At 46.8% G+C, this 144179-nt stretch overlaps 1 long non-coding RNA gene across 1 annotated transcript; it reads left to right on the top strand.

Moving 5' to 3' along the window:
* The first annotated feature begins 27812 nt into the window (after positions 1 to 27812).
* LOC138570160 (uncharacterized) lies at positions 27813 to 88254 on the top strand. Its single transcript, XR_011303409.1, has 2 exons — positions 27813 to 27906; positions 87942 to 88254. It is a non-coding gene; the product is annotated as an uncharacterized lncRNA (long non-coding RNA).
* The last annotated feature ends 55925 nt before the right edge of the window (positions 88255 to 144179 follow it).

Below are 144179 nucleotides of genomic sequence, written 5' to 3'. Positions count from 1 at the left end.
TATAAAGCTTTTTCCCTGATTTTGGGGGCTTGCTCCTCGGAGGTCCCCCGGACCTGGATTCTACTCCGGTCAAGGTGGCCACCAAGGGAGCTTGTCCCTACCTACACCAAAAGAAAGAAAAGAAGACTAAGGAGCAGAAAAAGCCACAGAGAAAGAAGGATTCCGAGACGCAAGAAAGTTCCATAGAGGACCCAGGTGAGGAGGAGTTTCAGGAGGGATTTTCAGTTTATGACAATATATGAGAGGGGAGGAGACTGGCGGAGAGAGAAACCCCATGAGTTATAAAATGGCTTGCAAGCTGATGCAGAGATGCAGCTGGATGTTCAACGTCCTGTAACCGAGCAGGAATGGGAAGCAGCATTAGGCGGACTGCATCTTGAAATTGAGAAAACGAAAGAAGCAAAGTCGGTTGCATGGCATCATGGAACAGAGAGATAAAGACGGAAAGTGGTGGCGTGACCACAAAATGTTTGTGGTGGGCTAGGGGTCCCAGGAACAATGCCGAAAGCACTCTGCAACTGAAGACACGGACCCTAGCGGTATCAGAAATACTGTTTGACCAGCCTAGATGACGGCATGAAGAAAGAAGCATTGAAGGAATGAGATTAACCAGGCTGGTGGAAGAGAGACCCAACCCCGAACAAGTAGATATCCCAGTGACGTTATCCCTAAGAGCAACAGGTAACAGGGAAAATGGGAGGCCCGGGAGAGGGACAGAGAATCATTATGGGCCAATCATACTCGTCCCAGTCAATATGAAGAGATTATAATATTGAAGCCCAGAGGAATAAAGGAGAATCATTAATGGAGTGTCATACTGATAACAGTCAAGGTAAAGAAAGTATAATGCAAGAAAATGGTCAACGATTGTTAACAGCACAAAAGAGAAAAGAAAACTAAAGGAGAGAGAGTAATACATATTGGATAACTTTACCCAAGAGAAGAGGAGAACTCTCTGTAGACAGAACCAAGCGGAGGACAATAAACCAACAGAGAACACTAACCCAAGAGAAAAGAAAGAAAAGCTCAATAAAGCATTGAGCGAACTGTATGATTTGATTAGAAAAGTCACCAGAGACTGAAAATCTGCAGTTGTGAAGAAGTGAAATATACGTATCAGTAAATTGGATTATCAGAGGCTGCGCCCTTCTTCTGACCTGCCACAGTGGGCAGCCATTCTGTGGCACTATAGCTGTAGGCAGTGGCATCGTTTAGGAGAGAGCAGGCGATGCAATTGCGTTGCCCCTTCACAACGCCTGCCTTTTATCTGCCTCTGTGAGATTTTGAAGCTGTGTTTATCACAGTTGTTTACTTGCTTGCTGTGATTTCGTCAGCATCATAGATTGTCACTTCCTGTGATATAACTGGGGTCAAAGGCCATAGGATCTTCCTTATGATAACATCAGTATGCCAAACATCATGAAATGCCACGTGTGATTTTGGTGAAATGATGCCATTGGCTGAAACTCAAAAAGTGGCCAGTGCGTTGCAGCTCCTGGCAAACATCTGCACCGAGGCACATCACCTGACATTTAACAAAAAACTGAAAACAGGCGTGTTGCACAGGACGCACCCAGGTGTTAAGCTGGTAGCACAACTGCGGTATTACCCAAATTGACCTTTTGTCCTAATTGATCTAATAATAGTGGTCCTAATTGACCTTCTGCACAATTGACCTTTACCTGTATCTCAGTCCTTTTATATATGTGTGGGTTGGGTTTGGGATAATAAATAATATAATGGGATTGGGTGGGGGGTTGCGGGATTTTGGATTGGGTGGGGGCTGCGGGGGGTTCCCCCCGCATATATGTCCTAATTGACCTAATAAATTAGATATATTTTCCTGCAAGCAATTCTCCTGCGATCAATTGTGATTAGAGCAATTCGTATACATCCACAAATGCACTATAACAGTCTCTTCACACTCCATTAATTAATTCCATCATGCATTCACAGTGCAAATCGCATGTTTAATGTTATAAACTCACAAGGTTTTATGGTTTTTCAGGTGAATATTGCTACCACGTTCAGAAACCAGCAAATCAATCCAATAAGTAACGAGGACAGCAAAGGTAGAGTCGGGTCTTATTTCCATATAGCTGTGCAGAAATGGGCGGGAAACTGGCAGAGTATTCCCGTCCCAAAATCTGTATTCCCGAGCTCTAATTTTTAAGAGTTTTTACACACAGGGGTTCATACAGTAAAGTCAGTAAGATACATTTACCCGTTTGCATTTGACAATAAACTTCCTTAAAGAACATCCTTCAGCGCCGAGAGAAATGGCTTTGCAGTGCTATGCGAGACTTGTATAATTCCGCTCACCCTGTCCACATATTTCAAACTCTGGCTCTAGCGGATCGTTCCTGGTCATTTGCACCCACCGGACGCTCGTTACGGATCTCATGCAAGGAAACTTCACCGTCAGTGGGAACGTCTCATGCGTCGCTGGCCGTACCCGCGCCGCTTGCAGAGACTAAGCACCATGGCCGCAGAGCCCTATTGGTTTATGTGTTTGTGCCAACCAATCAAATCTTCTCCACTGCCTCAATTATGGCTGCAGTTCTTCTCTGCCCATGGCTCATGTACGTCCAAGGGCCGATGAGCAATCCAATACGGTGACTATGATAAACATATTTTATGGATGTCGTATTCCCTTAAAGAAAAATCCCGTATAGTTTTAATGTTTAGAACTTGTAACTGTATTATTCATTGGATAAAATGCTCCCTGGCAGTACAAAGTTGTTAGATCGTCAGGTTTTGAGTTTTTTACTGAAAAACGTTCTACGAAAAAATGAATCGAAAAATATAGGGAGATAGAGGGGCTGGGTAAGAGGATATAAAGAGTAAGGGGGGATTAGGGATAGGGATTACATAATAAGGGAGTGCTTGGGGGAGAACACCTCCAAATAAAAATAACATCATTTGATGAGTTTTTTAATTGAAAATATTTTGATCAAAAAACTAATCGAAAAAACCTGGCGATGAAAGAACATTGAACCCTCCCTGACATACATTATATTGATATGGATTTGAAAGCCAGCTGTTTTATACTGTCACAGAAGTCCGAGATAGGGGTACACCCAGAACAATCCTGGCATATACCACACACACCAGCATGTCCCACACATCCACACACATGCAACAATAAGGCATGGCCTCACTAACTCACCCTTAACCTCCTCACGTTTTATACGCAGGTCCCAAAGTGCGAAAGGGCCATGCAAATGGAAAAATCTACACTATAGCAAGGCTGAGTAACTGTGAAGGGCAGCTAAGAGCAGGCCCCAGGACCGTGGGAGTGGCGTTTCGTCCTCCTAACTGCAGCCATGCAATGAGGAAAGAGCTCTCTCAGGTGAGCAAGCACCTTTGCTGATGCATTGCCCTACCTCACAGCGGCTCTACTGCACACATGGCGGGTGTTTAAATATCAAAATGCATGTGAGCAAATACAAATATATATATATATATCTAAGTGTCAACATAGGTTCTATACTCATAATGCAACTCCATATGTGGATTTACACTTGTAATCCAAAACTTTTACTATGGGATTTTTTTTCTTCCATTGTACTTACTTTTTACCTGGTTAAATTTTAAACATGTTTCTTAAATTGTTTTATTGTGCAATTTGCTAAAGCACTATACTTAATTCATTCCACCATTGGCCAATATGAGACCTTACTCCAGTCCAATATGGCCGCCTTGGTTTTACGGCATAGTGGCAGACCTAAGGAGATGGGCAAAATGGTAGAGGGACTATACTGCAATATGTATGCTGATTTTTTTCTCTGTTCCCCTAACGTGACCAATCGCTCAGGGAAGCGCGAAACGTGTCGTTCAGGACCCCCCTTGGCGTCCTGTTTTGTTTGCTGTTTGTGTTTTGCCTCATTTTTTTACCATTATTAAACTTGTTTCTTTACTTTGATCCGAGTTTGTCATCTCTGGGATTGGCAGTGCCTCATGTGTGGAGTGCGTTTTTTTTCCTCTGCTATGTCTGTCTCACGATATATATATATATATATATATATTTATATATATATATATATATATATATATGAAAAATACCATCTGCACATAAACTTACCTATAGAAAGAATAAACATGAAAAATAAGAAAATAGGTGTAAAATAGAATAGGGAAAAATACTGTCGAAATGTAAATGATGCCCATGGATTTAGTGCACATAAATGTACAAATTTAAAATAAAGAAAGAAATGCCTGAAAATGAAAGGCCATAAAACTCTGAGTCTAATTCGAGTGCATGGTGAATCCCAGCTAACCCCTACTTCATACGTTGTGCCATAGTTCCACTCATAAGAGGTTGCATATGAAGAAATGCAGAACATGTTTGAATCCATACCGTGGAAATAGCAGCATCACACATTTGTTTGCAATATCTTAAGGGCTATGTACTGGTTTAAGCCATTTGAAACATGTCATTTCCAAGCCCTGATATCACAGAAGAGGGAGCACAGAGATGGATTCCAGCTTCCCAGCTCTTCTGCCTCGGCCTCTAGCAAAGGACTGAGGAGTGAGTGGAGCACAGATGCTTCCTTATCACTGAACGCCTGTGACCTGCTTTCGGATGAAAGTCCACATGTGTTTTGCTTCTGGCGGTGATGTCAGAACTGAAGTGCAATAACCTATTACTGTTCTGAAGTGATGTCATTTGATTAGTGCTTGTAAGTAGTGATGTCACAACTAGGCTGCCGCAAGGAAATGATGAATAGATGTTTCCATAAATATTTCAAGGCTCCCCTTAATTAAAGGCAGTGCTTTAAGTGGGATACTAAATTGAGGGGGCGGGGCTCTCGTTAGGGGTGTGGCCTAACTTAGGCCATGCCCCCAATGAGAGCCCCCGCATCGCCTAAGGGTGTGGGGGGGCTAGTGTAAGTAGGGGAGTTGGGGCACACTGGCATTATTACCTTTGGTGCAACCAGCCCACAAAAGGTGGGGCTGGGTACCCCAAAGGTGTGATACCAGTGCACCCCAGCTCTCAAACGCAGCAAGCAGCCCTTTCATTTAAAGAGACACCAGGTTAAAAACCAAGGGCTCCTTGGGTGAAAGGGCTGCCTGCTGATGATGTGTCTTTACTCTGAAACAGGAGGAGTGCTGGTGTGACGGAGGGCCAGGCTTACCTGCTGTTTCTGAGTAAAGAGTCAGTACACAGCATGAAAACCCATTAACCATCGGTTAATGGGCCTTCGCCCTGCATGATTTGTATTTTGTATTTGTACTTATTTTAGATTTATATAGCGCCTTAAACTAAAGCGCTGTACATAAGAGCAACATAATAAAACGGTACACACCGGTCATCGCTTGTTGTCAGTGAGAGAAACCCAAACACGACTGGCACTTACTGTGGGGACGCTTCCATCCAACTCAAGGCTCCCTGGATGTTTCAAAATGCTGTGCAAATTGCATTTCTTTCACAGTTGTAGTGAAGACCACTCCACTGAACAGCAACAGCGTAGCGGAGTGTGACAAGTGTTTCCTGTGTGGTTTTTTCACGTGACAAGGAAGAGGAGGAGCTACACACAAAAACACCCTGCTCCGCGGAGCGGAGCGTAGCAGAGTGTGACGAGTGTTTCCTGTGTTCCCTGGTGGTCTGGGGTGGCCCGGGGAGAGGAGGAATTCCTCCATTTTAAGTACTCATCTAAAAGCGGAGCTAAGTTTTGCAACCCCGTAGGCCTGCAGCCCTGCAGGCAAATGCATGGAGCAGGAGCCCTTACCCCGGACCCTCTGGGAAGTGTTCCGCATCAACATACTGAAACGGAACCGGAACCGTTGGAACTATCGGGGACGCCGGAGCTGCCAAGAATTCTCCGGAGTAACTCTAAGATACTTCCCAAAGTAGACCGGAGATCGCCGGTGAAAAGAGATAAGAACCCCATGCCCGCTACCGCAGACGACAAACCTGTCAAAGCCACTACACCTGCCATGCAATCTCGCCACAAAGGAGCGGGACGGAGAGGAGCAGACAAACTCCTGACTATGGTCACAGCGAACGACATTGCCGAGATTGAACCAGCTCTCTCTCAGACATCTGCCGCCCCTTCGTATAACCGCATAGACCTTACAGACACTGCAGAGCCATCACAGGACCAGAGCGCCGCTTGGGCGAGAGGTTTGCCAGCTCAGCCTGCCGGAGGGTGGACTGACCTGGACCTTGCCCTGGTCCTGGGCACAAACAAGCGCGGGGGGTGTATTGAAGTGTACGATGATCTGGAGAGAGAAAGCCTCCATCCGGGAAAACCGGAAAACAGCTGCATAGACGTGGGTTCCCCCTCGTATCGTTCAGCGATCAAGGAAGGGGCAATGACAACAAGTTCGGCCCTGGGGGCAAAGAAGAACTCGACTGAACTCAGCGGGATCTTAAGTAGAAACACAAAGACAACATCAGAAGGCTCTGCAGATCCTAAGCCCGGGGAGAACAATGCAGTGGGCACAGTGGGCACACTGGTAACAGAAAAGCCGGTGACTTCAACCAGAGCTTTAATCCACACTAATATGGACACCTACGCGGCTGCAGATAGGAACGCAGACTTGATTGTCCACACGGGGGCAATATGCCCTAGTCATTCATTGACGGACCAATTAAAAAATGTGCCGACAAGACCATTGGAGGAAAGTTCGAGTATGGAGATTAGTGATGTGCCTATAGAACCCACAAATAAGGAAATGAACCACGAGATGGAAGACTGGGTGGATCTAGGCCCCCCTGTATGTGAAACCATAGGTCCAAAAAAGAACAATAAACCAAGTGGTACAAAACAACAATATATTAAGAAGCAAAGAGGAAAGATAACAACTCCAAGTGGACCTGAAAATCAAATCCATCAGGATGCCGGAGTATCGAGATACAATCAGAAAAACAAATAAATAAATCTAACCATGTGGCAGTAAAAAAAACAGGAATTAGGGACACACACGCTCCCAAAACCTCTACTTTCAAATGCCCTGTTCAACTTTTTCAAGACTCAACGGAAAAAACGAAAACCAGAGTCAGATGATGAAATCTCTGATGTTGAAATTTTGGAAGTGATTGAGGGGTCTTTTCCAGTAATAAAAGCTAGAAAAACAGATACAGACATTGAAATCACAACAAGATACGTAGAAAGGGGACCAAGAGCAGTTGACAAGCTGGCGGTCAGCCCGAGGAACAATGAACCCAGCAAAGCAAATATAAGTGAAATACGTCAGTCAAATCATGTTACGTCTAAAGAAAGGGACATCCAGATCCAAAAACAGATTGAGCAAAAAGCTCTATCGACCGAACCTAAAAACCCAAACAAAGCCCTCAGGGAACCAAATAGCATAACAAACACCCCAAGGGAAATGGTTGACCCGACAAAGATGCCCTCAAAAAACTATGAAAATCACCATCAAGCGCAGTCGGGACTAAGGAGGTCCGGTTTCGACTGAAACCTGATACGAGGAAAAACACCACCATTATAGAGATACCGACCCAAAGCGCTGACCCTCTGCCTGGGGTTGAAACAACATCGGCAACCTGGCATCAAGAACAGATAGAACAGGAAGAGATCTTTCTACATCCAAAAGTCACGAAGCCACATGACAAACAACATCTACCACTACGTGAGACCCCAAGAAAGGAAAAAGTGGAGCAGCAAGAGTCTCTGCCATCTTCAGGACACAATTTGAGACCTGAAAACCAGGCGGGAAACAGAACAAATATGGAGACAGAGAGATATCTGGAACGTGTCCCTGGTTTAAGGACTCAAATGAGCGACCAGTCCTGGACAAAAAGCCATCTCCAAGATATAGAAAGAGGAGAAAAACTGACGAAACAAACTAAAGATGGAACAACACTAAACTTAAACGTCTCTAGAACATTGCTGGATTACACCGAAGCATTTGCAGCTACTGCTGGGAGTTCGTCACTCGAGATTTCAACACAACAAGCCGACAGTTACTCTGGCAGGGAATGTCAGAACACTCCTGCTAAACATAGAAGACACAGTGAAATTGTGACTGACTCCCAAAGACCATCACCAAATAAAAAACCGGACATGACTACAATCATGGCGGCACTTATGATTGCACTTGCATCATTTTGCAAACTATATGAAACAATCGGCGACTTGACAAAAGATAACACAACGATATTGTGCAAGATTCAATCTAAGCTCAAATTCTTAGAGGCATACATCACAGCCGCAGAGACGAAAAGCAACAAGCAGGCGGCAATGTGGGAGGAGAAGTGGGCCACCCTGGAGACTGAAAGAAAAGAAGCTTCACTCAAAAAAAAGATTTTTAACAAATACACAGACAGAGCATGCCAGACAATTGCGAAGAAGGAGATAGGAGAGATGGAACGAATTTTTAGTAAACAAAAACTGAAAAACACAATTGATCCGTCTGTACCGCAAATCCAGAACATCAGCTTGGGCACAAAAATATTACCCTCAGCGACAAATCACAAGAAAAAAGTGGCTCTACAATTGGCAAGTGAAAGCACCATAGGTCAAACAAACAAAAAAAAACGGAGACCTCAGATTCTAAAAAGGAAGAGGAAATAATCAATTTAACACAAAGCCCTACAACTTCAAGCCACACAATCGAGGCCACGGCAAAAAGCCTGCAACCGACAGAAAATGTGCCTAGAACGGTGGATGAATTTATGAGTGCAAGTTCATTGATGGATTTATAAGTGCACCTCGAAACAGATGGTCGAGGAGAAGAGTCCATGGGTCCAGAGGGATCTATAAAGTAACACAACGGCGTCCTTCACAGTAGGAGGGAAACAAATGACGACAAGACGTCAGACAAAACAGTCCTAACACCTGTAAAGGACAAAGAAACGTCCCGGAACAAGACTGAATCTAGTCGCGGATCAACTCCAGTGAAGCAGAGATCACAGCGGCACTACGAAGATAAAACAAGCAAAAGAGACGAGCGGGAGACCAGGGCAAAACCATATAAACTACAGACAGAGAAAACCAAGAACTTGATCAGCCCCCACAAAGATTAAAGAGTGTTCAAACTAGAGCAAACGTCGTGCAAAAGCAATTACATCATGCTGAACAGGAAAACGGTATTACATATACTAAGCAAAATACACTGTCTGCAGCATCTGAAGACCGAAGATTTCATACTAATAGAACCATACCATCGAGACCAAAAAGCAAAAACCTATCTACACATTAATGGCAAGGCATTAAAAGGGGTTCCGGATGAAGCATATAAGGACCTAAAACAAGCAGGATTCACCTTGATGGAACTATGCCTACCTAAAACAGACTCAAAGACACAGTCTCCAAAGGAAAGTGGTGAACACAAATGGCACTACATATCCAAAACAAAAGATCTATACAATAGGAAAAGACAAGCCCCCACTTACCATGTGAAACAGGAAAGCCATCAGCATTACGAGTGGGAAAAACGTGAAGTAAAACATGAGAGACATAGATGGACAGAGCCTGAACCTAGAGAAGAACGAATGGAAGAGCACTTGGGGAACAGGGATCAGCACCGTGAAAGAAGTGAACGATACAGAGTTGAATCCCCCACTCAGCAGCAGATGACCCGGACTAGCAGAGTATCACTAGAATAGGAGTGTAGAAAAGGAAAAGATCGGGAAATGAAGATTGCAGACAGTCAAGAAGCTAGAAAACCAAAGGGCCCATGGAATTGGCTAAAAACAACGTTAAATCTACACAACGATAAATAGCAATCACCAGGAGGTGGGATCAGAAATCTACCCCCTCCAACCAACTATCAAGCAACGGCACCTCAAAAACCTCTCTCGATGGCCTCGTGGAACACGAGAGGCCACAGGCATCTGACGAACCCCGTAAATCAAGCTGGGAAAGGTAAATATACCGCGCCTACTGTACGCAGACGACTTGATATTATTAGACCAAACCCAAATCGGTCTGCAACGCCAATTTACCAACCTGGCACAATATATGAACGTGAATAATCTAAAAATAAACAAATCAAAAACGAAAATAGTGATCATTGGAAAAAGTGCCAAGAAGACCCAGGCTGGATACCATTGGGCTTTGGATAAAGTCGAAATCGAAGTGGTCCCTAGCTTTAAATATCTAGGAGTCCATATCGATCAATCAGCGAAGGAAGCAACAATGCAAAGAGTTTTATGGAAAAAAACGAAAAATATTGCTGTCCAAATGAAAATCATTGATAGAAAATATGGAAAATTCTCACTAGTCCCAGCGATAGAATTCTACAAAGGGAAAGGTGTGCCAACCCTAACTTATGGTATGGGAGCAACCCTGAGCATACCAAGTGACATCTGGCGGAAACTAGAGAGCCACATTTGGAAGACGGTCCTAGGACTGCCTAATGCAATCTCAATAGAACTCATCAGAAGAGAGCTGGGTCTACTCTCTCTGGAAGCGACGGTGGCTCAAAGTGCAATGCAACTGTTCAGAAATACCCTCATCCCTGACAGCCCGCCTATATACAAGATCATAGCCGCTGAAATAACAAACCGCCACTCAGCCATCTTAAACAAATGGACGGACAAGCTTAAAGAAAAGCTCACTGAGATCGCATGTACAGAAGAGGATCTAAAAATCAATCCAGTAAGAGTAAAATCTAAACTTGAGGCCCAAGATTGGATAGAGACTATGGAAAAAGCCCAAGCTTACAAACTGACTAAAGATCTTCCACCAAATTTCAACAGATTGAAGGAACCCGTGGCATACCGTACCAAATTCCCAAATAAACACCTAAGGAAACTGTATATGAGAGCGCGTTTTAACCTCCTCCCGACACGTCAACTCCAGGCTATTTGGATGCAAACAAATGATAAAGCCTGTCGACTTTGTACCCAACCAACCACACCAGAAACAATAAAACATCTTCTGCTACAATGCCCTGAGTTAAGAAACGTAAGAGCCACATACCTGACCAGCCTACGCACAGACCACGCGGGATTGTTAGAAGAAGTAGACGCAATATGGTGGAATAGGTTAAGCGAGGGAACAGTGAAAATGATGTCAGGGGAGAAAACAAAATCGACTATAGCGACTGTAAAAATTCTGGAATGCGCTTTTGAATTGATCACCTTACGAACATCCATGGCGAGCAATTGTCAGGACCCTGGCATGGCCTGTGCACTTTAACGGGGACCAGCAGGGACACGCATTCCCGAACTCCATTCTAGTTCCATGCCTTCTCCTCTCTGTTTGACTGCTTTGTTTGTTTGTTTTCTTGTTTTCTTCCACTATGTGGCTCTTTTTAGATGAGCAGCAACAGTTTTGTAAAAATTGCAAAAGCAATTATATACAAAGTAAATAAATAAATAAATGAATAAAAATAAATAAAACGGTACAATGATCTGGAATTTTAACAAGATTAGCCTATGATCAACCTTTCTGGAGTAGATGAGATTTCAGCGATTTACAAAACATAGAGGAAACAGAAACAGAGCGAAGAGAAAGGGGGAGAGCGTTCAAGTGTAGAGGGTCAAGATGAGAGAATGTACGAAAACGTGACTGTGCACAGGGAGGAGGTGGTACTACAAGATGAAAATGAGAACTAGAACGAAGAGAACGGGAAGGGGTGTAGAATGAGACCAGCCAGGAGAGATAGCCTGGAGCAAGGCCATAGAGTGATTTAAAGACAAGACATAAGAAGTTACATTTGAATTGCGCACGAAAGGAAAGCGACCCAAGAGTAAGAAGAGCAGAAGAGATGGAATCACGTTGAGTCAGACAGAAAAGTACACAAATAGAAGTGTTCATAACAGATTTTAAAGGGGCGAATCGAGAAATTGGAAGACCAAAAAGCGTAGAACAGTAGAATAGACGTGAAAAAATTAAAGAGGATATCAGTACTTTAGTTGCATCAAAAGTCAAGAAAGAACAAACTTTTCAAATGTTAAATAAATGGTAGCGACAGGCATGTGAAGAGACCGAGATGTGATATTGAAAGGATAGGACGGAATCAGATTACGGCAGTAGATCAGATAGGAAGCTGGGAGGGGGGAAATGATATAGAAGGGGATGGCACTAGAAGGGAAGAAGAGTACTTCAGTTTGAGCAGAATTGAGTGTGAGATAGTGGGAGGACATCCAGGATTGAATAGCCAGGAAGCTGATTGTATGAGTATCGTCAGCATAGAAATGATGTGATAGAACATAGAACTAAATTACTTTAGCTAAAGTGTAAGCATAGATAGAGATGAGGAAGGGGCCAAGAACTGATCCTTGCGGGACCCCATGGGCAAGAAAAAAGGAGTCAGAGGTTGTCCCTCCCCATGAGTCAGAGTAGTGTTTTGTAAGAAGGGAATTTAAGACTGACAGAAGAGCTGTTTCAGTTGAGTGCATGGGGCAGAAACCTGATTGAAACCGAGGGAGAATAGCACTATTAGACACAAAAGAGGAGACTTAGGAATAGACAAGGCGCTCAAGTAATAACGAAAGATAAGGTACAAGAGAGATAGGACGAATGTTTGATGGAAGAGAGGGGTCAGCAGAGGGCTTTTTTAGAATTGGAATGAAAGATGCATGTTTAAAAGAGGAGGGAAATGTGGAGGTTGGGAGACAAATATTAAAGAAAGATACCAGATAGAAATTAAGAGACAGGTAAACTTTAGAAATAAGAACAGACAGGATGGGGTCCGTTGATGCAGCAGTAGGGTGAGCTCGAGTCAACCGAAGAGAGATGTCTTTGTTAGTAATTGGAGTGAAGTGCAAGATAGAAGTAACAGAGGGAAAAATAGGAGAAAAGACAGCTGTTTGTGTAGAGCAGAGGTCTTCATACTTAGGGCGCAGCTGCATTCCCATGGGAGCACAAGAGCCCAGCATGAAATTTAAAAAATTAAAAAAGAGAGACTTTTTTTAACCCTTTTTTTAGATTGGGGAAATGGGCAGGGGCGGCTCACATGGTCGGACCGGAGTATAAAACTGTCTCAGGCACCAATTAAAAAGTGGCCTGCAGTTGCAAATGGATATCCATTCCTTTAGTCACAGACTGTTTTACTAGTACCCAAGGGGGTGTTTTTTGTTCAAATATAAGCAACTTGTGATATGTAAAGAATATGTATTTAGCAACAATGGTCAAAACTACTAACTGTATAGTGAAGTAACTCATCAAACTGGCCCACATTGGCCAAAAAAGTGGCCCATTTTGACTGGCCCACACTAGCATTTTCTATTTTTGGTACAGGCATTGCCCTATTGCCCCATAGGCCAGTACAAGCCTGGCGGCTCATCCATAATGGGCAAGGGGGGTCAGCCCAGTGGCCCCCTCACTCATTATGGAGGAGCCAAGGAGCCAGCCAAGTGAAACACTGAGCACTCCCTCAGTTGCTTTTTCCAGCTGAGGGAGTGCTCCTGGGCTGGCTGAACTGTCTACGGGGAAACACTGTTTCCCTTAGACAGTTCAGTTCCCCAGCTGCACATGCTCACTGAGCCATGCAAGGCTGGGGGCGCTTCGCTTCGTCAGCCTTGCATAGCTCATTGGAAATGCTGGCTGGGGCACTGCATGTCTGTATGTGTGAGGGGGAGCTCCGGCGCCTCCTCGCACATACGCACAGAGCAGCCTGGAGCGGGGCATTTCAGCACCCATGCACAGGCCCCTGCAGAAGGTACATTTATGGTCATTTATTTTTTATTTAAATATTTGTATGGATGCAGGTATGCTTGTGTAATGAGTGAGTGTATAGTGATGGGTGCTCGTGTGAGTGTCAGTGATTGCTATGTGACATCTATAATAGTTGTCCAGTAAAAAATATCATGCCTGCCACCCGGACCCCCCAGCGTCAATTGTAAACTGTTTGACTTTTTACCCATTCTTTTTTAAAGTATGCTCTAAAAAAAAGTATGCTCTAAAATGCAACATTTTAAACCATTATTTTAAAATAATTAATGGGGGAAATCCCCCCACACCCTCCTTGATTGGTTCGGGTTCCCTTGCTGCGCTCATTCGCTATGGCATATCTGGTGCAAATATTTATGCCCCTCCACTTAAAAAATTTACCAGCCATAACTGGCCCTGGGACAGTGCTGGGAGCACGGTGGGGGAGCCCAGGAACTGGGGTGGGAGCAGGATGGGCGGGAGCACTGCGATAGTGGTGGGAGCAGGGTTTGGAGAGCCCAGAGTCTGTGGTGGAGTGGAGAGAGCACAGGGACTGGGCAAGGAGTGGGAAGAGGGAGTCCAGAGACTGGGATGGGAGCAGGTGGGGGAGCCCAGGGACTCTACTGGGAGTAGGGTGTGGTGACGGCACACGATAGTTCATAGCCATTTGGACTTACTGTCCATTTGGCATTTTGGGGGATGGGGTGGCCTGCCCAAATTTTGCTCGGGGGGGGGCAGGCCTACAAAGTTTGAAGACCACGGGTGTAGAGGAAGAGGAGAAAGCAATTGCAAGACGAAGAGAGACCATCTTATAGGAGAAAAATAAGGCGAAGTCAGACGCTGATAGAGACGAGATAAGTGAGCGATCAAGGGTAGGAGGGCAAAGACGACGAGAAAGAGTTTGCAAGAAACGTCATTGATGAGATGACTGTGCCTGGAGGAGATCAGAAAAGTAGGATTGTTTAGCAGAAAGAAGGCCTTCATCATATAAGATCTTATAGTCACCCTCAGATTTAGAGTTAAGCCAGCGTCTTTCAAGGTGACGCAGAGCGCGTCGCATGGTTTTAAGATGAACAGAGAGCCAGGATGTGAGGGCTTACGAGATGGATGAAAAACAGAGGCATGATAGAGAGTGTCGGCTGATAAGGCAGAGAAGATCGAGTGAGGAGGTAAAGCAGAAATGAATGAAGAAACAAAAAGTGGGTTGTTCAAACTTCGCATATTGCTCCGATGAAATGAAAAGGGGGAAGGAGAAGGAGCAGGTAATACTGGAGGTATGGGGAAAATTGTAGCAGAAAAAAGATAGTGATCAGAGACGGAAAAGGATAGAGAGGGGGAAATACAAATAAGATCAAGGCAGGACCCAGAGGTATGCGAAGAAGGTTTGGCAAACAATAGGAGAACTGGGCCCTTCAGCCCTCCTCTTCCTGTTTGAAAAGGTGATACTTTTTTCTAAGCCGAAGTGCTGACACCTGCAGGCAGCCTGTGTAACTGCTCAGTGCTTCATTTACAGAGGCTGCCTGGGGAGTGGCAGCGGCTGGGTTTTTGTCGGGTGCCTGGCTCTGGAGCACTTTCTGGAGACTGCCAAGGCTTAGTCCCAGCTAGCCCCGGCACAGTTACAGCCCTGATTATAGGAAGAGTCTATTAGCCTCATTTGCAATCGGGCAGATTCGGAAGCCGGGGCATAAAGGCAAGGTGTAGTGCGTGTATGCGTTCATTTGCTTCTCATGCCTTTTTGACGCAGTAGCAAGGCAGAAGAAGAGCACGGAGTGGGTCTCCGCTGTGCATTTCTCCTCGGCTTGTCAGCGCCTCTTGTTTGACGCCGCCATGACACTATCTTGCAGGTTTGAAACAAGTGCATTCCTACAGCAGCGTTTACTTTTTACATTTTAGTAAGTTGGAGGGGCAAATGAAAACGTAAACGCGATTTCGCTTCCCTTTTACTCTTTTCTTCTCCTCTGTCTTGCAATTCTGTAAAATTGCATGCAGGGCACACAGCACCCAAATGCAAACGTTGCTGGCAGCCTACATACAATTAACATTTGATTCAAAAAGACCGTGCCGGTACCTTTGTGTTCGTGCTATGATATACATGGGCTGTATAACGACACTACACGCTTACAATAGCTCAGTGAGATAACGTGCGCACTGCACTGCTGGGATGTGCGTACAAGCGCTCCGCATACTGGCGCAAGGCGGATTTTGCCTTTCGGGCGCGATACGTTATTTACCTATTCTTTACAGCGTTTAAGAAATGGCCAAAATTGGAGTCAGTAAGCACTTTATCAAAACGCACGTTATTATTAAAAAAATGGAACGATGAAAAACAAGGGGGAACTGTTTCTTCCAAGGTGCAGGGTGGGGGAGGGGCAGCAATAAGCAGTCCCTTGTCAGACACCTTGTGCATCTCGAGCGTTACACTTTCTCTGCGTCATGGGCACTTTTTACACTCCGCGCCACGTGAGGCTGAACAAAGGAATTTTGAAAGGAGTGTTGTCGTACGTGGCGGGCAGCAGCAGCTCCCTCTGCTGGCAGACTTGCGGAATCTCCACTCGCTCTGGTTCAACCTTGCTAGCTTCTTGTCTCTTCACCTTAGACATTGTTTAAAGCAGCCGCACAGGACTAGATATTTGCGCGACTCAGAAATGCGCCTGCGCAAATAGCCAGTGGTGGAAATTTGCAACCCGTGCGCCTCTCCAGCCCCCCTCCAAAAAGGGCTTTTTGGCGAAATGTATGTTTTAATGGATGGCCCTATGGAACACTGCTAATTAAGCTCATACTTGATTGGCCTTGGTTGTAATCATGAGTCCCATTTTCCGTTGGATGTGTATGGAGACACATTATATAGGTTTCCAAACAAGTCCCACACACGTTTGAATACCCAATCAGTTACTCAAACCTTATCAGGTCAGCACTTGGCAGTCTAAAACCCATAGGGTCAGAAGCCCTCTGTTAGCTGCGTGTGATAGGAGGAGTTGAAAGTGGTGCATACTCATTAGGGCTTTAAGTGACTAGGGTGACCAGAAGTCCCGGTTTTCCCGGGACAGGCCGCGGATATCACCCTCCGTCCCTGGGACCCGGGAGTTGTTGCATTTTAGAAACCCCGTCCGATCCCGGGAAAATCACCCTCCGTACCGGGGTCCCGCGACGTTCATTAAAATTGTAATTTTTCCACATTTTCAGTATGTTGAAGTTGGAGGTTTTTCAGGTACAAGTCACAACACTTACTGACTGTGCCACAGAGACTTGCTTGGAAATGAGTGTACAGAAAGCCATGTTATATCAATCAGAGCAAACGCCTGTTTTGAATTAACATTCCAGGATTCACAAACAAAACTGCACAAATGAGATCATTTACAGTTTATAGAAAGGAGAAGTGCTGGAAATATGATTGGGTGGTGGTTGTGGGGGTGTGTTGGGGGAGGGCCGGTAAATGGTGGGCTGGGATATGGGGTAGTCCCTCTTTTATGTTGTTGGTCGTCCCGGTTTTTCGTTTTGGAAATCTGGTCACCCTATTTAACTGGGCCGGGGCTAGCCGGGAGCGAGCCTCGGCATCCTGAGAAATATCGTTCTGAGGCGGGGCCCTGCTGGGCTCACTAATGTCTACGAGGCCAACCAGATCACCATATACTAACATGCTCTCTGTGCCATTAGTAAAAAAAGTCAGAGCGGGCGGATCCAGCTTCCCATATCTCGCACCCACGCACTGGAACGCCCTACCTCCCACAATCAGAGGCGAGTCCTCCCTCAGCACCTTCCGCAAAACCTTGAAAACAATCTTATTCACATAAGATGCGTTGCACTAGTCGAATACATCTCATATATTCCTAATGCATAAACTGTACTGTAATGACAAACTGTACCAACCAAAATGTCAGCTCTATACTTTGTCGAACTCATAATGTACCTATGAATGACTATATGCCTGTAACTAAGATTTTTGCAAGTAACAGCGCCTCAATGCCGTGGGTTACTTGCGCGCTATATAAATATAAATAAATAAATAATGTCCCCTGTCAGCCCCGGCTGCTAGAGGACAAGGCTTTTTTCTAAAGCCTGAAACTCTGGCTCATGTGCAAGAGCTGCAGGCTTCAGAAAGAAATGCAGTTAACTCATAATGGTGGCGCCAGCACCTGCAAAGCCTTCCTTCAATCAAGAGATGCCCGTGGGCCAGTGCCACCATTATCGAAGAAAACGTGTGGGCACTGGAAGCAGAGGCCTTTTTTCTAAAGCCTGAAGCTCCCGCTCATTTTCAGGAGCTTCAGGCTTTAGGAAAAAAGGCCTCCGCTTCCAGCGGCCTCACCTATTCAACCTTAATGATGCTGTTGACCCTCCCCAGGCATGATGCTTGGTGAGGGGCAGTTCCAGCATTAAGGCAGAAAAGGTGAGGCGCTGTATCCTGCCAACCAAGCCATTAGTAAATAAATTCTGAGATCCCCCATGGGGGATCCCCATGGGGGGGAGGCTACTGATCTCTACAGAGGGCTGCCTGGCAGGGGTGCCTGTATCCCATTTAGCCAGGCCCGTCAAGGGGGCATGGCCTAATAGCAGGGATGTTCCCTACATACCTTCTAATTAAACTCAGTCCTTCTCCTTTTCAATTCTCAGGGTGCCATTCAAGCATGCAAAGGGTGGCAGAGTGCTGTATAAAACCCAATAACATAAGATCATTTTTTCACTTTCCCATAAGGAAAGAACTATGGCTAACACGTGATGGTGCCATAAGCAATGAGAAAACTTAGGGACAACGCAGCCTATGGGATGTACTATATAAAGTAGCAATTATATGTGGAGCCAACACTGTAGCAGAATCACTCCCAAGGGATCCCAATGTTGGTAGCCAAGGAAAGTAAGACCCATTTAGGAAAAGTGATCTGGCCAGGATCGCAAAGAAAAAAAGACCCATTTAGGAAAAGTGATCCGGCCAGGATTGCATGCACTGGGCTCGTGGGGAGACCCAGACAGAGGTTAAAGTTTTCTGGGCTTCATAATACCCCGTTTCCCATTGCAGCTCTATTTCTGCGACACCATGGTAGCAGCCTGTTAGGAATTACACATTCCCTCCGTTTATGGGTGAGAACGTGTAGATTTTCTGTGAAGGGGGCTCAGTCCTAAAACTGCAATGTTGGACTGAGCTGAAAGTGACATCTCAGTTCCACAGATGGCACAGGTTCCCCCCCCTCCCCCACCCCTTCTCAGTTTTAAGGACAGTGCAGGGGTTTTCGTTTATTTATTTGTGGGGCCTAGGCCCGTCTCCCTCACATCTCCCCTGGGCTTCCCAACCTAGACAAGACAACCGAAACTTATTTATTTATTTACTTAACTCCTTGATATCAAATGGTGACCCCGACTGTCTGTAAGCCCACGCTATCGTGCTAGCAATGGTTTCCCTGAATGCAGGCTTTCTGACTCCCTCAGGGACTTCGAAGCTTTCCCTTCTCTCGCCACAAGTGGTTTTCTAATGGGAATAGGAACGTGCCAGAAGTTGCTCCGTAGGAACATATATTCCACTCCCGCCCAATATAACCTTTCCCTTCTACTCCACCTATTCCTTCTCTTTTACCTCCCAACCGCTGCTCTGCTTTGCCGCCAAAGTATCACTCCTCCTGCCTCTACCCTTTGATGTTACTTCTCCCTTACTCCTCATTCGCACTACCACTACGCCTCCGCGCACACTTCTACTCTGTCCACACTACTACTGCTGCTCTTCCTACCACTACTAATCTCTTCCAACCACTGCTACTCTCCCCAACCACTGCTACTCTCCCCAACCACTGCTACTCTCCCCAACCACTACTACTCTCCCCAAGTAACTACTACTCTCCTTCAACCACTGCTACTCTGCTGCAACAACTACTACTCAAACACTCTCCTTTCACCCAGTACCAGCCTTCTCACAGGCACTCCTTACTCTACCCTCACCACACATTCACACCACAGAACCACTAACAATCCTAAACCAATTCCTCACCTTTTCCAACAATCTTTCCATGGTCCACAGCCCCTTCCTTCTGCCCCCAGCCCTGTCTTCTTCCACCTCCACTGCTGACCTCACCCAGAACACCCTCAACTGCCTGTTCCCCAAAATACCCCAGCTCTTCTCAGGGATTGGTTCTCTTTCCAAAGCCAATCTGATCCGCTTTCCCTGCTCGGGGACGTATTTGTGGAGAGGCCCACCCACTGGTTCCGCGGGCACTTGTCATGTAATGGCTGCGTGTCGAATTTCTGGTAATGGTTCGTATTATGGGGGAAAATGCCCCCAATATTGTTGGGATGTCTCTGTGTCCCTAATGGTTTAGTGGATGTATGTGGGAGCCCGCTCTGGTTATTCCAACTGAGCCATTTTAAGGACTTTTGGGGCCTGGGGCACGAACACCTTCGGGGGCCCCCCTCCACCAAACCAAATGAATGAAGGGATTCAGAATATCTGGCCACACCCACCCTCATCGCGATCATAACCCATAGCTTGACATGCTGCCTTGCAGTGAACACAATAAGCATGGACACTCCTTTTCATTCCTCTTACCCTCTTCATTCTTGCTGTAATCAGAATGTTAAACAAGCAGCATAGCTTTTCAAGGACAACATTAGCCATCCACGACACAGGCACTGGTGTTCTACCATAGGTACAGGACACTTTTCATAAATCAATTTCAGCCACGAGGTAGCTATACCAGCCATATTATTAATGCAGGACACAAAGCCTATGAACAAGGTCCAGATTATACAAAATAGACAGAGGACTCAGATGAGCTGCCTCAGAGGATGCAAAAGTGCCTAAGCATGGAAACATGCAACTAATTGGATGCAAGGATAAAGCTACACATCCCAGAGCATAGATAGTGGATGATGATTAGAAACTACCTGGAAGGTGTCCACATCCAGACAGACTGAGATTAGAGGCGGCACATGGTTTTGAAGTAGTGTTCAATTAGAGAGCAAAACAACAGGTGACCGTGATGTGAAATGTAGACAGTGAAACCATGAGTGAGGCTTTTTTCAAAGATCACACCGTGAGAATAACATCACTCTGAAGGGTGACAATTTTGAAAGGTATAGAGACGGGCAGTTTTGACAGGTTAGGCAATACAAGATTAAATGAGATGCCCAGGATCACACATTGGTTAAGCGGTGGAGCGGGGATTTACACCTACTCTGCAATTTCTGCACTTTTCTACTTTCTTTTCTGGCCCTTACAATTAAATCCCATTTCATAGAATTGACTTGGAAAGTTGACAAATCGCATAACCCAACATGACCATTTAAAAACAAAAATGGCAGCACAGTACTTCCAGTCATATGAGATGTTTTGTACACGATCGCCATATCGTCTGCTGGCAAAGCCAGGATAGAAGCATGAACGCTTTAGTTCCACAGTCTTGAATTTGGATACCTAATCACTTCTTGGACTAACACTCTATGATAATCATTGGAGGTGGCATACTAGGCTTTACAATTTTGCAGTTGAAGAAATCGATTTCTAGACCTGCACCATACTGGTGCTATGCTGGCTTTTATAGCAATGCCAAGCTGGTGCAGGTACATTGAGGATAATAGTACCTGGTGTGCTACAAAACAAAGTACATATACACACAGATGTATCAACTTCAGACACAGAAAAGGCTTTATGGACCTTGCAGTAATTTGGTATTGTAATCTGGCACATGACTACATATCTCTTCAGTGAGTGCTTGACACATCGAACTATCTTCTGCACCATTGCAGCACTCAAATGTATCAATATGCATTTCAACTTTGTCTATTGCACATGATCAATATACTTCCCAAAGAAAGTTGAGAATGCTTCAAGAGTTATGTCGTAGTGAACTCATAAACGATTGTAAGGGTGCTTAAGTACCAGCCTGACACAATGGTAGCATGTTGGCAAACACCTTTATTTATATAAAAGTAAAAGAAAAGGAAAAACCTATCTTGCCCTATTTCTGTGAGGGGTTCCCCTTCCTCAACAAAAATGCTAAGTACTCTGTCAGGATGTCCAGTAAAGTAAAATGTCCACTGCCCTGTGTACAAACCTATTTCCATCAGTTACACTGTAAACTAACAAAGGCAAAACCTGAATGTCTTTCTGATCCAGAAGGAGGCTTCTCTCGTTCTGGGTACAGGTTTAAAATGTTCTGGTCTTTTCTCCAGTTGACAAACATATTATCAAGCCTGGTGCACTATCCTGGCAGGCTGGACTGAAGAGCTTCTTATCACAAAACACAGTTCCGAGGTATCAGGGGGGAGTCCTTTCCTTTGTTTATTCTCCATCTCACAAATGTTTCTGCAAGTCTGGTTCACTATCCTGCCAGACTTGACTGTAGATCCTAGAATGCCAGTAAATGTCTTTTCTTTTGGCAATGGGTCCTCGACTCCTTGTTGTAGCTTCTTGCACCTCCATTTCTTTCTTACGTGGGTCCCAGACCCAGCTGGGCTGTGTCAGGTTTTCCCTGACATTTTCTGTGGCCTGTCTCTCTTTTGTGTGGGCCCCAGACCCCTTTATATTATCTTGGGATTTCTCCGACTTGCTCTGGGCCCCAGCCCCTTGACTGTGCACTTCTTCGGTCTTGTGTAGGTCCTTGAACCCTGTGTACAGTTTTTATGGGGCTCACCCAACTACTTATGGGTCCCAGACCCTGGTGTGCTGCTTTTGCAGACCCTCTGTTCCTGCTTCACTCAATGTTTAATTGAATGGACCGGGTGTACTCTCCTGCCAGGTAATGTTCCACATAGGATATTTGTTCCAGTTTTTAGTTCTTTTGCTATCCCTTTTTGCCTCTCGAGATATTGATACATGTCTCTTTAATCTATTTGGCCCCATTCGTGTCCCCCCCAGCCAACCCCAACCTTTCCCTACCTTTGGGAAATGTTGTCGCAGTCTCTTGTCTATCCTGGGAGGAGCGCAGGGCTTCTGTACGGCTTCCACATTCGGCATCCTGTCCTCGGCGACTCCACAATGGTAGGCTCTCTCTCCCATCCTCGGCTGCATGCCTTCCACTTGCTTTGTCTTTGCCGGTCGGGTTTCTGCTTTCCCCATCACTGCCAGTTCCCTGACATGCTATTTAACTTAGATAAACAATGGGCACTAACTTCTTTAGACCAGACAGCTTTGTGGGCCTCCCTTCCAAGGTGGTGGATTGGGGTAAATGCAACTTTTGCCCTCCCATAAAGATGTCCCTGGCTTTCAACCGGGACCGCTCTGTCTCTGTGATTGCTGTATATGCTTGCGGCTTCCTGTTGCGGTGGCTCTGTGCTGGTTCGGGCTGGTGTAGGAGTCGTTCGGTAGGACTCGCTGCACTCTTCTGATGTGGGTGATGTTATTATGTTTCTCTTGGCTCTATCAGCCTGATAGTCTGGCATCACGCTGGCTCTAAAACAAGAAGGGAAACACTGGCGGGCATCTTTGGCAAGAGGCATGGCAGGAGTCATGGTTCTGCAAAGATACATATGGGCACAGGGGAAAATAGAGATTGGGACCTGTTTTACTGAGTTTCCCGAGTACTAATGTTGGCTCTGGATCTTCTCCTTGAACTACCCTGTCCCAGGGAAAGGGGTTTCCCCCTTTTCCTGACAGGGTAAAGTCTTTGGCCTTGGCACAATAGGAAAGGCCAAACTCCGCCAAACATGAAATATTGGGCCTAAAGTGGTTGGGGACGACGTGTCCCTGGTTTTTAAAAGAGTCCCCTCTTTAGACTTAACAAACATAAAAATGTTCTACGGTTCTCCGTCCTGCCTTCCCAAATCTTCCCAAAAAAAGGACTAACCCACTGAGAGGGCTGCATAGTGACAGTAATGATATAAAACCTATGCAGAAAAAAAGATCTCAAGTTGTCCTGGTTGAGGGTTGGGATGTGTTGCGAATGCAGAGCTTTTTTAGCCCACGTCACTCTTTATTTGTGGACAGTATTTTCTCACTGTAAACCCAGGAATACCAGAATGCACTGTTATGGCAGTCCAATACCTGGGACTGGCTGAGTATGTCACAGACATGGGCCAACTAAAGATGTCTCCTGGGTTATACATCCTTGTTAACAGCAGCTGCTGATAATCATTGTTTGATACAGATAGACATCTTATTTCGCCAGATATGATTAAACGTTCCTGTGCCGCAAAAACTAATCATACATCAAATTACAGAAATCAAATGGTGATTTTCAATTTGAGAAAATGATTTTGCCTCGTAACTGAGAATTTGGAAATGTAAGCAAGACAACAGTGCGTATTGTTGGTTAAACATTTTTATCAAAAAATGTCTGCCCCCTTGCTTAATATTATAGTTATTATAATTGGTTATTTATAAGCACGGACCCCGGATTTGAACCTGTGTTGCTCTGCGTTATCTTGTTTCCAAGATGAGCGTGTTTGCTAATGACACTCCAGCTCATTGCTAATTTGTGCTTTGGATGGATGTGGGTTACGCATCAGTGCCCAGACTAAGCCAAGAAAGTGTCCTCCTGGGGTGCAGCTTCACTGATGCTAAAGGCTCTGTAGTTGCCACCTTTGGGGAGGAGGCCACGTTAAATTACAAAGTCAGCGATTCTCTTGCCCACCTCTCCTACTTTTGGTTGCATGTGTGGAAATGCCCATTTCTCTTATGATCCCAGAGGCCATCACTCAATCAATGTTTATTCAGTATATACCATTAACATCCATCATAAATAAACAATTGAGTACATATTATAAAAACCTCTTAAAAAAACAAAAGATAAAAAAACAAAACTTGTTTACAGTGTGCACATCTACACCCCAGGGACTTTTTCACAGATGAAGCAAGATCAAAAATACAAGCCTTGCCGGTTGAGTTCATTATTAAAATATTGCTTCCGCACAATGAGTCACCTTATTTTTTCTGATTTAACCATTTTCTTGTAGGTCCGATGTCATTTTTACATACCAACAATAAATATAGGAGATTCCCGGGCATTCCCAACCCGCACGGACATTTCCTGTCTGTGCGTAGCCACGGGCCCTAACACGCACCGGTAAAACATTTAACCTTATCACAAGGATTGTTCTCCTGTACTCATGCGTGTTCACTTTGGTAATAACATTTCGGAATATCCTTGTACCACAGCTCTCCCCATACAATTTCTGTCGATAATTTTAACAAATGCCCCTGCGTAACCTCCCATTCCTCCCTCTCGGCACATTTCACAACCAGACTCCTCCTTTTCCCTTTGGATACAGTGCGTAAGTGATTCATCTCAACTAAATTCCATCTCTCTATCACAGCCGTCCCCTCAATGAGCCATGAGTATTTGCCTTTTACAGGTGAATTTACCATTTCCAGAAATGCATTCTTTATATTGGGATTGGTTGTGGCGTCTATATGTATTTTCAGGAAAAACAGAAGAAATTGGCTGCGCGCTTGACATGCCATGCTGGGTACCCCCAGTTCTCAATGCAATGTGTACCCTGGTGTTGCTGGGGAGAGCCCCGCCACTTTCCTCAGAAAAACATTCTGAACCACGTCCAATATTTCTGCAAGAGGAGTATACCCATAGCTCATTTCCGTATAATACAGCCATTTTAGTCTTGAGGTTCAGCAGTTCTAGGCATTTATCCAATCTTTTCCCACATACAGATAAAATAACCTTTGGAGACCCTTTAGACTTGCTTCCATCTGCTTCGCTGCCTGATTTACATGGGCGGTCCATCGTCCATCCTTTGCGAAAACTATCCTGAGGTATCTATACGATGACACCTTGTCTATTCACTCCTGGTTAATGCGCTACTTCCCCTGTCATTTGGAACTGCCGAAGGTTACACATTTTGTTTTGGACAGGTTCAGTGACTGTTTAAGGTATTTAAAGAACTGTCCAGCATACTTTAGACTTTGCTGCAGTCCCCCTTCTGTGAGATCTATCAGTGCCGTATCATCAGCATAGAGCAGCGCACCGTGAGGCACTCCGTTTAGTTTTGCGGGCATAACTTTAGCGGAAGCCTCATGCGGATTAACCACATATAAGAAAAGGGTGAATTTAAGGGGGGAGCAATGGAGATCCTTGTCAAACTCCTCTGTTTGTTACAATATCCCTTGAGTATTTGTTCCCTCCTGTACACCGGATTCCTGCCGATATATTACCATACACCATCTGGATCATCTGCAGGAAGCAACCCTATTTTGGCCAGTTTTTCTCATAGAATATTCCTATCGACTGAGTCGAATGCTTTGGCCAAATCAAGGAATGCTACATATACTGTTCCCCCTCTTATCCATGTATATTTCTCGATAATGGTTTGCAGGACAAAACACTGGTCCAGTGCCGAATATCCCTTCCTGAATCCTGCTTGATTGGCTGGCATTTTCCCCTGCTCTACTGCCCACCCTTATAGGCGGGCCGCCAAGCATCCTGTAAAGATTTTGCTTGCGATATCAAGAAGGGAAATCGGCCGGTAGCAGTTGGGATCCTCACTTTACCCTTTTTTAAAAAGTGGTAGCAGAAGACTTCTATTCCATTAACTTGGACATTTCTGTGTAACCACTATTGCATTCCAAACTTTAGTCAAAACTGGCGCCTACTGTTCCGCTTTCCAGAGGAATACTGGGGGGCTCAGCCCAGCCGCTCTATCTCGTTTTAGTTGTGCGATGTAAACCCGGATTTCCTCTTGAACAAATGTTAGTTTTCCCACTGGACTGTGAACTATATAGTTCCCACCCATTTTACCTGTTTCTGAATTGTTTAATACTCCTTCAAAATCTGAAACCCAACTTTCTGCCAATGTCCCCTTTTCATTTTCTCCAAATCCCTTTGCATCCCACCTCCAAAATGCCTTAACATTATTTCTTCCACTATCCTATGCAGACAATCCCACTGTTTTTCACTAAACCAGTATTTCTTATCCCTCAGCAGTTTGTTACATGCACCTTTTTGTTCATGGAGTGCCGTTGTCTGGATGTTATCCCCATTTACAGCCTGGTTCAGTCTCCCTTTCGCACCCCCTACACTCTGCATCGAACCAAGTTGCATCCTCTGCCTTTCTCTTTTCACCATTATGTTCTTTTCCAACAGGCTTCGCAAATCTGAACTGTATGAGCTCAGTAATACCTTCATACTGTTCAACAATTCTTCCTTGATCCGCCTCATTGACCATCAACCCTCGCATCTCGTTTCGCGTCCCTGCTTAAGGTCATCCAAATCACTTCTCCCCATTTTAGCTTCCTTTTCGGAATCCTCAGACCGTCTTCTACCGATGTCTCCTCATCTACTGCCCCCTGGTTTATCCCCAGCTGCGCATTCAGGTACCCCTATTCATAACCGGGTTCCCACCGGCACCGATTCGATCACAGATCTTATGGGGCATTCTTTCCCAAAAATGTTTGGCTCCTGCGCTTTTGGCGCAATATAAACATTTCTAATGGATAGGAACTGGTTTTCCCTTTGCGCCAGTGAACAGAGACCGTTATACAGAGCGCACCCAATTGCCTGCCTCCATTTTACTTCCAGCCCTAGTGATTGCATTCGTATCATCGTCGCTATCCCTCGTCTCCACCTGCCTTTTACACGTATTTATTACATGGATATCAAACGCCAGGAAGAGTTCCTCCAAAAGTCTTAAGTTCTGTAGCCATGTTTCTTGGAGGCAGATTATGTCATAGGCACCTAGCCACTGAGTCAATTTCACAAAGGCAGCAAACGAGGATACACACTGTGTTTGTCCCTTATGATCTTTTCTACATGGGAAAATACAGAGACATCTATTAGTCATTCATTTTTTCTTCAAAATCATTTACCATGGGAAAATATACAGATCCAACTAAACCAACTCAATGGTTCTTCAAAGATATAAACAGATAAGATAGCTCGGTGGGTTAATGCATCTGCTGAGAAAATCAGTGTGTAACATGAGGGTAAATGGTTCAAGTCCAGCTGGGTTAATTCTGTCTTTGTCCTTCTGCTGTTCATAGCACTAAGAAGCAGCAAGCATTATATAGAAAATAGGTTATGATGATTGGTATTGATTAACCACAACTAGGCCTCAGCCAAATCAACCGCTTGACATACTGTGACAGGGTCAAGGACTTGACACTATTAGGGGATAGAGACCGCTCAGGACCCTGGGTAGGCAGCGTGCCAGGGTGTATAACAGCCACCCTACCACAGAGGGAGTTGGGAGTGAACCAATCCCTGGACCCCTTCTTGGTGCCGGAATACCTGTGAACTTGGTACTGCTATCTGTTACACCATGTTTTGCAGCCTCATGTCTTGCAAAAGTCCTTTCTTGTCTATTGCAGGACTACCTGCTCGGAAATGCAGTTCCTCGCCAGCGGAGAGCTCCAAGAGCAGGAACACTGACGATGCATCCGAGTCTCGATCACGTCATCACTTGCAAGGTACCGCCCAGAATGCAGAGTTTCCCAGCCAGCAGGACGGTTATGTTATGTTATGTTATGTTATGTTATGTTATGTTACTTGCACTTATAACGCACACGTTCACCCGAGGGAATCTTGGCGCTAAGACTAGATCAGCATACAAGGTGGCGCTAGAGCTAGAATAACAAGGCTTTCGGTGGTGCGAGCCGGGAGAAAAACAAGGATGTGGCACCAACAACCCCATACATGCGTTATCTGGATAAGGGGGCAGGGCAGAGAAGAGATTTTAAAGATTTGAGACCCTGTAACTCAGTCCCAGGGACAATAGAGGAGCAAGATTGGCTGGAAAGGTCAGGTGGAAGTGAGGACCAATAGGATGGGGGAAGAGCCAGCCAAGCAGGAAGGCCTGGGTATAAAAGACCTGTGAGGGCAGAAATGGTTGAAGGGTGTTGGGGTCCGGCCAGGAGGAGATGTGGCAAACCGTGAGACTAGAGGGTGGACAGAACATGGAATATAGTGCTGAGGACATGTTGGAGAATATGGAAAACAATACAGATGAGCTGTTGAATGACAGAGAGGTGGTACCACGTGTGAGAGAGCAGAGAGGTTGTTGTGAGAGTGTATGGAGGAGTGAGTGATTAAGTGAGGAGAAGGGAGAATAGAAGAGAGAGTGTAAAGTGGGTATAGAAAATGAACATGGGTGAAAGAGACAGTGGAAGTGAGAAAGGGAGAGAAATGGAAGACATGCTGAAATGGAGGAAGGAGTAGTAGGAGGGACCAGAAGAGCAAGGAGGAGACTGTGAAACATCAGAAGGACAGATAGGTACAGGAAGAGAGTGAGTGTACGGTTTCAAGAATCCATGCATCAATTCTGGTTCCACGGCCCGTGTACGGATGCGCCCTTCAAGTGGGACACGGCGCTGCTTGGCTGCACCATTCCTTCGCCACTGGCAGTTGCCTTGGAAACTCACTGCTGCAATGCTTCGCTCTGGGAAACATATCACCACGGATTCCCCACGTGAGCTTGTTCACGTGATCGGATCAGCCGTTCAGTGCAGCAGGCTCTGCCCCCTGCATTCACAGAAACGACCTGCAAACCCGGTTTTCGCTGCTTCTGATTGCAGCTAGCTCACTACGTTTGTGGTTCTTTGTCTCTGCTACTTTTGAACGCTTGCTCGACCCTTGCCTGTTTTACGGACTCCGTCTACCTGCTGGTTTGGTACTTTCTTGCTATGTCGTTGCCGACCTTTGGCCTTCCTCCCGGATTTCCCTGCTTATCGCCCTGAAACTTACCTTGTTAACTCTTGTTGTCACGCGGACTCCCTCCGCTTTCTAAATTGGGCTTCCACTCTGTTGCCGACCAGAGTCGGTTGCTTGGACTCGTTTCACCCGTGGCTCTGAACTCCTCATTAGCACGCCGTATCCAACATCGACATTGCTCACGGACTCCTTCAAAGAGCTGTTGGTATCCTATACAAGATCTTGTGCACTGATGGAACGGTCTGCAGTTACTTCACCAAGAACCACCTCAGAACTAGTGCGTCCCTCGTGCCGCCCGGATTCAGAACCTTGCTAACGTTTCCCCTTTTATTGATTTTCCTTTTTGTTTTGTTCCTTCATCAGACTACTTCTGCAAACAGACATCATCCAACAGTCTTCCTCTTTCCTCGCTAGATACTAATAAGGTTCTTTCCTTTCATGGGCCCATGCTGTGTTAAACTATCCTTGTATAGTTAGGTGACACTTACCTTCTTTACTACTAGGAACCGGAGTCCATATACTGTGTCCCACCTCTTTTTTTCCTGCACACCAAGAGAACAAAAACAGGTTAATGATCAATACATAAAGAGTAGTCAGTAAGCTTCTCCACTATACCCCAATAATCACTGTGCTTTTTCCTTTGCACCATGGTATTGTGGCGGTGTGTTCTCCCCACTCTTCCATTTGATCTGCTCCTCTGCCTGACCTGCTTATACACTAGAGGGGTACATCAAGGGGTAGAGTTCCCTCAGGCGAGGCGGCCTAGGTTAAGGAATAACCCAGGCTCTTCAATCAATCGGACTAACCAGGAGTCCACCACTCACTTAGTTCCTACATCTGAGTGCCCTTAGGTGAGTAACAGCGAGAGAATAGAGAGAAGGGCAAGGAAGACCAGAGAGGAAGCCGGACAGGAGAGAGAAGGGGGAGAAAGAAGAAGGGAGGGTGATAAAGGAGAAGAGAGTAGAAGGGGGAGGAAGGGGAGCAGTAGGCAAGTAGGATGAAGAAGAATAGGGAGAGGAAAGAACAGGAGTGTGAGACATTGATATTGCGACAAGGCACATAATTTCGTTTATTGGTTTGGCGAAGAACAGAGAAAGGTGCCATTAGTAATTTCCAGAGGTAGTCAGATAGAGAAGGCTATGGCCTTTAGGCCCTCACTGTCAGCTCAGTCTGACAGCACCAGTACCGATTCTACAACTGAGAAGTAGGAAAGTATGGGTGTAGGGAAATCAAATTCAAAGAAAAAATGCAGAGCAACGTGCTATGTTAAAAACAGTCATGTAAACTGCGGCCTGTACAGAGTATTTGGAAAACATGTGCAATATTTTCAAGTCCCCTCAAATCACCATATAGTGACAAGGCCCAAGATAAGCATTTCCAAGGACAAAGAAAGCACTATGCAACTTTTACTAAAATAGAAGAAGTGATGAACCTGAAGAGAAAAGTTGAGCATTTTAAAGTAGCAGAGAAAAACAAATGTTCAGTCTCTGTTGCTGTTTGTTTTATTTTCCTTTACAGAAACCAAGGGTCATGGTTATGAAACCTACAGATGTTGTAAACGTAGACCTTATATAAATAGGAGCTTGATATGCCAATACGAAAAGGAAAAATCTAGAGAAACTGGAAAATGCATGTTTAAAAGAGGCAATTGTGAATTAGATCAAATTAAAATGAAGCCATGACTGAACTCTGACATCTGGTATTCTGTTCAATTCACATGCCCCAGCAAAACAATTGAATTGATCAGCATTGCCCTCTCAAGGAACTGGATTTCATTTGAAGAGGATGAGCCATAAAGATAATCATGGTCCAGCAACTAGGTCACAGGGAGGCTGAATTTGCAATTTGCAATTCATTCTAAGGGGGCTTCTTTATGGATCTGTTTTCTCCAATCTGATATTTCAATCTCCCAGGTCTTCCTGAGGAAAGGAATCTTGACACTTGGAAAACCAGAATGGTTTGCTTAGCTCGCCAGACCCTAGAAACCCCCAAGAACTTCCTACTTTATTTGACACAACCACTGCCAGGCTGAAGTTATAACTACATTTTGGCACTAAACTAACAGATACAGAACTAAAGATGACACCAGATGCTCAGTTAACTGTAATATTTTGTATTAGAAAAATATGTCTTTTAAATGTTACAGTGGGATTTACTATTTTGCTCATAATTCATATATGGAATGACGTAGTAAGTAAATGTTTATTTTGAAATGGTCTGCTTGAAATGCTCTATTTGGAGGTATAGCTTTGTGTGAGGTCATTTTTATTATGTAAAGTAGGTGAATGTGTATTTCATTGCACCGCACACATGTCCTAGCATCTTCAGTGACGAGCCTGGTACTTTGAGATGGGAAAATAATTTGTATACAAAGGCAGAAGTAAGTCAGTGACCATTTCTGCTATCATGATAAAAATGGCATTGCCATTCTCTCTGTGCCAGAGAGAGAAATCTGGTGAGCCGATTGATAAAGTTATCCTAGGTGTGAAATGTACTATTTCAGAATGTTGCAATGTTTAATGCAAGAAATCTCTGGGATTACATCACACCAACTGCAAGGGAAAGTGGGTGTAGATGTTACTCCCATCAGACTGCCCCCTTCAGTAATATGCCCAATGACTGCAGAAGGGTTTGTCTACCATGATGTCACTTTTGGAACACTGTCCAATCACATACATTGATGAATTGGATTGGGGAAATTATACACCTCAAAAAGGTTGAGTTTTGTTCTCACAAAAGGTCCAACACAAACATACTAGGGACTCACTTTCTCACTCACTGACTGATGGAGAGGAAGAAGACCAATTGATAAAAACAGGAAGGAGAAAGACTAGATTGTTCTCCATTTGGACCCATTTTAGATTATTACCAGAACCCTGTAAGTGAGGGCTAGTAGAAGTTAAAGTCCCAGGTCTTCTTCAGAGGGAGAGACAGCAGGCAGGCTGTGGTGGAAAGCTGATACCATCTTGCTGACCGATGCCCACCTATCCCTAGAGGGGAAAAATTGAACCAGTCCATAAGAGGGAGTCCACCTGTTTGTAAGACAGCCTAAATTAATATGTGAGTATAATATAAAGGGGAAATAATCCTGAGGGGAGTGATACTATAAAAGAGAATTAGATTAAATCCTGTCATTGACAAGTGTCAGTACTGATGGGTGAGAATATAGAAATTGATTGTGCATCACAACAAGTTAGGGAACATTTCAGATGTGCATGTGCTTCTGGGAAAATATATATTTAATAGACTAGGCCCATTGCGTGTATACAGTGAGATCCCTAGACAATTTCACTGTATAATGATGACTAGCATGGAGAAATTGTCATGAACCGCCGAATTCGTCCATTCTGGACTTCATTGTCCATGATGCACTGCGGCATGAACTCCGTGATTCTACCAACATGGCCAACAGTTCCGAAAAGCTGCACACCAGCCCTTCCACGCTACGCTTGACTTCCTAGAAAAGAACCACGCCCCCGTGGAGCCGCGCGTCTCAATGCTACTACTTGGAGTAGGTAGACGTGCGTTATCGAAGTTCGCTTTGCGCTCCTTTTTGATTCCCTTGTTCCCTCCTTCCTGGTACTCCTTCGTTCCCTTTTCTTCCCTTTTCGTGACTCAATTCCTGGATTATCCTTGTGCCTGGCCCTACGGCGCTTCGGCTCCTTCCGAGCTGGGTCATCACCTTCCTGGTTCCACGTCCTGGATACTGAACGCTTCCTGGTGGAAGGCAACAGACCTCACGCTGGAATCTGAAGACCCGCGTCCAGGCCTGTACAAGTCCCGGACAGTAAGAAAGAAGGAAACCACTTCCAAGAAGGTCGCAAGTAAGGAGAAACAGGTGAGAAGGGGAGAAACTTGTGACAGAAATCATTAGGGGAGTTAAATGAACATCTCACCGTGTACGTAACTAGAAAAAGAATATATTTCTGGGTATACCATCAATCAGAATATTGTTGTTAATGCTAAGTTTCTCCAGACAAAAGGGAAAGGGTGATTACTCGCTACCCATTTTCAAATTTTTAAGTTGCTGTTGAAAGGGAGAACGGTACCCCTTTACATGGTAATTAAATCGAAACATCTATGAAGGGACTCAAGCATACATTGATGTTGAATATGCATTTTCCTTTCTATAAGCCATTTACATACATGAAGGTCCAGTAGTTTGTTACAATTGAGTTTTTACAACGCTGTTGACATTCTGACATGCCTATTGAGGAAGGGTGTGGTATCTATTTGCAATAAAGGGGAAGAAGAGAGAATTGGATACGGAGGGATGTTTTGAATTAATTCTTTTTTTTAACAAATGAAAGTTTTATCCTGACCCCTCATGCATTTTTAATAAACGGTGCATGTCTATGGTAAACGAAACCTATAAATGGCGATGTGTGTGTTACAAAGGTCTCTAGTTATATGACTGCAAGCATTCAAAACTGAGGTGATTAGTGTGTTGATTATTCTCCATCATTAGCATTTCATGGATGTATAACTAAGTTATCATTAAATTGAATCATTATCTGTATTTGGTTGATTAATATACCTTCTTTGCAACCCTGTGTGTTTCTTGTCCCAGAAGAGGAGGGTGTCTGTAAGGAATCAATTCTGTTAAATTGGTGGTCCCAGATTCACAAAAAGAACTTAACTAAATAAAGGAAAATTGTGCGTGCCTGGTTTGGGGTGGGTGAAAGATCCCGTGAATTGGATGTCATCCGATTAAAAACTCCTACATGGTCTAGGTTGGTGGGAGGTTGAGAATTAGCCTAGGGCCGTCCATTAGTTTGGCCCTCCTGCAGTGCTGTTTCAATCCAGTTGTGATCATTTACAATAAATCCTTGACCTCACCTGAATGAGTTGTGCAATTCTTGCGGCCATCTGTGAAAGGATACATGTTTTAGGCCCCAAACGAGAGTTTAAGCATAGTAAAGAATTAAGAAGCAGTTATCCCCAAAATGTACAGGCTTGTAATTGAGGAGAAGTGTCACACCAGACCTTCCAAGTATGGTATTTCACTCCACATCAAAGAAAGCTGGTCCGCTGAGATCCGGTCAAATTATTTTTTGAAAAATCTACAAATAATTCATTGATGTTTTGATTGGCTGCACAGAGACATGAGTTATGACAGCCCTGTCTTAGTATCACCATTAATAATACAGACGTGGCTGTAACATTTGAGGCATGGAAGGCATTAACCGTTTCCTTGTTCCACCTGTCTGATGGCAAACCCCCATGAGCGTACACTTATGGCCACTTTACATTGGTAATCATAGGCAGCCCCCACCGAGCCCAGACCCCTTTGTAGGTCGGAGACTTTGCAGTCACAACCACTGGGCATTTCACCCATAAATTGTGCCCCGGGGAATAATTGCTGCCTTATCCCCACCCTGTATATGACCCTGGTTACACGTTTAGAAATTAGTTTCACTAGTTTTGCATGCCCTATGCTTATGGTGAAACCAGCTGTAATGATGTTGACCTGCTAATATGGGTTAAAGACTCACTCTACCTGAATATGCTGCTACGTTAACACCTACGGCTCAATAAAAACAGTTAAAAATAAATGAGTATCAGCATTAAGTTATTCCCACGTGTGTGTACAGTTTCATGAAGGGGGTGCAAGTGCAATTAAAAAATAAAGTATAAAAAATGCACTCAATAAGATACATTTTACAGTCATAATTTAATGTGGTTGCCCAGGAGATGGTTGAAAGTTTCCATAACAAATCATTAAAAGGCCTACAGGCATGTGGTGCGGTATTCAATAATTTTTAATTAATAAATAAGCATTGAAATAGCCAAAAGATTTTGCTTTTTATTAGGTATTTTCAAGTACAGTCCTCCAGTGTTATGTGCTGGTTTTTGTGCATTTGTGCATGTTCCATTTTTAAAGCTCGCCTGATGCCAGCAATGTGGGATAGCAGGAGACAGGCCTGGCAACCATGCTGTATAAGCCACCTCAGAGAGCGTGCAACGTGCTCGCCTTGAAAGCAAGACGACGCAGAACAACACAGGTTCGATCCCCGGGTCAGCGCTTAGAAACCTCTGGGTAGTAAGCGCGTTATAAATAACATATCATATACACTGATCCATGCAGTGTGCAACCTCTTGCATTGCTTTACATGCAGAGGGTGGAATTTTTGTAATGCAGCCCAGTAAATTATCTCAGCCCTCCACGACGTAATGCAATGTAAAGTCGTCTTGGAGCGCGCATTTTGGCGGCCTCGCGCGAAAAGGCTGAACAGGGGTTGGTAATGGGATAGAGGGAGAGGCGGATGTGGACCCTGTGGTGTTGATACGTGCTTCACGCTGGTATGTTGTGCGATGCTCCATTCCATAGCCAGAAAGTCTGTCTGTTTTCATTTGGAAGTGTAGGCTAGGGGTGCTGTTTTTGTGCTAGTGGTAGTTTAATAGCCACGTTTTCGGGGATTTTCTTTAGGTCAGGTCTCTGTAGATAGATGTCTTGGCATGGTCTCAGTTGGGGTAAGAGGACAGAGAGGGAAGATCCTCTTTGGTGTTTCCGGTTGAAAGTTGGCAAAGTTACTCAAAGTCATGCTCCTGTTCATCTTCAGCCAACCTGGTTGCTCCACTCCGCGAGGCAGCATGGGTCTACTTACCATCACGGAGTCCTCAGGTGACCCCTGCTAGGCTCGTGGGCCTTTTTGTTGCATTTCATCGAGTGCGGTGAGTGACGCTGCATATTTGCCCCACTTGACCTACCTGGCTTCACTTTTTTTGGTGATGCCCATCACCACCATCTTCGTGCTGCCACCAGCATCTTGCCTCTTTCTCACATGCTGGCATGTTTTTCCTCAGCACTGGAGTGCTGCATTCAAAGACCTGCCCGCCTTCTGATTGGCCAGCCTTTCTTTCTTCCCTGCCAATAGAGAGCAGGCAGGCAATGCCGGCCCGGACCCGAAGGCCCACCCGAAGGCCCGCTCAAAGGCCCCAGTCCGGCAATGGAAGGCACCCTTCCGACATTCTTCACTGCCATACTCAGACCCATTCATGCTACTTCAACTCACATTGCCACACTAAGAGCTACAATCCAGTGTGTGCCCCCGACCTCCCCTTCCTCCTACTCTTCCCTCTGAGGCCCTGTCACACTGCCACATACTGAAACGTATGCCTACTGTTATGCCGTGATCCTGAAGCAGACATGCACTACCACCTGTGCACTCTCTTTCATTCTGACTGAATCTTTTTGTCATCATGTATATTACATCTGCCCACCTCGCTGTGCTGTTTGTGCGCCATCTGGCAATTGCAATTCCGGGCTGTTCCCATCATGCACCTCGCCTGATCAGCTTTGTTCGCCTGTTTGATGACTTCTATTCTTGGGCCTCCAGTGCCCTCTCTGTCCCATTAGCAGTAACCAGACTGCTTCTCCCTCTCCCTCCTGCCCCTCCCCCTCCTCTCCCACTACGTGTCTCACGTACTTCACTATCAGGGACGCTGTCAGTCGTATTGTTCTGTTCGTCTTTACCCTCCCCTCCCCCTCTCCTCTCTTTATCTATAGATCTTGCACTATTGAAACCACCATCAGGCACGTACAATAGGTTTTGTCTTATGTTGTAAATATTTTGTATTCCTTTTTGGATTATGTTGTATCTCGAAATGCATAGTACCTGCCCAATCTGAATGCTACAATGCCTGTCAAGAATGTCAATTGCCTATTTCAGTTTGCTTAACTTCTCACCCTCCCTGCGTTGGAGCGCTTTGAAACATGTGTTAAGTGTATAGGCGCATATAAATAAATGCTAGGGCAGCATCACTGGATCAGAGCACCTCGGTGGCTTGATGTAAATTAGTTCACTTCTTGCGGCTTCTGGGCCCCTGCTTTGAAACACACACTGGGCAGTGCATTTAGCTTGAAGTGAATCCTTCATTTCATTGGGAGACAGTGAAGTGTTGTTCTAAGGGCGGGATAATGTCTTTGGAGTTTCGGAGGAAGTATAGCTGCTGAGTTCTGGACTGTTACGACTAATGGGTAACCTAATAGCTCATGTGGAATGTGGGTAGAAACACACATTTGCCACATGGTATCAATCTAAACATATTAAATACAAGGAATGAATCCCTAACATGTTGTGCAGTCTGAGATAGCATGAGGTCCTGCCTTTAGAAACAATTGTTTCACAACTATTGAAATAGGAAAAATATATTTAATGTCTCATCATCTACATAGATATGAAAACAATACAAAGGTAATCCCATGAAATCATGATCACACTTTTTCATATTTTTGTATGAACACAAAACGAGTTTTGGTTGGGTTGGTTTCCAGTCTGTTTGTCATGATCCATGAGCCAATGTACGCGAAGCACGTGATAAGGTGCAGTGAGTTTGACAAAGGGTTGCTTGTGAGTTTGTAGATGATTTGGGCATCACCAGGAAAGCTTAAGGCTCGAAGCCCTGACTTTTTGAAAAGTTCCAGGTTCAAATTAAACAGGAGTGTTGACAGCTTAGATCCTTCGGGTACTCCAATAGTGGGTTTGTGAGAATGTGGCCCAAAGAGGGCCTTGTCTGTTGTTTTGGCCCTGTCAGTAAGGAATTAAGTGATACAGTGTAAAGTGGTGATGTTTCATTTGATGTGATGTTCTCTGTTATCAGGGTCTTGTGGCTTTAAAGCAGTTGCAGGATAGCATTTGGCATAAGTGGATACTATGACGAATCTGGAGGTTTCGTCCCTTCTTCCCTGGGGGAGCCACCCCTTTGAGGCTAGGGAGGTGAGCCCACTAATCAAAACCCTCCCTATGGGTTTAGGAAAGCAGGACCTCACCTGTAGTGACTCCCCTCAAGGGGACAAGGACTCCAGTTCCCCTGGGGAACTCCCTATAACTAAAGCATTATTGGCATACATGACAATTCAAGAAACTGATGGTATATTATTCTGTAGGACTCAGATATTTCTGAAAGTGCCTTTGGATGTTTGTCTCAAGACAATGCTGGTCTTTCTGGGGACTTGACAGCTGTACATAAACAACACGCTCCTTTTTTGGCACTGACCAAGAATACAGGTGCGCTGGAGGAGAAGCAGTACCCAGAGGTGAGCCTCAGACGTGAGCATGTCACTGAGGGGTGGACGCACAGTGCACAGTGGAGCCGGTATTGGCACGGGCAGAGGCCGGCGCTGAGGCGAGACACCGCCGACCAGACACAGGAGAGTGAAGAGTCAGTGAGACAAAGGCAGCTCAAGGCAAGCCTTTTCTAACCACGACCACGCGGACGACATGTGGGCCCAGTGCCCACAAACTACTGCCAAAACCAGGGATCGAGAGGCAAGCCAATCCTCTGCTCTCAATGAGAGAGCCCAAGAGCAGGGAGGCACCAAAATGAGCGGAAGAGAAAACCTGCTTGCATCCGGACTCGAAAACCTGCAAGCCGCGGGGAACGCCACCACTATACAAGATATACTGCCTCACTGGAACAAACTCAATGGAACAGAAGGTATCTGGGTTGTGTCCAGGGCAGAATGAGGCAGAGACAGGAGTGAACAAAAGAGGAGGAAGGACGAGTTGCCATAACCCTACGAGGATCAGAGAAACCCAGAAAGAGAACAGAGGTGTTACGGGAGTCCAAGAAATTCAGAGATTGTAATTCAGCGGACGGGTCAGAGGAATCCCAAAAGGTAAGAGAGCCACCTAACGAGAGGTGTTACCAATAACCCAGAGGGATAAAAGAGACATTGGGAAAAAGGAAACCAAAGAGGCAAAAGACCCAATAAACACAGTGAAAAACAAATAATAGGGGAACCCAGAGACTCCCAAGATGTGAAGTAAGTGGAGAGGGATCAGGGGAATATCCCTCCACTTAAAAAAGTGGAGACATTTTGTGTTTTCAGGGATTTAAGACTTTCTTTTCGGAACTTAAGGAAACTTTGGAACTTTGATAGACTGCCAAGGCCTGTTAAAAGAACCAAGAATTGTGTTTTCTACAGACACGTATTGATCCCAGAACCAGGAGAGGATACTGGGTAGCCCGAGCAAGATCAGGGTGAAATCACTAAGTGCAGCGCACTCGGTCTAGTTTTTATTTCATGTTTTTCTAAGAGATACGGACAGCTTAGCGGATGGGTCTTAACAAGGACTATTTCTTGTTTTGACTTTGGACGAACACCTTAGTTATAGTTTTGATATGAAGGGAACTCCCTTTTAGCAATAAGGTTAGAAATGCATTTTCTTTTTAAGTTAAATAAAGCCTCTTGACAACATGTCCGCTGGTCTGAGTCTTTCTTCTGGCTTGCCACAATACAAAGAGACATACTAACAAAACTGAGGTATGAAGGGTGGTTCTGGAGTAGTCCCTGGAATGATGTTTGGAAAAATATGTTGCATGTTTAGAAAACCTTTGGATTGGTAAACTATTGAATATAAACAAGATATCCTTTATTCTCCTCACAAAAGTAACCTCATTTGTGCAAGGCACTTTTATCTTGTCACAGAGCGCTTCAAAGAATTGCCCTAGTGACAGGATTGCATGGCCTTCGCATCAGACATGGCAATGCCACATGGCACGTGTCATGAAGCCGGGCAAAATCAATGAGAGTCAGGCACAGAAGGTTACAGTTTCTAACAGACACAGATTCATCAGGGATGGGTAAAAGGCTTGGGCGCACTAATGAAATTGCAAATATGACTTCTCCATAGGTTCCAACAAGGCAAAGTCTCTGGGGTAGTCTCCCTGTGCATCCCAGAAGTAACTATCAATTCTCAGTCACTCACAGTGTGGGGGTTCAAGGTCCCTGCATTTGTTCCTTGATTCCTGGTTTCTTCAAAATGGATCTTTTGTTTCCACTAGGTTTCAGACCCTGCGTGCATTTGCACTGTAAACACGGGCAGCAGCAAAAGGGGGAAGAGTGAGTGTCGCTATCCCAGGAATCTGAGTTTCCATCAGGGGCTAGGCTACTTACACTAGTCTACAGGCTGGGTTCAATATTGCATGTCTCCTCCCTGGAAGACCTGAATCTGGGTGCCAACTTTCTCTACTTTGTTGGTTGATGAGCCAGGATGATCTAATTCCTAGGGGAACATTCCCTAGTTCTCTCCCCCTTTCCTTAATACTCAACTCTCCAATGGCGACTTATCCACAATGGGCGATAGCGTGCCGACCACCACTCATTATGAATGAGTGAAGCTCGCCAAGTGAAAACACTGAGCACTTCCTCAGCTGTAGCTAACAGCTGATGGAAGCCTCCTAGGCTGAAGGTTTCCTTTGACAGTTTCTGTTCCTCAGCGCATGTGCCCAATGAGCCAAGCAAGACGGGGGGCATTTTGCTTCCCCAGCTTGCATGGCCCTTTGGGGATGCGCGCTGGGGAACTGCATCTCTGAATGTGCGCAGGAGGCACTTCTGCACCTCCCCTCACATTCAGAGTGATTGGGGTGTTAAGCTTGGAGCACTCTGGCTCCTCTGCACATTTACAGGAACCATGAAGCTCTCCCTGGTTCATGCTTCATGCTGCGCGGGTGCCCGTGGGCCCCTGATGCATGAGAACATAAGGACTGATGAGCAGAGTCCCTACTGGGCTGAAGGTAAGAAAAATATGAATGTATGTGTGTACACGTGCATGTGTGGTGTGAAGAATCCCAGGGTATCGTCCCTGCTTCCCTATGGGGAGACCGTTCCCATGAGGCCAAATAGGCGAGGCTGCCACCCGATAGTCCCCCTGGGGGTGGTACTCAGCCGGTGGATCTCACATGGGTGGGAATCCCCCCTGTGGGACTGGGGACGATTATTAGAGAAGAATGCAGTATATCCCGAATACCCAATGCCCTCCCTCATCCCTAGACAGAGTAACATCATTCCATTCCGCACTCTTCCATGTACTTATGCAAGGTAAAACATCCAAACATCTTCCCAATTACTGAGACAAGGAAGAGCAGGGACACTCTGTATGAATCCTGCAAAAGTACTGAGACGAAGAATATTCCAAGCAAACCAGTTGAGATGAATAACATCAGTACTGGGACGAAGAAGAGGCACAGAGTAACGGAGAGCGCTCTGCGGAACCAACTCCAGCAGTCTAGTCAATATGGACAGTCAGTAAGCGCTGATACATCAAAAAGGAAGAAGGACTGAAGAGTTCATTCAGCCCTCTCTTGATGAGGCCACAAGCGGAGCACCAAAATGGAGAAGGTAGAGCAGAGGAACCGAAACATGAGGCTAGAAGCTGAAGCCTCCAAAAAGCTGCAAGCAGCAGCTACGGAGATGCTGTGGCTGAGGTGGATGACGCGTTAGAACACGGGGCAGAAGAGATCAACTCCTCGAGCTGGCTGGATCCAGAACGGATGCTCCCTGAAGGTAGGGGCTTGCCTGCGCAAGCTGGTGGGAACGGAGAACAGAACTGGGAACCTGAAGTTCAAGGCTGGGAGGAAAGCCTGTGAGAGAGACCTTAAAGGAACAACTGCATATAGGTGTCTGGCACCCTAAGTGCCAGAAAGAGCATGAAGAAATAATTACAGATAGAACAAAGCTCTGGGAACCCCAAATACAGAGAAGCTATTATGACTATATAAACAAGAGCAGTGCCTGGCAGGATAGTGAACCAGGTCTGCTGTACTAACTAAAGAAGCCATAACATGAACAATCATAGTACCTGCCAGGATAGTGAACCAGGTCTACCTTACAAATAGCTAAGAAGCTGGAAACCAACCAGGGGATGGGAGTCATTCCCTCTGGGCATACAAGATGCTGCAAAGGAGCCAAAGGCAAAGGAGCTATTTCCCCAAGCATCCTAAAATGGTCTAAGAAAGACCAGGGGAAGGGACCGATTCGCCCAGCATTTGTTGAACTGCGTAAAAGTTTGAGAAAGAATAGGGGAAGGGAGAGATTACCCCACCATTTGTTGAACTGCCTGAAAGTCTGCGAAAGTCCAGGGGAAGAGAGATATTCCCATACCGCTTGTTGAACTATCTACAAAGACTAAGAAAAGACCCGGGGAAAGGAGATATTCCTCCATCGCTTGTTGAGTTGTCACAGGGAGTCCAAGAAGAGCCAGTGGGGAGGGAGCCCCATGCAATCTGGAGAACAAATCTCATCACCAGGAAGTGAACACAAAGCCTCAGTCTAGAAGAAAGGAGTCGCTCTTCTGGACTAAGAAGATTCTTGTTTTTCCTTAGTTAGTTAAGAGTGTAAGGGACAGAAATAGTTTTTGACACAGGACAGTGGACTATTTGCTTTAGACGGACATCCTGACCAAGTCCGTAGTATTTAATTGAGGGAGGGACAGCCCTTTTAGTGTTAGGGACAGTAAGGGGGTTCCTCTTTTGTTTTGACTGAAATAAAAGTCTATAACCACAACAATGCCACCTGTGTGTCGGTCTCCTCCTTCCACACCCTCACAGTGGGTTTGTGTCTAAGTGCGTGTGTGGATGAACAAGTGTATGGTGTATGATTGGGTGCCTTTGTGAATAAGTGAGTACATGCTGTACGTGTGCGAATGAGAGAGTGAAAGTTGATATACACGAGCAAGAACATGTTGTATGAATGTTTGTGTGCTACTGTTTGTGCTGTGTTTGTGCCTAGGGGATGCTGATTTGGGGTGGAGGGAGGCCCCTTTGGCAGTCAGTGTGCCTATGTTTTCTTAATGTGGCATGACAGTTTTACTGGACATCAATGGTAAAGCAAGCATAAGTGTTACCATGAGACTGGACTGGCCTACTTAGGTGCAGTCAGTCGGGATATATTTTATTACTTTGTCATTAGTGGTAAAGCAAACATAAGTGTTATTATGTGGAAGGACTGACCTACTTAGTTTTATCCCTTCCGACTATATAGTGTAGTGTAGTTAGTGTAGGTGACAGCCAGATAGTCAAGCACATCAAACAGGGGTTTAGTGAAAACATTGTAAAGGGTAGGGGATACACAAGATCCTTGGGGGACTCCGCAAGGGACTGGTGCGGGGTTGGCGGCGGCGGTGGGCGAGAATACCCTCATCTGTCTGTTATCCAAGAAGGATTGAATCCAGTTAGTGGCCTTGTCAGAGAAATGGGCGGCCGTTTTCAGGTGGTGACAGAGGATTTGGTGGTTAACCAAATCGAAGGCTGCTGATAAGTCTAATAGTAATAGCAGGGCTAGTTTGCCTTTGTCTTTAAGGTCCTCAATTTGGGTTTTGAGATCTAGGAGGGCTTTCTCAGTACCGTGCTTAGGTCTGAAGCCGGATTGTCTCGTGCCTAGTAGATTGTTTGTTTCCAGGTAGTTTTGTATCTGAAGATACGCTGCTCTATCTAAGATTTTTAGCAGAAATGGGACTGTCGTGATGGGCCTGTAGTTGGTTGGGACCTCCGGATCTAAGGTGTTTTTTTTTAGGAGGGGGATGACCCATGCATCCTTCAAGTTGTTGGGGACCACTCCCGATTGAAAGGAGGCATTGATAAACGTGGTAACATACGGTGCGAGGTCATGAGCTGATTCCTTAATGATCTGGGCTGGACATGCGTCCCCTTGGCAGTTGGAGGGTTTTTAGTTGCAGATCATTTTTTCAACTTCCATAACAGAGAGCGGTGTGATGCTGAATGGCGCCGGGGAGTCAGGGGTGGTTATTTTAGGTGGCAGGGTGTTGCTGAATGTAGGAGTGTGGAGGGAGTTTTGTTTGGCGTTAATTTTGGATTGCAGTGTGGTTATTTTGTTGAGAAGTGCGTTTTGTATATTGTTGCACCAAGTGCTGTCTTTGGTACACACGTCAAGGACAGGGGAGGGGGATTCCAATTCTTTGAGGATTTTAAATAATTCTCTTGTGTTGGATTCTGCTTGGGATATGCGTGAATTATAGGTCTCTTTTTTAGCTTGAAGGATAGCTCCCTTATAGTTGAGAGAGGTGATCAGTAGGGAGGCTTTGTTAGCTGGGCTGGGATGACTTTTCCAGAGGGCTTCGGCCTTACGCTTTTCTTTGCGCAGCACGTTAAGCTCCGGAGTGAACCAGGAGTTTAGGTGGGACTGTTGTTTGGCTTTGCGAATTTTTAGTGGGGCTATGCTCTCAATGGCTTTGATCATCAAGCTGTTGAAGGTGTCTACTAAAACAGTGGGGTCCTTGTCCTTATGCTGAGAAGCGAAAGTGTTCAGGCAAGGGAGGATAAGAGGAAGCAATTTCTCCCTGGTAATATCCTTTTTATTTCTGGTGGGTACAGCAGGGGCTATAATAGGTGTGGGCTGGGGGTTGGAGGCTGGCAGGAGGAAGGTAATAACATGATGGTCGACCAAGCACAAGCATCGTTGGAGATGACATTAGTATTGCAATTTAGTTCAGCTAACCAGTCGAGCGTTCTACCCTTGTTATGTGTGGGTTCACGAATGCGCTGCTGGAAGCCTAGATTGGAAAGGGTAGTGTCAACTTCAGAGGCCATGTGGTCCTTGGGATCAGAGAGGCCGAGGTTGAAGTCATCTAATAACAGTATTTGGGAATTTGGCTTGGTATTAGCCGACAATGTGGAAGGAACATCGTCAATGAATGAGCCCAGTGGACCTGGAGGTCTGTACACAAGATGGAGTGTTGCTGTGTTGGTAGGAGAGAGAGAAAGTTTCACTGATAGTGATTCTGCGGAGCTGAATTGTGTGTTGTTGGCAGCTCTCATAGTGATCTTGTCTCTATGTATGAAGGCGACTCCTCCTCCTTTAGACGCGTTGGAATGGCGGTCATTTCTAATAATAGTATAATCCTTGGGTAGGGATAAGGCGAGGAGTGGGCCAGAGGCATCATGTAGCCAGGTTTCGGTAATGGCTAGGAAGTCAAGGTTATGGACAGTGATGAGGTCAGCGATGTCAAGGGCATGGGCCGTAAGGGATCTTGCATTAATAAGGGCTCCCTTTAGCGCTGAGGTGGGTGGGGTGGACGGGGTGGGGCTGGGTGCTACAGGTTTGTTGGGCTGTGAAGGAGCTGAGTGATTGCGCTGAATACAGGGTGGTCTGGGCAGTCTGGATCTAAGTCTGATATTCCTATGTTGTGGTGTGCATGGGAGGTTAGGTGTAGGTTTGGTTACAAAGTGCTTGAGCCACAGGGCTGGGTCGTTAAGGTAGGGGTTCGAGGGATGGTCCGAGCAGTGGAGCATGGTGGAAGGACGAGTATGTTGGTGGTTGTGGTGTGTCTTAAAGATAGTAGTAGGGTAGCTGCTAGCAGTAAAGGATAAAGATCCTAAGATGACTATGTGGGTGAGGTAGAGGCTAGTTAGTATAGGACATCGACTGCATCGACTGCATGTCGTGATTAGTTGGTTCACAAGTAACTTGTGGTGTGGTGCCAGTACGTGGTAGTAACTGTGTTTGCACTAATGCAGTGAGGCTACAATTAGCAGTAGTACGGATATCATTTGGGCTCAATGCTAGGGCATCTAGATTTAAATAATGCACATTAGGCTACAAACAGCAGTCTACGGAAATCATTTGGGCTCAATGCTAGGGCATCTAGATTCAAATAATGCACATTAGGCTACAAACAGCAGTCTACAGAAATCATTTGGGCTCAATGCTAGGGCATCTAGATTCAAATAATGCACATTAGGCTACAAACAGCAGTCTACAGAAATCCTTTGGGCTCAATGCTAGGGCATCTAGATTCAAATAATGCACATTAGGCTACAAACAGCAGTCTACAGAAATCATTTGGGCTCAATGCTAGGGCATCTAGATTCAAATAATGCACATTAGGCTACAAACAGCAGTCTACAGAAATCATTTGGGCTCAATGCTAGGGCATCTAGATTCAAATAATGCACATTAGGCTACAAACAGCAGTCTACAGAAATCATTTGGGCTCAATGCTAGGGCATCTAGATTCAAATAATGCACATTAGGCTACAAACAGCAGTCTACAGAAATCATTTGGGCTCAATGCTAGGGCATCTAGATTCAAATAATGCACATTAGGCTACAAACAGCAGTCTACAGAAATCCTTTGGGCTCAATGCTAGGGCATCTAGATTCAAATAATGCACATTAGGCTACAAACAGCAGTCTACAGAAATCATTTGGGCTCAATGCTAGGGCATCTAGATTCAAATAATGCACATTAGGCTACAAACAGCAGTCTACAGAAATCATTTGGGCTCAATGCTAGGGCATCTAGATTCAAATAATGCACATTAGGCTACAAACAGCAGTCTACAGAAATCATTTTGTGTATCCCCTACCCTTTACAATGTTTTCACTAAACCCTTGTTTGATGTGCTTGACTATCTGGGTGTCACCTACACTAACTATGCCGATGACACCCAGATACTCATCCCCATCACGGGCGATTACACGGTAGACTCGAAAGCCTTAACTGACATATACCTCGTCATCCAAACTTGGATGGCACAACATGAGCTCTGTCTCAATGACAACAAGACAGAGCTCCTCATCCTAGGCACACAGCAAAGACTTAACAAGCTGAACCCATTGTTCAGCTCCTTCAATATCGATGGAAATCCCTTAAAAGTCTCCAAAGATACCAAAACGCTTGGAATCTACCTCGATTCCATGCTCTCCCTCCACAGACAAACGAATGCAGTTGCGGCCGCCGCTGCTTACACCTGCAAGCTGATCACAGCATGCCGCCCTTTTCTGTCCACTCATAACTGCACAATCCTTGCTAGAACTCTGGTCATGTCCAAATTGGACTACTGTAATGCACTGTACCAAGGTACCAGTCAAGGCAACTTAGACAAACTCCAGGTCATACAAAATAACGCCATTAGAGCAGCCCTGAATATCCCTAGATCGGCCCACATCTCGGAAACGAGGAAGAACCTTCATTGGCTATCAGTCACCCAAAGGATCTCTCTAAAATTGCTTGCCCTAACCTACAAATGCATGAACAACCTGGCCCCCATCTACCTCTCCTCACGGTTCACGCAGTATGCACCATCTCGATCTCTAAGATCCACCATCAACCAGAACCTAATGATCCCTAAATACAAGCTCCAAACAGCCGGTGGATCCAGCTTCCCAGTTCTTGCAGCCAAATTATGGAACTCTGTCCCCCTTACTATCAGAAACCTTCCTTCTCTGAATCTCTTCAAATACAAAGCCAAACATTGGCTAGTCACATCTGAGGTCCAAGCTGCACTGTGAATACTTGTTCACCTATGTATATATGTACAAAATATCAATGCTGCTGATTACTATGTCAATTTAAATGTTACTTGATATGTCGGAATACTATGTAACCATTGTTGCTAAGATATGCGCCCGGTAGCCTCTGGGCCTGGTTTGCGCTATACAAATAAAACAAATACAAATACAAATATATTTTATTACTGTGGCATGGCAGTTTTAACTGGGCATCAATGGTTAAGTAAACATGGTAAGTGATATTAGGTGGTTAGAGTGGCCATCTTTGGTGCAGCCAATCTTGCTATATTTTTCTGGACTTGCCTACTTTCATGTATACAGACTGAAGATAGTTTATTACTGTGGTATGGCTCTTTTTACTGGACATCAATGGTAAAGGAAACATGATAAGAATAATAACTTGGCAGGACATGCCTTTTTTAGTGCAGCCAATCTGGCAATATTTTTCTGCTGTGGCATGGCATTTTTGACTAGGCATCAATGGTAAAGCAAACATGATAAGTACTTTTACGGGGGTTACATTGACAGGCCTACATTGGTGCACCGAGTCTGGCTATATTTTTTACTGTGTCATTGCATTTATGACTCGTTATCAAGGGTAAAGCCAACATAACTTTTTTTACATGGCTATACTAGCCTACATTGGTGAAGCCAGCCTGGACATGTTTTCATATTATGGCATGGCTTTTTAACTGGCAAAGCAAGCAGGCATATTTTCTTATGTGGAAATACTGGAATATATTGGCAGAGGTAGCATGGCCATGTTTTTCCATCGTATAATTACTGGCATTATGCGTAAGGCAAACATGAGTATGTTCGTGTATGGGAATATACTGACATATCCCGATGCAGCCATTATGGAAATGGATGTTTTTTTATACTGGCATATATTCTGGGGAAAAGCATCATGAATTACCCTACAAAACTTATTTCCATCTGTGTGGCCTTTTACCATTTGTTCATAGAAAGTGTGCTGTAAAATGCATCATTTTAACCCATTATGTTAAACATTTTCTTAGGGGGAGAAACCCTCCAAATCCCAATTAATTGGTTAGGGCGTCCTTGGTATGCTCAGTGGTTCTCACATATTGTAAACATATTTGCCCCCTCAAGTTAAAACGTACAATAGCCTCCTCTGCAACTCTACACCTTTCCACCAGATCCTTGATGCTCTGCCACTTGCTTATGTGTAAGGCTTTGTGGGTTATTGGATGCCGGATGGCTGGGAAACTACATTGACCATGGTCCCTTGTGGCATCGTCCATTCATTATGTGCCCGCCGGGGTTTGAAAAGATCTGTACTTCTCCGTGCTTGGTGCTGATTGTTTTGACCTTCATGAGCACAGGCAGGGTGTGGCAGATAATGGCAGCAGGCGGAGTGGCATGCTGGCGAGGCTGAGTCGGTCCAGCTGCAGCAGTGACATTGAGGGAGCTCTCTGCCCGCTCGGGTAGCGGCAGTGACTCCAGTGAAGCGGAACTGAGTACGTCGTTGATTTTACCGACTTCATCATCTCGCTCGGGGACACCACCTGGCTCCCCGAGCCAAAGATAAGTACAGCACCGAAACGGTGTAATAGGCAATATTGTTTGTGTGTACTGCATGTTTAAGAATTAAGGACTTGAATACTGTGTTCCCAATTTCTAGTCCTGTGATGAAACCAGGCAACATTTAATAATGCTCACAGTGAACTTGTTCCCCCAACTGTGGTGTTAGCCCTGGCAGAGAACGAGGTAGTTTCTGTGGGCATGTAAAGGTCCTGTGAAGGAACAGGACAACATTAGGGACTATCTGGTGAATTTACGGTTTTTGTGAGATCCACATATGTCAGCCCTTTGAGGCAACAGTGCACATTTGGTAGGGTAACTGTGAAGCAGGGTATGGGCTTGCAGGATATGTGGCCCTTGACTATTTATGTTCCATGTGTCTCACGTGAATTGTGTGTTCATCATGCATGCAAAAAATAGTCCTAGGCGCCCCTCTGCAAGAACGAACATGGCTAAATGACCTGTTCTTTGGGAAGGTGCTCACTCAAGAGTCCGCAGCCACACCTTAGCTCACTATACCTTTCACAGAAGGGAATATCCAGTTGCATATCAGTCTTTGTCCAAGCCAAATGGGCAGTCCATGTGTCTGCGGACTCTCGACTGGGTACCTTCCCAAAGAACAAGTCATTCAGGTGTGTTCGTTCTTGCAGTGGGGTGCCTATGACTATTTTTTGATGCATCATGCATGGCTTGTTGTAGGCGGTGTTGCTCTCCATCATGTATTTATGTTGCTACATCACATTCATCTATGTGTTCATATGTTTGGAAGGATAGGAAGAAGTCTGGTTACAGGGAGAAGGACAGGATTGTGAGCATTAGGTGGACAGGTACTGAAAGTAGGCATCCGACTCAAGAGAGTATTGGTCTATTTGGTACTCGCATGCAGCTTGAATGGTTTGTCCCAACTCCCTCACACCATTTATGCATCCCTAACCCTCTTTCCGGTGATCCTAAACTCGCCCACCCTATCCACAACCTCTCCCTAACCCTCTTCCCCCTATTGGCTGGATCCTGGTGACCTGTTTACTAAGCATCAGTGACCCATGTACAACCAAGGTGGGAGGGTCATACTCCCTTCGGCTTCCGTGGTTAGGGATGGCTTGCGGATACACTTTCAGGTGCGTTATTATCCCTCCACCCCTACTCAAATCTCATTCTCATGACATTCCTGATTATTCTCCCTTTCTAGTTCAGCCCCGCATTAGCAGTATCTCTTTCAGCTTGACTCCTTGCCACTCCTCCACCTCCTGGTCTTTCTTCTCCTCCTTACTCTTCCCTTCCTCCTACTTCCTCTCCTTCTCCTCCATGATGTTCCTTATTTACTTTCCTGCCCCTTCTCCTTAATTAGTACCTCCCCGGTATTTTTCCACTCCTTCACACTTGGTGCCTACATGTTGATGCTCCTTCACTTTCTTACTCGCCTCCTGCTCCTCATTTGTCACCTCCTTGTTACTCTCCCCATCCTACTTATTCTCCACCTGCTTGGTGTTCCCTACTTTCCTGCCCTACTGCCTCTTTATATTCACCTCCTATTTGCTTTCCCTCTCCCCTTCTCTGTCTCCTCTCTGCTCACCAACTCAACTTCCTTCAGCTTCGGCCACCAACTCACTTCTTTATTACACCTCTATTGTCCCCATATGCCCGCACTCCCCTGAACTCCTTCACACCTTATATTCGGGCCAGGACCCACCACCAAGGCCTTGCCTTTCTTAACTGTCGTCCATGATCCCGCTGATTTCCTGCCACTCATATTGTGCATCTGTGTGTAGGGGCTGGTGCACCAGAGATATGTACTCTGTGGTTTCAGTGATGGTTCTCCATTTTTTAAATGTTTTCAGTTAATGTGTTAGTCACTTTGATGCAGTGACTTGTGCATTCAGCTGTACGCGTTTATTCACTTCTTCTGGGCTTCTCTGCATCCCCAAACATTATGTCTCCATCTCCCGGTATTAGCAGGTTTGAGCATTGCTCTTTTCCCAAGCATTCTTGACAACCCAATGCTAGATGTTATGAATGTCCTGCACAAACCTCATTTAGGAGTTGGAGATTTCACAAGCTCGGGATGATATATCACTTGTGGACCAATATTCCAAGAGTGGGGGCCATGTGTTCTGAGCACATCTTCCTATCTGGCATCTCCCCTACAGCGAGATGACCGTGGGTTTTTTCTTGTCTCAAGCCCCTGCCCGATGACTTGGATGTGGTTGGGGTCGGCCAGGGAATCCTCCCTGCACCACCTCCATGACCCTGCATTGCTTAGCGACTAGCGGCACATAGACCCCATGGCTATCCCATTCTCCACTCTAAGAGTCAGGCGGAGACTTTATCACATATGAGAAGGTAAGGGACTGAACCTGGACAAGAGAGGGTGGGGTCCTTCTCTAACTGGGGTGGGAGGCCTACCAGGGTTTTTATCAAAGCCAGACCTGATCCCAGGTGCAGGATGTGGTAGTTGGGAGGGCTCCAACACCTTTTCTTTCTACGTGCCTGTTTCCATTACCACCTTATCTTGCCCCATGCCTTTACTGCACAATGCTGGCCCGTCTCTTTCTTGTCCCATAGGACTTCAGCATTAAGCATGCCTTGTGTTGGAAAATTGGAAAGGTTCGAACTTTGCGCGCCATACCACTGACTTGTGGGTGGACACGTCATCATCGTCATTTCTGTCACTTTCGCGAATTGCTACAAATATTACAATACTTATGTTACATTTAGGTTACTTTGTTTTTTTGTGTAGAGGTGATACATTTGTAGATTTGCATGCACGCAGAAACATAACTATGAAACATTGTCACACAGAGTGCCCCTCCAAACTCAGATGAAGCAGGCAATCATTATGTGCACGTGGAATTTAGCTGTATGAACGGCGGTTATGAGAGGAGATCATAATAGGTATAAAATGTACACATAATGATATAGATGTATGGGGAGTATTTTTCGGATTAAGTAAAAGCTATTAAATATATGAGGTGTGGTTGCTCCATGTATCGAGGGGTGTTTTCGCAATCATGTCAAAGGCCCGTCAGCAGTCACGGAACAGGTTTCGTAAGCTGGTCAATGGGGTGGTTGCGGTCAGTTTACAGATGGCTCAAGTGCTGGAGGGCAAAAGCAAGATACAATCTCTGGTAAACATGAAAGTTCATTGTTTATTAAATTTATTAAACCCGTGGGGTTCACCCAGGACACTTACGGAGATCAGTAGTAATACATTTCAGGAGAGTGATTGTGTTGTCAGAGAGTGGGTGGAATTCATGTGAATAGGAATGGTCAATAGTAATAGAAATCCGACACTGAACAGGTTTGGGAAATGCAGTTAGCAAACACAAATAGGTCATAGGGAATCTACGTGTCTCTCTCTCATCTTCATGTGCTTTTTGGGCAGGACCGTGTGTGTCATTAATAGGAATTCTGTTATTTTGTGACTAAGAGGCAAGGCTGGCACCAAATATGGAGAGGTTTTTGGGAAGAAGTGTGTTGAAAATGTTGAAAATGTAAACCTTGTAATTATAGGCTTTAGGGGATTGTATTATAATGTCTGTCCAGTGAACTGTGTGGATTTTAGATTTCTCTGTACAGGGCAACCAATCATGTTTGGGGGATGACTTTGTAACGGTATCTGGGGGAGTGTATTAACTGTTGCAAACTGTATATAATGTGTTCTTTGCTTGGTTCAGTTAGACCAAGATTAGTTTGACTGCTAGATGTCATCTAAGCCTCCTCCCGGCCGTTGTACAATAAACGTGCTTTATTGACAAAAGGCGCACTTACTAATTTTAGAGGTGGGCCTAATTTGGATAAAGGGGTGGAGCTAAAGGTCCACGCCTACACTTGCGGTAGAAGAACGAGCAAGCAGCATGACCAGGGAGACAGCAAGGAACTGCTGTCCTGTGGAGCAACCAGTGCAGCAGACCGGTGAACCAAACACTCTATACAACACTGATGAGTGCAAGAGAATTCATTTCACCTTCAGCAAGCATGTGTAGCATTCTGCACAGTGAATCGGCAATCCAAGCACTCTATGCAATACCCACAGAGACAGTCTCCTTACCTGCCACAGGGCCACAGAGCAGTCACCATTTCAAGTCAGCATAAAAAACGCTCCAGCAAGCCCTAACACAAACTGGGATATTGACTGTGATTGTAGCAGCTGCCATTTCCAAATACAGGTGGCCCTTGTATGAGAGGAGGGCTCGGGGGAACTAGGTGAGGGAGAGAGCCAATGGAGGGTGAAGGAGAACATAAAAAGGGTTTGCAGGAAACAGGAAGGTGTCGGTTGTATGGGTGAAGTTAAAGGAGGAGAAGAAGGAATAAAAGACCAAGCAGAGGAAGGACAGTACAAAGAAGCAAAGGAGGAGGATTTCTGAAGGAGTGTTCAAGGTGAGGTATTGGTTGGTGGGAGAAAGTGGTACTTCCATGTGAGTGTGCGTTGAAGGAGTAAGAGTGAGACTAGTAGAGTAGGAAGTCCATGATAAGTTAACTGGGATAGTGAAAGGAGAGTGACTGTGGGAGAAGGTGTGAGTGTAGAGTAGTAGTGTGGCATGGGGATAGTAGTGGTGGTGTGGCTAGGGGAGAGTAGCAGCAGTATGGAGAGGAGAGAGTAGTAGTGGTGTAAAGAGGGAAGAATAGCAGTGGTGTTGAGAGGAGGAATAGAGGTAGAGAGTGGTGGAGAGTAGAAAAAGAGAGAGAACATCAGAGGGAGATACTGGGAGAACGATAGAGAGAGACAAAAGAGAATGGGACGACAGTAAAATGAAGGGACATGTAGGATTGAACATTTGGGCAAGGAGTACAGGGGCGTACAATTTTGGTAAAATTACTAGATCAGAATCACTGAATCAGCGAATCTCAGTGGTTTGATGCAAATGATTTTTTGTTGGTGGGAGGAGACCACACTAAAGCATTTTTAGTCACACATCATTTTATAAGCGGAAGAGAGAGCACATCAAAGTATTCTTAATCAGGTGTACATTTTATAGGTGGAGGAGAGAGGACTCAAAACATGTGTAGATGCACATCATTATGGTAGGCGGAAAAAGAACACAACAAAGCATTCTTAGTCACGTCATTGTATAGGCAGAGGCGAGCACACAAAAACATTTATAGGCACGTGTATTTTTTGTGACAAGAGAGCATGCCAAACCATTAGTAGTCACATGTTCATTCTGTGAAAAGAGGAGAAAGCACATCAATCCATTCTTATGCAAGCACACCCTATTTCTGTAAGTGGAATGAGAGCACGACAAAGCATTCTTAGTCACATGTTCATTCTGTGAAAAGAGGAGAAAGCACATCAATCCATTCTTATGCAAGCACACCCTATTTCTGTAAGTGGAATGAGAGCACGACAAAGCATTCTTAGTCACATGTTCATTCTGTGAAAAGAGGAGAAAGCACATCAATCCATTCTTATGCAAGCACACCCTATTTCTGTAAGTGGAATGAGAGCACGACAAAGCATTAGTAGTCACATGTTCATTCTGTGAAAAGAGGAGAAAGCACATCAATCCATTCTTATGCAAGCACACCCTATTTCTGTAAGTGGAATGAGAGCACGACAAAGCATTAGTAGTCACATGTTCATTCTGTGAAAAGAGGAGAAAGCACATCAATCCATTCTTATGCAAGCACACCCTATTTCTGTAAGTGGAATGAGAGCACGACAAAGCATTAGTAGTCACATGTTCATTCTGTGAAAAGAGGAGAAAGCACATCAATCCATTCTTATGCAAGCACACCCTATTTCTGTAAGTGGAATGAGAGCACGACAAAGCATTAGTAGTCACATGTTCATTCTGTGAAAAGAGGAGAAAGCACATCAATCCATTCTTATGCAAGCACACCCTATTTCTGTAAGTGGAATGAGAGCACGACAAAGCATTAGTAGTCACATGTTCATTCTGTGAAAAGAGGAGAAAGCACATCAATCCATTCTTATGCAAGCACACCCTATTTCTGTAAGTGGAATGAGAGCACGACAAAGCATTAGTAGTCACATGTTCATTCTGTGAAAAGAGGAGAAAGCACATCAATCCATTCTTATGCAAGCACACCCTATTTCTGTAAGTGGAATGAGAGCACGACAAAGCATTCTTAGTCACACATTGATTTCATAGGCAGCGGAGAGAGCAGGTCAAAGCATTCTTATTTGTGAAAATAGTTAGGTCTGGTGCTGCGCTAGGAACTAAGACAATAAGTATGGCCTATATAAACACTTAGGAGTTTATTGGAGGCTCCAAGGGGAACAATAGGTACTGGTGCTCAGTCCCCTTTGAGCCAACATAGACCTGGTGGTTGCACATGCTTATGTTTCACCCTTTATCAGGCTTTTCCAAGGCGTTGCATGGTACATTTAATTGGTGTGTACATTTTGGTAATTAATTATTGTTGTGTTGTACTTTAGTTACATCTGTTATATCAGGATACAGATTTTTGATTTAGGATGTCATAGGATTTTAGCGTGCATTATATCAGGTTACAGATTGCTGATTTACAAAATTTCATAGCACTTTTAAAGTGCATTTCATCAAGTCATTTGTATTGGTTTTGTACATCTCATTGCATTCATTTTGTACATTCATGGAGTCATTAACATTAGTTTAGGTTACAATATCATCCATGAGCTCCTGTTAGATGGACTGTATTTTCAGCACGCCACAGCCGCAAGCTATTTCTATTCGATTAAGCCATAGTGCTTCTTATGTTGGATGAGTTGGCAGTCCCTATCGCAGTAGATTGCTTGGAATAAGCAGCTAAATTGCATACATTGCCCTTGTGGGTACAGTGGAGGTTTGTTGCTCAAGCATGACAGTGCTGCGTGTCCGTGCAGCAAGGATGCAACCATATTTCATACACTTAACCATTTCATACAGGGTGTTACACAGGCAACATGTTCACTTAACCCTCCTAACATCAAAGCATTCTTAGGCACACGCAGCTTTGTAGGTGGAAAGAGAGCACATCAAAGAATTCTTAGTCGCATGCTCATTTTATCGGTGGAGCAGAGAACCTGCCAGAACATCTTAGATGCACATAATTGTTGTAGGTGTGAAAAGAGCACACTAAACTGTGTTAAAGGTGCTAATTCAACGCCAGCCAGTGGGACGCACCTACCGACTGTGAGAGTAAAGAAGGGGGGCGGTGGGGGCAGCTACATGAGGCATGACACAGGTATTCCAAGCCACAGACGCCCCATGCTAAGGGCTTCACTTGGAATGGTAGGCGGTAATGATGCATTGGGTGTACACACAGTCCAAGATACTGTCCTATGATTAGCTAAAGAAAATGGGAAGGATAAAATAGCGCCATTATAAGCACAAGTAGGGGGAAATCCCTCGGGGTGGGCTGGACTTGGGAAACCTCGGTCTGAAACACATGCCCAATACGACAGGGAACTGTAAAGGGGGGTGGGGCTCAAGCTGCTCATCACGAGAAAGCCAACATAACTAGAACTGAGTGATGTAATTACAGGGCAGTCAGACAAACAAGCCACCCAACATGGCAACGGGGAGGGTGGCTCTGCACCAGTGTACTGGTCACATGACTGCTGATGCCCATCAGCAGGTGGTTGTGGGAAGGTAACAATGTACGGAGTGCTGTTCTTGGGAGGTCCAATCAGGCAGTAAGTTCTTGAGCTCTGGGGAGGTGGCCAGCATCCAAAGTATCTACTACAGAGTTCATGAAGGTCATTAACTAACAGTTACCGTGTGAATGTCCCCTTTCCCACCAGCTGCAGGGCATCTTGTGTTCCCTTCTTAATTGTGCTGACCAATGGCATTGTATTAAAGTTCCGGCGGTCAGAACAAAATGCTACTTCAGTAATAACAAGTTGTTCCGAGCTGGTGTGTGAATAAATGTGGTACCACATGTGGAAGCATTGTAATGGGAAACTGTTAAACTGTTTGCTTCAATTACGCTTCACTAATCAACGTAAACGTTAAAGAGGTAAGAGGTGATGTCTACGCATAAATGTAATGCCTGGGAATCATAGAAAAAGTGAACTCTCTAACTTGCAAGTGTTTCAATGGATGTCCAACCATTGTATTTTTTGGTATAAAACTACTGTACGTATTCCATTAAGATGTCAGCCTTTCCATCAGAGCCTATCCACTGTTCTGTTTGATTTCTGCTCACCCAGCTGTAATAAACAGCATTGTTTCTTGCCCGGTGTTTGCTGTCCTTTTTGAGTTCATGGTTTTTTATTATGCTCTAATTGGTGGACCCCTGACCAATACGCATGTTTGCCACTGTGAGGTTTTGCCACTTTAAATTTTGCCACTTTGAATTTTGCCACTGTGAGATTCTGGCACAGTGAATTTTGCCACGAAGGTTTTGCCATTGGGGGTTTTCACTTTGAAATCTGCCACTGAGGTTTTGCCACTGTGAGGTTTACCACTTTGTATTTTGCCATGGTTAATTTCCCACCTTTCATTTCTCACTATGATTTTTTCCCACTTTTAATTTTGCCACTTTGACTTGTTCCCGTTTGAATTTTGTTTTGAATTTTGCCACTAAGCTTTTGCCACTGTGAGGTTTGCCGCTGTGAATTTGCCACTTTGAAATGTGCCACTTTTTAATCTTGACACTGTTGAATCTTGCCACCGTCGAATCTTGTGTGGTGGGTCAGAAGTAGTGCGCGGACACTTTGAAGACATTTCCAACAATGATTTAATAAATAATATGAAGACCTATTGCTAAAACTATGGGGTGTTCCATACCTATATAATTAACTAAGGTGCTCGTCAGTCATCTGGAAATGTCCAAATCACAAGAAAGTCCAGTGTCCAAAAACCAACCCTAGCTGTCCTCACCACTATTCAAAGCACGCTAAGGCCAGGAGAATGACTCCCTTCTCACGGTGAAACAGGGCTCTGCTCTGCTTTACAGATCTGTTAATATATTATTTTCAAATAGTTTCTAGCCACCTTCTGTAACCAGGGCTTGCAATTCTTGGATATGGTCTTTGACTTATCTCTTATCTAGTGGGATTATTTTCACAGGGTTCTTTCGTGAAGTTTGTTTGATCCTTACATGCACATTGTTTTCTCATGTACAACTTTGCCTGATATCTTCTATTGGCTGGGTTATCCCTTTAGGAGTGTTATTATGTCCCTTTCTTATCTTAGACATATCTTGGTCATCTGTTTGTTTATCCCGTTTGCTTGTTCCTATTTCAGAGTCTCTTGTTTCTACTACTGTCAAATTAATCCCATTTTCCGATTGGAGTCTTAGCCCCTCTCCCCAATGTAGTCTTATCTGCTGATTAATATTTATTTATTTATTTATTTATTTAGATTCATAAAGCGCCCAGCGGCCCGGAAGCATTGTGGCGCTGTTACACTATATTCCCTTGTGTACATTCACATTAGATACATTTATATTGTATGCACACAATTTTAGCAAAGATACAAATACAGATAGCAGAGGTTCAAATTAGAGATAGTATTGTGTGGTTGTTCAGTGGTTACAGATCGAACAGCCTTAGACAACAGCAGACTCAATCTTAATTGAATAGCTTGGTTTTTAGTGCCTTTCTGAAATCTATGAGGGAATCCTCATTTCTTAAGCTAGGCGGGAGAGTGTTCCAGGCTTTTGGGGCTAGCACCGCAAAGCTGGTCCCCCCTGCGTTGGCTCTGTTGAAGGATGAGACTGTGAGTAGGTGAGAGTATTTGTCACGTTTTGGTCTGTAAGTAGGTATTTGGTATATTCTTTCAGCTAGGTAGGATGGGGCGGTCTGAGAGAGGCATCTATGTGTGACCATGAGGGCCTTAAATACTATTAATACTTAATACTATTCTTCTTCTCAGGTTTACATATGATGTCCCTCTTACTTTGTTACAGTTCAGATATACCAACTTTATAGTTTGAGTTTCAACAATTTCCCTAGGAGGGGTTTTCCACTCATATAATGATACCCTTTTGGCTTCCCCGTCCTCCTGTCCTCCCCGTTACCTCTTTCTTCACGGGGGAACACTCTCCAAGGTCTGCTGTCACTCGTGCCTGGTTTCTTGCTTGGCTTCTCTTTCTCAGTTATGATCTTCGTTGGTGTCTCTTCACCAGTTTCTCGCTTCCCTTTCGTGCTAGGGTGCGGCGTCCCTCCTGGCAACTGGTGCCGTTACGGATACCTGCGCGGGTTGGTGTCAGCGTAGTTGGTTGGGCTCACTGATTACCACAAACTACTTGTGGTCATGTCACCAACTGGTTTTAGGTTCTCAGACCCTCACCTTCTTGCAAATTCTGTATGCTGTCTTCCCATCCTCTGCTCCTCTAGTTCAGAGTCCTTCTGGATTTTGCAGGCTACACTACTCTGATTGGCTCTGCCTCCCGCACGCGCTACACAGTCAGGGGGCCTCCCCTGCTGCCGTATGATTCTCTCCCTCTCCTCAATCTCAGCATGTCCTCCTCCTTAAATGTCCTCGTCACAGTGAAGTCGAGGTTTTTCCTTAAAGAGACAGCCTTTTGTCTTTGATATTCATGGTGCATGTTAGCGTTGTCTTCAGCCAAGTCTTGGGTTTTATTGCTGTTAAGCATCTCAGGCAGTCACATGTATGCCATCACGGGAAAGGGGTTTGGGAGTTCATTAGAGGAATGGGAGTCCTTATTCCCTAACTGGCAGTCTCTCCCATTGAGGTCCCACTTGCCCAGACCCCTATGGAGGGTCTTTCGGAGCGGGCTCACCTCCCTAGCCTCAAACGGAGAGGCTCACCCCTGGGGAGAAGGGATGAACTCCCTTGATTCACCACACTTGCCACTTTGAACTTGCCATGGGGAATTCTGCCTCTGTGAGGTTTTGCCACTGTGGGGGTGTTGCTACTTTGAATTCTACCACTTTTAAATAATGTCACTGTCAATTCTGTCATTGTGGACTTTTCCACTGTGAATTTCTCACCATGAATTTGCCACTGTTGAATCTTGCCACTGTTGAATCTTGCCACTGTAGAATGTTGCCTCTGTGAGGCTTTGCCACAGTGATGGATTGCCACTGTGGGGTGTTGCCACTTTGAATTCTGCCACTTTTAAATAATGCCACTGTCAATTCTGTCATTGTGAACATTGCCACTGTGAATTTCCCACCATGAATTTGCCACTGTTGAATCTTGCCGCTGTTGAATTTTGCCACTTTTGAATTTTGCCTCCATGAGGTTTTGCCGATACAAGGTTTTTCCACTGTGGGGTTTTGTCACTGTGAGGTTTTGCCACTTTTGAACACTGCCACTTTTGAACTTTGCCACTGACAATTCAGCCACTGTGAACTTTGCCATTGTGAATTTTGCCACAGTGAATTTGCCATCTTGAATTTGCCACTGTGAGGCTTTGCCGTCTGGAAATGTGATACTGTGAAGTTTTTGCCACTGTGAAGTTTTTGCCACTTTGAATCTTACCACTTTCAAATCTTACCACCTGAATTTGCATTTTTGCAGTTTGCATTTTTGCCACATTTTAATCTTGCCACTGTTGAATCTTGCCACTTCGAACCTTTCCACTGTGCAATTTGAGGTTCCCCACCACAAGCCTATGTGACTACGAGACAACTACCACAGAGATGCTTTCGCCACGGTGAACCCTTTGCCATTATGAGGCCTTGACAATGCGGGTCTCAGCTGCCATGAACCTACCACCTACAGAGCCACACTGAGGCATTCACCACGGTTAGGTGCCACCATTACAGGGTTTTGTGTCTATGAGGCCTGACCACTGTAAGGCATTGTGAAAATTTGCCATTGCAAGCTTTAGCACTGTGAGGGATCTGCCAGGGGAAAGCTGTGCACCAGAGAACTTCTGCCCTGTAATACTTTGCCCCCTGCAATACTCTATCCCCTTCTATACTCTAACCCTGGAGGTATTCTGCCCCCGGTGGTACTTTGCCTCCTGGGACATCCTACCACTTGAGTTATCCTGCTCCTGGGATTTGTTGCCCCCCTGAGATTTTCTGCTCCCAGGATATTCTGACCCTGGAAATATTCCCCTCCCCCTGGGATACTCTGCCTCCAGAGATATTCTACCCCCTCCCTGGGATATCCTGCCCCCTTGAGTTTTGTGACCCCCCCTGGAATATTCCACCCCCGGGGATATTTTGGACCTTTGGATAGTCTGACCCCTGTGATATTCTAGCCCCTGTGATATCCTGCCTCTGTGATATCCTGCCCCTGTGATATTTTGCCCCTATGATATTCTGCCTCTGTGACATTTGTCCTGTAATATCGAGACCCTGCACCATGCCCTTCAACTCTTTGTTGGAATAGCTTGAACAAACATGGCTCAAAAAAGTGTTTTTCCAGTGAGATGCCAATCGACAAGGAACAGTAACCAAGGAAAAGAACCTATCACCCATACTATCCGTGCAACTGGACATCAGGCGATAAAAAAACCTGTGGAAAACCAGGCAGCCCACAAGAAAAGACCTGAACCACTTAACCCAATCGGAAAAACCAACCCGAAGTCAATCAAGATACCCACACCCAAGTAACAAGCCTGCAACCAAACAACACAAATCTAAAAAATATCCTTGAACAAGGAAAGACAATGAACGAGAAGGAACTGTAAGGGTGCAAAGGAACGAAGGTGCCATAGTTTTGGTTTGTTATAAACATTTATTGACTAATAAAAGGGTTGGAAAAACGACCTCTCTGTCCTTAAAGCTAAGAGGGGTTTCCTTGCCTCAAGGAAACTATGGGAAATGTCAAGAAGTCAAACAAATAGTCACTGTCGTGTCCAAAAAAACAGCTTCTGACCCTAACACCAGTTACTTAAATGTAATGTGCAAGGATGTAATGCTCTGGAAAAAAAGTGATGACAGTTCTTGCCAACAGAAAAGTGCCAATGTCTCAGGCTGTCAAAAACCAACAAAGAAAATGTTCCTTTTCCGTTAAGGTAGTATTCCAGCGATTTGGGGATTAGCTCCTTTCCCCTGGATCCTTCTAGTTTTACTTGAAACAAGTCAGTGAACGTCCCTTCTTTGTTCACAGAGGGTTTATGTCTGGCTCACTTTCCTGTCAAACACTCCTCAGGAAGTTATAATGGATAGTCACTGTTAACCTTCTCGTTTTATCTTGTTTGGGTCCCCGACCCGTACTCTCTTGAGTGAGCTTCATGTTATTCTAAGACCTTCATATGGGTATCACAATAGCTTGGTTTACTCTCCTGCCAAGCATATATTTCCTTCTGGACTGGCTCTGTTTCTCTCAAGGTCCAAGACCCTCTTATTCTCTGACTCATATAGATGCAAGTCCCATACTCGCAATGCTGGACTCCCTTTGTTTCTCTCGAGGTCCCAGCCCACCTTATCTTGTGTTCTGTAGATCTTCCCCCAACTCCTCCCGGACCTCCAACACCTTTCGGTCTGGCCATGTACCTGTTTGTGTGGTTTGCATCTTCCGAACGGCACTTCTCCAGCGTTCGGGTGTTTTCTCGGGTCGGCGGCGGCTCTGCTGGTCAGTGCTTTTCTCTCGGGCTGTGCTCCCCTTCTCCACATGCACTCGCGTTCTTCTTCATTTCAGGGGCTGGTCTGTCCGTTAGCATTTTCTTTTCAGGCTGCGGTTTTGGCTTCCAGCAGCTTCCGGGATTGCGGGATGCCCAGAAGGTTTCTTGGGCAATGGTCAATGTAGCTCCTTCCTCATCGGCTACCATTGTATCACCATCCTCCTCCGTGCCTGGCGTCTCCTGCAGTGCGTCCCTCTTTCCTAGGTCGGTGGCTCCCAGGTTTCCTCCTTGGAGGATGGCTGTCTCCATGTTGATTTCCCTCTGTTATTTTGTATTGCCTTGGACCAATCAAATGTTATGAGTTTTGCCCATTCACTCTGATTCTCTGGAGTGACCCTCATACTCCTGGTAATCTTCCTCTTCACAGTACTTGTAAAGGAACAATAGGAAAAGTACATAGTATTATTTGGTGTCTTAGCCAGATCTACTATTTCAGGTTGGCTGACTTTCCAACAAAAGATATTAGCCCTGGTTGGATATAGGGAAGGAGAGTTTGTCTTTTGGGAAGAGGGAGGTTGTAATACATCAGAGTTATACCACGTTCTCAGGGGGAGGTCGTCTCTAATCCCATAAGGGGTTTACTCTCCCATGCAATCCTCCCCCTGTGCAACACCTCAAGGGGGACTATTTTACTGTGGATGCACCATTCTGGCCCCATAGGATAGGTCTCCCCTAGGGGAGAATGGATGGCACCTACAGATTCATCACGGAAGCATGAAAGAACAAACCAGATGGAAGACGACCAACCATCTGAACTCGCCACGCCAAAGAACCAACTACCACCAAGAAACAATACACCTAACTGTCCTCTGGAAGAGAGCTCTTTTGCCAGAACAAGACCAAAATCACTTTTTTTGTTTTGCTACCTACCAACCTACTACCCACTCACACAACCAACCATCCACAAGCACCTCAAACACATAAGGTGGGATGCTGAAAGCACAGCAGACATACCTGAAATGCACAGAAGAAGCACAATTGAACCAAATGAACTCAACACACTGTTCATCACAAAAACCTGGTGAGACATAGAAAATCGTCAACGGAATCAGACAGACAACTCTGAAGAAGACATCAGCCCAAAATGCAATCTTCTAGATCTACTAAACGATGAAATGGTAGCAACAGAGCTCAATACAGAATCTAAAAGAAAGATGAACCAATACCAAATCAAATTATCAACACAACCTTCAAGGACAAATCCCAGAAAACAAAAGTATTCACTGCAACCTAGTCAATGCTAGATCAATGTCAAAACACACCACAGAAATATACAAACTCCTCAGTGATGGAGGAATAGTAGACATCCTATCTCTGGCTAACACAAAATTTCAAAGTAGTTGTGCACAAATTTCTGCCCAACAACTTCAAATTAAAACAAGACAACAGAAAATAAAAAAGTGGAGGATGCCTTGATTGTTGCACAGGAAAAACACCAACAGATGACAACAGCACCATCATTAAACATGCCAAACTGGGAATCACTCCTCCTTCCCTTAGCGTTGGACCACCAAAGCAACATTTTGTTCCTACTCATCGACAGACAGCTGCCGTACAACTGTTCTTTCACGGACACATTTGTAGATGCCATTAACAACATCGGCATTAAAATATGACCACCTGATCATACTAGGAGACTTCAATATCTTGTTTGAAGAAGAAATCACCAGCTCACCTAAAGCAATGATACACGAGACGCAATCTTTTACAAAAGAATCCTCGTTACAACTAAACCCTCAATGCATATCCTCTGTAGCGTCCATATTTTAAATCCCATTGTGATCCTTCCGCCGACTAGAATACAAGCTAACCTCCAAAAAACTCCTCCAGTACAGAAAAGAAACTGGAAATCCATAAGTATCAGGGACTGTAACATCAGACTGTAATCCATAAACCACCAACTACCCTCTTGGATTCTTCCGAGAATGAAGAAAGAACTGAGACTATCTAAAAATGTATTACAAAAACACTTGATGGTATTGTACTGCAAGAAATGCTCAAACCCCTCGCTAAAGAAAATAACGGCGACATGGTTCACACCTCACCTCAGAGCACCAAAGAAAACTAACAGGAAAATGGAACAAGAATGGAGGAAAAACTATGATCAGATGAAATAAATCACAGACAGTTAGGACTATACAAAGCTGAAATCCTCAAAGCAAAAAAACGATGCCACACCGAAAGTATCAGAAATTCTAGCACACTTAGAAAGAGTTGTTCAGCATCATCAAGGAGCTAAGAAACCCAACAACTTGCAACAACACACCGACACACTCGCAAAAGCTGTGCAACGACCTAGCAAACCATTTGTAAAAACATAATCACAAGCATCCAGCACGTCATGAAGAGTATGCCCAAGAACATCAACACCCCTAACCAGCCAATTTCAACCAAAACATTTGCCAGCCTAGTGAATCAAAGCAACGGAGCAGGCTCACCAGCAGACCCCTGCCCATCAGACATGTACAAGACTATCCTCATCCAAAAAGCACCTGCACACTACCTCTGCAACCTCTCCAAGCATTCACTGGCAACAGGAAATGCACCACAAAATCTCAAATTGGCATGCATCAAACTCCTTAATGACCCCTCAGGTAACACAGAAAAGCTAACCAACTACCAAACTATCTCAAACATTTCGTACCCAGCAAAACTCCTAGAAAGCTACATATAGAAAACAAATTCTGGAACATGTAGAAAACAACTGGATACTAAACAAGACCCACGAAAGTTTCAGACCCATGAGAGGAATGGAAACAGCACCACTATCCATCTGGAATGCCCCAAAAACTAACGCCGACTCCAACATCATCTCAGCGCCAATACTACTAGACCTATCTGCAGCCTTCAATACAGTCCACCACGGAACCCTCATCAAAAGACTGTAAAGAAATGAGCAACACAGATTTCCTATGGTTAAAACTCTTCCTGACAGAAAGAAAGGAAACAACGAGGCTATACCCTTTCAACACAGAACCATGTACAACAACCTGTGGAGTTCCACAATGCTCACCACTACTCTTCAATATCACAATACCCCACTCATCAATTCCATCAGAAGACATGGACTCACCTGCTACAACTATGCAGATGACACACAAATCATCTATAAAATCAACACTAACGGGGAGCCAGCAACTGCCTCCAAGAAATCAAAGAATGGATGAACACCAACAGTGTTAAACTCAACCCGGACAAAACAGAAATCATGACCATGCCCAACATCCCGTTGAGCCAACATCACATTTCATGCCTACCAAAATAGGAAATCGACCTGAACCTTCTAAAGTAGTAAATAAACTTAGAATATTATGGGACGACTTAACACTCGACTTAACACTCGAACCACAAGTCAGCGCAGTAGTAAAGAACTGCTTCTTCCATCTACACACAATCATGTGGATACTACCATTCCTCACCTTACCACACAGAACACTCCCTCGCCATGTCAAGAATAAGACCATGCCAACAGCATCTACCTTGGAATGTAGAACTACCTCACCAAAAAACTATAGTGAATACAGAGGACAGCGGCAAGACTACTCCTAAGACTCCCTAAGAGAGAACACATCACACCAGCACTGTGAACCCTACACCTACATAACAGGGGTAGTATAACTCAGTGGCAAAACGCTTGCCTTGGAAGCAAGACGACGCAGAGCAACACAGGTTCGAAGCCGGGGTCTGCGATTAGAAACCTCTTCGTTATTAAGTGCCTTATAAATAACTAATTTCAAATTATAAAATTATAACCCACAGAGCAATCCACGGCCAAGGAGCAGAATTCAACAGGAAAAAAATCTCCATCTCCAAACCAAATTGAACATTGAGATCCAGCAATGACATTCGTCTCAAACCAAAGAAATATTCAAAGTTGAAATTTCGCGAATCAGCATTCTCCTGCATCTGGGCAAAACTTTGGAACTCACTCCACAAGGAAATATGAAAAATAGAAGAACACATCAAATTCAGAAAAACACTAAAAACATGGCTCTGTAACTCACTGAGCTAAACAGGAAATACCACTGAAGAGAAACAGCCAACCAAAACAACCTAACACTAATTAACTGAAACCGGATGCCCAATGAAATAAAGCATTTTAAGGCAAACCACCATACAAGGATATGCACCAAGCCAAATCAACATAACCCCCTCAGAGAAGCGCACAGTCCACTCTCATCACTTGCCCTAATAAAACCTTTCCAGATCCTACATACTCACCCGTAACCGCCAAACATAACACACATATACATCTACCACAGCACAACCTTGCAACCACCACAAGATGCACACACTATGCAACATCCAACTCAATCCAACACACCACAGAAAACATAACTACAAACATGCACACCACTGCATAAACACTCATACACCAAATTACCGCGGATGATGGGGCTCGCTAAAGCATTCTTAGGCGCACATCATTTTGGTAGGTAGGAAGAGAGCACACCAAAGTATTTTTGGACACACGTTATTTTATAGACAGAAGAGAGCATGTCAAAAGATTTTTAGGTACACACTTTTCTTGTAGGCGGGATGACAGCACACCGAGGCATTCTTACTAACACTGTAATTTATAGCAGAGGAGAGTGCATGGTAAAACATTCTTAGCGACAGATTTTTGTAGGCGGGAAGAGAGAGTACATCAACGCATTCTTAGTCACATGTTCATATTATAATCAGAGGAGGAGAGCACTCGAAGGATGTTGTGTAATCTGATTGCTGTGCCACAGTGGGGTTACATGTATAGCATGTCTGAATCTGCTGCAGTACCTAGATATGGTAGAAGGTGGAGTAGGGTCCCGTGGAGAAGTGTATCTGTTGGGCGTTTATCACCAGCTACAGTGACGGCAGTATGCGTTGGAGAAGCTCAAGTAGTGCATGGATCTGTGCACCGGCGATGCTGGTCAATCTGTGGCGGCTAATCTATTCATCTGCCAGGAACATTGGCACCTGCAGCAGGTGAATCAGGATCATTGCAAGGGACACTGGTGTAACGGGGGCCCCCCGCAGTCCCTGCGGTGCACGGGGCCCCACCAGCACATGTCCTGGATGGGGGCCCCATTTGGAGAAAAAAAAGAAAAATATATATTTTTTCCTTTTTGATTTTACTTTGCATACATAAAGAAATTATTTCTGTAACAGAAATAATGTATTTATGAAGGCAGAGTGACTACAAAAAGAAACTTTCTTTTTGAAGTCCGAGGATTCCCCCACCCCATGCAATGGAAGACCCTAGGCTGGAGGCCTCCATGTCATGGGGGTGTGGCAACCCTATGACTTCAATAAGAAACAGTAGGCCTCATTATGAGTTTGCCGGTCTGGAAACAACAGTACCGTTAAGCTTGCGGTACCGTTGTTTCTGGACCAGCAAGCTACGTGTTCTGCGAGCGGTTGCCTTTCAGCCCGCCAGGTCTGTCCTGGCGGGCGGAACGGTACCGGCGTGCAGAATTCAACTAATGCACCGGCACCATTCATGAATGGTGCTGGTGCATCTGGCCTCCCCATTCCCATTGAGCCCTATGGGACTCAGATGGAAATGGGGAGTAATATTTTCCGGTGCCCAGGAATGGGCAATTACCGGGTCCGCTGGAGCTGTAAAGCACTGGTAATTGCCCATTCCCAGGCACCAGAAAATTCATGACTCCAGCGGTAGCTGTGCCAGTATTTACCGGTACGGCTACCGCCAGGGTCATAATGTCCCCCAGTCTCTTTTTGAAGTCACTCTGCATTCACAAAGAAATTATTTCCGTCATGGTTCAGTCCTTAAAGGAAATCAATTATTTATGAAGTCAACGTTACTTCAAAAATAAACTATTTCTTTTTGAAGTAATAAGGCTGCTCTTAACCCCTTGACGGGTGTGTGTGTGAATGTATGGTGAAAGGGTGCACACTTAAATGTATGGGTGGGTGCCTGGGTGTGTGTGCCTGTATGGTGAAAGGGTGCACACTTAAATGTACGGGTGGCTGCCTGGGTGTGCCTGCATGGTGAAAGGGTGCACATTTAAATGTATAGGTGGCGGGTGTGCATGTGTGTATATGGTGAATGGTGTGTGTGCTTGTGTTCAGGGGTGCAACAAAACTTACATTTCGGGGGGCTAACCCTTCAAATGTTGGGAGAGGCGCTAACTTCACAGGCGGTGGGGGAGGGGCAAACTTATTTATGTGGGGGAACCCAATTTCTTTACGCATTTTAATGAGACTATGCTAGTGCAGCTTCAATGTTACACGCAGTTAACTCTCTTCCACTTACGGACTGCTGCGAGAATTGAGTGGTCTCCTGTTCCCTCTCTACCCTTCCAATCACTCCCCTGGCATGAAAGTTCTAAACCTACATCACGATTTCAATTGGCTAAAAAATGTGGCATTTGAATGCAGGTACAAACAGTGAAATGCTTTATGTTAGTAATTGCTGGGCTCTTGTTAACAGCAAAACCCAGGTGCTTTTTAACATCTTTGTCCTGTTCTGTCCGGCAACTGCTTTGAAGGTCAGCCAGGTCGAGTCAACATAGCCCAACATTTCGGGGGGGGGAGTGCTGAATCCCATTCAACTCAATGGTGTTGCACCACTACTTGTGTTTAATGCCTTGATTACTTATTGCTAATCTTCATTACTCATAGCCCTATTTTTCCTCCTCCCACTACTTGTGTATGAGGCCCTCTCCCTCATACACAAGTACTGGGATGAGGACGAGGTACATGGAGGTAATGCCTGACTTAGCTACCTGTAATCTTCTTTACTCCTAGTCCCACTCTTCCTCCTCCCAGTACTTACCTATGAGTGAAGGAGCCTTATATGTAAGCTCTGGGACAAGGAAGAGTGGCGTGGAGGTAATTCTGGGCCAAGGAGCTGATTTTGGAGGTAGGGTAGGGGTGGGAGGGAGAGGGGATGTTTGTGGGGGGGGGGGCGAGATTGTGTGACGAATCATAATGATTGTCCATGTCCAGTCTAAGCAGGCATGATATGTGTTATTAGTGGCTAGAGAGGCATTTTGGTGCAGCCAGTCTAGTAATTCCTCAGTTTGGTATGACTTTTTTTATAACTGGGCATTTCTGATAAAGCAGTCCTGCTAAGTGTAATTACCTGGCAAGATTGGCTTTTCGGTGCTGCCAGATTAGTCGTTTCTTACTGGGGCATTGTATATTTTTCTGGGAATCTGTGATACAATGATATGATATAAGTCATTTATTACGCGCCTGTACACAAGTGTTTTTAGGCGCGACAAGACACGGGAGGGAAGATAGAGGGAGGACAAGACAAACGATTTTACCAGGCCTTGTGTCATTCAGATCGCGCAGGTGTGAGAACGAGAAGTGCAATGGAAAAGGGAGGGGGGAGGTGCAAGGGAGAGGGGAGGGAAAACAGGGCAGCAATTATCTGAGTAAGTGCAGCCAGGGCAGTGCAGCGCTGAGTAGTGCAAGGAGAATAAGGGACTGTAGGGTTACAGTTACAGCCCCTAAGTGTGTGGCAGGCCCAGAGGCAGTGCAGGGGTGACTGATCAAGACAGAGTCTGGCCATAGTGAGGGGAGCCCAGCAACCAGTCAGTACAGCAGACAGGTAGGTAGGTCAGGTAGGCCAGTAGGGGAGGGAGAGAGAGAAAGCAGAGGAGAAGAGGAAAGTTTTGAGCTGCTTGCGGGTCTTCATTGGTCCGGCTCAGGTTTGAGAGGGGCAGGGAGGCCTTTTCAGAGGGAGGCACCTGCATAGGAAAGATCTAACCCCCCCCCCTCCCTACACCCCTCACCCTACTCTCTGCCTGGGGAAGTGTCTAACCCTTAGAGAGTTGGAGGTAACTGAGCAAAGGGCTTGAGAAGGAAGGTATTTTGGAAGAGAGCGATAGATGTAGTGTGGGCCCGGAGCCAGAAAGCTTTGTGGACAATGCAAAGGGTCTTGAAATTGATCCTTGAAGCAACCGGGATCCAGTGGAGAGATTTCAGGGATGGAGAGATATGATCCCTGGGCTTGAGGCCAAGCATAAGTCTTGCAGTCCTATTCTGGATCCATTGCAGAGGGTAGAGGGCAGAGAGTAGAGGAAGGCAGGTTGAGAAAGAGGCTGTTGCAGTAGTCAAGCCTAGAGAGAACCAGGGCTCTGGAGAAAGTGAACTTCTGGGGAAAAGTGAGAAAGGGAAGAGTCCCTTTGAGGAGGAGCAGCTGGTAGTGGGACTTCTTGGCGATGTCCAAGATGTGTGGAGAGAAAGAGAGAGTGGAGTTAAAGATGACAACCAAGTTTTTTGCCACGCAGGAAGGTGAAAGCAGGGGGCACAAGGGGGCGGAGAGAGTGTGAGAGGGAAAGCAGGGGCAGGGTTTCCCATGAGAAGGATCTCCATTTTACTGGCATTAAGGGAGAGATCGGTGGATGCGCACCATCCTGAATCGCGGATAGACAGTCAGGAATAAGAGAGAGACGAGTCTGAAGGGAGCCTGAAAGAAAGCTGAGTGTCATCTGCATAAGAGAAGGTAGGGATCAGGTGGGCCAAAGGGGCCAAGAAGAGGTTGAAAAACCAGGGTGAGAGGATGGAGCCCTAAGGAACACCACAGGTATAGAGAGATATGGCGGAAAGGGACCAAGGTGCACCTGGGAGGGACAGTCCAAGAGGAAGGAGGTCAGCCACTCAAGGGCCTGATCCGTGAGGCCCAAGTTCTCATGGAGTCGATTAATCAGGATGGCGTGGATGACCATGTCGAAAGCAGAGGAAATATCAAGGAGGATGAGGACAGATGGAATGCTGGAATCAAGGTTAGAGAGCAGATCTTCACAGGTGTTCATGAGCACAGTTTCCATGCCTCTGCCAGCTCTGAAGCCAGACCGATGGTCATGGAGACAACCAACAGATTCAGTGTGGAGAGTAAGCTGGAAGATGGCCAGTTTTTTTCCAACAGTTTGCCCAGGAAAGGGGTGATGCATATTGGGCGATAGTTTTCCAGGCAGACAGGAAAGGCAGACGGCTTCTTGAGGAGTGGGTGCACAAGGGAGTGCTTAAGAGAATAGGGGGAACATTCCAGTGGTGAAAGAGTGATTACAGAAATCAGCCAAGGCTGGAGCGAGGGTGTCAATATGGTCCTTGATGGTTCTAGAGGAGCAGGGGAGCACCTGTTTGGACAACACATTCAAAGATCCGACTTGTCTAAAAACCTCAACAGGTATTGTCAGAGAGAAAGAGGAGAAAGGAGTAAGAGAAGTAGAGCTGGCCAAAGGGGGGCCAAGAGAGGAAGAGGAAGAGGAAGAGGAGATGGGGGACTGGATGTCCTGAGTTTTAGCAGAGAAGTGAGAGAACAGAGCCATACAGAGGGCCTGGGAGGGAACAGGAGAGGTAAAGACCGCTACAGGATTGACCAGTTACTTACAGATTTTAAAGAGTTTGTCCATGTTGTTAGAGGCCACAGAGACGCAGGCTTGAATGTGTGTCCTCTTCTTGATGAGTGTTATTGCTTCGGCTGGCATTTTGGCGCAACCAGTCTAGGTATGTCTAAATGTGGCCTGGCATGCTTTACTGTGATGTTATTACACTGGTCTACATTGTGTAGCCAGTTGGACATGTTTTCATTGTGGCATGGCATTTTTAATAGCAAAGCATTAATGTTCCTGTGCACTGTTCGTGGCTTGCATGTATTGGATTGATGTTACCCTACAAAACCATTGCAAACACTCTAGCTTTTTAGCCAATTTTTCTCAGAAAGTGTGCTGTATATTGCATTAAAACACATATTTGTATCTTTCTCCTAGTGCAGTGTGGTGTATACCCATTCAACAGCACATGTGTGCGTATTACGCAAGCGTGATAATCTAGGCCGGCCCAGAGTGTGGCACGACCCGTGATTTGTTGCTGAGTTGGGGGGGCCCCCTCAGCATGGCTCACAGGGGGCCCCCACATTTTGTGTTATGCCACTGACAAGGAATGTAGTCATGTTTGCACAGTTGTCACACTTGCAATCGGTGACGGAGGGGGAAGCTCAGGATGAGGAAATTGAGACCCTGCCAGCTGGGGCAGACGAGAGAAAAGAAATGGCACCACCGCAGGAAGAGAGAAATCCACAGATGATGAGTTTGTGGTGGCACATGCAGGTGATTCCAGGAAGAACCTAGTACTGGTTTAAGAGGGGCTCTGTCTTCTAAACACCAGTGGAATCTCATAAGGAAACTGGCAGGGGAAGGAGGTCTGCTGGGAAAGCAGGCCCAGGCTAGTGCACACAATAACCTACATATTTTAAGCTTACTCACACATGTGAGCATTCTCAGGGAGACCCAGCTATCCCAAGCTATATAGGGCATGTTAAGGAATTTTCAGTTGCAAGGCCTCAGGGGTTTGGACAGTAGCAAAGTTTCTGCAATGCACTGGTGCTTATTTTGTGATTGTAACCATGCCTTTTTCTGGCTTTGCGGCACACTACAGTGTCTCAAGGCACTCAGAAGTAGCTAAAAATGCAGAATGCTAGTGCTAGGTAAAACATCAAAAGAAGCAAACGGCCACAAACTGGTAATTTGCACAACACCTTGTGTATAACTGGCGATACATTTCCCCTGTGAACATAAAACTGACCTTACCAACCTAGATTTTGAAGTGTTCTTTTTACTGTTATCTAATGTAGGTCACAGATTCCCTCTACTGATGTCGCTGGGACACTAAGTCCCAGTCATATTACATAACATCCTCTAGACACTACCGTCAACTCACCCTTATCTAGGTTAATTTATTTTGATCAAAAGATGTAATCTGAATTTAAGAATCACTTCAGTCCCACTGGCACCGAATCGCCTGCCTCTGAGTGACAGCATAAAAGGGCGGGAAAGGTGGTGAAGTAGAATTTGTCATTTTTGGGTTTTCGGGTGTGGAATTTCAAGGTGAGAATGAAGAGTGATCACAAAACATGCAGTGGGCGATCACGAGCTGAAGGGGTAGGAATGATTGGCCGACTCCAGTGGTTTGCATCACATCATGAATATAGGCGTTCAGGTTGTACGGAGGACAAGATTTCAGGTTGGTTCTCAATTCGAACACGAAAGGGTATAAAGTTTTGTGGTATTATTTTATCTCAGGCTATCAACTATTCATAAGGTGTTAAGAGTTGTGTGTGAGTGATTTTCAATAAGTGGTTTGAGGATATACATCTATAAGTAGGATAGTCCATTTGAGCCAAGTCACACATTTCACATGCCACCTAGTAGCCAATGCTGGAATTTCATCTCCAGTCCTCCAGGCCTGTCCTCTCTCTCCTCCTTTCCCCTTCCTCCCTTTACTCCCTGCTCTCCCTCTGGCCCTTCTTCGGCCACCTCTCCTCCCTCCTTCTCTGTCTTTCACCTGTTCTCCGCTGATGAGATTTCTAGACAAAGTCTCGTCGAAACAGGTTCACCCCTGTTCCTCCAAAACCTTCAAGGACCACAACGACTCCCTGGCTCCTGCCTTGACTGATTTATGCAATCACACCTTCGCCACTGGAGTCTTCCTTTCCCCCCTGAAGGACTCCCTTGTGCACCCTCTTCTTAAGAAACCCTCTGCCGACCCCTCCTGCCCGGCTAACTATCGCCCAATCTCCATCACTCCCTTCCTGGGCAAGCTCCTGGAGAAACTGGCCATCTCCCAGCTTAATCTCCACACTGAATCTGTTGGTTGTCTTCATGACCATCAGTCTGGCTTCAGAGCTGCCAGAAGCACGGAAACTGCTCTCCTGAACATCTGTGAAGACTTGCTCCCCAACCTGGACTCTAACACCCCCTGCGTCCTCATCCCGCTTGATCTCTCTTCTGCCTTTGACACTGTCAACTATACCATCCTGCTCAACCGGCTCTGTGATAATCTGGGTATCACTGGTCAGGCTCTGGCGTGGCTGACTTCTTTCCTCTCTGACCGATCCTCCCAGGTCCAGCTTGGGTCCTTCCTCTCCGCTATCTTTCTCTCCAAGTGTGGAGTACCCGAGGGGTCTAACCTCTCTCCCTGGCTGTTCAACCAATACCTGGCACTCCTTGCACACCGCATCGCCACTCTCTGCCCCAACTTTCAGTGCTATGCGGATGGCACCCAGCTCATTTTCAGGCTACCCTCGGCCTCCTCCTCTCCTTCCCTCATCTCTGACTGTCTGTCTGCTATCAAGGAGTGGTGTGCCACCAATGACCTCTGCCTTAATGCCAGTACAGAGATTCTCCTCATCGGCACACCCGCTCCCTCCTTCCCTATAGCTCTCCTGCTGGCCTCTCTTGGCCCTCTTCCAGCTCCCACCTGCAAAGCTAAAAACCTAGGGGTTATCTTCGACTCCACACTCTCCTTCTCTCCTCCCATCGCTGATGTCTCTAAGAAGTAACACTTCCAGATGCACCTCCTCCAAGGGATTCTTCCTTTCCTCTCCTTCTCCTAGAAGCTCACTGTCTCCAGAGCTCTGGTTCTCTCTAGGCTGGACTATTGCAACAGCCTATTTCTAAATCTACCTGCTTCTACTCTCCGCCCTCTGCAACTTATCCAAAACAGGACTGCGAGACTTGTCCTTGGCCTCAAGCCCAGGGATCGTATCTCTCCAGGACTTAAATCTCTGCACTGGCTCCCAGTGGCTGCGAGGATTAAGTTCAAAACCCTCGGCATCGTCCACAAGGCCTTCTGGGGCCTGGGGCCTCAATATCCTCAACTCTCCCTTCCTAAATAGCTCTTTGCTCATCCGCCTCCAACTCCCTCAGGGTCAGTCGCTTCTCCAAGCAACGAGTTGGTGGTAGATCTCTTTTTTCGGCTGGTACCTCCCTCTGGAACAGCCTCCCTGCCTCTCTTAAACCTGAGATGAACCATCTCCGGTTCCAGAAGCACCTCAAAACCTTTCTCTTTGCTTCTGCTTTCTCTCCTCACCTCTGCTGATCTCCTGGCGGAAACCTGAACCACACTGGCTACCTGGACACCCTCTGATCTCGGGCTCAGGTCCCTCCCCTGCCATTGTCTCACACCTGCACTGCCCACCTGGCCAACCCTGCACTCGGGGACTGTTTCTGTATCCCTACAGTCCCCCTACCAGCCCCTGACACCTGTTGTCCGCATTTACCCATGCACTTGCCACGTGCTGGCCGCTACTCACTTATTCTTATCATCTTGTACTGCACTGGCCACATGCTGGCCGTTACTTACTTATTGTGACCATTTGTACTGCACTGTCCCTGCCCCCTTCCCACGCACTTGCGCGATCTGAATGACACCTGGCCTAGTAGGATCGTTGTCTGTCCTCCCTTGTTCCCCTCCCTTGCCTCGTCGCGCCGCGCCTTGAAGCACTTGTGCATAAGCACGTTATAAATGCCATATCATATCATATCAGTTCGGAGCCACATCAGCCAAGCATTGTGCTCTTTCTGCAGGAAATTGTCTTTGTCCTGCAGGGAAGTGCTACTTTACACATAGCTTAAATCAACCCAAGACAGACATTTCGCAAGGCTGTCATGTCAGGACAACCACATACCGGGCTTCACCCTTGAGGGATCATCAGGGCAGTATGGTCCTGACAGCTTTGTATATAGCTGTATAGGTGTGTGGGGAGGGGCTGGAGGTGGCTGGGGCTGTGGGTAGGGAGCAGCATATAGGGAGCCCCCCAAAGCAAGAGAAAGTGGTCGAAAATGGCACAAAGTGATTCCATCAAACTTGCCACTTTTAAAAATGATGCCGGGGATCCACGTAGAAACCTTTAAAGGTGGCCTGTCACAGTTGCAGGCCTTGCTTTGCAGGAAGGTTAGGGACGTTTGGACTACAGTGCAGAGATTTCCAGAAATACACAACAGTCTGGAAGTAAACATACTTCCCGAAGGATTCTGGTACTCCGGAAAAGGGAATATTCAGGGTGGCGGGCATTTTGTAGGTAACAAGAAACTCTTCTTTCCAGCCTCTATTCTGCAAAAGGTTTTTAGAACTCTTACTTGTGTCAACAGACTTCGTAGTTGAGACCAAATATTCGGAAGCTTTTTTTCAATTTTTTAATAGCCAAAGGGTCTGCACAAAGCAGCCATTTCTGCTTGCTATCTGTGATGCTGCACTCTGATGCGGCACGCAGTCACTTCCGCAAGTAATGCGTATTGTTAAATGTGTATTATCACCTCGAGATAGCAGCACAGCTTATCAGCTTCCTCTGAATAGGGGATTGATTCTATGCAAACTTTACTTCTACTTATAACCATATCATAAACAACAAAGTGAAAAAACTACACATCCCATCAACTTTGAGTCTTTGGTAGCATGATTGGTGTGCTCTGACATGTACTTCCTCTTAACCAATCCAGTTATCCAACATGTCCTTAAACACTTTGGACCTCATCACAAGTCCGGCGGTAACCCTTAAACATTGCCGTAATGGTATTAGCGCCGCCAATTCTGCTCCGCTGGATCATGAGAAAGCGCAAATACCGCTGATTGAGAAATGAGCCGGCGCAATTACAGGCGGCGCTATTACAGCCGATGCTATTACAGCCGGCCACACAAAGCGCAAACACAGCCGCATTACGAGTCCATATCTGGTGGTATTAGTGCCAAAAACCGGCACTAATAGCACCGAAAACACGGTGCAGTTACCTCCAGCATCCAGCTGTAGGTAAATTAAGACAGTTGCCAGAAATTAAGACACAGGTGATCCTAATCCACCCCAGAGGGCTACATAAGGCACACCCTTACCCCAAATACTGTCTCAAACACCTGGCTGCCACTAGCCACTGTGAGCTGAGACAGACAGCTGCTCAGGCTGCGCTTGAAAGTGGAGAGGCTGGACAACCAGGCCAGGGCACAGTGAGTACAGGGAGGGGGACGGGAGTCAGGAGGGGGAGTATAGGCCAAGCAAGGCATGCCACAATACCCAGGGTCAGACCCTCACATTGGACCATCACTGACAGCCAGTTGGCCACCCTGTACCTCCTCAACAGGGAGACCATAAAAGAGCTCACCACAATACAGGACGACAAGGGAGAGGGATCAACATCCGGATAGCTAGCCTCCCACTGCTAAAACTAGTGTCTGTCCTACAATTCCTTGGAAATGGCACCTTCCAGCACTCTGTGGCCATGATGCACGGCATAGCACAGCCCACATTCTGTGCAATGTTTGCCCAGGTGCTTGAAGCCCTCTTGCGGCAAGTCCAAAGTCACATCTCACTGCCTACCACCCCATCCCAAATCAATGCCATGAAGGCACAGTTCTATGCCATTGCCCAAATGCCAAATATGTCTGCTGCCCTGGAATGTACCCTCGTTGCGCTGGTGGCCTCCAAGGCCCATGAAGCAGTGTACCGAAACCGCAAACACTACCACTCTGTGAAAGTGCAGGTGACCTGTAACCCCAACCTCATCATCACCCACTACTGTGCCCGCTACCCTGGTTTCATCCACGATGCCATGGTCCTATGGAACAGCACACTGCCAAGATTCATGAAGAGGCACAGATGACAACAGACATGAATAGTAGGTGAGTAGAAAAGCTAGCACACATGCGGTGTGGGTGACATGCTCAAATGGGGGAGGTGTTCGATATGACCACACAAAGGATGGCATGAGAAGTGAATGCAAAATCTGCACTTGACCACCTTTGGCACCAACGTCACAGTACAGACCAGGGCGCATGCACATGCTGTCCTTACCTGCATGCAGAATCAGTAGTACACATACAGTATCAAATACACCAAAATGACTACAGGTACCACAATGCAACACACATCCACCAAAGCAATGCAATCAAATGGCCAAAATGCCATACAGCACAACATCCCTGCCAGTGCCACGGCCATGCACCCAAGTGCGGCCAGCCCACAATGCCCACCCATTGCCACCAGAAGCCCAGGGATGGTCCATGGGGAACCCAGCATGCAACGTGCATGGTGTGAATACACAGCCACATGACAGCCACCATGTCCGCTGCACATGTCACTGACACACACCGTACGTAACATATGCTGCAAGGGAACAGGGTGCATGTAAAGCACAAACAATGCATGGTACAAGTGACAATGCATGCACAGACATAGGATAGACACATGCTGTGAAATGAAGGCCCATCTGCACAAGTAGTCCATTGACCTGATATTGTGTAAGTCCACCCCCACACCTTACACAGTGACTAATGCCTGTGCCTTCCCCATGCAGGTGACTCCTATGCCCACAGCTGCCATGGCTAATGACCCTTGTGTGCGAACCATTAACATTGCAAGACAATGCCTATAACCATGCTCACAGCCGGACCCGTGTGTGCATTGAGCGTACTTTTGGCCTCCTGAAGGCACGTTTCCGCTTCCTTGACCATACCAGTGGAACCCTGATGTACGCTCCAGACAAAACTGGCAAAATTGTGCTTGTGTGTGTGATGTTGCACAATATCTGCCTGAAGAGAAATGTTCTGCTACCCCCTGACATGGATATGCCACCCCAGAGGATGAGGATGCAGTGCCCGTGGCTGAGGCAAATGCACGCATTGGCAGAGATGATGTGAGGGACGGGAGAATGGCATGTCAGGCTCTGATAGACAATTTCTTTTGACACTTTCACATGGCACAAGCCATGCACAACTGTGTGACACCACCCTAATCAATAAACACGACAAAGACACTATCATGAATGTCCTCAAATTGATGAATTTTATTGGTTTTTATGGAATGAAGTGCGCCGACAATAACCTGTTTCCCCACCAACACCCCATCACACTATCCACCCTCCCCCCTCCAACACATCACACTATCCCTCGTACCCCCTCCAATACCTCATCACACTATCCCTCCTCCTGCCTCCCCCACCAACACCCCATCACACTATCCACCCTCTCCCCACCAACACCCCACCACACTATCCACCCTCTCCCCACCAGCACCCCATCACACTTACCCCCTCCCCCAGCAACACCACATCACACTACTCCCTCTCTCCCCTCCCACCACCAACATAAGGAAATCGGTGTCCCAGAGTCAATCACAACGTGGCCTCTCCCCCTGAACCCCAAGCATGCCCCTGGTGATCTCAGGCACAGATGGGGCCCTGACTGGGTGTGGATGATGTGGACAGGATGAAGCCTGTCCCAAGGTCCTGCTGCCTTTGCACTTCTGTTGGCCTTTGCCAGTGCAGAGACAGCTTCTGTCATTTCACAAACACTTTGGGAATGTTAACAATCATCTCAGCCCTATTCCGTGCCATGGAACGCACAATCCTGCGGGTAGCTCCCTGAATACTGTCCCTAATAGCCTGCAATTATGTGGTGTGCATGTGGCCAATCCCCTCCATCTGGCGCTTTCTGCGCTCCATGTCCTCGAGCCTACGCAACGGCATGCTGCGTGTTGTAGTGTTCCGTGTGAGTGGGGAGGCTCTTCACTGGCGCAGGGATGAATGCAAGGGAGCCATAAGTGGGAGTATGATATGATATGATAGGATATGATATGATATGATATGATATGATATGATAGTTTATTTATATTGCGCCCATACACAAGTATTTCAGGGGGCAACGAGGCAAGGGAGGAGTACAAGGGAGAACAGCAACAACGATCTTACTAGGCCCAGTGACATTGAGAACACGCAAGTGCAGGGTAGAGGAATGGGGGAAAGTGCAAGGGGCAGGGGGAGGTGGAAAGTGCTGCTGACAGTGGAAAGTGCTGAACACAAGAACTAAACAGCAACAGGTAGTGCGGCCAGCATGGCAAGGGCAATAATAAGAAGGTGCAGACAAACAGTGACTAATAAGTGCAGGAAGGGGACTGTAGGGTTGCAGATACAGAACCAAGTGCAAGGGTTGCCAGGAGGCAGTGTGGGTATGTGGGTATGTGGCAGGGTGGGCAGGGATCTGGGCCCAAAATCAGAGGGTATCCAGGTGCCGAGTGCAGAACCAGACATAGATCAGCAGGGGAGAGAAAGAGAGAAGGCAGAAGCAAAGAGGCAGGTCTTGAGGTGCTTACGGAACCTTAGATGGTTCTCCTCAAGTTTCAGAGAGGCAGCGAGGCTGTTCCAGAAGGAGGCCCCCACCGAAGAAAGAGATCTACCCCAACTTGTTTCTTGGAGAAGCAACTGACCTTGAGGGAGTTGAAGCTGGAGGAGCGAAGAGCTCGAGTAGGAAGGTATTTCCGAAGGGAAAGTTCAAGGTATTTCGGACCCAGGTCTTGTGGACAATGTAAAGGGTCTTGAACTTAATCCTTGCAGCCACTGGGAGCCAATGAGGAGATTTCAGGGATGGAGAGATATGATCCCAGGGCTTGAGTCCAAGGACAAGACTTGCAGTCCTGTTCTGGATGAGTTGCAGAGGGCGGAGAGTAGTAGCAGGGAGATTTAGAAAGAGGCTGTTGCAGTAGTCCAGCCTAGAGAGAACCAGAGATCTAGAGACAGTGAGAATACCTCTGAGGAGGTGCAGTTGGTAGTTTGACTTCTTAGAGACATCAGAGATGTGTAGAGAAAAGGAAAGCGTGGAGTCGAAGATGTCTCTTAGGTTCTTAGCCTCACAGGTGGGAGTAGGGAGAGGGCCAAGATAGGCCGGCCAGAGAGTGACAGGAAAGGAAGGTGCAGGGGTGACGATGAGGAGAATCTCTGTCTTACTGGCATTAAGGCAGAGGTCGTTGGCGGCACACCACTCCTGGATTGCAGACAGACACTCAGAGATGAGAGAGGGAGGAGAGGTGGCAGAGGGGAGCCTGAAAACAAGTTGAGTGTCATCCGCATTGCACTAAACATTGGAGCCGAGAGCAGCAATGCGGTGGGCGGGGGGTACCAGGTTTTGGTTGAAGGAAAAACCCCAGTTGGATCTGGGAGGGTCGGTTGGTGAGGAAGGAGGTCTACCAGGCCAGGGCCGGATCAGTGATACCCAGGCTATCACGCAGGCGGCTCCACGCCCGGCTCCGGTATCTATGCATGCTGGCTGTGGATAGGGCTCTCTGGGGAGTGTTGGCGCTTGCAGCGTGGAGGGCTCTCCGGGGAGTGTTGATGCTGGTGGCGTGGAGGGATTTCTGGCAAATGTGGTCCTTCAGCTGGTGAGGACACCGGGCTGGTGTCCACCGGTAGCGCCTCAGTAGCACCGGCAGCAGGTGTGGCCTCAGTGTCAGGGCCTCTGGCTGCGGGTGTGGGTGCATGGGATATCTGCCTCAGTGTGGCCTGTGTGGGCCTTTACAGGGTGGTGGTGTCAGACCTTGAGGGCCTGGTAGCAGTGTTCCCTGATGAGCCTGCATCCTCCTCCCCGAATGCCTATGGCGATGCGCGAGTGCCTGTAGGGGACATAGGAAATGTCATCAGGTATGGTTCACCCATGTGTGTTGACATGCAAGGCACAATTGATATGGCACAGAGTGTGGCACCACACATATGGGAAAATGGGCATGGTTGGTCATGGGAGGATGCATGTGGGCCCAGCGCCATGGGGTTGCTTGTAACAATGTGTGTGTGACCCATGCCCTGTTGGTCTTTGTCCTGTCTGTGGGTAGGCCAGGGTATCATGCTGGGGCAGCTTGCATCTGGCATGCATGCTTGTGTTCCTTCTTGGCCCTACATCCCCTCCCCGGGTGGTACTTACTCCATGGCACTGTCATGGCTCTACGGGGCACTGCTGTGCAGCCAGCATAGCTGCACTGTGGTGGTACGGTGATTGGCAGGCTGGGCACATGTCGGTGTGTGGGACACTTGCTTTCCTGTGTCTTGCCAGCCATGTTGACATAGGGCAGGCCTACTTGGGCCGCATCATGCTGGTGTGACTGCTGCACGGTGTTATTTCGCTCATGCATCTCAATTCTGCTGGCACAGGGTGCGCCAGTAGGGGTGTGCTGCCCATAGTAATGGTTTGGTTCACTTGCTTGACCTTCCTGCTGATGTGAGGCTCAGGTGTGCCCTTGGTGACCTGCCCCATGGCTGATGTGAAGGGTGGTTGATGTGCCATCCCGTCATTCTGCCCTGTTGGCTTGCCCAGCTTCTGGGTCTGCTGACTTGTGTCCCAGCCCACTTGGACATCTTATGCCTTGATGCTATTTGTGCATGCATTTATAATGGGGGCGGGGGGTGTTGACTCACCTCCTGCATCCTGGCTGATGGCACCAGCCTCTGCACTGGCGACTCCCTCTATCCCTTCAAGGTCTGGCACTATGCTACATTCCTTCTCCCAGACGATGAGGGCCAATGGCTCTACAGTACCTCCTCCAGTCACCAGGGACTCTTGCCAGTGTTGAGACAGCAGTCCCCACACTCTGACCCTCAGGTCATTCCGCCGCTCGCGGCAGTCCTCTCTGTCACGTGGTATGCCGGTTACTGCTGTCACCTTCTGGGAGATGGTAGTCCAGATGGCTGTCCTGTACTGGCTAGTCGTCTTGCATTGGCGACTGCAATAGAGTTCATCACTGTGTGAGATTACCTCGTCTGTGAGGACAACAAGCTCCTCCTCGCTGAATTTGGGTTTATGAAGGAGAGTTGCGGCCACCTTGCCTCTTGCTCTCTCCTGAGATATTTTAGCTGATTACCAAGAACAGATGGCTGCAGGATGTGGAGATATTTATATTTAATGGATTGTGTTTTTCATAATGGCCACCGTTACGTTCCGGCAGTGACGCAATATCTGCCAGCACTATTAGCACCGGGATCGGCGGCGGTAGCGCTATCAGCGTTGCTTTCTTGAAGGTAGCTCTTATTTCAGTGGTTATCGTCATGCGCTAATGGAGTTACCACCGGTGTCAGGGGGGCATTCACGCCAGGTTGGGATTCAGCGCTAATTCCACTGCACGACCCAGCGTTAACACTATTAGTGCCCGGTGGTAATTGAGCTGGATTACCGCCAGGCTTATGATGAGGCCTTTATCCCTTGAAACCTCTTTCTCTTTCCTTGCTGCTCGAGCAGCAGATAAGTAAAGTGAGCTATTATGTTTGTTGTGTGAGCTGTAATTGTTTCGTTTATTCACTGTTGTAGTACAATGCCACGCTCACGTAGAGGGCTTAGGAATCAGACGGGGTGTTGGAAGGTGATGCAGCCTCAGCCTCCGGCACCCAGAACCCTCGTGACCACCCGGAAGAGGGCAGGATTCGAAATACGTACCACAAAGCACAACAGTTCTTGGAGGTTCCAGCACTGGCGGTCTATTTCCATGTGAACTTAGAGCTGTGGAGAGCACGCACGGACCATCCTACTCGCGGATAAACAGACATTTATAGTTATATATATATATATATATATATATAGTAATTAAACCTGCCACAAAAAGCAGACACTGGTGTGGATGAATTCCTAGCAATAACTAAGGCTGGGAAAGTATGCCTGTGGACAAGCGGAACACGTGATACAACTGGACACACTCGCCAGGAGACAACATTGATGCGCACAATCCCAAGACAAACTGAGAAGCTGTCTAAGCAGCACACTCCTTGACCTGTGTACAAAGAAAAGACACTGCGAGGGCTCATATTATGACGGGAACAGGCCTCAGTACCCTGTGTGATATCTACTATTGGCTCAGTAAGACTCTGAGAGCAAGCCATGAGTAGTTCTAGTGGTGAGGGCGAAAGGCCCCACACCAGCCAAAAGACACTGCAACCCAGTATGGGGCATATTATTCAAAAAACACTTAGTGCTGCGCTTGGGCACAGTGTCAAGCACTTCCTGATGGAGGATTGTTTGGCGCTCTCCAGGGGTATGGAGGAACTCATATGGTCAGGCAACCCTGGAGAAGCAAAGGGGTTAGAAATAAAGCCTGCAAGGTGCACAGTGCCTAGACGCCCACAGGGCTCACTATGGAAAGAGAAAGGTGGCACAAAGGAGGCAGCAGGGTCCAGGGGGAGAGTGAACTGGTTGCAAGACACCACCTCTAGCTCAGAGGAGCAGGAGGATCAAAACTGGCATGAGCAGTCTAGCGAGGAGGATGTAGAGACACACATCCTCCAGTGAAGCCCAGAGCAGTAAATCTACAAAGAAAAGGAAACGGGCAGATGAACAAGAGGATGCTGGGGATGTGTTTCATGCAGATTGTCTTATTCAGCCCAGGTCCTCAAAATGGGAACCACCAGTTAAGATTGCAGCATATTTAAGAAAAGGCTGAACTCGCAACTGTCTAAGGAAGCCAGAAAAAGGTGTAGTGTCCCAGGCTGCATCTCTCTGAGGGAATTACTAAAACACCAGAAATTGATGAGAGGATGCTTACATTCATGGGCAGATATACCAAGGACGTGAAAAGAAAGGCCTGGATAGATCTTGGGGCTCATGCCAAGATAAGATGCTGGATGTAGTAGGTCCACTCACGAAGATCCTCCAAATGGCAGAGGAGACTAAACAGAAAGGGGAGAACATAGATCCTACTGTATTGGCAGGATGGACACAGAGGGCTATTTGCCTGTTGGGTAATGCCAACAGCGCCATTACGGCAGAGAGAAGGAGGTCTTTTCTACACCCTAATTTAAGTGAATTGGCAACGTTGAAAGCCGCAGCAGCAGCTAAAGGCAAATTGTTTGGCAATTCATTCATTAAGGAAATTACCAAATTTGCCAATACGTATGTGCCGCTAGATAAGGACCGAGCATCCCTAAAAAGGGTATTCAGCAGACAGGATATCGGACGGGCTGGTCGAGTAAGGGGCCGCTCGGCCAGCCAAACTCCTAGATTAGGCCTAATGGAGACAGAACCAATTGGAGGGAACAGGACAACAGAAAACAAAACCCTTTCTTCCCCTCAGGGGAAGAGGTAAAGGAAGACGCTGGCAGCACGCTGCACGACAGCAACATAATAATACAGGGGATAACAAACACAGCACAGAGCCGACAGCCAAAAGGCACAGAAATCCCAGCAGCAGGCAGGAGGGTTGCACAGTGCGTAGAGAGCTGGCAGTTAATCTGCAGAGATCCCTGGGTCCTAGATACAGTCCAGGGGTTCCATTTGGATTTGTATCAAGTACCGACACAGAAAGGGCTACCAAGGCCCATTTTGTTCAGTGAAGGAGACCAGCGGCTGCTGGATGTAGAAATCAGAGAGCTAAAGTGGAAGAAAGCCATTGTTCAGGTGCTACACGCCACAGACGGGTTCATAAGAAGTATGTTCCTGGTGAAAGGCAAGCACGAGCTGAGACCAGTGATCAACCGCGGATAGTTGAACGGGTTCATAGTTTACAGACACTTAAAAATGGAGGGTATCGACCTCCTAAAAGACATACTAGAGCAGGGAGACTGGCTTGATAGAGTAGACCTTAGAGACGCGTATCCGATGGTACCCATTCCCCCGATGCATGAACGTTCCTGCGCGTTCTCTGGGGAGGTCAGACGTGGCAATTCACATGTCTGCCTTTCGGACTGGCATCAGCACCCTCGTGCTTCACCAAGGTGATGAAGCCTACAGTAAGCCGACTAAGAGAGCAGGGTATTCCACTGATCATATACCTGGACGACATATGCATAATGTGCCAGGACGGGGAACTGCTTCAGGAACAGGTGACAATAACAACTGACCTGCTGCAGCAACTGGCCTTCCTAGTAAATTGAAAGAAATCTCAGCTACGCCCGGAACAGTACATGGAATTTCTGGGTTTTGTGGTAGTCACGACCCAGGGGACTCTCAGTTTACCGTTAAACAAGGTAAACATGATCAAGAAAGAGTTCAGGATCACCCTGACAAAGAAAATGATATCCCTAAGGGAATTAGCCAGACTGGTAGGTCGTCTGGCATCCTAAATTCAGCCCATATTCCCGGGACCTCTCCACTATAGAGCCCTGCAGAGGCTGAAGATACAGCATCTCAGAAAGGGTCTGTCTCACGAGCAGAGATTCCAATTTTGCAAGAGGCGAGAGTGGAATTGGAGTTCCAGCATATGGAAGCCTGGAACGGGAGAGCAATATTTAGCTCATTCCCACACCTAGTAATACAGTCCGATGCTAGCTGGTGGGGCTGTGGAGCCTGTTGCGAGGAATTGATGACAGGAGGCAGATGGTCAGATCAGGAGATCGAGTTGTGCATCAATTGGCTGGAATTTCTTGCGGGTTCATTTGCAGTGAAGTGCTGGACCCAGGAGAGTGCTCAGTGGTGTGTACTCCTCAAGATGGACAATGTGTCCGCAGTCAGGTATATTAACCGGCTGGGCGGAACGAGATCCAAAATGCTGGCAGAGCTGGTGAAGGATTTCTGGCCGTTATGTTGGCAGAGGAAGGTCTCAGTGACAGCAGAATACTTACTGGGACTTCAGAACGTATTAACAGACTGAAATTCCAGACACTGTAAGGATGCTAGCGATTGGCAGCTCTATTCAGGGGTTTTCCAAGAACTGATGTCACGATGGGGACCGTGTTGGACAGATCTATTCTCGCCGAGTTTAAACAGACAGCAGCCTAATTTCTTCAGTTGGAGACCGGATCCAGAGGTGGAGGTGACAGATGTGTTTCTCCAGACCTGGGGGCCGTGCAGCGAGTATGCGTTTCCTCCATTCTCAATGATCCAGAGGATGCTAGCACAAGCAAAGAGACAAAGGGTCTCGCTAGCGGTAGTAACACAGACTGGAGGGGACAGGCCTGATTTCCCAGTCTGTTGGAGATGGCTTACTACAAGCTGATAGCTCTGCCGAGACGTGAGACGATTGTGATGCGGCCCACAGGGAACATACACCCATTGGTGCAGCAGGGAACCTCAACCTGATAGCGTGGGTGATTTCCAGGGATCCTGTGTTAGGCCGAGACATTCAGGAGAAGCTGAATGCATCTTCAAGGAGTCGTGGGACCCTGCAACCAGGAAAGGTTATAAATCTGCATTGACACAGTGGCATAGCAGGTGTCTGGAGAGGAACGTGCATTCCATTAGAACAGATGTGGTAAACATAGTGAATTTTCTGGCCCAATTGGCGGTGCAAGGGAAGGCTTATAGGACAGTCACTACAGCATGCTCAGCGATTTCAGCGGGACATCCATGTGTTGAGGGCTTACCATTAGGAGAGTATACTTTGGTATGCATGTTGCTGAGAGGCATAAGGAGTTTGAAGTCTCCAGCGCCTAAATACATGCAGCTGTGGGATGTCAATGTGGTGTTGAGGCTTTTTAGAAGATGACCTGACAATGCAGAACTATGCAGAAAGGCCCTTTCAGCCAAGGTGAAAACGCGTCTCTGTCTCATATCGTGCAAGAGGGTATCAGATGTGAGAGCATTGTAGATTACCAGGAAGACAGTATCCCCAACAGGGGTGGCCTTCACTGTCACGAAAAAGGACAAAGACAGTTTTGAGGATGGTGTCCTATGATGCTTTCCCATACCAGCCAAAACTTTGTTCGGTCAGATGTCTTGAGGCTTATGAAAACATTACGAATGGCCTTAGACCCGCAGGGGTAATGCAATTACTCATAACGTTGCGTAAACCTTCGGAGGCGGTAACCCCGGCTACCCTGGCGAGATGGATGAGACGGGTTATGCAAAAAGCGGGTATTGATGTGTTGATGTAGAACTCTACGGTCACACTCATTGAGGGGGCAATGGCCTCTAAAGTGTACAATTTAGGGGCTCAGCTGGAAGATAGCAGACTAGTCGAATGAGTCTACATTTAACATTTTTTATTTCAGGTCAATTGAACAGAGCTCGACGTTGGTGGTAGGTAATCTTTGAACAAGCATAATGTAATCCTTCGGTCTTGACATAGAATTCATATTCTCAACACTAACGCTATAGAAAGTCATAATTCTATTAAAGACACAGAGGCAAAGGATTATCCCACCCTAGCAAGCATAAATATCGTTATGATGTTATTATACTGAATGTTATGATGTGGAAGACTAATGTATTAATTGATTGTCATGATAACCCACCCTCAGTAGATCTATTTTTAAGACATTGTTTATATTGTAGGGGAAGAGGCAGATAACAAGACGGGAGGATCTTGAAGACTGAGGGCAAGGAGAAATGGAGTTGGTGTCAACAAGGTTGGGGAGCAAAGTTGAAGAGTCATGGAACAGTGAAAGAAAGAAGAGGTTTCAAGAGATGGAGTGTTTAAGGACATGTCTGATTTCATAAGAGGAAGCACATGCCAGAGCACACCAATCATTTGAGGACTACTGAAGACTCAAAGTTGATGGGATTTGTAGTTTTTTTAGTTTGTTGTTTATGATATGGCTATAGGTTTACTCTGCTTCTCGAGATGTAAAGTTAAGTTAAGGCATAATCACTTTGCCTCTGTGTCTTTATTAGAATTATGACTTTCTATAACCTTAGTGTTGAAAATCTGAATTTTACGGTATGTGGTCCACTTTCCATGTTTGCTGTTGGCCATGTTGTATCTCCTGCTGCTTCATTATTTTCACTCACCTGCCAAAATCCCCTCTTTCAGGCTCCAACATGTGTCTTTTTCTTCTGACCCACTCATCAACCCTCTGTACACAACCAAAAGTGAGGAAGGATTCAACTTTTGCCGGCTTACTTATCACCTCCCCCACCATAACACCATCTCTGCCCAATAACATTTGTCATCAGGCATTACTTTCTCATTGCCACACACTCAGTCAGAACGCATGTCTTGCGCACACCTTTCCTCTTTATTATTTTCTTCTCTAAACTACTTTTCGTGATGATTGTTAATGTCTCTGCTTTGGGGCAGTTCGTTACCAGACAGTAGTGCCCATCTATAATATCTCCTATCAACATATTACGTATGGTTTCGCATACTGCCAAAATGGCGTCTCTGGCCCACGTCACACCGGCCTGTCAACAATACAACAATGGACAGGCACTGTGGAAGGGGATTCTATGTCAAGCTCGAGGCTCATATAAATTCGAGTAGCAATCTTAACAAAGTAAAAACATTAAAAAAACATTCAACAAAAGTCACAAAAAAAGGCATGTCATGTGTCTCAGTCCACCAATCATGATGTACAGTCCTATCACCTCACGAGTCCTCCTCTCAACTTCGCCTTTACTGCTCGTGCAGCAGATAAGTTCTATTTTGGCCACCTACAATCCATCTAGCAGTCCTGCCAGGAGGCCACCCATATAGAGTGGGGCTGGTTGCTCCAACAAAGTGTCGAAGAAGACTGTGGGGTGACGGAGGGTTGCCACAAACAGGAGGAACGCCGAAAAAATAAATGGGCACTCGGAAAGGAGATGCCCCATAGAAGTAGAGGGGAGCCCCCGCACGCAGCACTTCTGGACAACGGAGGTGGGGAAAAGGTTGCTGGTCATAAGGGGAGAACCCTGATAAAGAGTTTCAGGAAAGGCACTGATCCCCCCACAACCTGAAGGGGCCCACTGGTGTGAACCGAGAGGTCGGACCCGCTGGACCCCGGGGAGTCCCCACTTCGCCAACAGGTGTGGAGCTGCGGAAGGCTTGTAAGGGGAACGGAGTGGCCTGGTGACAAGTGCAAGGAAGAAGGTAACCAGTGGGCCTAGTTAGGGAGCACGGGAACCTTGAGGGGCCAGTACCACAAGGGGAGATTCGGTGCAGATGTAGGCACGCAGGGCCATCCCTGGGGCATGTGCCTGCATTGCAGAGGATCCCCCTCACGACCCCTATTAAGTGAGGGTGCACAGCGCCGGGGGGGCAAAGGGAGAGAACGATACAAGGAGAGGAAGTGGATGACGATCCGTCCCCCCAGACCACCTGGGGGCAGCAGCAGACACAAGCGAGCTTGGCTGAGGTGAGGGCCCCCAGGACATCTGCCTGGCGTGTGGTGACTCACCATCAGGGAGGCAAACAGAGGGGGAGTTGAGCTTGAGACAAGTCCCAACTGAGTAATACCGTGCCGCACCCCACCCATGGACTGGAAATCAAAGCTTGGAAGATTTGAATATGAGAAAGTGCAGTGTCCAATTCCAACATGACGGAAGAGTGGAGCAGCGCCATGTCCACTAAGAGAGATATCGCCTCCCTTCTGGAGGAGATTCATGGAATGAAGACGGGCATTGGCAGCAAAGTGGACAGAATAAATGTGCGGATTGACAGCATGGACGAAGGGCTAAAGGCAGCGGAAAATAACCAGACCTCCCACAAAACGCTGGAAACACAGATGGACATGAGGCTGGCGGAGCTGGAAAGGAGCGAAGGCAAGATGGATGACTTTGAAAATCGGGAGAGGAGAAATAACTTGCAATTCTTTGGAATCCCGGAGAAGGATGGCGAAACGGAGGGAGTCCTTCGGAGAACCATTCATGAGGTGGTGAAGACATTCTTTAGCGATGAGAACATGGCCAAACCCAAACTCGAGAGAATCCATAGGGCTGGGACTACCGGGAGGGGTGAGCGTTCAGTGCTTGCTGTGCTTCCACAACTACCAAGACAGACAAAAAATACTTGAAAAGGTGAGGGGGCTGTGCCTGGTGTGCCTGGGAAACACAGACGTGGCAATTTATCAGGATCTGTCTGCACTGACACTGGACAAATGTGCGCCCCCCCTCACAAAGTGGTTCATTGAGAAGGGAGTGCGATACTGCTGGGGGTTTCCTTTTTCCATCTCCTTTCGAAGTTGAGGGATACAATTACAAACTGGTGACCGAAGAGGATATCAGGAGGGTCATGGAGGAGCTACTGGGAGGCTATGGGCAACAATTGGACAACGAGGGAAAAGGCCAGGAAGACAGACTATGGCACGTAAAGGGTTCGAACCTAAAGTCCCAGGCTCCAGAAAATGTAGGAAGCTTGGGTCACCCACGGCGGGCCCGTCCTGAACTGTAGGAATGGCCAGAGAATACAGTGTTGAGTTGAGATGACTAGGGTGATGGTAGGGGGGCAGCATATTGTTGTATTTCATATAGATGCGAAAGTTAACAAAAGGGGGCTCAAGTTAGTGTGTTTTGGTTGAGCCGGTCCACGCAAGGGGGGGACCACTAGTGATTCAATCTCATCAAGGGCAATGACTCTGGATGGGGTTGGATGCCGAGGGAGGAGGAATGGGGAGGAGGGGAAGGGAGCCCTATGTTCAGGGTGTGAAAGTTTTAGATCAATGGTGTGGTGTAAGGATCCGGTTAGAGGTGTTCCAATCTTTTAATGATCTCAGAGGAGGGGGTAGTAGAGTACTCCTTTAGGTACGGGAAGATGTCTGGCCAGGGTGAAATGAGGATAGGCTCCCTAAATGTCCGGGACCTGAATTCGCATTCCAAAAGATCAATGGTGCTGTGCGAGTTCAAGAGGTCCAAGCTCGACTGGCTGTGCGTACAGGAAACACATTGGAAGAGAGGGGGGGCCTCAGACTGGGATCCCGGGTGGTTGGATAGGTGATTGTAGCATCCAATGTCAAAAAGAGACGTGGGGTGGCCATATTGATCTCAGTCCGGATGAGCTTCACGATAGTGACGGTACTGGCCGACTCCAATGGGAGGTACGTGTTTGTGAAGGGTCAACTACAGGATGCCAAGCTAACAATCAGCTCCATATATGCCCCGAATGCGCAACAATGTGAATTCTGGGAGAACGGCAGATATAAACTAATCCAATTCATGAAGGGTCAACTGGTGGTGGGAGGAGATTTTAACATGGTATTGGACCCACTGCAAGATCGTAAGAGGATGGGGGAGGAACAAATGAGGAGAGTTAACCTGGGTGATTCAGAACGGTTCAAAGGGGTAAACGAGGTTCAAGTTATATATGTGACTCCCTCACCCTCCAACCCCAGAGGGTGACATGCCATTCGCCTACTATTCTGTGGCCCACGACTCCTTTTTCTGCAGCGATCGGATCCTGCTAGACGTATCCCGAGTAGTGCCGATCCCGTGTTCGGACCATGAGATGGTAACAATTCGGGTTGATCACGGAGGGGGGAAAGGCCACCAGGGAATTGGACTCACAGGAGTCCTACTAAAAGATAAAGAGGTGCAACAGGAACTGCTTAGGGGAATAAAATAATATTTCCTTTTTAATGATACAGGTCGGGATCCAATCGGTCTGGGATGGCTTTAAGGCAACCATACAAGGTACCCTTATGAGAATAGGCTCTGGGAAAAAGAAAGAGAGGGAGGAGAAGGAGGTTAAGCTCTGCAGGAAAATAGAAGAGATACAACCGGGGGGGGGGGTGCACACGGGCAATATCTTTCTCTGGCCAAAGTGATAGAACTCTGATAGAACTCCGACGGTACAGGACACAATTGAAGGCGATACTGACGCAGGACACAGAAAAGAAACTCCTGTTCCTGAAACAGAAATATCTTGAGCGGGGGGGCCGGGCGGATAAGATCTTGGCATGGAGATTGAGGGAGGAGATGAAGAGGAGGAACATTGGGGTGATAAGGACAGACGATAACAGGTGCCCATGCGACGTACATGGTATAGGGAACAAATTTGTAGAGTACTATAGGTCCCTCTACTCTTCGGAATGTGCAGGAGACGGCCCCCATATTGACGATTTTGTGGATAAGCTACCGGTCCCGGGACTCCTCGAAGAGATAGCAGAAAACTTAGGGAATCCCATAACAGTTGAGGAGGTCAAGCCGGCGATCGGAGGGATGAAGGCATGGACCGCCCCAGGGGAGGCAGGGTTTAAGATAAAATTCTAGAAATTATTCAACTCTCTGTTGGCCCCACATTTGGCAAAGGTTTTCAATACGTGCCTGGAGGGCGAACATCTTCCCCCTACGATGTTGATATCAACTATCATTGCGATCCCAAAGGAAGGGAAGGACCCCACTAGATGCTCCTCCCATAGGCCTATTTCCCTCCTTAATAATGATGTGAAGATATTGGCGAAAGTCCTAGCAACAAGACTGGAAGGAGGTACTGCAGATATGCCGCGCCTCATCCATGGGGACTCGTAAAAGGCCTTTAATAGGGTCGAGTGGCCGTTCATGATGAAGGTATTGGCGAAGATGGGGCTGGGAGCTAATTTCCATAGGCCGTTTATTTATTCATAGCATACATGAAGAAGAAAAAATAAACATATAGTCAGTTATACATAAACATAGAAAAAGCGCATCCCTGTTGGGATAGTTGCAGAAGACACCTTAATCTCAGCCACCACAACACTGCTTAGACCCACAGCAGGACAATAAGCATGAGGCGCAAAGAGTGGAATATTCAAGCTAGAAGCGGAAATAGCTAAGGCCAACACTTCAGTCTCAGATTGTCAAATCCCTTGACCACCTCCTCCCCGGAATCCCAACTCTCCTCTTCCTCCTCACCTGAAATGCTGGAGTCGGGACTGCTCTTTGCCAGTGGACGCTAGGATCTGTAGTCTCTTTTTTTTAAGTACAGGCAAAACAAAAGCACAGCTGGCTACTCTTGGATGTTACAATAGTTTGGGACTTGTGATCAAACAAGTAATGTGAAGAGAACCATCTTTTTAAACATATAAAAAAGACCTCAGATGGTGGTCTTCAAAGGATCAATCAGAGAAAATCAAACAAATATTTCATGTGCAATCATTATATACAAAGGACACACCCATTGTTTTCATTATGTACAGTCAATAATACCATACAGTGGTGTTAGTAGTTAGTGGGTGACCTAACCAATTATTTTTGTAACTTCCCACATCTACAGAAGTGTCGACAGGTTTTAAACTGTTTCCAGCCTTGCCACTTAGTTGCAAAAGAAGCCTTCAAGTTATTAAATCAATAGATAGAGCTTGGTGCAAGGCTTTCTTCTTTTGTCTCTTTTTTTTATGTCGGTAAGGCCTACCCCGGGAGGAAGCCACAGTGACTGCCTATCAAAGCACAGACCTGTGGCTCCTCTTCTGGGATCAGCACATGGGGAAAAAGCCACACTACGGCAGAAAAAAACCCAAAGGTAGGTGGATAAGGCAGTGTTCTCCAGTAGCTTGCAGTACCATTAATGTTCCGGTGGAAAGTAGGTTCCAACTTTTCCCCAAAAGACTTAGTAGGTAAGTATCGTCAGATGGCGATAGTCCAACGGTTCCATGTCATTTCATCGCACAATGTTTTTTCGTTGGGTTTTTATGAAAAAACTCATCGAATGTATTAATTTTTTAGCGGAACGTACTGAAAGCCGTTGCACGGCAGAGGAAGCAGGAAGAGCACGCAAGGAGGAGAGATAGAGAGATAGAGCGAGCGAGGAAGAGCGAGAGGCTTGGACAAGGGAGCCAGGGAGCAGCGGTGTGGGCCGTGGAAACAGGCGAAAAATACAAAGGGGGTTCCAAAAAGGAACAGAGGGAAAACACTAGCGTAACAAACCAAAAGACGAGGGATCAGACCTCAAAGGTTGCAACGCGCCGCTTGCCAGAGGGGGAGTGGCTAAGTACCTCCGACAGCGGCCATCTAAAAAACAACTATACTGCATCTACAGCGTGTAAAGAAACGTGATGGAACTTTCTAATGTCTGCCCAATCTCACCCAAGACCACAGGCACCATGGAGGCAGGCGCATGACAGTATGCCCCCTACCAAACTGGGTACAACCGGACTTCCCCGGCTGGGCCCGGTGGAATTTCCTAATCAATTTTGGGGCATGAATGTATGAAACTGGCTCACAGGAGTCCTTGGATCTCGCATAGCCCTTCCAGCTGACCCGGTATTCAAGACGGCCCCGTCGGTAACGGGAGTCGCATATTTGGGAAACCTCGAATTCAGCGGGAGGGCTGGCGAGTATCTGGAGAGGAATGGGACGGTGGTCTGGGTCCGGGAAAGCCGGCTTGAGGAGGGAAGAATGAAACACAGGGATTGATCTTAGCCAGGATAGTGTAAGGTCCAATGAAGCAGGGAGACAATTTAGAGGGACGCTGCCTGCGGGGCAAGAATTTGGTAGAAAGCCAAACCCTAGAGCCCACCTTCCATCCAGGTATCTCTTGGCGGTGACGATCAGCTTGGGTGTTATACGTCTTCTGGCTGTCTACAAGGCTGAGTTTGGCTGTCTTGTGTGCCTCCGTAATCTTGGAGAGAATGTCCTCAATGGCTGGTAGGTTTGACTGGCTGGTAGAGACTGGGAAGATGCTATGTGGATGTTGCCCATACGTGCAGTAGAAGGGAGTAATACCGGTAGCTGAATGTCGGTTATTATAAGCAAACTCCGCTTTGGGTAGCAAAGCCACCCAGTTATCCTGTTGTTTGTTAATGTAGCATCTCAGATATTGCTATAGCGTACTGCTGAGACATTCAGTTTGTCCATTGGTTTGTGGGTGAAAGCCGGATGAGAGGGCCCGCTCAAGCCCTAACTTAGCACACAGGGCCTTCCAGAACCTGGAGGTATATTGGCTTCCACGATCGGACGTTATCTTGTCGGGTAAGCCATGGAGGCGAGACACATCCCTGACAAACACTTCTGTCATTCCAGCTGCTGATGGGATGCCTGTCAAAGGAGAGAAGTGCACTAGCTTGGACAGAGAATCCACAGTAACCATAATGCAGGTACAAGATTGGGACACTGGTAGGTTTACAATGAAATCAGTTGTGATCTGACTCCAAGGTCGAGTTGGCAGGGGTCCTTCTTCCAAAAGGCTGATAGGTCTAGAAGTGACGTGTTTGCTTCTGGCACAGATGGGACATGACTGTACATACCTTTTCACATCGTCCTTAAGTCGTGGCCAATAAAAAGACCTTCTTACCAGGTCAAGGGTACCTGATTGTCCCCGATGACCTACAGTCTTGTTATCATGGCACCATGCCAGAACTTCCTGACGAAGAAGGGCTGTAGGTGTGTAAAGACAGTACCCACCAAACAGGAGGCCTTCCTTGGAGTCGAGGTAGGTGGCTGTAGTGCGTGGGATGCAGGGTCTTCCCCTGACCAAGGCTTCTTTCACCTTCTCTAGGAATGAAGATACTTGTGCTATGATTCGTTTTCTGGGGCAGAGCTCCTCGGGCTGGTGAGTAGCCACTGGTTGAGAGGCGGTCTTCTGTGAGACCTCTGTGGTCTGTGGGGAGCCCAAAGGCGCAGCTTTTTACTTTTTATTCTAAGAAGTGATGGCCAAACGCTTTTACGTTTTCTTATTTAGATAAACAGTTCTGTAGACAAACATTTACCCCAACCCGTTTCAAACACTACTTATCCAACACATGACAATACAGTGATGCACTTACCTGTGTTCACCAACCCACGATTTTCAGTCAGCTCTTCTTCTGCACCTGCTCTGTTCACCTTCCCAAAGTTTCTGGGCGCTCTGGCCAGCTCTCCCCACTGACGAAATCGTCTCGCCTAAACACACAGGGATAACCAGGAATCTGACCTCGCAGGCACCAAACTTGTTGTGGAAGAATTACCACTGTCTGCACCGGTGGATTGGTAAACAATTTATTAGTAAATTATTAGTAAAAAGCATGCAACAAGACAACACAAACCAGCGACTCTACAAAACCTCGATCCAAGTGAGAATCCCCACTCCATCCAAGCACCGTTCTGTTATACCCAAAGGAACACATGCATTTCAATGGAAGGGGTGTTCCAGACAGGGCAAAGAATCATACTGAAACAATGTGCAGGAAACAAACGCCACTATACAAGTCTTTGAAACCAGCTGTGTCCCCACAGGTGGAGACAGTCTTCTCAGGGAGTGCAGCATAAAGTGATACATCTAGTGCAGCTGAGTATACCCCTCAGAGGTTCACACACGATCTGAGGCAGGTGAGCACACTTACAGTATGACTTCCATCTGCTAAAGCCGATTTTTGTAAGAATGAGGGAGCCTAAAACACGCTTACATATGCCAAATGGGAAAACATGTCAGAAGCGAGAGATGTGAAGATGAGCATAGCTACACACTAGGTGAAGAGACATTATCATGCGCAGTAAAGACTGAAGCCTCACCTCGCACGAGCTAGAAACAGTGTTTAAACAAGGCAGTTTGCAGAACCTACTCAATATTTTAATGCAGCAGTGTTCTAAGGGAGTATAAAACATTTTCAGTTCCAGACATTTCCCCACACGCGCCAGCAGCTGCAAAATATTCATCTTGTTATCGTTAACTGCTCAATGAGGTACCCAGATCGAGTGGCACTCATGTCCATCCACATCAATACCAACGCAGTTGCAGCGGGCCTTACCGGAGAACTTTCAGTTCAGATTCTCGTTGGAGGTGGACTTGGACAGTGGAGCTCGGTTTATGAGCAAACCTTTGAGAGTGAGTCAGGAGGCCCCTCAAAATCATGCTGGGGACATTCGCAAAGAATCCGGTGAACCGTGATTCTTTGCGGGTGTTCTCATCGAAAGCCCTTAGCATGATGGTGGTGGGGTGCAGCTTGCACTGGTATTTCCCATCCCTCCACTGATAGGCCAGAAGCCATACATGACTCCACTGATAAACCGAGCATCACTGCCCGAGGTCACCTTCAAGGAGAATCATGGGCGGCTGTCTGAGAAGTAGCTTATTTCCGGTCTTTGCTTAACATCAGGGGCCACATGAGTAGACTGGATGGAATCCCTTTCAACACAAGGGGCAACCTTAGATGCTGCTCTTTCTCCTGATAGGCAGTCCAGGAGAAGGCCAGAAACATCTGAAGAGGAGGGAAGCCCATGCCAGCTCATAGGAGAAAGGTTAAGCAGTTACGCTGCTGCATGGTTAGGACCCCATAGCATCCTGAGAAAGGTCAATGACATCGCGGTTGCCCATGAGGGCAGGTCAGCATACATTATGTGAACGAGTGTGGGCGCGAGCACAGGCCTGCATATATAACAAGTGAACACCAACCAGCCACGTACTCACATACTGAGGGGACCCTGTTTGTTTGCAGTCATAAAGATTACCCTAGGGAGAAAAGAGACAAGAGCCTAAAACCTCTGGAAAAAGCCACAAGAGCAGCTCCACCTTTGCCGGAGGTGGCAACTGGTGTCCAGACACACAAGGCCGGCCTTAGCCTTGGCAGCGCCCGGGGCAAATCAAAATTTGGTGCTACCCCCTTCAAGGCGGCGAGGGGGATCGGTTTTGTCAAATTTGGGGTTGCGTTGGTACCGTTGCCACTCCATCAGAGGGCAGCAAGGTTGCACCATGCTGGTGTAGTAGCAGCGCTCTATTGAAATGGAAAGCACCCCGCTCTCGTTCTGGAACGCACCTGCACCAGCACGAGAGCAGGGTGCTTTTCATCTTAACAGGGTGTCTTCACCACACCAGCTCAGGGGAGCCCTTGAAAGACTCTACTGAGCTGGCGTGGCTGAGGGCTAATGTGGCATCCCGGGCGACCACCCAGGTCGTCGTTGCCTAAAGCCGGCTTTGCAGACACAAATGCAGCAGTGAGTGCCAGACACATGTGAAACCAACTTCTCTTGAAACTCTGGGGTTGTGAAAGGTGCGGAGCGAGCTGTGGACACTGGTAGTGCTGTGCCACTGCACCCACATCTGTATGGGGCTTATCAGCTGCCTCTGCAGACATGGAAAGGAAAGTGAAGGAGATGTTGGCTTTGAGAGTCATCTGCAAGCCCAGAAGTGGCTAGGCAAGCCCCATACGTTCCTCTTCAAGGAGTGCCTTTTTCACACCATGTAAGAGCCAACACCCCAAGCCCACACAGCATACTAACCCTCCTGAAGATCACCCACGGCAGGCCACATGCCCTTTCAGCCCTGCACATGCTCCCTGCGATCTTTGAATGTTACTGACTTCCTCCTTTACCCAAAATTGTATAGTGGTGATATATGCTATGTTTACCCCCTGGCCAGCTAATATGTGTCTATATCTGCTGCCACGATAGAGAGCTCTTTTGCTTCCTGGTGATAGGGGTGTGCTCTATAAATCCTCAAGATGAGATAAATCAAATAAACAGTTCTGCTGCAGATTCAAATTGGCTCAATTCACTTCTTCAAAGACTATCAAAAACTGAACAAGCTGAAGAAGTGGGATGCATCCTGGACCTACCCAGGACATCATAGACTGCTAGCAGGCGAATCTGATCAATTGATCACAGCTTTCCGTCACTTTCTCCTTCCCCCAGAGCTGTAAAGGCTTAAGCTTGCTAGCCAAGCGACAGAGAGGCATGGTGAAGCCATTGCAGATATGAGCTGTAAAGGCTTAAGCTTGCTAGCCAAGCGACGGAGAGGCAAGGTGAAGCCATTGCAGATATGAGCTGTAAAGGCTTAAGCTTGCTAGCCAAGCGACGGAGAGGCAAGGTCAAGCCATTGCAGATGTGAGCTGTAAAGGCTGAAGCTTGCTAGCCAAGCGACTGGGAGACAAGGTGAAGCCATTTCAGATATGAGCTGTAAAGGCTTAAGCTTGCTAGCCAAGCGACAGAGAGGCATGGTGAAGCCATTGCAGACATGAGCTGTAAAGGCTTAAGCTTGCTAGCCAAGCGATGGAGAGGCAAGGTCAAGCCATTGCAGATGTGAGCTGTAAAGGCTGAAGCTTGCTAGCCAAGCGACTGGGAGACAAGGTGAAGCCATAGCAGATATGAGCTGTAAAGGCTTAAGCTTGCTAACCAAGCGACAGAGAGTCAAGGTGAAGCCATTGCAGATATGCGCTGTAAAGGCTTAAGCTTGCTAGCCAAGCGACAGAGGGGCAGGTGAAGCCATTGCAGATATGAGCTGTAAAGGCTTAAGCTTGCTAGCCAAGCGACGGAGAGGCAAGGTGAAGCCATTGCATATATGAGCTGTAAATGCTTAAGCTTGCTAGCCAAGGGACAGAGAGGCAAGGTGAAGCCATTGCAGATATGAGCTGTAAAGGCTTACACTTGCTAGCCAAGCGACGGAGGGGCAAGGTGAAGCCATTGCAGATATGAGCTGCAAAGGCTTAAGCTTGCTAGCCAAGCGACAGGGAGGCAAGGTGAAGCCATAGCAGGTATGAGCTCAAAGGCTTAAGCTTGCTAACCAAGCGACGGAGAGTCAAGGTGAAGCCATTGCAGATATGAGCTGTAAAGGCTTAAGCTTGCTAGCCAAGCGACAGAGGGGCAAGGTGAAGCCATTGCAGATATGAGCTGTAAAGGCGTAAGCTTGCTAGCCAAGCGACGGGGAGGCAAGGTGAAGCCATAGCAGATATGAGCTGTAAAGGCTTAAGCTTGCTAACCAAGCGACGTAGAGTCACGGTGAAGCCATTGCAGATATGAGCTGTAAAGGCTTAAGTTTGCTAGCCAAGCGCCAGAGAGTCAAGGTGAAGCCATTGCAGATATGAGCTGCAAAGGTTTAAGCTTGCTAGCCAAGCGACGGAGGGGCAAGGTGAAGCCATTGCATATATGAGCTGCAAAGGCTTAAGCTTGCTAGCCAAGCGACGGAGGTGCAAGGTGAAGCCATTGCAGATATGGGCTGTAAAGGCTTAAGCTTGCTAGCCAAGCGACGGAGGGGCAAGGTGAAGCCATAGCAGATATGAGCTGTAAAGGCTTAAGCTTGCTAGCCAAGCGACGGAGAGGCGAGGTGAAGCCATAGCAGATATGAGCTGTAAAAGTTTAAGCTTGCTAGCCAAGCGACGGAGAGGCAAGGTGAAGCCATTGCATATATGAGCTGTAAAGGCTTAAGCTTGCTAGCTAAGCGACGAAGGTGCAAGGTGAAGCCATTGCATATATGAGCTGTAAAGGCTTAAGCTTGCTAGCCAAGCGACAGAGGGGCAAGGTGAAGCCATTGCAGATATGAGCTGTAAAGGCTTAAGCTTGCTAGCCAAGCGACGGAGAGGCAAGGTGAAGCCATAGCAGATATGAGCTATAAAGGCTTAAACTTGCTAACCGAGCGACGTAGCGTCAAGGTGAAGCCATTGCAGATATGAGCTTTAAAGGCTTAAGCTTGCTAGCCAAGCATCGGAGGGGCAAGGTGAAGCCATAGCAGATATGAGCTGTAAAGGCTTAAGCTTGCTAGCCAAGCGACAGAGAGGCAAGGTGAAGCCATAGCAGATATGAGCTGTAAAAGTTTAAGCTTGCTAGCCAAGCGACGGAGAGGCAAGGTGAAGCCATTGCAGATATGAGCTGTAAAGGCTTAAGCTTGCTAGCCAAGCGACAGGGAGGCAAGGTGAAGCCATAGCAGGTATGAGCTCAAAGGCTTAAGCTTGCTAACCAAGCGACGGAGAGTCAAGGTGAAGCCATTGCAGATATGAGCTGTAAAGGCTTAAGCTTGCTAGCCAAGCGACGGAGGGGCAAGGTGAAGCCATTGCAGATATGAGCTGTAAAGGCGTAAGCTTGCTAGCCAAGCGACGGGGAGGCAAGGTGAAGCCATAGCAGATATGAGCTGTAAAGGCTTAAGCTTGCTAACCAAGCGACGTAGAGTCACGGTGAAGCCATTGCAGATATGAGCTGTAAAGGCTTAAGCTTGCTAGCCAAGGGACGGAGGTGCAAGGTGAAGCCATTGCAGATATGGGCTGTAAAGGCTTAAGCTTGCTAGCCAAGCGACGGAGGGGCAATGTGAAGCCATAGCAGATATGAGCTGTAAAGGCTTAAGCTTGCTAGCCAAGCGACGGAGAGGCGAGGTGAAGCCATAGCAGATATGAGCTGTAAAAGTTTAAGCTTGCTAGCCAAGCGACGGAGGGGCAAGGTGAAGCCATTGCATATATGAGCTGTAAAGGCTTAAGCTTGCTAGCCAAGGGACGGAGGTGCAAGGTGAAGCCATTGCAGATATGGGCTGTAAAGGCTTATGCTTGCTAGCCAAGCGACGGAGGGGCAAGGTGAAGCCATAGCAGATATGAGCTGTAAAGGCTTAAGCTTGCTAGCCAAGCGACGGAGAGGCGAGGTGAAGCCATAGCAGATATGAGCTGTAAAAGTTTAAGCTTGCTAGCCAAGCGACAGAGAGGCAAGGTGAAGCCATTGCATATATGAGCTGTAAAGGCTTAAGCTTGCTAGCTAAGCGACGAAGGTGCAAGGTGAAGCCATTGCATATATGAGCTGTAAAGGCTTAAGCTTGCTAGCCAAGCGACAGAGGGGCAAGGTGAAGCCATTGCAGATATGAGCTGTAAAGGCTTAAGCTTGCTAGCCAAGCGACGGAGAGGCAAGGTGAAGCCATAGCAGATATGAGCTGTAAAGGCTTAAGCTTGCTAACCAAGCGACGTAGCGTCAAGGTGAAGCCATTGCAGATATGAGCTTTAAAGGCTTAAGCTTGCTAGCCAAGCGTCGGAGGGGCAAGGTGAAGCCATAGCAGATATGAGCTGTAAAGGTGAAAGCTTGCTAACCAAGTGATGGAGAGCCAAGGTGAAGCCATTGCAGATATGAGCTGTAAACAGTGGCGTAACACAAAATGTGGGGGCCCCCCTGCGAGACCTCCCAATGGGGGCCCCCTAAACTCCGCCCCAACATAGGTATGCTCCGCCCACCAGTTTAGACCATGCCCACCACGATATGCTCCGCCCATACACATTTGCTCCACTCGTATATTTACGAGCCATTCGTCCCACTCATACCTTGACGAGCATCTGCACTCAAGTACAATGTTCTCACTCTTATCTCTCCCTGCACTTCTCCCTCTCCCCGTTTTTCTCCTTCTCACTCTCTCTCTTCTCTTTCCCTCCCTCGCTCTCTCTCCCCCACCCACTCTCTCTTGGTTTCCCTTTCTCTCTCGCTGTCTTTCTATCAGGCCAAGAGGTGTCTTTCCGGTGCACCTCGTCAGCCGGTTCTAAACTGCAGACCCAGACTAGATGTTCTAGTAGTCAACCCCACCAGAGGAATCAGGCCGGTAAATAAATGAAGAAACACGTCACATGCACAAAACTAGCAGTCCCATGATTACATGATTGTCTTTTGAACTTTAGCGCGTGCCTGCTCTTCTCTGCGCTTGGCTTTGTCGGTATACCTACCCTCTGCTACACGTAGCTATGCTTCATCAACTTCTACCGTCCACACACCCCACCCTACCATATACGTCATATTAGGTAAAAAAACAAAGAACATCTTGTTTTCTAGGAACGAACCCATTCACATGTGTATCAAGTCAAGTCCTACAAATTAAAGTGGGCGGAGTCATCAACAAATGCAATAGGAGGTGATAACAAGGTGAAATATGCACATTTCATTAAATTGGCTTTGCATAACCACCCAAATTAAACAGGACAAATGGCATTTGTCTTTCATAAAATCAACAAACACACAAAAGTTATGAGGGGATATTTTCTTCGAATAGTGTTTTTGAAAATTTTAAAAGGTGTGAATGTTTTAAACTTCAAGAACCAATACAAATGTTTTCCCTGGGACTTGCAGTACCGAAATGAAACATTTCATCTTTATTTCTTTGCCATTTTTCATCAAGTTATATAGTGCAGTGGTGAAGTGTCTGGCCTACAAACCTGACAACTGTGGTGTGATCACTAAGGTCGGATTTAATTCATGAATTCAAAGAGGACATTCAATAGCTGGGGGGGACTGAGTACACCACCTGAATAAAGTGGGTGGACTCCGTCCCCCATAGTGGTTTTTAAAACTTTAAATGGTGTGCATGTTTTAAACTTCAAGAACCAATACAAATGTTTTCCCTGGGACTTGCAGAACCGAAATAAAACATTTCACCTTTAGTTGTTTGTCATTTTTCATCAAGTTATAAAGTGCAGTGGTGAAGTGTCTGGCCTAGTACAAACATAATTAACAAAACTGATTAAGTGCGTGCAGCATGTCCTTTGCAATGATTTGCAAAACGTTTTTTTGGGGGGTGACGTTTCCCCCTGTAAAATGTTTTTGTGAATCAGGGAAGGGCAGCAGGCCCATAATATTTTACACTCTCAACCAATAAAAAGCACCATTTCCAACAGGCTTACGTTACACATGTATAGTAGACATGGTTGTCCCTTAACTCAATGTACAGTCATAATTTACTAAATTATGGGAGGAAGTGGGCAGAAATGTAAGCCTGCTCTGATAGCATGACCCAAGAGGTGAGGGGGTTGTCGGCAGAGGTTATGTTGCCTAGCATCCCTTTTATAATGTCATTGAAAAGCAAGAACATAACACATGGCCAATAAATACAAAGTAATAAATAACCTAAACATCAAATAACACCACCAACAAAAGAAAATCGAAAGCCGGCACATTGGTGATTTTATTTCAGGTGATGTTGCTATTTTACCAGTAGCATTTCCCTTTTCCGGCGCGACATAAAAAGTGCAGTGTTCAAAAGCAAGATATACCACAATTGGATCCAACAGACTCAATTTGTAAAGAGAGTGTCTGTTGGATTTTCAAGCAGAATGTAAGGCAGCAAATGAGAAAACAGACACGGCGACGCCTTCCCTTCGCCAGGGCATGTCGGCGTGGTTCTAGTCTGTAGTAAAAGGCGCAGAGCAGAGAGTGACAGCGCAAGCGATGCCAGGATAACAGGGCATTTGATTCCATTTTGTGTATTCACGTGGGCTGATGGCTGTGCCTCATGCCCACCCACTGCGAAGTGTCAGCAAGAGGCCGCAACGGGCTACGGTCACCCCGGGCACTAGTGCGCTTCCGGTTATTAGGCTGGTCCAGAGAGGGCTAATGGCCTCTCAGCTCCCTGGGAAAGCGCCGTCAGCATCCCCCCCCCCATGTATCCTCCACAGAAAACGCTTGCATCATATAAGCATGAAATAGTGCAACGCATCCGATTCAGAAGATGCTTCTGCGAAAAAGCGCAATACACAGAGGTCTTGCCCAGATAAGAAGTGTTGTAGCGTTGTACAGGGGGCTGTATGTTTACGGACTCCTGGGTGGGCGTGTCAAACAAATGATGAAAGGGGGGTGTTTCATTAAAAAAAAATGAAGACGAGAGTGCCATCGCACCCAATCCTAGCCCGGCCAATAGTCACGCATGCATGCACCATCATAGTAAGGCTGCCCAGTGCCCCTGCTGCTAAATTAAAATAAAAAAATAACTTACCTTAGTTGACGACCTTTCAAACTGAAGCCGATCCTGCCTGCCGAATTACAATGGATCACCCGGGCCGGCAACAACATAAGTCTCACTACACAATCATGCGTAGTGTGTCAGGGTGCGGGCGGGCCGTGTGACTCGCTCTCGGCTCGTGCGGAGGCAGGGCTAGCTTGCCAGCTGCGCATGCGCTTTGCAGCATGATGCAGCCCACGCGCAGGCTCAGCTCAGCAAATCTGCAAGGCAAGTTAGTGTGCCTGCCTGAGCTGAGCCTGCCGAGCGACAGTAACTAAACTTCACGTGTGTGAGTGTGCATCCCAAATCCAATCCCAGGCGCCAGGTCCACTGCAGTGCAGACAGTCAGTAGTGCAGCACCCCAAGGGCACCATAGACCCAGAGACAGAGGGCCAGACCGTAGTCTCTCTGGGTTATGGTGCCACTGAGGGCTGCTGCTCTGACTGAGAGAACACAGTCAGTGATATTGCTGTGCTGGGACTGGGAGAGGCGGCCCCTCTCAGTGACGATGGCGTGGGGGCCCCCGCAGCCCCTGGGCCCCCCCGCACCGCGGGGGCTGCGGGGGCCCCTGTTACGCCACTGGCTGTAAAGGCTTAAGCTTTCTAGCCAAGCAACGGAGGGCCAAGGTGAAGCCATTGCAGATATGAGCTGTAAAGGCTTAAGCTTCCTAGCCAAGGGATGGAGGGGAAAGCTGAAGCCATTGCAGATATGAGCTGTAAAGGCTTAAGCTTGCTAGCCAAGTGACGGAGGGGCAAGGTTAAGCCATTGCAGATATGAGCTGTAAAGGCTTAAGCTTGTTAGCCAAGCGACGGAGAGGCAAGGTGAAGCTATATCAGATATGAGCTGCAAAGGCTTAAGCTTGCTAGCCAAGCGATGAGGAGGCAAGGTGAAGCCATTGCAGATATGAGCTGTAAAGGCTTGAGCTTGCTAGCCAAGCGACAGAGAGTCAAGCTGAAGCCATTGCAGATATAAGCTGTAAAGGCTTAAGCTTGCTAGCCAAGCGACGGATGGGCAAGATTAAGCCATTGCAGATATGAGCTGTAAAGGCTTAAGCTTGCTAGCCAAGCGACGGAGGGGCAAGGTGAAGCCATAGCAGATATGAGCTGTAAAGGCTTAAGCTTGCTAGCCAAGCGACGGAGTGGCAAGGTGAAGCCAATGCAGATATGAGCTGTAAAGACTTAAGCTTGCTAGCCAAGCGACGGAGAGTCAAGGTGAAGCCATTTCAGATTTAAGCTGTAAAGGCTTAAGCTTGCTAGCCAAGCGACGGAGGGACAAGGTGAAGCCATTGCACATATGAGCTGTAAAGGCTTAAGCTTGCTAGCCAAGGGACGGAGGGGCAGGGTGAAGCCTTTGCAGATATGAGCTGTAAAGGCTTAAGCTTGCTAGCCAAGCGACGGTGGGGCAAGAGGAAGCCATTGCAGATATGAGCTGTAAAGGCTTAAGCTTGCTAGCCAAGAGACGGAGAGGCAAGGTGAATCCATTGCAGATATGAGCTGCAAAGGCTTAAGCTTGCTAGCCAAGAGACGGAGAGGCAAGGTGAATCCATTGCAGATATGAGCTGCAAAGGCTTAAGCTTGCTAGCCAAGCGGCGGCGAGGCAAAGTGACGCCATAGCAGATATGAGCTGTAAAGGCTTAAGCTTGCTAGCCAACGGACTGAGAGGCAAGGTGAGGCCATTGCAGATATGGGCTGTAAAGGCATAAGCTTGCTAGCCAAGCGACGGAGAGGCAAGGTGAAGCCATTGCAGATATGAGCTGTAAAGGCTTAAGCTTGCTAGCCAAGCGACGGAGGGGCAAGGTGAAGCCATTGCAGATATGAGCTGTAAAGGGTTAAGCTTGCTAGCCAAGCGACGGAGAGGCAAGGTCAAGCCATTGCAGATGTGAGCTGTAAAGGCTGAAGCTTGCTAGCCAAGCGACGGGGAGTCAAGGTGAAGCCATAGCAGATATGAGCTGTAAAGGCTTAAGCTTGCTAACCAAGTGACAGAGAGTCAAGGTGAAGCCATTGCAGATATGCGCTGTAAAGGCTTAAGCTTGCTAGCCAAGCGACAGAGGGGCAAGGTGAAGCCATTGCAGATATGAGCTGTAAAGGCTTAAGCTTGCTAGCCAAGCGACGGAGAGGCAAGGTGAAGCCATTGCATATATGAGCTGTAAATGCTTAAGCTTGATAGCCAAGGGACGGAGAGGCAAGGTGAAGCCATTGCAGATATGAGCTGTAAAGGCTTACGCTTGCTAGCCAAGCGACGGAGGGGCAAGGTGTAAAGGCTTAAGCAGATATGAGCTGTAAAGGCTTAAGCTTGCTAGCCAAGCGACGGAGTGGCAAGGTGAAGCCAATGCAGATATGAGCTGTAAAGACTTAAGCTTGCTAGCCAAGCGACGGAGAGTCAAGGTGAAGCCATTTCAGATTTAAGCTGTAAAGGCTTAAGCTTGCTAGCCAAGCGACGGAGGGATAAGGTGAAGCCATTGCACATATGAGCTGTAAAGGCTTAAGCTTGCTAGCCAAGGGACAGAGGGGCAGGGTGAAGCCTTTCCAGATATGAGCTGTAAAGGCTTAAGCTTGCTAGCCAAGCGACGGTGGGGCAAGAGGAAGCCATTGCAGATATGAGCTGTAAAGGCTTAAGCTTGCTAGCCAAGAGACGGAGAGGCAAGGTGAATCCATTGCAGATATGAGCTGCAAAGGTTTAAGCTTGCTAGCCAGTCGACAAAGGGGCAAGGTGAAGCCATTGCATATATGAGCTGTAAAGGCTTAAGCTTGCTATCCAAGCGACGGAGGTGCAAGGTGAAGCCATTGCAGATATGGGCTGTAAAGGCTTAAGCTTGCTAGCCAAGCGACGGAGGAGCAAGGTGAAGCCATAGCAGATATGAGCTGTAAAGGCTTAAGCTTGCTAGCCAAGCGACGGAGAGGCAAGGTGAAGCCATAGCAGATATGAGCTGTAAAAGTTTAAGCTTGCTAGCCAAGCGACGGAGAGGCAAGGTGAAGCCATTGCATATATGAGCTGTAAAGGCTTAAGCTTGCTAGCCAAGTGACGGAGGTGCAAGGTGAAGCCATTGCAGATATGAGCTGTAAAGGCTTAAGCTTGCTAGCCAAGCGACAGAGGGGCAAGGTGAAGCCATTGCAGATATGAGCTGTAAAGGCTTAAGCTTGCTAGCCAAGCGACGGAGAGGCAAGCTGAAGCCATTGCAGATATGAGCTGTAAAGGCTTAAGCTTGCTAGCCAAGCGACGGGGAGGCAAGGTGAAGCCATAGCAGATATGAGCTGTAAAGGCTTAAGCTTGCTAACCAAGCGGCGTAGAGTCAAGGTGAAGCCATTGCAGATATGAGCTGTAAAGGCTTAAGCTTGCTAGCCAAGCGGCGGCGAGGCAAAGTGACGCCATAGCAGATATGAGCTGTAAAGGCTTAAGCTTGCTAGCCAACGGACTGAGAGGCAAGGTGAGGCCATTGCAGATATGGGCTGTAAAGGCATAAGCTTGCTAGCCAAGCGACGGAGAGGCAAGGTGAAGCCATTGCAGATATGAGCTGTAAAGGCTTAAGCTTGCTAGCCAAGCGACGGAGGGGCAAGGTGAAGCCATTGCAGATATGAGCTGTAAAGGGTTAAGCTTGCTAGCCAAGCGACGGAGAGGCAAGGTCAAGCCATTGCAGATGTGAGCTGTAAAGGCTGAAACTTGCTAGCCAAGCGACTGGGAGACAAGGTGAAGCCATAGCAGATATGAGCTGTAAAGGCTTAAGCTTGCTAACCAAGCGACAGAGAGTCAAGGTGAAGCCATTGCAGATGTGCGCTGTAAAGGCTTAAGCTTGCTAGCCAAGCGACAGAGGGGCAAGGTGAAGCCATTGCAGATATGAGCTGTAAAGGCTTAAGCTTGCTAGCCAAGCGACGGAGAGGCAAGGTGAAGCCATTGCATATATGAGCTGTAAATGCTTAAGCTTGCTAGCCAAGGGACGGAGAGGCAAGGTGAAGCCATTGCAGATATGAGCTGTAAAGGCTTACGCTTGCTAGCCAAGCGACGGAGGGGCAAGGTGTAAAGGCTTAAGCAGATATGAGCTGTAAAGGCTTAAGCTTGCTAGCCAAGCGACGGAGTGGCAAGGTGAAGCCAATGCAGATATGAGCTGTAAAGACTTAAGCTTGCTAGCCAAGCGACGGAGAGTCAAGGTGAAGCCATTTCAGATTTAAGCTGTAAAGGCTTAAGCTTGCTAGCCAAGCGACGGAGGGACAAGGTGAAGCCATTGCACATATGAGCTGTAAAGGCTTAAGCTTGCTAGCCAAGGGACGGAGGGGCAGGGTGAAGCCTTTGCAGATATGAGCTGTAAAGGCTTAAGCTTGCTAGCCAAGCGACGGTGGGGCAAGAGGAAGCCATTGCAGATATGAGCTGTAAAGGCTTAAGCTTGCTAGCCAAGAGACGGAGAGGCAAGGTGAATCCATTGCAGATATGAGCTGCAAAGGTTTAAGCTTGCTAGCCAATCGACGGAGGGGCAAGGTGAAGCCATTGCATATATGAGCTGTAAAGGCTTAAGCTTGCTAGCCAAGCGACGGAGGTGCAAGGTGAAGCCATTGCAGATATGGGCTGTAAAGGCTTAAGCTTGCTAGCCAAGCGACGGAGGGGCAAGGTGAAGCCATAGCAGATATGAGCTGTAAAGGCTTAAGCTTGCTAGCCAAGCGACGGAGAGGCAAGGTGAAGCCATAGCAGATATGAGCTGTAAAAGTTTAAGCTTGCTAGCCAAGCGACGGAGAGGCAAGGTGAAGCCATTGCATATATGAGCTGTAAAGGATTAAGCTTGCTAGCCAAGCGACGGAGGTGCAAGGTGAAGCCATTGCAGATATGAGCTGTAAAGGCTTAAGCTTGCTAGCCAAGCGACGGAGGGGCAAGGTGAAGCCATTGCAGATATGAGCTGTAAAGGCTTAAGCTTGCTAGCCAAGCGACGGAGAGGCAAGCTGAAGCCATTGCAGATATGAGCTGTAAAGGCTTAAGCTTGCTAGCCAAGCGACGGGGAGGCAAGGTGAAGCCATACCAGATATGAGCTGTAAAGGCTTAAGCTTGCTAACCAAGCGACGTAGAGTCAAGGTGAAGCCATTGCAGATATGAGCTGTAAAGGCTTAAGCTTGCTAGCCAAGCGACAAAGAGGCAAGGTGAAGCCATAGCAGATATGAGCTGTAAAAGTTTAAGCTTGCTAGCCAAGCGACGGAGAGGCAAGGTGAAGCCATTGCAGATATGAGCTGTAAAGGCTTAAGCTTGCTAGCCAAGCGACGAAGGGGCAAGGTGAAGCCATTGCATATATGAGCTTTAAAGGCTTAAGCTTGCTAGCCAAGCGACGGAGGTGCAAGGTGAAGCCATTGCATATATGAGCTATAAAGGCTTAAGCTTGCTAGCCAAGCGACGGAGGGGCAAGGTGATGCCATTGCAGATATGAGCTGTAAAGGCTTAAGCTTGCTAGCCAAGCGACGGAGGGGCAAGGTGAAGCCATAGCAGATATGAGCTGTAAAGGCTTAAGCTTGCTAGCCAAGCGACAGAGAGGCAAGGTGAAGCCATAGCAGATATGAGCTGTAAAAGTTTAAGCTTGCTAGCCAAGCGACGGAGAGGCAAGGTGAAGCCATTGCAGATATGAGCTGTAAAGGCTTAAGCTTGCTAGCCAAGCGACGAAGGGGCAAGGTGAAGCCATTGCATATATGAGCTGTAAAGGCTTAAGCTTGCTAGCCAAGCGACGGAGGTGCAAGGTGAAGCCATTGCATTTATGAGCTATAAAGGCTTAAGCTTGCTAGCCAAGCGACGGAGGGGCAAGGTGAAGCCATTGCAGATATGAGCTGTAAAGGCTTAAGCTTGCTAGCCAAGCGACGGAGGGGCAAGGTGAAGCCATAGCAGATATGAGCTGTAAAGGCTTAAGCTTGCTAGCCAAGCGACGGAGAGGCAAGGTGAAGCCATAGCAGATATGAGTTCTAAAATCTTAAGCTTGCTAGCCAAGCGACGGAGAGGCAAGGTGAAGCCATTGCAGATATGAGCTGTGAAGGCTTAAGCTTGCTAGCCAAGCAACGGAGGGGCAAGGTGAAGCTATTGCATATATGAGCTGTAAAGGCGTAAGCTTGCTAGCCAAGCGACGGAGGTGCAAGGTGAAGCCATTGCAGATATGAGCTGTAAAGGCTTAAGCTTGCTAGCCAAGCGACAGAGGGGCAAGGTGAAGCAACTGTAGATATGAGCTGTAAAGGCTTAAGCTTGCTAGCCAAGCGATGGAGAGGCATGGTGAATCCATTGCAGATATGATCTGTAAAGGCTTAAGCTTGCTAGCCAAGCGACAGAGGGGCAAGGTGAAGCAACGGAGGGGCAAGGTGAAGCCATCGCAAATATGAGCTGTAAAGGCTTAAGCTTGCTAACCAAGCGGCGGAGGGGCAAGATGAAGCCATTGCAGATATGAGCTGTAAAGGCTTAAGCTTGCTAGCCAAATGACGGAGAGGCAAGGTGAAGCCATTGCAGATATGAGCTTTAAAGGCTTAAGCTTGCTAGCCAAGCGACAGAGAGGCAAGGTGAATCCATTGCGGATATGAGCTGCAAAGGCTTAAGCTTGCTAGCCAAGCGATGGAGAGGCAAGGTGAAGCTATATCAGATATGAGCTGTAAAGGCTTAAGCTTGCTAGCCAAGCGACGAGGAGGCAAGGTGAAGCCATAGCAGATATGAGCTGTAAAGGTGTAAGCTTGCTAACCAAGTGACGGAGAGCCAAGGTGAAGCCATTGCAGATATGAGCTGTAAAGGCTTAAGCTTGCTAGCCAAGCGACGGAGGGCCAAGGTGAAGCCATTGCAGATATGAGCTGTAAAGGCTTAAGCTTCCTAGCCAAGGGATGGAGGGGAAAGCTGAAGCCATTGCAGATATGAGCTGTAAAGGCTTAAGCTTGCTAGCCAAGTGACGGAGGGGCAAGGTTAAGCCATTGCAGATATGAGCTGTAAAGGCTTAAGCTTGCTAGCCAAGCGACGGAGAGGCAAGGTGAAGCTATATCAGATATGAGCTGCAAAGGCTTAAGCTTGCTAGCTAAGCGATGAGGAGGCAAGGTGAAGCCATTGCAGATATGAGCTGTAAAGGCTTGAGCTTGCTAGCCAAGCAACAGAGAGTCAAGCTGAAGCCATTGCAGAAATAAGCTGTAAAGGCTTAAGCTTGCTAGCCAAGCGACGGATGGGCAAGATTAAGCCATTGCAGATATGAGCTGTAAAGGCTTAAGCTTGCTAGCCAAGCGACGGAGGGGAAGCCATAGCAGATATGAGCTGTAAAGGCTTAAGCTTGCTAGCCAAGCGACGGAGTGGCAAGGTGAAGCCAATGCAGATATGAGCTGTAAAGACGTAAGCTTGCTAGCCAAGCGACGGAGAGTCAAGGTGAAGCCATTTCAGATTTAAGCTGTAAAGGCTTAAGCTTGCTAGCCAAGCGACGGAGGGACAAGGTGAAACCATTGCACATATGAGCTGTAAAGGCTTCAGCTTGCTAGCCAAGGGACGGAGGGGCAGGGTGAAGCCTTTGCAGATATGAGCTGTAAAGGCTTAAGCTTGCTAGCCAAGCGGCGGCGAGGCAAAGTGACGCCATAGCAGATATGAGCTGTAAAGGCTTAAGCTTGCTAGCCAACGGACTGAGAGGCAAGGTGAGGCCATTGCAGATATGGGCTGTAAAGGCATAAGCTTTCTAGCCAAGCGACGGAGAGGCAAGGTGAAGCCATTGCAGATATGAGCTGTAAACGCTTAAGCTTGCTAGCCAAGCGACGGAGGGGCAAGGTGAAGCCATTGCAGATATGAGCTGTAAAGGGTTAAGCTTGCTAGCCAAGCGACGGAGAGGCAAGGTCAAGCCATTGCAGATGTGAGCTGTAAAGGCTGAAACTTGCTAGCCAAGCGACGGGGAGACAAGGTGAAGCCATAGCAGATATGAGCTGTAAAGGCTTAAGCTTGCTAACCAAGCGACAGAGAGTCAAGGTGAAGCCATTGCAGATGTGCGCTGTAAAGGCTTAAGCTTGCTAGCCAAGCGACAGAGGGGCAAGGTGAAGCCATTGCAGATATGAGCTGTAAAGGCTTAAGCTTGCTAGCCAAGCGACGGAGAGGCAAGGTGAAGCCATTGCATATATGAGCTGTAAATGCTTAAGCTTGCTAGCCAAGGGACGGAGAGGCAAGGTGAAGCCATTGCAGATATGAGCTGTAAAGGCTTACGCTTGCTAGCCAAGCGACGGAGGGGCAAGGTGTAAAGGCTTAAGCAGATATGAGCTGTAAAGGCTTAAGCTTGCTAGCCAAGCGACGGAGTGGCAAGGTGAAGCCAATGCAGATATGAGCTGTAAAGACTTAAGCTTGCTAGCCAAGCGACGGAGAGTCAAGGTGAAGCCATTTCAGATTTAAGCTGTAAAGGCTTACGCTTGCTAGCCAAGCGACGGAGGGACAAGGTGAAGCCATTGCACATATGAGCTGTAAAGGCTTAAGCTTGCTAGCCAAGGGACGGAGGGGCAGGGTGAAGCCTTTGCAGATATGAGCTGTAAAGGCTTAAGCTTGCTAGCCAAGCGACGGTGGGGCAAGAGGAAGCCATTGCAGATATGAGCTGTAAAGGCTTAAGCTTGCTAGCCAAGAGACGGAGAGGCAAGGTGAATCCATTGCAGATATGAGCTGCAAAGGTTTAAGCTTGCTAGCCAATCGACGGAGGGGCAAGGTGAAGCCATTGCATATATGAGTTGTAAAGGCTTAAGCTTGCTAGCCAAGCGACGGAGGTGCAAGGTGAAGCCATTGCAGATATGGGCTGTAAAGGCTTAAGCTTGCTAGCCAAGCGACGGAGGGGCAAGGTGAAGCCATAGCAGATATGAGCTGTAAAGGCTTAAGCTTGCTAGCCAAGCGACGGAGAGGCAAGGTGAAGCCATAGCAGATATGAGCTGTAAAAGTTTAAGCTTGCTAGCCAAGCGACGGAGAGGCAAGGTGAAGCCATTGCATATATGAGCTGTAAAGGCTTAAGCTTGCTAGCCAAGCGACGGAGGTGCAAGGTGAAGCCATTGCAGATATGAGCTGTAAAGGCTTAAGCTTGCTAGCCAAGCGACAGAGGGGCAAGGTGAAGCCATTGCAGATATGAGCTGTAAAGGCTTAAGCTTGCTAGCCAAGCGATGGCCAAGCGACAGAGAGGCAAGGTGAAGCCATAGCAGATATGAGCTGTAAAAGTTTAAGCTTGCTAGCCAAGCGACAGAGAGGCAAGGTGAAGCCATTGCAGATATGAGCTGTAAAGGCTTAAGCTTGCTAGCCAAGCGACGAAGGGGCAAGGTGAAGCCATTGCATATATGAGCTGTAAAGGCTTAAGCTTGCTAGCCAAGCGACGGAGGTGCAAGGTGAAGCCATTGCATATATGAGCTATAAAGGCTTAAGCTTGCTAGCCAAGCGACGGAGGGGCAAGGTGAAGCCATTGCAGATATGAGCTGTAAAGGCTTAAGCTTGCTAGCCAAGCGACGGAGGGGCAAGGTGAAGCCATAGCAGATATGAGCTGTAAAGGCTTAAGCTTGCTAGCCAAGCGACGGAGAGGCAAGGTGAAGCCATAGCAGATATGAGTTCTAAAATCTTAAGCTTGCTAGCCAAGCGACGGAGAGGCAAGGTGAAGCCATTGCAGATATGAGCTGTGAAGGCTTAAGCTTGCTAGCCAAGCGACGGAGGGGCAAGGTGAAGCTATTGCATATATGAGCTGTAAAGGCGTAAGCTTGCTAGCCAAGCGACGGAGGTGCAAGGTGAAGCCATTGCAGATATGAGCTGTAAAGGCTTAAGCTTGCTAGCCAAGCGACAGAGGGGCAAGGTGAAGCAACTGTAGATATGAGCTGTAAAGGCTTAAGCTTGCTAGCCAAGCGATGGAGAGGCATGGTGAATCCATTGCAGATATGATCTGTAAAGGCTTAAGCTTGCTAGCCAAGCGACAGAGGGGCAAGGTGAAGCAACGGAGGGGCAAGGTGAAGCCATCGCAAATATGAGCTGTAAAGGCTTAAGCTTGCTAACCAAGCGGCGGAGGGGCAAGGTGAAGCCATTGCAGATATGAGCTTTAAAGGCTTAAGCTTGCTAGCCAAGCGACAGAGAGGCAAGGTGAATCCATTGCGGATATGAGCTGCAAAGGCTTAAGCTTGCTAGCCAAGCGATGGAGAGGCAAGGTGAAGCTATATCAGATATGAGCTGTAAAGGCTTAAGCTTGCTAGCCAAGCGACGAGGAGGCAAGGTGAAGCCATAGCAGATATGAGCTGTAAAGGTGTAAGCTTGCTAACCAAGTGACGGAGAGCCAAGGTGAAGCCATTGCAGATATGAGCTGTAAAGGCTTAAGCTTGCTAGCCAAGCGACGGAGGGCCAAGGTGAAGCCATTGCAGATATGAGCTGTAAAGGCTTAAGCTTCCTAGCCAAGGGATGGAGGGGAAAGCTGAAGCCATTGCAGATATGAGCTGTAAAGGCTTAAGCTTGCTAGCCAAGTGACGGAGGGGCAAGGTTAAGCCATTGCAGATATGAGCTGTAAAGGCTTAAGCTTGCTAGCCAAGCGACGGAGAGGCAAGGTGAAGCTATATCAGATATGAGCTGCAAAGGCTTAAGCTTGCTAGCCAAGCGATGAGGAGGCAAGGTGAAGCCATTGCAGATATGAGCTGTAAAGGCTTGAGCTTGCTAGCCAAGCGACAGAGAGTCAAGCTGAAGCCATTGCAGAAATAAGCTGTAAAGGCTTAAGCTTGCTAGCCAAGCGACGGATGGGCAAGATTAAGCCATTGCAGATATGAGCTGTAAAGGCTTAAGCTTGCTAGCCAAGCGACGGAGGGGCAAGGTGAAGCCATAGCAGATATGAGCTGTGAAGGCTTAAGCTTGCTAGCCAAGCGACGGAGTGGCAAGGTGAAGCCAATGCAGATATGAGCTGTAAAGACGTAAGCTTGCTAGCCAAGCGACGGAGAGTCAAGGTGAAGCCATTTCAGATTTAAGCTGTAAAGGCTTAAGCTTGCTAGCCAAGCGACGGAGGGACAAGGTGAAACCATTGCACATATGAGCTGTAAAGGCTTAAGCTTGCTAGCCAAGGGACGGAGGGGCAGGGTGAAGCCTTTGCAGATATGAGCTGTAAAGGCTTAAGCTTGCTAGCCAAGCGACGGAGTGGCAAGGTGAAGCCAATGCAGATATGAGCTGTAAAGACGTAAGCTTGCTAGCCAAGCGACGGAGAGTCAAGGTGAAGCCATTTCAGATTTAAGCTGTAAAGGCTTAAGCTTGCTAGCCAAGCGACGGAGGGACAAGGTGAAACCATTGCACATATGAGCTGTAAAGGCTTAAGCTTGCTAGCCAAGGGACGGAGGGGCAGGGTGAAGCCTTTGCAGATATGAGCTGTAAAGGCTTAAGCTTGCTAGCCAAGCGACGGTGGGGCAAGATGAAGCCATTGCAGATATGAGCCGTAAAGGCTTAAGCTTGCTAGCCAAGAGACGGAGAGGCAAGGTGAATCCATTGCAGATATGAGCTGCAAAGGCTTAAGCTTGCTAGCCAAGAGACGGAGAGGCAAGGTGAATCCATTGCAGATATGAGCTTCAAAGGCTTAAGCTTGCTAGCCAAGCGGCGGGGAGGCAAAGTGACGCCATAGCAGATATGAGTTGTAAAGGCTTAAGCTTGCTAGCCAACGGGCTGAGAGGCAAGGTGAGGCCATTGCAGATATGGGCTGTAAAGGCATAAGCTTGCTAGCCAAGCGACGGAGAGGCAAGGTGAAGCCATTGCAGATATGAGCTGTAAAGGCTTAAGCTTGCTAGCCAAGCGACGGAGGGGCAAGGTGAAGCCATTGCAGATATGAGCTGTAAAGGGTTAAGCTTGCTAGCCAAGCGACGGAGAGGCAAGGTGAAGCCATTGCAGATATGAGCTGTAAAGGCTTAAGCTTGCTAGACAAGCGACGGAGAGGCAAGGTGAGGCCATTGCAGATATGAGCTGTAAAGGCTTAAGCTTGCTAGCCATTGCAGACCTCTTAGCGGGGCAGTACACGCACTTCCCAAAGATTCTGTAATGGGCACAGGGCCACCACGTTTGGGCAGCCACATCAGCGTGTCCACGCGCACTGAAGGCGCGTAGTGTAAGAACTCCCCTTTTACACTCCCAGGCAAACATGATGCACGTGTACAGAGAGCTGCAAGCTGTCATCGCTCTGGCAGACTCCAGTCTCTCAATCTGGGGCCTATCCCGACCTTTCTAACGCTCCTATGCCTTACAAGGGATATGCACTGTTCCAGACTTATCTTCATTTCATAGGCCTTGGCCTATTTGTAAATATGCTATTTTCCACATGGGATAGAGTTTACAGAGGACTGGGTCAGACACAGGAACACATCGGACCCTCCTTATATCTGCTTGACAGGGTCCCAGGCCTACAATCTTCGCAGCATCACCAGCCTCTTAAGTCTTAAGAAATGTAGCTCACTTGGTTACAGCACCTGCTTACAGAGATAAAGGCTCAAATTCCTATCCTGGAAATATAGCTTGGCGGGGTAATGTGCCTGCTGCAGAACATGTGTTTATCCTGCAAGTGTGAAATGAATGGATTCCAATTGAGCCCACCTTGCTTCGCCAGTAAGCTAGCTCAGCAGGTTGTGCGCTCGCTGCTGCGATCTGAGCGTGATCTGCAGGTCGCAGGTTCGAATCCCGGCAAGTCCGACTCAGCCTTTCATCCTTCCGCGGTGGATAAATGAGTACCAATTTCGGTTGGGTGATATTGTATGTAAATATGTGCTCTGTAAAGTGCTTTGGATTAAGGCGCTATATAAATAACACATCATTATCATTAGCGCCTGTTAATGAGCAGGGGTATTCCATGGGAATCCATTACTAAACGCACTTTTCCACGGGACGGAGTTGAAACTTGAAGAGTAAAGGTGAGATCGCTTCGCTTCTAGGTTTCCGTGCCCACTCCACTTCGTGGACCTTTAAAAAATGCATGTAGGGCACCACACAGCACGTTAAGTGCTAACGTTGGTGTTCCTCTGCATGCAATTTCCGCCTCAGGCTAAATGAGGCTTTAAGGGGCTCATTTTAAAATGGGAAATGTGGTGAACTGAGGCATAAAGCAAAGCGCAATGCTTTTGCGCCTCCTTTTTCCGACTTCAGTCCATTTTCGAATGCAAAGAAGGCGGCCTTGAGGCACGGAGCAGGGCATCTCCTCCATGCTTTTCCTACTCTGTCTTGTGTGTGCATTTTGTCTTACGCCTGCATGGGTACTTCATGCAGGCATAAAACAAATGGATTCCGATGGAATCCGCCACAGATTAGCACCTGCTAAAGAGCAGGCAGATTCCATAGGAATCCATTAGTAAGCGCGGTCGGCGGATTGTTTTTGATGAGTTTTTTGCCTAATTTTCTTTTTCCAAAAATCTAATGAAAACTATAGGGTGGGCGGTAAGGGTGTATAAGGCGTAGGTGGTTGGGAATAGACTTTACACTATAGGAGAGAGCGGGTTAGGGGAAACCCCCTCAAAAAATACTTTCTCAATGAGAGTTTTGGGCCGAAATAATTGGCAAAAAACTGATTGAAAAATAATCACGTGATGAAAGGACATAGAACCCTGCAAAGCATAATCAGTGGGTGGCGTTGTGTTTTCCAAGGCAGAGAGTAAAACTGAGGAGTAAAGGCGATTTCATCTGGTTTTACTCTTCACTTTTACACTACGAGCCTCATCCCTTCAATGTGGCAGTAGCGCTATAACCACCGGATTCAAGGGCTGGGCACATCATGAGTTGGGGGCAAAGTTTCCGCCCGTTTTTCAGGACTATTAGCACCGGCGCTAATTGCCCAATGGGGAATGAGAACCAATGGACCCAATGGAGAATAGGACCTTACCGCTGCACCGCTACTTGTGATCCGGCGCTAATAGTGCCGGACTGAGTATCGGTAAGGCCGGGATAGTGCCAAGGCTCTGATAGAGCCCTATGCCCTGTAAAATTGCACACAGAGATCCCAGCATCACGTAAGTGGTAACGTTGGCAGTCCCCTGCGTGCAATCTGTAGTTCTGTTATAAAAATGACCTCCTAAGTCATTAATTACTAATCACTGTTTTTAGGACGATATAATGAGTGCTTTATTTACAGTGTTAGTGGAATAATGCTTACGAACAGAAACGATGGCAACCTTTGTAATTCTGACAGCAATTAGGGCATCTATTCTTAGCGGGCTGCGAAGGAATCAGTCGCTGGCAGATGAGCTGAAATGAGGCGACTCCAGGAGCGGAATTATATCAGAGGAAACCACAGGGGGGAAACAAAGAAGGCCTTTGATTTGATAGCGGTTTTTCTATTTATTTTGACTAAAATAGCTTTTATGCCCAGAGGGGGCCTCAGAGGTTTGGCCACAGAACTGCTTCAGACACAATAAGGACATTATGGAAGCGTCTCAATACTGAGACCTGTTTTTAAAGATTGCTGAAGGCAGTAGATTGGAGGTGGCATGGAGAGGGCTGGGAAAGGAGTTCAGCCTCCTAACCGGCACATCTTAAAGCGCAGGTCACATTGCATAGCTCCTACTCCTGGGGCTCAGTATGTCCAGGAGCTACCTATTTTGACAGATAAGGCTTGGGTGGGATCCAGGTCAACAGTGAATAATAGGCCGCAGCACAAGAATTACCGCTTAACTAGTTTACCATTACCACCGCTTGTAATGAGGCAAAATCAGCCTCATTACAAGTGGCAGGAAGGTGGTGTTAATCCCCATTTTCCGAGTGCAAAGGACTTCACGAGCATGTTGGAGTCATTACCGTGTGTGGAGTCAAGTGCTGGAGGTATCGCCTCCGCCTTAATGCCAAACCCCTAATATGGCAGAGCGGTAAAAGTGCTGCCAATTCTGGGACCACCACTTTTTTACCGCACCGCCATGGGTCCATTACAAGTTTGATGGTTTCCCGCCGGTAAGTCCGGTGGAAAGCCACAAATGGAATTACTGTCACCGGCACTTAGTATGCCAGAATTACCAGCATATTCCAAGTGCCGGCAACTGCGGTAAATCCCCATTCCATGGAGTCCCATGGGGATTGTAAACGTTCTTTCATTTAACCAAACAGGTTTTCACCCAATGTCAAGCGCATTAGATAACTGCACACTCTGCAACCTGCACAGTTTACGCTGCTTATCTAGATTTTAAAGCGGCATTTCACACCATAATTAGAGAACGCTAATGATATCTTTTCTATATACTGACCCACGTGTCAGGGTCAGATTGGATGGCCTGGGGCGGCTGGCCGAGTGGGCCCCTACTTGCAGGGGTGTAAGGCAGGGATGCATTCTGCCCCCCACTCTATTCAATCTGTATTTAGCCATCTTTGATGTTGCCTTGGATCTTCCCAATACCAGTGCTAGTAAAACTGCCAATCCCCCAATGAAGTCCTATGGGACTCCATGGAATGGGAATTTGCGGCTGTTACCGTCTCTTGGATTATGCCGGTAATTCTGGCATAACAAGTAATGACCCTGGCGCCGGTAATACCGGTGGGGTACCTAATTTACCTCCAGATCCTGACTGGAGGTAAATCAGGCACCCCACCAGCAAACTTGTAGTTTGCCAGCGGGGAAAAGTGCGGTTAAGCGTTATTACCGGCTTGCAAAATCCGGCTCGGCAAACGTCTGATTACCCTGATCGAATCACTGGATACAAACTCAATAGGTGCAAAACACAGCAGACAGACCGCCTCCAATGAGACATCCAGACAGACCGCCTCCAATGAGACATCCAGACAGACCGCCTCCAATGAGACATCCAGACAGACCGCCTCCAATGAGACATCCAGACAGACCGCCTCCAATGAGACATCCAGAATGTGGAACAACATCCCTATTTGCACTTGGCTCAAAAATGTTGATACAAACATGGAGGTTAAGACCCAAGGTACATTAAACAACTGGATGAAGCGGCTTGGCTACAAATGGCTCGGTTTGCTGTAAACAATGGTAGCAGATCTTTTTGGATTCAAAGATGTATGCTAATCCCGTTGGAGCTACATGGTATTGTAAGAACACCCTAATGGATCTGGTGACAATGATTACATCGTTAAACAATTCACGAGCGGTTGGTCCGGACGGGACTTGCAACGCCTTAGTAAAAATGAATCTGATGCGGTGGGCAAAAGCTTTGCTTTGTTTATATGAAGCTATCAGTTCCAGTGGTATTAGTCCATCATCATGGAGGGACAGTGAGATCGTCCCCATTTTTAAGAAGGGGTTCAAGAAAGATTCAAGGAACTATTGTATGCTGTTCATGATTGATAATCCCTCTACAATCCTTGCAAGGACCTTATTCCAAGATCTAAGAATCTGGATGACCTCAGTAAATGTTGTTCCATTTAGCCAAACGGGTTTTCGTCTAATGACCATTAGATAACCTGCACACTTTGTTACCATTGTCCAACATGCTTGGACTTGTCGTAGGCAGACACTTTACGCTGCTTATATAGATTTTGAAGCAGCATTTGACACCATAATTAGAGAACGCCTTTGGCAAATTCTAAAGGCTTGGAATATACATCCAGGTCTACTGCATATAATACCTTTGCTGTATACTGACACTCGTGTCAGGGTCAGATTGGAGGGAGTCGGGTGGGTGTCCGAGTGGGTCCCTGCTTGCAGCGGGGTCAGGCCGGGATGAATTCTGGCCCCCACTCTATTCAATCTGTATTTAGCCATCTTTGATGTTGCCTTGGATCTTCCAAATACTTATCCAGTGAAATATGGGAGTACCTCAGTCTCTTGCCTGCGGTACGCAGACGATCTGCTTGTCCTCGATTGCACCCCTCGGGGGCTTCAGATACGTCTGAAAGCTTTAGGCCAGTATGACAGATGTATTGGGAGTCAGATCAATATTGAGAAATGGAAGATCATGCTTTTTTCACTGCCACATGTTAAAGTTAAGAACTATACCTGGAAGATCATTCTCAGTTAGATCAGATGGTTGTATATAAATATCTGGAACATTTGATAGACAACAAATTGAACTGGTCCCGGCATTAATTAATTCAAAACCAATTCAACTGCTAGGGGCTTTAAATAGGTTTGTTGGGAATCGGGGGGTATCTCGTTAAACTCTGTTTTGACAATTTTGAGGGCCAAATTGCTTGCCCTATGGAGCTGAGGTGTAGGCCTGGAACTATAGGGATAAGTATTAAATTAGCCTACAAACAGGTGGTCTGAAGAATTGTAAGTGAAAGTGACCTTGAAAATTCAGTGGTCAAGTTAGCCTCGAACGTAAACAGCGGGGTATATCCTTACTATTACCCGCATAGAAGTACTGTGCCTCGATGCCTGCATTACTGCATATCCAACAAATTACACTATTTATTCCTTTTTAAAGATACAATTTAATCTGGCGCCCTCTTTAGCGATTACAGGTTGAGGCATCTACTCATGGGATGTGAACGTTTGATTAACTTATGGAAGACATTTTTAAAGTCCTTTGATCATTTAACTGATTGTAGCTGTGAAGACAGGATATATGGTTCTTTTATGGTTGGGCATGACACGAATGTATTGTATTATTTGTTAAAATGTTGGGATGTGATATTAACGGTACTTGATGATTTTTGATGTGTTTTATTACTAATTGTATGATTATGAGGAAGTATTATGTGTAGATGATGTGATGTAAATTGTTATGTACAACTAGATTTTATTGATTGTAGTACATTATAAATAATTGTAATAAACAAAAAATAAGCATTGGTAGAAAATTGCTTGATCATGATTGTGAACGAAGAGGAATTATTTTGCTGATGCCACCCCTGGGCTCATTGGATGATGTACTAGCCGTAGAGCTTGACTGTGCTAGCAAAGGTGTCAAGGCTAGGCGGTCAGGGAATTCAGGTAATGCCTAGTGCCTGGAGCATTTGTCTCTCATGATAAAGGGCTGTATGTTATCCAGCCCCTCCCAGTTAAGAACTGGAGGTAAACCCAATTACATTGCTAGAAGAAGCCACGGTTGAACCAAAATCAGCAAATTGTAGCTTATTATCTTGTCTTTTGAGTCCTTCAGATACTGTCGGCTGCTCGTGGATGGAAATTCAGCTGCATAAGGTTTAGGATTGTTGCACTCCATCATTTCAGATTATGCTTGCCTCTTTAGGATCAGGCATTGTCAGGGCCAGGATTTCGCACTGTCCGTGCCCTCATGGAGTTGGTTGAAGAGTCCTGGAGGTAATTAGAGCTTGGGATGCAGCCCTGGGATGCTGTTCACTGGTGCACAAAGTGTGGTAAAGATCATCCGGCCCAACAGGGACCCGGGTCCTTTGAAAGTGAAACCAGAGTTGGTGTGACAGGCTCCAACCAAAAAAGCACAGGCATGGAGGTACACCACAAAAGTGAACATTCTGTGGAAGGGAGGGACACCATGGAAGTAGCACGGTGTGACAAGTAGGCTAAGAGTGCCGGGGAGGTGAGCGAAACACATTCTGATGTCTTTGCAGGCTCATCCCTTATGGTGTGGTATGGCTACAGGCCAATCGCTTTATAAGAAGTGTGATGTCTCACCTGGTCCTTGCTCGAAGAAGTAAGGCAATTTCACTGGCAGAGTTGGCATTCGGGTCAGAGTATGGCGACTGGGACTTCATCCCCCATGATCCTGCAAAGATATGTAAAGTGAGGAACAGTGAGTCTTGGTTTCACTGAGGAGGGTAGGAAGGCAGGTTTCCCCAGTTACTGGGCAGAGCTTTGTCAATAGATGGTCTTGGAAGATCACTGAAGGTTCTTCAACAGACGAGGGAGAGGTTCGAGCGGAGCAAGGGAGAGCGAGTGAGAGTAGGTGGCGACGAGAGAGAAGAGAAGATTGGAGTAAAGTGAGGAAGAGGAAGGCGAGAAGGTGAAGGAACCAAAGATAGTTCCAAGGAGAGGAGGAAAGGCATAAGAATTGAGGCCTCTGACAAGATGACAAGAGTGAAGGAGTGAAGGAGGAGGTGAAAGACAGAAGTGGGAAATAAGAGGACAAGAACGTGGACAGAGAATAAGGAAATGAGAGGAGGAGGAAGTTAAAAGTCTAAGAAGGAGTTTAATGAGCCAACGCATTCAATGAAAAGGCAAGGAGTGGGGCTGATAGACCCTATACTTCGAGATGTGGAGAAGGTGAAATGGCTAAAGACATAGGGGGAATAGAAGGTGGAAGGAGGAAATGAAACAAGAGGGAAGGTGAGGGAAAGAAAAAGGAAGGAGAGGAGGTGAATGAAGAACATCTAAATGGAGAAACCCGATGGCAGAAAAGAAGACACGGAAAGCAATAAGTTGGGAGAGGGAGAGATCAAGAAGAAGGTGGATGGAGGAAAAGACCTGCAGAGGCGAAGATGAGAAGCAAGTTCTAAGTAGAAGGAACAGGTGAAGAAGCCTTTAAAAATTGGGCTAGGGGTGCTATCGCAAGGTGCTGGAGATGAGATTGACCCAGACCGAGCTTAGCCTGAGAGTGTGAATCAAGACATGAGATGCAAGTTAAGAGGAGGGGAAATGCTAAAGTTACCTGAGGTCTATCACTTGTTGAAGTGTCTTATGCCTGAACCCCTGTAAGACTATGCTAAAGACCAGGCAAGGGAACCAGGTGGCTGAGTGGAGAAGGACAAATGTGTGAATCTGGCAAAAGATGCCGAGCCTAGTAGGAAGTGCTTGGACCATTATAAAAACCCACAAACCCAGAACCTGTGATTGACTGTTTGATCCACCCAGGGACAGTTCAGAACCAAGGGTGAGCTGGAAAGACAGATGGACATAGTCCTAAAGAAGGTGAAGGATCCGGTAGGATCCCAGAGTGCTTCCCAATGCTATCCCTATGAACCACGTCAACCCTAATCCCTTTCACAATGAGATGATAAAGTGTTTGTTTAATGAACTTTCAATTACTCTTGAGTGATTGCTTGGTCCCTCGGCCATGACATCAGACATAATGGTGAGAAATGGCTCTGCCTCCTCATGCCTCACAACATTCTAATAACTCGAGACATGCTCATGTAAGGTCTTATATGAGCTGCACAGATAGTGTCACATTCTCACACAAGGGTTACTGTTTGCCTGTCTCACTAAGATGTCAAATACCAAGGATGCTCTTTTTGACCTCAGATGAAGTTACATTTTTAAATACATGTTATTAAATGCTGGTGTGTATGCTGTCTCCCTCACCAGAATTGTGTATGGAGGTTATGATTCAATTAACAACACAGGGATGGGTATTATGCATGCACTTCTTTTACACAAATTGCCCGCAGCAAAGAATCTTTCAGAACATGAAAAATGTCCATTAACCGTGGATGAACAGTGATATGGATGGGTGAGGCGTCTTGCTCTCCTGTCCTGCCGAGAGGACGCCAGACTATATACACACCCTGCACATAGGATCCCCATTCTCTTCTGGTGATGTTCACAACTGGAATCGGGAATAACACAACTGGAACTGGAACAGAACACCTTGCTATCCACATCTGGCGTTTCCACAATATGATGCAGTTATTGAACTTGAAAAAGGGGAGATCTACAGGAGCGGGTAGTGAGGGATAATATTCACCTCTGTATTGTTAACAGAATGTAACCTCCACTCAGAATTCTGGCGAGGGAGATTATCCCTTGTAAGGCCAATATGGAGGACTCCTCTTAAACGTGTCGAAGAATAATAACAACATTCACAGATGCGTAAGTGATTGCCTTATGATTTTAAAAAAAAACTCATAAGACCAATCAGCAGCCTTCATGATGTCCTCTAGCCTTCTACATCAGAAGCAGAACATTGATTTTGCAGCTGTAGCACCCCTCACTGAATGAACACCAATTGAGGAAAAGTCAAATTCAGCTAATATCTGGATTAATTTGAGCCATCTGGAAATTGCAGTTGAGGAACCATGTTTTAAGGGCTTCTTGAATGAGATAGGAAGTTGGGGGCCAGGTGGCGTCGGATGGAAGCAGTCTATAATCTAAATGGCCCTCATGTTACTCCTAATATGAATGTGCTTACCCAACATTTCCCATGAATCAGGTTGACACCAACAGAAATCGGATGAATAATCATTCTGGCTTTCCCCCTTGAAAAATGCTGCACCAGAAAATTCACTTCTTGAACCAGAAGATCAGAAATAGGACTGCAATTTCCATTAAGGTACCAGGTGCCAAGTTGGTTTGTAATGTGACTGACTGGAAGGAACCCTAGAGTCCCTGATTATGGACACAGAGTCTACCAGAAAGTATGCGAGAGACAAGGAAAGCCTGAAATCTACCAAACCAATCACACTAACTGCTCCTGAGAAATTAGATCAGAGAGAATGGCAGTGGGGTCTGCGAGGAGAATAGGATGATGAGTTATCATTGGGGGGGAAGTCTACTGATAATTCCAATAGGTTTTGGGTACAGCAACTAAGATGTACAGAATGATGTTACTAATACCAGAGATAACCTCTGAGGGTGACCACTGAGAAGGGTCTTGTGAAACATGGAAAATGGAGGGAAGGCATTACTCATGAGATTTGGACCAATCCTGGAGGAATTCATCTAACAATAGATTTCCATGGACTGTCCTTGCGAATAATCTAGGAAGCTGTGTGTCTAAGCAGGGAGTGAACAAATATACATTTAAGAGACCCCTTGTTAGGAGGAGATCTGTAAATGTATTTATGTGTGGAATTCAGTCGCTTGGGTCTTTTGGATTACGAGAGTTCCAGTCTGTGACACTGGAAAAGCCGGAAAGCTATTCTGCATGGATATAAGTATTTCAGCTGAGGCAGAAGTGTCACAAGAGTTTTGTAGCTCTACAGTTGTTTGGATCAAATTCCCCTAGTGCCACAAGGTTGTTGATCGCTCTGCAGGTGTTTGGGTCGAATTCCCCCCCGCCCCCAGGTGGTTTATGCATCGAATGATCAATGTGTGGTCCATTTTGAGAAAGATTCAATTTGCCCTGTGCTTTGGTAGTCTCTGTAGAGCTAAGGAACACTCTTGGAGCTCCAAGCAGTTCATGTGGAGGCTGACAATTTATCATCCATTTTATTCTATAATCTAGTGGGGTTGGCGCACGAAGAAGGCTCTGCCATTCCAGGCGTTCGTGAGTTTTAACCCCCAAAAGAAGCTCTTTGCTGTCTTCTTGAGAGATTGCAATGTGTTATCAATAGTTGAGTTTTCTTTGAGAGTAAAAGTTTTTGAGACATTGAAGATTCCTATAACGGAGGGGAAGGCAGCTTGGATTGACCAAGATCTCAGAGGAGAAAGGAATTCTTTGTAAGGATAAAGTTATCTCTTTGCAGTTCCATTTTAGTTGAACTGACGGCAGGAGGACGGATGACTGAATTGAATCTAAGAGGAAACCCAAGCATATAAAAGACCGGGTTGGTGGCACAATTCACCTTTTTACATTGATGACAACCAGTTGGACGGTTGAAATGTTTATGGATAAATGGATGATGAGGGTTGAAGATTTACTGGCAAGAAACAGAATGTATTTGTATTTGTATTTTATTAGATTTATATAGCGCTGTAATCCAAAGTGCTTTACAAGAGGAACAAGCAAAATACAACAAGCATTACATAACAATTGAATCAAACCAGAAAACCGTAAAAGGAACAATTTAAATTATAGATGATGATAAGTGTGAGTGGAGGGGGATGAAAGTGAGAGAGGGAGTAGGAGGTTTAGGGAGGTGAATGAAAGAGATTTTAGAGAAGTGCGAAAGGTAGGATAGAAGGAAGAAGAGCGGATGGAGAGAGGGAGGCGATTCCACTGGAAAGGAGTGAGTAATTGGAAAGAGCTGAAGCGGGAAGGGGCGTAGGGTGGAGGAGGAAAGCGAGTAGGAAAAGGTCAGCAGAGCGGAGTGAACGAGAAGGAGTATAGAAAGCGAGAAGGGAGGATAGGTAGGTAGGTGGAAGAACATAGAGAGATTTGTAGACTAGACAGAGGAACTTCAATTTGAGTTGGGAGTGAAAAGAAAGCCAGCCTAGTGAGGTAAGAGAAGAGGAGATGGAGTCGTAAGGTGAGAGAAGGCAGAGGGAGCGGATGGCAGAGTGGTAGACAAATTTGAGGGGACAGAGGTGAGTGGAGAGTAGACCAAAGAAAAGAGTGGAGCAGTAGAAAAGTCTAGAGAAGATGAGGGAGCTGATTAAGTGTTTAGTAGCGTGATAAGTTAGGAAGGGTCTAATTTTACAATTTTAGAGATGAAAACGGCAAGATCTGGCAGTAATGGAAATGTGGTGAGATAGAGAGAGGTGGGGATCAATGTGAAAACCGAGGTTACGGGCATAAGGAGAAAAGGAGAGTTGGGAGGGGGAGAAGAGAATGAAAGGAGGAGGGGAGGGAGGAGGAAGAGTGTTGGCAGGCAAGAATAGGACTTCGGTTTTGTCAGCATTAAATCCTGGATGGAGGACATCCAGGATTTAATAGCAGAGAGGCAAGAAGAAAGCTTGTGGTGGATGTCTGGAGAGAAGGAGGAGAAGGAGAGGAAGAGCTGGGTATCATCCGCATAGAAATGATGTGAGACACCAAAGGAGGAGATAATGGGAGCTAAGAAGGAAGTGTAAAGTGAGAAGAGAAAGGGACCAATGACAGAACCTTGGGGGACGTCGTGGTTGAGAGGATAGGTAGGGGAGGTGCAGCCTCCGCATGAGACTACAAAGGTGTGGTTGGAAAGATAAGAGGAGAACCAGTAAAGAATAGAGTTTTTAAGGCCAAACGAAGAGAGAGAATTAAGGAGAAGAGGGTGGTCAACAGTATCAAAGGCAGCTGAGAGATCAAGGAGGATAATAATATAGGAGTGCTTAGCTTAGCGTAGCGTGCACAAAGGAGAGAGTTTAGAACAGAGATGAGAGCGGTTTCAGTGGAGTGTTGGTGGCATAAACCGGATTGGGCAGATGGGAGGAGTGAATGATTGGACATGTAGGTAGAGAGTTGAGAATAGACAATACGTTGAAGAAGTTTAGAGAGGAAGTGTAGGAGAGAAATGGGGCAAAAATTAGATGCAAGGTGGGGATTAGCAGAAGGTTCTTGAGAATGGGGATGGTAGTCGCATGCTTAAAAGGAGTAGGAAAGGTGGATGTAGATAGGCAGGTGTTGAGAAAGGAGGTGAGATAGGGTATGAGGAGGGGGTAGATATTAGGAATGAGGGAGGTAGGAATGGGGTCAGAGGGAGAAGCAGTAGGATGAGTTTTAGATAGGAGGAGGGCGATTTCAGATTGAGTAATAGGAGTAAATGAAGACATGGAGGAGGGGGAGGATGTGGGGGAGGAGAATAAGAAGGGAAGGAGAGGATAGTTTGGCGAAGATTGAGTACTTTGTTAGAGAAGAAGGTGGAAAGGTCAGAAGCAGAAAGAGGGGAGGCAATGGAATGGTTGGGGGTATCTGGGAGAGAAGTCGAGTTAAGGTCATCTGCGTACACAATCAATTCAACTTCTCTGGATTGGAGAAAGGGCAAAACCAGTTTAAGGAGTTTTGTAAAGCACCATGGTTCTGAGGAACATCCGAACTGGACGCAAGTGAACTGATGTTGGTGCCCTGCCATGCAAACTGCAGATGTTGCTGATGAGGAGGCTATACAGACATTGATAGACAGGCATTTTTCAGGTCTATCTTGGCCATTGTTAGGATTTACTGCCACGACATGGCATCATGGTCCCTAGGGCAATGATACTGGTTAGACAGAGCAACACAACACGGCAGCCCTGTGATTCACTGCTCTGCTTAGATGCAGCCAACTCCTCCATGCACTTACATCATCAAAGCAACACAGAAGCAAGTAACACCATTGTAAGCAGACAATACTCACCAGAAGGAACCCGTTAAGCCAGTGTCTTGCAACCTTCTTTTTACCGTGACAGTAGTACTTTGATTTTCGGAGTATTCTTCCTTGATTCTTGCCTCTCTAGAATTCTTTCCTCCATGTGTCCTCACCCCTCTTGCAGCCAGCCTTGCTTTTCCTTCTTCTGTCTTGGGACCCCCTTCTCGCTTTCCTCTGTTCCATGCTTGTTTCTATCAGTCCGCTACCTAGCCCAACGTCAGCCCAAAGTTGTGGGGGGTAACATTTATAAAAGTCATTTTCTCACCTCTGTTAGGCCAACAACCTCTAGTTTTGATTGCAAACTCTAAGTTTGTTGGCCCTCCATTGAGATCCTCTTTGGGTCCAGAAGCTTTTCTCTGAAAGTTGTATGACGCAGATTCACTTCCTGTGGTGCTGAATTGAAAGGGTCGCTAGGAGCTCTGTAAGGAGCTCCAATTAGGAAGCTTGACTTCTCCCAGCCTCGACGAAAACCTTAGGTTGAAATGCACTCTTGATATTCTGCTGTACTCTAGCCAGAGGAGTACATTTCTGGACATAGAAGGTCAGATTCTGAAGAAACTTCATCAAAGAGGAACTCACCGTCTGTATCTCGGAGGCTGTATCAGTCAATCCTATGGTCAATTCTCATAAGGAGTGTGCGTCTTCGCTCAGTGGACAATGCATTGCATAGAAGGTAGAAGCATATGTAGATCCACCCCAACTGCAGGAAATCAAGTGCCTTATTGGGCACAAAAGTCCCCTCAGCTATTTTGAAAATTCGTCTGAGGTGTCTGAGGACAGTCCGTTGTTTATATTGCTGAATCTTGAGAGTTTTATCAATAGCTTTCATAGGGTCTTTGCATTTTTTGATTAAATAGATAAGAATTGCTGGGTCCAGTTCAGTGGAATTAGCCAGTTTATGGAGTAAGGAAGGGCAGGGGGAATTTGGCAGATATTGTTTTGTTTTGCTGTCTCAAGTGGCTTTCTAGAATTATATCAATTCACTTACAGGTTTGGATATAGTTCACTCTGAGGACCGAGAGTGTTGGATGGATTTGGGGGTGGGGGGGGGGGAATGGCTTCCCTAGGTCATCAGACACCTTTTGGGGCTGAGAGGCTTTGCATTTTTCTAGGTATTTTGTTCAAGATCGAGTGGTCATATAAACTGCTGTAAATGTACAGCAATTACATATGATGCTGATAGAGGGGAACTGTGAAGAATAAACATTTTATGATCGCCTCGTCACATTCCATATGGTGTCGTAGAGAACAGAATCAAAGTCTTATTAAAATGTTTCTTTATAGAGGATGACATTACAGAAACATGGGGGTCAACTTCATCCTCACCAGCAAAAAATGTAATGAGTGGGGCTTGGGGAGAGGAAGAGAACCTGAAGAGTCTTGTTCAGGGTATTTGTTGAAAGAGAGTTGAGAACTCTCTTGCATTTTTCAGGGTGATATTCTTTTATATATATAAATGATCAAAGGATAACTTCCATGCTAACTGGGGAGCAGCAAGTAGGTTGCGAGAAGCCACCCGGTGACCAGAGGACTACAACAGAAAAAAACAGCTCATTGGTTTTAATGCAAGTGAGACCCTTTCCAAGGAGGAATGATATTTCGAAAGATAACAGTGTATTCTCAGCTAGCTCCTTTTGCTGAGAATACACACCATTTTATCTTTCAAAATGTCCTTATCCCTTCCAGCATACATTTCAGTCGTAATGTATGGGATACAGTACCTTCTACTGCAAAAGGTCACAGAGCAGTTCTGCGACCCAATGCAGGAATGAGGCTGGGCCCCGAGTTCTTTTATAATTTCATAGAACTCTGAGGGGCCTCCAGAATCCTTGTTTTAACCGCAAAGGGTTCTTTATTCCTGATACTACATGGTCAAAACATCATCTCCTTTGGTCTCTCAATCAGTCTGACCTAAGAAATATTCCAATTTTTGTTATGTTGAATGCATTTAAAATCTGATGAGTTTGGGAAAACACACCAATCAACAACTCTTAACTTATTATAAGTGAATAAATCATGTATCATTCCAAGATAGACCGTCTGTTACAATTATGTTGTACTCTTTTTAAATATCCATATGATGAATCGGAAGGGGAAGGGAACAAATGTGACCAGTAAGGGTTCCTGCCTGCTTTGCATTCCGCGGGGATATGAATGACCATAGAGCTTTACATTTGACAAATATGTCTGTGATAAAAAGGGTTGTAATCAGTAAGTACATAATGCACACTTGGTTGGGTGCTTAATTGCTTTTTCACAACACGCACCTAGCACTAAAGTGCGTGTTACCATGAACCATATATACTCATTCAGCCTTCTCCAGATTTGGATGTGATGATAATATGGCTGTGACATCCGTGATTTCATTAGAGGACAGAGGGCTGAGCCATAACTTTAGATGGGAAGGAGTTGAGAGGGGATGCAGAGCTGGGGGCATTGTGGGGTGCCGGAAGAAGGAGTTGCACGTGTTAAGAAGATTATGGGCCTCATTACGAGCATGGCGGTAGCCGTGCCTGGATGTAGGCAGGGCTACCGCCATGCTCGCTACCGGCATCGCCTCCCGCGATTGGGCAATAACCGGCCCTTTACGAGATGAAGGGGCTGGTAATTGCCCATTCGCGGGAGGCGCTAATGCCGGACACCCGATCCCCATTCTGCCCCATAGGACACAATGTGGATCAGGAACATAGTTGCACCGGCACCATTGATAACGGTGCCAGTGCAATCACGAGTTCTGCTTGCGTGTGCCGCACAGCCCGCCATGTAAGACCTGGCGGGCTGTCAAGGACCCGTAAGCAGAACTCGTAATGTGGCGGCCCGGTATGAACGGTGCCGGTGCATTACCGGCACCGTTCATACCGTGGCCGCCACTATTGTAATGAGGCCCAATGACTTGTTTTTCATGAATTTAACTAAATAAGACCCATCTTTCCCTACTGCTAGAGGGATTTCCCCGCCTATCTAAAGGAAGTAAGGGTGCTCGTCGGTCGTCAGGAAGTCCCAAGGTAGAATGTCCTCCATCCAAACCTAACTCTACCTGACCCTACCACTAATGTAATCAACTCAAAGAAGGCCTAGAGAATGTCTTTCTTCCCCTGGTTTTCTTTTATCACCTGGTGTTTTAAAAGTCTCTCTTTCACTCCATATGTTTCCTAATATAATCTTCTGGAATAGTCTCTGGATATCTCCTTGCTAAGCTCTTATCACTCTTCCACAGTGCTCTTGGGTCTTATCATCTCTTTACTGATATACTTGTGATAATTCTCCTTGAGATACTTTCTTACAGTCTTGCCTACCCTTGTAGATCTTTCAAAGTCTTTTAACCCAGGCTTTCCTAGCTTGGGCTATACTTGATCGAATTTGATCATTACCCTTTTCTGGGTTCTCTCTCTATAACCCTCGCTTTCTTTATCTTGTTCACTTGGTAGTGTTATCTCACATTCCTCATTACAGGATTTTATGCCAGGCTTTCTTAACTTTTCACCTTGAAAGTCATAGGGTAATTTCCCGTCATTCCATAGTATTCGTTTCCGGCTTTAACTATTAACAAAACAGGAATGCTCGTTATTCTCGGCATCTGTTTTCCACACTTCCAGTTAAATAGTTTGTTAGTGAATATCTTGTCCTTAGGACAGGCACGAGTGTCGCTATTCATATAATCTTGCTCTGGTGGCCTCCCTCTTTTCTCGTTCTCCCCGGTTCCTCTTTATATGCAGGGACACGTGTGGGTCTCTGCGGCTCACCTCTGCCCCGCTGCTCCCAGGCATGATCTGGTCAGGGGGATTCCCCTAGTACGACACTCTCTCTCTCCCGTTTCTGCACTTGTGTCAGTTAAATGTACATTTTTCCTTAAAGATACATCTTCCTTCCTTATTCCAAATTGGTTTGTTTCAGCATTGCCTTCAGCCAAATATACAGGGATCCAATTATTCCTCACAGCAGTTAGTCCCATATATGGTGGTATGGTGTGTGAGCTAGGGAGTTCCTCACAGGAACTGGAGTCCTTGTCCCCTAAGGGGGAGTCGCTCCCAGTGAGGTCCCACTTGCCCAGGCCCCTAGTGAGAGTCTTGCAGATCGGGCTCCACTCCTTAGCCTCAAAGGGGGAGGCTCCCCAATGGACGAATATGCTTGATTCGTCACAGCATGCTGTGATGAATCTAGCAAGTTAATTCCTGGAAACCTGGTATGGGCCTCCTCTCATATTGCATGGGGAAGACAGCCACTACCTGATCCCGACGCTGGGGGTGGAACTTCGTGGGAGGATCATGTGGGAGCGGGCTCATGCCAGGGAAAACTGATGAACCCCTTAAAACTAGATTCCCCCAAACTACCTAAAACTGTAATGGCTTATTGCAAAACAGAGCCTATTGACAGTTCTACTAAGGACTTCAAAGTCCAAAGTGCCTGTGGTACTGGGACGAGGAAGAGGGGCTCAGAGGTAGTAAACATCCAAAGTGCAACTAATCTGAATGAGCGGTCCAGTTGCTGCAAAGGAAAACACCTGAGTGGGACATTTAAATGGAGAAATTAAATGCAGCTGAAAGAAGAAGGTGTGAATGCCAAAGCTTAAGCACACTGGAGTGTGGAGGTCGCCGTGTGAGCAGAAGCAAGCTCAGGTGATGCTGATGCGAAATGGGAGGCCGGAGAACTGTGCAGAGTGTTTGCAGTGGGAAGCAGCATCAGAACCGGGAAGCTGCTGAAGGGGAGACGTGCTCCCATTCAGGCAGGCTTTATTCTGAAGTGAGAGGTGAAGCAGCGAAGCGCCAAGTCTTCAAAAGCAGAAGGAGCAGTCCACTGAAGCAAAGCAGACGGTGTCTGGATCGCAGGCAGACAATGAGAATTCCATCGCCTCTGGTAGCGAAGAAGGGGAGTCAATCCGGTGAGTTAACCTAACCGCTTAGGTGACCCCCGGGTGCTCCAAGGAGACTATGTAACTATAAGAGATCATTTGAATACCAAACTAAGAAAGTAATATTACCTCGAGCCGGGCATAATTCCTTTTGTACAAACTAGAGGAAACCTATAACCCACATTGCCAACAGCCAAGAGGCTATAAAGAAGCAGCATATGAGCAACAGGGGCTTAATTCCTCTTTCGTGGGACACCAAATAGGGGAAAACTACAACTGGCATTTCCGACAGCCAAAAGGCTTTACAGAAGCCACAAAGAACAACAAATATTGCCACTCTGGTCAATTGTAGAAGTAGGAGTTTTATCCCGGCAGGCGATTAAACCAGGAAAGGGATCTATACTGGTTGGACCTAGAAAGAAGAAGATAGCGTGAAACATTATATTGGTGGCAAAAAGGTGTGGCAGAAAGAAAGTATTACCTCAATTATCATTTCTTACAAACTGTTTCTTTGTAAGAAGAAGTCGTTTTGCTTTGCTACCCTGACATAGGTATTTAGTCAGAAGAAGTGCGATATGTTAATTTCGTGCCACTAAATCACTCACTGCTCTTGCTGGAAACTCACTCCTAATATGTCACTTCAACTTGATGTACATCTAACTTTTCACTTCAAATTGTTACACCACAACAACCTTGACAGTATGCAAATGATATGGCCATGAGTAGGAGCTGCTCCGATGGATGATGATTACTGTACTTCTCTCCAAACAAGTGCTATGATAGTCATGGAAACGACAAACATCAAAGATGGCTCACATGCAGTTGCATGCTCAAGGGTGCTTTACTCAGCATCCGCGCATATGATCGTGTACGCATCATGATAATAACAGTGTTCACAGCACCCGTTCCTCGTGCCAGGCACACGCTGCTTACACGATTCAAAACACTGTGCCTGGGGTTTGCGCCGACATGTGTGCTGTCCACAGTCCTCAAACCCTCCTCCAATCCTTCACTCCTCCACAGTGGTCCAGAGGGATCCCCAATGCATGAACGGAGGTGTTGTCACCCAACTCCGCTTATACAAATTCACAGACTGAGCGGCTTACCTCAAACCCAAAATAGGCAATGAGGGTCACAGCGCTGGTATTGCCATTTTTTGTTCCACTGTGAGGTCCAGACAAATATTAAGATACTGCACAGCCAACCCTGCAGAGGATGCCCAACAATTCCAGGCAACCCCTGGACCATGAGCCGCAGGCCACGCTCCGTAGGTCCACATACTGTTACCTCTCCTCAATGTAGCCCCTGGTAGCAGCTCGTCGCCAATATAATAAAGTACTGGCAGACTGGGTAGTGAACCACGTTTATTATTTTAACATCTTTAAGGCTGCATTCTTCCCTCTCATCTTGACAGACTCTAACTGACCGTCTTGAGAAAATAGCATTCCATTTTGAGCATCCCCCCCACCTGGGCAAAAGTTAGGGTGTGCCTTATTTTGTCTATTACAGCCAGTCCATTAATGTTCAAAAATGTTCTGCTTTACTCCCACAGGTTCCACCATCCCAAAGTGTATGTGATGCCACAGGAGAACAGGATCCAAGATGACTGTGAGACCCCTGGATGATTCCTGAGGCTGTAAGATTCTCTTCCTCGTCACAGTAACTTTGGTGCCTTAGCAGGCGAAGAGGTGGAGGTTCTTGAGTTCACTCCATGGGACCCCTTGAGAATAGACCCCCTTTGAAGAAGGAGTTACTTGGTTGTCGAGGTCAGGAGAAAAAGAAGAACCAGACAGTCTCGGAAAGGCAACACTTTCTGCCTTTACAGTGGTCTCAGTTGGTGGGTTATTACTCCAGCTGTGGATGTCCCACAAAGGTGAAACTTGCAGTGGACTCTCAAAAGGCTAGCTGAAGATGATAAGACCCCTTGGGACCTGGGATGCATTTCGATGACAACGGGTGCAGTGGCAGAAACAGGTGTCGGTTTCAGGATTTTGTGGTTTACTGATTTTTGGTTCTTTGGTACTGCAGCCGCAGCATGGATATCTGGATGGCTTCTGGTTACCTGGACTCGACCACTGGACTGGACTACAGACCCTTACCAGGGCTTGACCCTCGGAACATCTTCTTCGGTTTTTGATGCTGGGAAACCCATAGGCCGACCTTCCTCAGCACACATCAAACTGGGATCTTCTTCGGCAGGAAAAAGTGGTCAGATGTTGTGTCAAAGGATGTCCCTTGAAAAATTATTTGATCAGGTGGTACTTTCGCAGCTCCGGGTGTCAAGCAGCACTATGCGACTATACCCCCTCTTCTGGGCGATTCGTAGCAGTCTGGCTTCCAGAGGCCAGGAACACTCCTCTGGATCCTAGGCAAAGCAACTGGACTTCTTCGGATCAAGATTTCCATGCACTCTTCTTCTGGACTCAAGAAGACCCCTTCTCCAGATGGCAGGCACACTGGCTTGCAGGGTACTTCTGATGAAGAGCAGCAAGTTCACAATGGTCCCTCGTAGCTCAAGAAGAGGTTGCCTAGCCAGGTCCTCTCTTGATTCGGTGCTTGGATCGGCTGAGCAGTCTTTAGATCCTTGAAGAAATGCAGCTGCAGACTCCTTCCTCTGACTGGACCCAGGATTCAATCTTCAGGTTTCAGCTTCAGAACAAATTGGTGAGTGAGAGGCCCATAATTATACACATTTGTTCCCCATTCACTCAATCTGAGCCAGGCTCAGTCAGCCAATCATACATGAGTGCATCCATGCAGGCAGTATGAAGAATCCTATGCATCCCTCACTAACACCCTGCCTACAGTCTCCTCCCAGGAGGCCATGGAAAAGCAGAGTCCATGAGCAGAGTCCAGTCTGCAGGAGTGAGAGAAGGAGTGAGGAGCTGCAGCTACGACCCACGAACTTTGTTTTTTTTTTGTCCAGTGGGCCTTTAAGGAAAATAAGCACAATTTTCCTTAAAAACCCTTGGAGAGCGCGGAGCGCGCGCGGAGTCCGTGAGCAGAGTCCAGTCTGCAGCAGTGAGAGAAGGAGTGAGGAGATGCAGCTACGACCCACGAACTTTGTTTTTTTTTGTTGTTCAGTGTGCCTTTAAGGAAAATAAGCACAATTTTCCTTAAAAACCCTTGGAGAGCGCGGAGCGCGCGCGGAGTCCGTGAGCAGAGTCCAGTCTGCAGCAGTGAGAGAAGGAGTGAGGAGCTGCAGCTACGACCCACGAACTTTGTTTTTTTTTTGTTCAGTGTGCCTTTAAGGAAAATAAGCACAATTTTCCTTAAAAACCCTTGGAGAGCGCGGAGCGCGCGCGGAGTCCGTGAGCAGAGTCCAGTCTGCAGCAGTGAGAGAAGGAGTGAGGAGCTGCAGCTACGACCCACGAACTTTGTTTTTTTTTTTGTTCAGTGTGCCTTTAAGGAAAATAAGCACAATTTTCCTTAAAAACCCTTGGAGAGCGCGGAGCGCGCGCGGAGTCCGTGAGCAGAGTCCAGTCTGCAGCAGTGAGAGAAGGAGTGAGGAGCTGCAGCTACGACCCACGAACTTTGTTTTTTTTTTTGTTCAGTGTGCCTTTAAGGAAAATAAGCACAATTTTCCTTAAAAACCCTTGGAGAGCGCGGAGCGCGCGCGGAGTCCGTGAGCAGAGTCCAGTCTGCAGCAGTGAGAGAAGGAGTGAGGAGCTGCAGCTACGACCCACGAACTTTGTTTTTTTTTTTGTTCAGTGTGCCTTTAAGGAAAATAAGCACAATTTTCCTTAAAAACCCTTGGAGAGCGCGGAGCGCGCGCGGAGTCCGTGAGCAGAGTCCAGTCTGCAGCAGTCCGCTGCAGGTCGCGAAGAGGGAGGCGGAGGCCGCCAGTCGACACCAGCGAAGAGGTAGGCAGTTTCAAGCACCGCTTCCCATTGACTCTTACCGTGACTTTTTGAGCCTGCCCGCCCGCTGTTCCTCGTCTTATCGGATCTGTCCTAGTGCTCTACCTCCAGCGCAGGGGGAAACAGTGTCCCCCTTTGTCTGAGGCGGCCCTTTGTCTGAGGCGGCCCGTGCCCTTCTGCTCTCCCCACCCTCTCTCCTTCCCTCCTCTCCTTTCGCCTTTCTCCCTTTTCCGTTCACCTTCACTCACCGCCGCTTCCTGCGGCACTCTTCCTGCCCTCGACCCTCCCTTGCAACCCCCCTTCCCCTGCCCCTTCCCGTGCCCATCCTTACCTCTCGTTCCCTTTTGGCACCCTCCGGAGATGGAAGAAGACCCGGAAAAGCGACTTCTACGAAGTGATGCAAAAAAAAAATCGAATCTAACCCAGGCCAAGGGATGAACAGCCTGATTACTACCCCGGCTATGGGGCAAACTGGCCCCAGTGGAACAAATGCAGCTAACTTGATGACGCTTTCCGGAGGAGTTTCCTCCACACTAAATTCTACAGCATCCAAATGTGTCTTCAATGGGCCTTTGTTACAGGCCACTGCTACAGGCCCCAGAGACAATCTAACCGGCTCCGCTGTTAGCAGTGGTCAACACACTTTGCCGTTAACCAGTGCCACATGCCTCGATACCGCCTCGGCGAGTGGCCTAACCTCCGTGAGGGTCGGAGGACCCCCGGGGGAAGACCTGAGGACAGTGGCCCTGGCAGGCGGCTCTGTTGGTCCAATACCTCAGCCGGCTTCGACCGGTGCCAAGCCGGATGCGCTAAACCCTCCGAAATTGCATCCCCAGATGCACCCACAGTTACAGGATGGAACCTCCCCTGAGAGCTGCGCCCAACCAACAGCATGTTTAGAAGCACCACCTACTCAAACCATCACGGCCATGATCCACGTTCCGGCGGAGGCCTTGCCCATAGAAACCATTGGCTCAAGGAAAACTCTACCTCGGCTGTCCTCTGCAGTTTTGGCAACTTTCCCCTTGCATCTTGAGGATCTATCACACCTGCCTACGGTGGATACACCCATGGTCCCGCCTTCTTCTAGGACCAACGAGCAGGACAGGGTGGTCCACCCGCTCCCCCAAATGATGAGAGGCTCTGCAGAAGCCTCCTCTGATTCAAACTCTATCTCGGACCTCTCCGCTTCATCTAGGGGGAGTCCTAAGCTGCCCCTACAGTCTAATATAAAGAGACCTCTATACAAAAGAAAAGGGAAGGCAATCCAGAGAAATGCCCCGTCTCAAGGCCTTATTAGCAAAAGCCTCCCGGCCAGCAAACCAAATCAAACTCAGGCGGTTCCTAAAAGAAAGAACGCTAAACAGATGAAACAAACGGGTTCTCCTACAGCCCAGAAAAAAAATCCCTCGGGGAAAAATGTCCTCTCTACCCCTATGTTGTCAAATGCCCTTTTGAACTTTTTCAAGACACAGGGGAAAAGAAAAGTATTTATCGACTCTGAACCATCGGATGCTGAGATTCTCGAAGCTTTGGAGCCATCCCCTCCAGCTCCTAAGTGTAGGAAAACAGCAGGGGCGACAGCATCGAGCACATTGACAGCTGAGCCAGAGGCAGCCCAGGCGCCGGACACTCGGCGTCCTACAGCAGTGGCCCAACTGACGGCCACACTGCTGCCACAAACCACAACGACTTCCACTTCAGATCAACCTACATCTCTGCAACTGGGTTTAGTGGCTTCCAACCTTACCATCCCGCCGTCTATAGGGCCGCACTCCCCTTCACCGGAAGATAGACCTCTTCGGAATGGAGTTTCAGAGATCTTGGATCTTCTACAGCCCAAAGTCTACCCACCTCATAGAGGGACGTCTGCACAAGCATGGGCCTCAGCCCATTTGAACACACCAAAACTGGTTTCTTTGTCACAGGAATCGACTTTGAGACGCAGACACTCAATCGCTAACTCAACATCGACAGAACTGAAATCCACACCAGTCAGAAACGGAAGACCTTCTGAAGTTGAATCCTCGAGTCACAAAGAATCACCCACCATGAGGAAGGACATGACAACGATCATGTCTGCCATTACAATAGCATTGGCACCATTCTGCAAACTCTATGAGGCCCTGGGGGACTCATTAAAAGACAACACTGACGCCATAGCTATTATTCAATCCAAGCTGACCTTCTTGGAGGGCTTCATCACTGCCATTGATTTAAAATATGACATTCAATATCAAAAAAAGGGATCGCCACAGACACCCGAGCTTCGTTCCTCGTGGGATGCGGTGGGCCATAAATCCACACAGACCTCTGTATGTACAGACAAGAAGGACCTTGCACCTCTGTTCCGTAGCAAACCTTCAACCACAACCCTGTCAAACAGAGCCATGGCAAAAGAAGCAAAAGAGCTGAAAGAAGTATTGATGGGGGGATCAGGTTTGGGTCAGAGGCTCCCTCTGCCTGAGGGGAAAAAAACATTAGAAAATAAAACCCTAAAAGTAAACAGAAAAGAAGAGACGATACGGTGAACGCTCTGCCCCTTTCCAAACAACCAGTGCCAAAAGGGACACTCTCCCAGGTTCTTCCAGAAGGAAGCACACCGTCTGCCAGGGGTAATTTGGCTCCTATCATTACTGACCTAACTCAGTCGCCTAAATCAGCAGAAGACTTCTTGGATTCAAGCCTTTTAGTAAGCACTGACGTTGATTCAGACAAATCTCCAGCAGCCCCAGACATCAAGTCTACAGAAGCTCAGAAACGATCTAGAGTCTTAACTACCCCGCCACGGAAAACTCGCTCTGGAAGTATTTTAACATCCGAGAGAGCGTCCTCGCAGGAAATCGTGTTTCACTTACCGGCCTCAAGGGACACCTCAGCAAAGCCAAACCGTCAAAACAGATCTCCAGAAGTTCATCAGAACAACCCACATAACCATGTGCAATCTCGAGAGACAGATGAGAACAGGAAACTTCTGATCCGCACGTTCAAAATCGAACAAATCTCGAGTAAAGACAATTACATGATCTTCAATAGAAGAACAATTTTGAAAATTACATCTTCGACAGACTGTCTAAAGAAATTGAAATCTGCTGACTTCAAGTGGATCCAGCCGTACCATTCCAACAACAAGGCCATGGCCTATTTGTTCATACACGCGGCACCATTACAGGACCTTTCCAAAAGGGCAGGAGACGAATTAAAATCCATGGGGTTCTTGCTAACAGAAATAATAGATCCAGAAAACACCACTGCCAAGACAGAAGACAGGGTCGCTACTAGCAGTCACAAACCCCAAACTCCGGCCCATAACCTTTCGGCACAGAGAGAAGTCCTAAAAGCGCATTTCTTAGACTCAGCGGTCAAAACCAAACCATCTAGGGGCCAAAATCAACACACACACCGGTCACCAGAAGTAACCCGCTGGACAGATAACTATGCCTGCTCTCCGGAACCATCTCGATGAACAGATCACCATGCCCGAACATATGCGGCAGTAGCATCGGACTTCTCCAATAGAAGAGATCATTATGAGAAGAACAGGAATACCCTGCCCGAACGACGTAAGGACAAATTGCGTGCATACGGCTCGAGACACTCCACCAGAGCATATTCACCGGCTACAAGAAACGACACCCAAAGAAAACATCGGCAAGTCTCACCAAACAGGCACAGCAAAGATACATCTGAGATCTTGGAAAAACCATTGCTATCAGGGGGTCCCTGGAACTGGATCAAGGACGCCCTAAGTGTTAAACGCCCAAGATAGCAACCATCCTCCGAGACCGGCGATTTATGTGTCCAAAAGACTTTGACGCTGGCATCTTGGAATACGAGAGGACACTCCCATTTAGTGGAACCCAGCTCTGTAGTGCTATCATCATTTGACATTTTCTGTCTTCAAGAGACCTGGCTCCAAGAAAAACCATCTATGGACGGCTACGAAATTGAGATCTCGCCTGCTATTAAGGGCATGCTAGGCCGCCCGTCCGCCGGTCTCTTAATTGCGGTCCGCTCAGGGCAGAACCTGAGAATCATCAAGACCATGAAAAAGTCGTATGGGGTTCTGGCAGTCCTTTTAGAGTGGAACTATGGAGGTGATACTACATGTCAAAACAGTAAAAGCCGTACCAATCACCCTTTAGCCTTAATAACTACTTACTGGAATCCGCAAAGAACAACAGTAACAGACTTCTGCCAAGCTATGGCACAAACCATGGATGAAATCAAGCTGGAATGGAACTCCCCCTTTGCGATAGTTTGTGGAGACCTCAATGCTAATTGCATCCACCCTAACCAACAAGCATTTGCCGATGCTCCCACGACCCAAGCAGATCACAGAGGCAAAGCATGGATGAACCCTATGGCTGCCAGAGGGCTCCACAATGCGGCCTGGATTCTGGGCAAAGACATTCATATCCCAACTTGGGAAAGAGGCCAGTCGATGGCCACTCTAGACTACATCTTTGTCTCGCAGGCCTTAATCGCTGAAACTGCCAATATCAGGTGGTGAAAACCGAGGCAAGTGACCATAACATGCTCACTCTGGAATGGTCCGCATATGTCAAGATGTGTAACCAGTACTCACCATCAATCGAAACGAATTTCCAACAGACCAGGCTACGCCTCACCGCGGCTAATGTGCGGTCTCTTACGCAGCAATATGCGGAGGCAGCAAATACGTCTAACACTTCCGCAAAGGTACAGAGGCCGAACTATCTTCCTCTTTTGATTGAACACAGAACCAAGCCGGGGCCAGGGAAGACCATCGCCCCAGCTTTTACTCATAACTATGACAAATTCATAGCAGCGAAAAAGAAGGAGTTAAGAAAGCAAAAACGCAGAGCAACTTCTGAAAATACACGGGCAGCGTGGGACGTCTGGGAGCACCATAAGAAAATCTATAAAGCTTGGATAAAATCAAGGAGAGCAGCCATTTATCAAAACGACGCAGAAAAAATGCTAAGAGTTATCATTTCAAAAAAACTGCCGTCTTTTGGAATTTGATAAATCACTCGCAGAGCAATATAGATAACAACATGATTAATGCAGTGGCGGAAACAGCCTGGGTTCAATTCTTTACAACACTGTTTGCGCCCCCGCATTCTACAAGAAATCTGCGAGTAGAGTCGACGCAGTCCCCTTGGGTCGATTTATCCGATAAAGCAGACATATCCAGGGCCATTCAGAAGTTGAAATCCTCCAGAGCCCCGGGCCCTGATGGCCTTTCAAACTTGGATCTTAAAACTCATATCTAGGAATGGGTTCCCTTTGTTAGCCTCCTGTTCAAACACTGTGCTAACACCAAGAAAATCCCACTATCCTGGACCAAAGCCATAGTTATACCCATCTACAAAAAAGGAAGCCGAGAAGAACCAGGTAACTATCGGACCATTGCGTTGCTGGAAATTCTGGGAAAACTCTTCGCCTCCCTTCTGCTGGACCACTTCCGCCGCTGGGCGCTCTCGGCTCCCTGCAGAGATCCCTTTCAAGTTGGTTTTAAGAAGAACGGAAGCACGGCGGTTAACATCTTTATTCTAAACATCCTGAAGGCAAAAATTAAACAAGGGGCTCCGACGGTATACGCAGCTTTCATCGACCAATCGCAGGCTTTCGATAAAGTAGATAGAAAGCTGCTGTGGAATAAACTGAAACATTGGAATTGCCCTGAGACCATCCTGAATCCAATAATGGCGCTGCATTCGAACACCACGCTTATGGTTCGTCTGAACAAACAAGGGTCGCTGTCGAAAGAAATTACAGCCAAAAGAGGAGTCAAGCAGGGATGTCCCTTGGCCCCGGCCCTGCTTTTGGCCTTTTTAGGCGATTTCAAAGACTCAGAACCCATGGTGCGTTTGTTTCCCCCGAATTTTGGTGGTTCCAAGCTATCCCGCATCTTATATGCGGATGACATGATTTTGCTTGATCAGACGCCCATTGGCCTCCAACGCCAGCTGGAAAACTTAGCCCAATATATGGAAGCAAACAACTTGTCCATAAACAAGCAAAAAACTAAAATCATGAACTTCTCAAAAAAACGCCCGTCGACAAAAATCATCAGGCCCTGGTCGGTCCACCAAACAAAA

The sequence above is a fragment of the Ambystoma mexicanum genome, chromosome 2q, assembly GCF_040938575.1.
Source record: "Ambystoma mexicanum isolate Mex_15411 chromosome 2q, UKY_AmexF1_1, whole genome shotgun sequence".
NCBI lineage: Eukaryota > Metazoa > Chordata > Amphibia > Caudata > Ambystomatidae > Ambystoma > Ambystoma mexicanum.
The sequence above is the reverse complement of the archived record's forward strand: the minus strand, read 5'-3'. Positions and strand labels throughout refer to the sequence as shown.